We start from the raw sequence: 144179 nt of genomic DNA on the forward strand, positions 1-144179 counted from the left end.
TGGAAAAGACCCTGATGCTGGGAAAGATTAAGGGCAGGAAGAGAAGGGGACGACAGAGGATGAGATGGTTGGATGATATCACTGACTCGATGGACATGGGTTTGGGTGGACTCCAGCAGTTGGTGATGGACAGGGAGGTCTGGCGTGCTGTGGTTCATGGGGTCGCAAAAAGTCGGACATGACTGAGCAACTGAACTGAACTTTGAAGGCTGGACATTCCCTTGGAGATTTTTACAAGACTGAGGACCCTTTCACTTTACTTCCCCACTGCATCTCCCTCTCTGTTCTGCCTTTTGACTTTAGTTTCTCATTGCTTCTTTCTCTCTGATCTATAAAAGAACCTGGCATCCAGATCCCAATAAAATGGCTATTTTGAGGTGCTAGCCTGCCATCTTCTCCGTCTGCCTGTTCCCCAATTAAAGTTGCTTCCTTGCCTCAATACCTCGTCTCTCGGATTCGTTGGCCTATCTTGCAGTGAACAGAGTGAGCTTGGACTCGGTAACAAAAGCAAATATCTCAAGTTAATGAATTTAGCACTTTTCTATGTATGGGAAGATGCAAGCGTTTATGCTCGCTGAAATCACTCCCTTGATACGCACCTTGGCTGTCTGGGGCCAGTGTCCTGTGCTTGTACTTTTCACTTTTGAGAAACTGTCATACTGTTCTCCACAGTGGCTATGCCAGGTTTACATTCCCAGCAGCAATACAAGTATCCCCAATTCTCCATATCCTCGCCAACACTTGTCTTCTGTTTTCTTGTATATAGCATTCCTAATGGGTATGAAGTGGTATCTCATTGTGGTTTTGACTTGCATTTTGATTTCCCTTCTAATTAATGACGTTAAACATCTTTTCATGTGACAGTGGCCATTTGTGTATCTTCTTTGGAGAAATGTCTATTCAGATCCTTTGCTCATTTTTAAATTGAGTCATTTGTCTTTTTGTTGTTGAGTTGTAGGATTTATTTATATATATATATTCTGGATACTAATCTCTTATCAAATATGTGATTTGCAAATATTTTTCCCATTCTGTAGATTGCCTTTTCACTCTGTTAATTGTATCCTATGATACAGAAAAGTCTTGGATTTTGACAAGATCCAATTTACTTTTCGTTTTGATAGGTAGGTAGAATAGGGAAAAAGGAGTCCAAAATGGCGGTGGCTAAAAGACAAAGAAGGGAAAAGCCTGCAAAAATAGAACAAAGGAAGGTCCGAGGACCAGAGCGAGGACTTCAGGGAAAACAAACAGCCCTCCTGGCTAGCCCAGTTTATATAGGGCAGGCCCAGGGGGAGGAGACAAATGTAGAAAAAGAGGAAGCCTAGAAGGATTGAGGCCTCTCTTCTCTTGTCTTTTGGGTCGGCCTGCCCTGACTCCTTGAGGGTGTACTATCAAGGGGGTGGGTACTATCCTTTGCTTTTCCTAATAAAACTGAGCTATAACACCACTGTCTATTGCTTCAGATTTTTGCTGTGGCAAGACAGAACCAAGGAAATTACACACTCCCCTGACAATTTGTGGTCTGTGCTTAGATGGCATACCTAATAATTCGTTGCCAAAATCCAGTGTCATGAAGTTTTTCTCTCCTATGCTCTCTTCCAAGAGTTTTATAGTGTTTAGCTCTCACATTTAGGACCTATCTTGAGTTAATTTTTATGTATAGTGTAAGGTAGGGGTCCAGTTTCATTCTGTTGCATGTGGTTATTTGTTTCCAAGCACCATTTGTTGAAAAGACTGCCCTTTTCCCATTGAATGGTCTTGGCACCCTTGTGGATCATTCAGTTTTATTTTACACTGAGAAGGGGAAACTGTTAGAACTGCATCTCATCTTTTAGATTTCAGTCAGTTTAGTTCAGTCACTCAGTTGTGTCCAACTCTTTGCAACCCCATGAACTGCAGCACGCCAGGCTTCCCTGTCCATCACCATTTCCTGGAGCTTGCTCAAACTCATGTTCATCAAGTCAGTGAAAACATCCAGCCATTGTCATTCCCTTCTCCTCCTTCAGTCTTTCTCAGCATCAGGGTCTTTTCCAGTGAGTCAGTTCTTCCAGTCAGTCAGTTCTTTTAGATTTGCATTTCACTTTTTCATAGATTTTCAAAAATTATCCATCTGCCAGTTTTTCACTAGCCCTTTGCTTGAGAGTCACTGGGGGTAGCGACTACCTCTATTAAGTCTGACAAAACTCTGCCAGTCTAATGGTACTTGGATGGCTTGGGGAAACCCAGATTGCTCCAAATTTTCTCTGTTGGATGTTCTATAGACTGAACTTTCCTCCTAAGGGACACATTGCTTTAGCTTAACAAACTTTACAATGCCAGTACACATGGGAGGTATATAAAATATTCGTTACATACCAGAGTGAATTCATTTACAATATTGCTTTCTTTTCAGTTGATTACTGAGAAGATGAGAATTTTAACTTTAACTTGATTTGAGGGTTGGGGCAAAGTAGAAGGAGAGGGAGAAATACTATTTTAAGGACAAAGCTGCCTTTCAAGGCAGGCAGGCCTGGGTGTGGTGTCACCCTGGGCAGCATGAGGTATCAAGCATCATGTATGGACCCAGAGAGAGTGCCATGGCCCAGACGGGGAAGTAGGAGAAGCTAAAGATAAATTTTGCCTACTCCACAGCTGTGCCAGGGAGGGGCTGTGGAAGTAAGTGTGAGTAACCCTGGGATGTGCAGAGCCAAGGCCCGGCCCATTTGTGGTTATTTTAAAGCAGTAGCACATTTTCCTGCAGGCCTAGAGACATTTCTTTTGGTGGTGTCTATCTAATCCTTCTTCTAAGGGACAAATGAAGAGTGCAGTGTTGAAGAACATCTAATAGGGAAATGGGGGCTCTGAGACAGTTAATGTTTCTGTGACCCTCACCTCCACCTCCAAATCATACACACAAGCGCACAACTTTCTTGGGGATTTGTCCTGATTTTGTAATAATTGTAATTTGAAATGATTGCACATATTTATATAATAGATATTTAAAATGTAGACTGCATTGTTGATGCTGGTGTACCTCTGGTGAGGACTGGGTATTTTAATAGTTTCATTCATGCCTTTTGAGAATTAGAATGATTTTTTAATTATTAAAGATTGACATTTTATTCTGCAAACTCCTGTTTCTAGCCAACATCGTCCTTACTATACAGTAGAGAAAAGTAGTTTTACAGTTTGGTTTGGTTATCTATAAAGCACTTTTTATTCACAAAGGGAAAGATGTATCTAGATCACATTCAAAACTGCATTAATGCTTTATTAGTCTAATTAATTTGGCCACATAAAACTTGACCTTTGCTGAGTCTTAGTCCCATAGAAACTGCTGCCGATGTTACACCCTTAGCAGGGAGTTGAGAACTGCTTAGAGAGTCCCTTGAACTGCAAGGAGATCAAGCCAGTCAATCCTATAGGCAATCAATCCTGAATATTCATTGGAAAGAACTGATGCTGAAGCTGAAACTCCAATAGTTTGGCCACATGATATGAAGAACTGACTCATTGGAAAAGACTCTGATGCTGGGAAAGACTGAAGGCAGGAGGAAAAGGGGATGACAGAGAATGAGATGGTTAGATGGCATCACCGACTTGATGGACATGAGTTTGAACAAGCTCCAGGAGCTGGTGATGGATAGGGAGGCCTGGCGTGCTGCAGTTCATGGAGTCACAAAGAGTCGAACATGACTGAGCGACTGAACTGAACTGAACTGAAGAACTACTTATCTCTCACTTCTCAGTCTTTGTTCTGTTACAAGAGAGTTGATTTGTACCACTAGAGTGCAGGATATCACAAAGCACTCCAGCCCCATTGAGACTTTTTTTCTTTAACAAATCACACTTGACTGTTAACAAAAGAGGCTATCTTGTGCCATCAGCTAGGGCTTCCACTTTCCATTATCTTTTTGTCAGCATCTTTTTTTTTCGACTTACGTTGTCCAACACTTTCTGTGTGTGTGTTAATCGCTTAGTTGTGTCTGAATCTTTGTGACCCCAAAGACTGTAGCCCGTCAGACTCCTCTGTCCGTGGAATTCTCCAGGCAAGAATACTGGAGTGCATTGCCATCCCCTTCTCCAGGGGATCTTCCCGACCCAGGGATCAAACCCGGGTTTCCTGCATTGCAGGAAGATTCTTTACCAACTGAGCCACCAGAGAAGCCTTGTCTAACACTTCAGGTCCTCAAATTGTGTGACTGATTTCCCCTACTTTCAGGCAGACTGTGTGACCATCCCCTTATCAACTGCAAACACACACACAAACACACACATATATATACACCAAACAAAGATATACTTATTTCAGTAGTACACATTTTGTTTGATTAGCTCTTACATATTTCCTTTATTTACATTTTGCGGAACTCATTTTTTCCCTATTTGAAATTATTACTATTATTTGAGGTAATCTCTGACTAAAGTAATACAATAATTAGAAAGCTTTTGTGTAGGGTAGAATAGAATATAAAGAACTTTTAACCTTGGAATAAGATTTTTGTGATAACATTTTTTTTCCTCTTAAAAAGAGTCCAGTGTGGTATCATGGGTGTATACATATGTCCAGACTCATCAGATTGCAACATTAAACATGTGCAGGGTGTTTTTAATGCATCAGTTACGTCTCAGTTGTTGTTGTTCAGTCGCTAAGTATCCAACTGTTGGCAACCCATGGACTGCAGCACGCCAGGCTTCCCAGTCCTTCACTATCTCCCAGAGTTTGTGCAAACTCATGTCCATTGAGCCAGTGGTACCATCTAACCATCTCATCCTCTATCACCCCCTTCTCCTCTTCCCCTCAATTTTTCCCAGCATCAAGGTCTTTTCGAGTGAGTCAGCTCTTCTCATCAGGTGGCCAAAGGATTGGAGATTCAAGCTGCTTTAAAGAAAATAGCTTTGTTTCTGTTAGATAAATAGTGACTCAGTCTTGCAAAAAAAAAAAATATTCCAATAAATGGGAAGAGATACCATATTATTGATTGGAAGACTCAATATTGGTAAAATGTCAGTTCTCTCCAAAGTAACTGTAGAGATTCAGTATAATCTCAGCAGGCTTTTTAATATCAAAATTGACAAGATAATTATAAAATCTACACAGAAATGCAAAAGACCTAGATTTGCCAGAATAATGTTTAAGAAGAATAAAGCCAGGAAATAAAAAGGAAAGTACAGATTAAGGACAGACAGAAGGTCCAGAAATAGATCCTCACTGATGTGGTCAGTTGACTTTTTTCAAAGAGTTAAGATAATTCAGTGGGGGAACAATAGTGTTTTCAACCAAGGGTGCAGAATAACTGGGTATCCTCGTGTAAAGAAAAGTGAATCTCAACCAGTACCTCACAGCATTTACAGGCTTAATTTAAGATGGATCCTCAACATAAATATAAAAGTTAAAACTATAAAGCTTTAGAAAGAGAACAGTAAACATTCATGAGGTGGGGGGAGACTATTCTGATAGGACTCAGAAAGCAATAACCATAAAAGAAAAAAATTATGAATTAGACTTCTTCAAAATGAAATATTTCTGTTTATTAGAAATACAGTAAAGAAAATAAATAAGCATCTATGGCCTGGAAGTAGGCAGCGGCAAATGTTTATCTAGTAAAGGATTTGTATCCCAAAGATGTAAAGAACTCCACAATTCAGTAATAAAGATGACCCAGTTTTTCTTTTAACCTCATCAGCATTTATTGAGTTGTGAATTATTGCAGACACTGCTAATATTTCAGACTCACTCATTCTGGTCCTTCTCTCAGCTTCCCCTTGAAAAGGAAGCCTGGAGCGGGACCACCCAAGCACCAAAGGGTAGAAGGGAGACACGGAGGAATGCAGAGAGATGGGGGCAGGGGAGAGGCAGGAAGCAGCAGGACCAGTGCATGGTTAGCCTCCTGGGACACACACACACACACACATGCACACACACGCAAAGAGCAGGGGTGTCCATCTCCGCCCTCCCCAGGAGCCATGTGCACATCAGGGTGGCATCTATGAGACGATTCAGTCCTTCCTGTCATGAAGCAAAAGACAACCCATTTTTAATTAATTTACTTATTCACTAATTTTTGGTTGTGCTGGGTCTTTGTTGCTGCATGGACTTTTTCTCTAGTTGCAGTGAGCAGGGGCTCCTGGGGCTTCTCATTGTGGTGACTTTTCTTGGTGCTGAGCATGGACTCTTGGGGACGTGGGCTCAGCAGTTGTGCTCCCAGGCTCTAGAGCACAGGCTCAATAGTTGTGGCACGTGGGCTTAGTTGCTCTACGGCATGTGGGATTTTCCCAGACCAGGGATTGAACCTGTGTCTCCTGCATTGACAGGTGGGTTCTTTACCACTGAGCTACTTTTTGAAAGCCCCCAAGACAACCCAGTTTTAAAAAGATGGACAGAAATTGTAAACACATACTTCACAAAGGAAGATAGATGAATGGTCAGCAAACACATGGAAAGATGCTCAACATCATTAGTCATCAGAGAAATGCAAATTAAAACCACAATGAACTGAGACTATACACCCATTCAGTTCAGTTCAGTTCATTTCAGTCGCTCAGTCATGTCCGACTCTTTGTGACCCCATGAATTGCAGCACGCCAGGCCTCCCTGTCCATCAACAACTCCTGGAGTCCACCCAAACCCATGTTCATTGATTCGGTGATGCCATCCAACCATCTCATCCTCTGTTGTCCCCTTGAAGAAGGAATTCATAGGGCCTGGACTCCATCTTAGGCCTGTTCATGCTGATCATGCTCAGCCACCTTTCCAATGGACTCAACTCTGTAAGTAGTGCCTGTGAAAACAACAACAGAAGGATAAGACCCCCTCCAGACCAGAGAACCCTGAAGATCATATCTAGGTTACTCATCGCCTAAGAGAAAACATACACTAATCACCCCTTCCTCCAGACAGGCCATAAGCTTTTCTGTATCTATCGGAGTGTAACCTCAAGTTTATTGATTATTGGCTAGTTGTTTGACTGTTTGAGCAGATGAGCACATAGCACGTGAATCATGGGGTTATTTGGATTGTATTTTCCTTGGTTTATGTAAGTCTCAAGGAATTTGGAGTGGTGGGTTCAGACACGTACACATGGGGTATAAAAGATTTTCACAAATGCTGGTCAGGGTCCTTGGCTAAGAGGAGACTCTGCCTTGGGCCCGCCGGTGTAATAAACTGCACTCCACTATCTGCATTGTCCTTCTGAGTGAGTTTGTGTCCTGGAATGCATGGCTACAACACTCTTCTCCTTCTGCCCTCAATCTTTCCTAGCAACAAGGTCTTTTCAAATGAGTCAGCTCTTCACATCAGCTGGCCAAAGTATTGAAGTTTCAGCTTCAACATCAGTCCTTCCAATGAACACCCAGGACTGATCTCCTTTAGGATGGACTGGTTGGATCTCCTTGTAGTCCAAGGGACTCTCAAGAGTCTTCTCCAACACCATAGTTCAAAAGCATCAATTCTTCAGCGTTCAGCTTTCTTCACCATCCAACTCTCAAATCCATACATGACCACTGGAAAAACCATAGCCTTGACTAGAGAGACCTTTGTTGGCAAAGTAATGTCTCTGCTTTTTAATATGCTGTCTAGGTTGGTCATAACTTTCCTTCCAAGGAGTATGCATCTTTTAATTTCATGGCTGCAATCACCATCTGCAGTGATTTTGGAGCCCAGAAAAATAAAATCAGCCACTGTTTCCACTGTTTCCCCATCTATTTGCCATGGAGTGATGTGGCCGGATGCCATGATCTTCGTTTTCTGAATGTTGAGCTTTAAGCCAACTTTTTCACTCTCCTTTCACCTTCATCAAGAGGCTCTTTAGTTCTTCTGCACTTTCTGCCATAAGGGTGGTGTCATCTGCATATCTGAGGTTATTGATATTTCTCCTGGCAATCCTGATTCCAGCTAGTGCTTCCTCCAGCCCAGCGTTTCTCATGATGTACTCTGCATATATGTTAAATAAGCAGGGTGACAATATACAGCCTTGACGTACTCCTTTTCCTATTTGAAACCAGTCTGTTGTTCCATGTCCAGTTCTAACTGTTGCTTCCTGACCTGCATATAGGTTTCTCAAGAGGCAGGTCAGGTGGTCTGGTATTCCCATCTCTGTCAGAATTTTCCACAGTTTATTGTGATCCACACAGTCAAAGGCTTTGGCATAGTCAATAAGGCAGAAGTAGATGTTTTTCTGGAACTCTCTTGCTTTTTCCATGATCCAGCAGATGTTGGCAATTTGATCTCTGGTTCCTCTGCCTTTTCAAAAACCAGCTGGAACATCTGGAAGTTCATGGTTCACATATTGCTGAAGCCTGGCTTGGAGAATTTTAAGCATCACTTTACTAGTGTGTGAGATGAGTGCAATTGTGCAGTAGTTTGAACATTTTTTGGCATTGCCTTTCTTTGGGATTAGAATGAAACAGACCTTTTCCAGTCTTGTGGCTATTGCTGAGTTTTCCAAACTTGCTGGCATATTGAGTGCAGCACTTTCACAGCATCATCTTTCAGGATTTGAAATAGCTCAACTGGAATTCCGTCACCTCCACTAGCTTTGTTCGTAGTGATGCTTTCTAAGGCCCACTTGACTTCATATTCCAGGATGTCTGGCTCTAAGTGAATGATCACACCATCATGATTGTTTGGGTCGTGAAGATCTTTTTTGTACAGTTCTTCTGTGTATTTTTGCCACCTCTTCTTAATATCTTCTGTTTCTGTCAGGTCCATACCATTTCTGTCCTTTATCAAACCCATCTTTGCATGAAATGTTCCCTTGGTATCTCTAATTTTCTTGAAGCGATCTCTAGTCTTTCCCATTCTATTGTTTTCCTCTATTCGTTTGCATTGATCGCTGAAGAAGGGTTTCTTATCTCTCCCTGCTATTCTTTGGAACTCTGCATTCAAATGGGTATATCTTTCCTTTTCTCTTTTGCTTTTCACTTCTCTTCTTTTCACAGCTATTTGTAAGGCCTCCCCAGACAGTCATTTTGCTTTTTTGCATTTCTTTTTCTTGGGGATGGTCTTGGTTTCTGTCTCCTGTACAATGTCATGAATATCCATCCATAGTTCATCAGGCACTCTGTCTATCAGATCTAGTTCCTTAAATCTCTTTGTCACTTCCACTGTATAGTTATAAGGGATTTGATTTCGGTCATACCTGAATGGTCTCACATCCGTACATGACTACTGGAAAAACCATATATGACTACTGTGAAGAAGGCAGAGCGCCGAAGAATTGATGCTTTTGAACTGTGGTGTTGGAGAAGACTCTTGACAGTCCGTTGGACTGCAAAGAGATCCAACCAGTCCATTCTGAAGGAGATCAGCCCTGGGATTTCTTTGGAAGGAATGATGCTAAAGCTGAAACTCCAGTACTTTGGCCACCTCATGGGAAGTGTTGACTCATTGGAAAAGACTGATGCTGGGAGGGATTCGGGGCAGGAGGAGAAGGGGATGACAGAGGATGAGATGGCTGGATGGCATCACTGACTCGATGGACTGGGGTCTGAGTGAACTCCGGAAGTTGGTGATGGACAGGGAGGCCTGGCGTGCTGCGATTCATGGGGTTGCAAAGAGTCGGACACGACTGAGCGACTGAACTGAACTGAACTGAACTGAATGGTCTAGTGGTTTTCTCCACTTTCTTCAATTTCAGTCTGAATTTGGCAATAAGAAGTTTGTGATCTGAGCCACAGTCAGCTCCTGGTCTTGTTTTTGCTGTTTGGAGCTTCTCCATCTTTGACTGCAAAGAATATAATCAATCTGATTTTGGTGTTGACCATCTGGTGATGTCCGTGTGTAGAGTCTTTTCTTGTGTTATTGGAAGAGGGTATTTGCTATGACCAGTGTGTACTCTTGGCAGAACTCTATTAGCCTTTGCCCTGCTTCATTCTGTACTCCAACGCCAAATTTGCCTGTTACTCCAGGTGTTTCTTGACTTCCTACTTTTGCATTCTAGTCTCCTATAATGAAAAGGACATCTTTTTTGGGTGTTAGTTCTAGAAGGTCTTGTAGGTCTTCATAGAACTGTTCAACTTCAGCTTCTTCAGCATTACTGGTCGGGGCATAGGCACACCCATTAGAATGGCTAAAATTTAAAAGACTGACAACATCACAGGTCGATGAGTCTATATGCAGCACCCATCAATTGCTAGTGGAAATATAAAGAGAGTATGTCCACTTTGGAAAAAGGCCTAGTAGTTTCAGATAAAAATCAAACATACACCTACCCTTTGACTTGGAAATTCCACTCCTGGAGAGAAATGGAACACGTGTTCACAAAAAGGCTTGTATAAGAATGTTCACAGTAGCTTTATTCATAATAGCTTGAGAATGGAAACATCCCACATGTGCCTCAGTAGGAGAATGGATAGACAAATTGTGGTGTGGTCATACAAACAATGAGCTTGTGATATATCCAACAACTTTGGATAAATCTCAAAAAGCCAGACACAAGAGGACATGCTGTGTGATTCCTTTTATAGAAATTCTAGAAGAAGAAAAACTAAGTTTAGAAAAACTACAGAACAGTGGTTGCCTCTGAGGACTGGGAAGACATGGAGGCCCTTTCCAGGGAGACAGAAATGTTCTGAATTGTATGAGGAATGTGGATTACAGGTGTGCATCCATTTGTCAGGCTGTACAGCTGAGATTCATGCATGTCAGTGTATGTAAGCTTTTTACCTCAAAAACCTGCAAGAACATAATAATTGTGCGAGGAATAGGAAGAGGTAAAGGAGATGCAAGAATGATAGGATATTGGTAATTGTTAAGTTCATGTGATGGATACATGGGAGTTCATTATACTGTTTTCTTTATATATGTTTGCATTTTTCCATAGTAAAAAGTTTTAAAAGTGTGTATAAAACTTAAAGGGCATCCCAGGTAGCTCAGTGGTAAAGAATTCACCTGCAAATGCAGGAGATGCAAATTCGACCCCTGGGTCAGGAAAATTCCCCTGGAGAAGGGAATGGCAACCCACTCCAGTATTCTTGCTGGGATAATCCCATGGACAGAGGAGCCTGGTGGGCTGCAGTCCATAGGGTCACAAAGGGTCAGACAGGACTGAGCATAAAATTTAAAAAGTGAATTGAATTGATGGATGGATCATGGTCTGTTCTGGTTGTTGCACTTTTCTAGGCAACGTCCAATTATCCATATTAATGAGGGAGAATGGTGGTTGAAGATTACAAGCTTTGAAACCATTTATTAGCTCTGTGGCTTTGAAAAACTCCTTAATTTCCCCAGAGTTCTGATCCATCATAGGGTTTTGTGAGGTTTAAATGAGATGAAGTATGTGTAAAGTGCTTGGCCAAGTTCTTGCTCAACAAATGTTAGTTATTATTAGTGGAAAGAAAATGGGGCAGAGATCACATTTAAAAAAATTATTTGTATTTGTCTTTGAAAAAACTTTTCTGTTTAATTCCAGTGTGACTGTCTCTGATATTTGGAGAATTGACGTGATGAGATCCCACTAGGGAAGGTTTGGCTGAAAAGAAATTAGAAAAGGGCTCCTGCCCTTGCAGTGAACTTGGAAGTTAATACCTTAATTTTATCTCCATCAGATTGGCTTCAAATTCCTAGCATGAAATGATAAACAACCCCCAAATCTTTTTTTGTTTGCTTTTTTAATAATACTATTTATTTTTATTTCTTTTTTGTCTATCCTTATTTAGGCATAACTGACAGATAAAAATTGTGTACAATTTAAGCTTGATATTTTGATGTACACATATAATGTGAAATGTTTACTTTTAAAATTTTATTTTATTTTTTGTTTTGAGAGCACCTGTCTCTGGGATATTTTGCTGGGGCCAGTATTCCAATTGGCTCTATTTTGTAACTTCAAAATAGCTAGTGGTAGGGAAGAGAAGGCTAAGATTTTTGGACCTAAAAATAGTAAAATAAATAATCTCCAGCTGGCTAATAGAAAAAAAAAAGTATATAACCATATTCACCCTCAGGCCTGGAGTACACTTCCTTCTGAGTATCTTTCGTTAGCAACTGATACCTCCCAGCCTTCACATTGTTAAAAGAAATCTTTCCCTTTTGTTTGGAATTCCTAACCTCATTCATTCAGGGAAAATGTTTCGAGCACCTTGTTTTTCCTAGTCCATGGCACTGGGGAGGCATAACGGAGCACCTCTCATTTCTAAGGCTGGGACTCAGTGAATAAGGAGTCTTGGGGGGACACAGAGGATTGTCAGGGAAAGTATCTCTGAGACTCATGGGTGCCTACTCTTTTTCTTGTTTTACATACAGTTGGGGTTTGGTGTCATTTTTCTTTAAAGGACCTAGATGGAATTTGCCAGAAAGAACTCTCTTTGAAGATTTATTTGTGGTGACAGTCTTTTCAGATCCCTTCACAGAAGTTTCTCTTAGCACTACAACTTGTAGAAAAACAGAATTCGGCCCGTCTGCTCACGGTCAGAGTTCCCACACACTCACGTGAAGCAGGGAGGTTCCCACGCTCCATGGCCTGTGATTCCCTCCTGCCCTGGATCCCTGAGGACACTCACATGCTCTGGTCTGTTTCCGCCGTCTCCCTTCTCAGCCTGAAATGCGAGGGCCATCTTTTCAGATGGATGTTGACCTTCCCAGGGGTCTTCTCCAGGACATCTTGTTTTGGAAGCTTCAGTGTGCTATCCTTCTTTATGTTGTGTTTTTATAAGACCTCCTTTGTTGCTCTTGTTGCCTTCTCATCTTTGTCCCTCCACTGCTTTTTGAAAATATAGATATTTATACTAAGGTTATAGTTGATGCTTCACATGTGTTTATTATTTTCCGTGTTTCTTCAGGATGATTTTGAAGGGCTTGTCTCCCTCACATTCTGGCTTCCCCATCTGTACTTCTGAAACAGGTGTCTAAATTTAGCTCCATTTGAATAACTCAAACACCACATTACTCCACCGATTTCTCTGAGTATTTTAATCATTTCTTTTTTTTTTTTTAAATCTGTCTTTTAGGGTTTCACACGTATTTATGAAGCACCTACCATTTTCTCATGTCAGGATTGGGATTTTTCTCAGTAACCTGGAACTTTGCTTCCAACCCTCTTGATTCCAGGGCTGCCCCACTTCCCCTACCCCTGCACCCCGTAGGCTGTCTCCATGTCCTTCAAGGCCCCACCAGTGTCCCCATGGTCAGGCATTGCTACTGGGCTGCTCTGGCCCGTGGCCTTCTCTGCCTCATGAGCGCTTAGCACCGCCATCGCTGGCTTGGCATTTAGTTGTAAACAGTCATGTGACAGGTACCAAATCTCCTGTGCTGTCTTCCACGATTATTACAGTCTCTTCATCTCTGGACCCTATGTCACTTAATATAGTACTTTCTTCCTGATTTCTTTTTTAAGTTAACAGCCTTCTACTTCTCCAGCTTCAGTTTTAGGAATCTACTTTGGTTTTCAGATGACCAAGAAAATTTCTCCCTTTTTCAAAAGACTAGTCAACCATGTGGCTTTACCTGCCTCACTGAGGAACTCATCTGAATTTATAGATTCTTGGAACAAAATGAGCTGACTGGCCTTCAGTAATTTGTGACCTCTTACTTAGAGACAGAATTCAATTAATAATGTACCAATCAGTTATTACACACACATACCCCCTTTTAAATAGTTGCCTAACAGGTTGCAAAATATTGTGACCCAGGCTTTTATGGAATAGAACTTCTTAGTGCAGTTTCTTGGAATATAAATCAAGGGCAAGGTTTATAATCACATCTCATAGGTTAGAAGTCATTTTTGCTTAAAAATCAACATAATTTGATCTCAGGCAGTTCTTGGGACTAGAAGAAACATTTAAAATTCATTTTGTTTGCCTAAAAATACAAACAAACAAACAAAGAACCCTATAAAACTTCTGCATTCCACAGATTTATCTTAACCAGTGAAGATGAAAGAAAACATCTGTCCAGTCCCCTCTTTAAAGATCTTCATAGGAGGAATTCTGAGCATGTGAAAGGAGTCAGGCTCACAGTGTAGGCCTCCATCTACACAGTGCAACCAGGCCTGGATAGGGCGTTGCAAGGAACTCAGTTCCGGCTTCCTGCTTAGGATAAGTAGAAGGCATTTACTCTTCATTATGTAGTTGCTTTCAACAAAATTTATGAGAAAGCAAAAGGAAGTTTCTAAACTACTGCCAGATGGCAAGTACTTGGAGCACTGAAATGAGACTGAAACCCAATCAGAAAGAAGCATAACCTATTTAGGGCAAGGCATTCGGGCCGCTTTTGAAACTGAGGCGTTTCCAAACCTTCTGTAAAGACATATAGGCTGATTATACAAACTTTGAATAATTTCTTGAGTATAACATTTAGAAATAAATGTTGAACCTGAGTGACAAAGATGACCTCATAAGTCTTCAGTATTTGCTGTCTGTTCTTTGTTCTTGTTAAGTAAGTTTCTTCCCTGTTGAACCTACTTTTGAAGCTTCCTTTTCTCCGCCATTGGTACAGATCAACTGGTATCGTCACCCCCTTATAATAGCAAAAGAGGAGAAATCAAACGTCCATCACAGTAGAATGGGTAAAATATAACGCAGTCATATTTTGGCTTTCCCAAATATACCCTTGAAAGAACACTTGATACGTATCTTGTTTAGTCCATGATTCTATGTGTCTTTTTCTATCCTCAATGAAGCACCACTGAAGTAGTCTTACTGAGCCATTATTTTTAAAAAAGCCTTCTATCAGTTTTATTTACCTATCATCATTCCTTACTCTGGTACTTTCTGTATGAATAGGAACATTTTAAAAACAACAAATCAAAATAGATCCCAGGTATTTTCAAGACTGCCCTGCTTACGTAAGCAGTGGCTTTTATCTTCATTCCTATCTTGTTGCCTTCCTGACCAGATACTTATAAAGCACTTTCCAATCGTAAGAGCCTAATTTCTTGAGAATCAACCTTCTGTTCAGAATTGCTGTCTTATAAAGTCAGCACCTGTAGAACGCTGGGTTTCAAGGACACAACTTAATACTAAAGTAGGGACATCAAGGGACAGTGTCAAGTAAGTTACCTGATTCCTCTCCTAGGACCTGGCTGGTTTAATAGGTCTCTTCACAAATGCTGGTATTTGTATGTTGACCAGAGCCCAGAGCTTAATGTTGATTTCCTGCTTGAACTGATTGATCTGTTCTTGGTCTGCTCATTGGTCTCTCATGTGACTCAGCCTGCATGTTTACAGAACAATGGTGCCTCCTGTGAGCATGAAACAGAGCAAAGCCAACTGGGCCACATGGGGACTGAACCCCTGACCTTGGGCTCATTAACTCCATTCATAAACCATGGTGGCCCAACAGTCAACCAACTAGTGGTTCACTTGGCAGGAGGGGCCACCATGTGCTGATCTAGTTCAGACCCAGGAAAGTCTATCAGAAAGACAGAGTGTCAGCTGTCAAGAGCAAGACTCACTTGCTTCCATTTTTTATGTTAAAACATCTTGCACATTTTAAAACTTGAATCATACTATGTATTCTACAAACTAAATTTTTGATTCATTAGGTTGAGATTAATCTCTGTTGTTTTGTGTATTGGAATGTATTCACCATTTTGGTTCCATTTTATGACTGCGTTATATTTTACCCATTCTATTGTGATGGATGTTTGATTTCTCCTGTTTTGCTATTATAAGTAGTTCTGCAATGTGTAACTTGCATGTGCGACTCCTGGTTTGCATATGCGAGTTTCTCCAGGTTCTGCACATACTTAGGAGTAGAATTGCTGGCTTAGAGGATACATCGCTCCATATTACCAGGTGATCTCAGAGTGTTTGTGCAGGCTCTGTTCCAGTTTATACTCCCACCAACAAGTATTCCGGTTATTTTACATCCTGGCCAATACTTGATATTGTTAGACTTTGAAAATTTTGCCAGTGTGGTACGTGTGAAGCTGTATTTTAATTGTATTTAAATACAACCAATTTGTTTTTTCCTCCATTTTCTAGAATACTAGTAGAGTTGAACAGATTTTTTTTTTTTGGTAGATTGATTGGCCACTCAGCTTTCCTCTTTTGTGAAGTACCCATTCCAGTGTTCTGTCCACTTTTTAAAAATAATTTATTTATCTCTGGCTATGTTGGGTCTTTTGCTGCATGGGCTTTTCTCTAGTTGCATTGAGCGGGGGCTACTCTCTAGTTGCGGAGCATGGGTTTCTCACTGCAGTGGCTCCTCTTGTTGGGGAGCATGGGCTTTAGGGCTCATGAGCTTCAGTAGTTGCGGCTCCCAGGCTCTAGAGCACAGGCTCAATAGTTGTGGTGCACGGGTTTAGTTGCTTCGTGGCATGTGGGATCTTCCTGGATCTGGGATGGAATCCGTGTCTCTTGCATTGGCAGGTGGATTCTCTACCACTGAGCCACCAGAGAATGGACAGCCATCACCTGTCCATTTTTCTTTTGGCTTCATCAGTACTCATATGTATTTATATTCCAGATGGTAATCCTCTGTCAACTATGTGTTGAAAATACCTGGTCCAGTATGCCTTTTTATACTTCGTAATATCTTACTTTTCATCTTAATGTTAACCGGTTTGTACTTTTTGTGTCTTAATACACAAAATCTTTCCTCACTGAATGATCTCTGTTATCTTTTAACAGTTACATGCTTTCCCATTCCCTATTTAAATATTTAATCCATTTGGAATTGCCTTCAACTACTACATACACAGATGAGGTCAGTGGTCCAAATTCCTTCCCTAAACACCAGCAACGCTTGGTGGGAAGTCCTTGTTTCACACTGATCTGCAAGGCTGGCTCTTGGAAATTATTTCCCTATGTGGGCATGTTTGCTTCTGGGGTCTATTTGGGATCTCTGTGCCAATGTGACCCTTTCTGTCTAGCGTTAGATAGGACTGTAGTTATAAGACTTCTTGCGGTCTGAAAGGCCATACCTGTTGTTCTCTAGGAGTGTCTTGGCTATTCTTGGCCCTTTGTGCTCCTGGAATAGAAAACATGCTGTTTTCTAAATATTCCTTCTAAGTGCTCACTGAATTTATAATTAGGCAAGGAAAACAGAAACAAGGTTTAGATGTTCTGATCAGTAAACCTGACAATGTGTTTACTTGAATTTTACTTGGTCATAAAAATTAAGTTCATAAAATTTGGATTTGAGATGAGAATTTATGCTCAAAAGTTTTTAATTGTCCAATATCTGCAAACCATATTTATACAGGTATGCTAAACCTGTCTGGTTGGTTGTGGTGTTTTTATCACAAATTTAATTAACATTGAACTTGGACCATTTCCCTGAGTAGTAAGAGATAATGCTTGGCCAGTGAAGCCACATGAGATTATAATTAGATCTCATGAAATACTGGTCTCAAATTATTTTAAGTGCTTGTAATTTTTAGTAATATGCAGGCCAAGGCACAGACATCAAAAGAGAAACTCAACTAGGTGAGTGTGTGTCTGTGTGTGTGCTGATAACTGTTTACTAAGAGAATAAATAGAGAATTTTAATGTACACACTCAGCCTGGGAAACTTAGTATTGTTTATTAAATAAAGCAGAGAAAGCAAGAGAGGAATCAGCACAGTGGGAAATAAGGTCACCAGATAAGGCTTTTTTGCTACCCTGTTTCCTGTTCTGGGTGGCTCTGCCATCCACTGGGAGAGATTCATTCCTCTTACCCAGATTGACAGTTTCCCATTTCCTGTCACTCTCTGCCACCTCCCTCCCCCATTCTTGACCTGCCAGACCAAAGCAGTTCAAACAGATAAAGACACAGTTAATTTGCTGAAGAGCACAGAGCTTTCAGTAAACAACTTCTTCCTGGGCAGTTCTGTGTGGAGATGACAGGAACTTTATCAGCAGAGTAAGAATTGAATCCACTTATTATTGTACGTCTATTGGGCCTACACTCCCCACAGAGCAAGTCAGTTCACCCCTGCCTTTCCTTTGCAACTTTATAGCCACTAAAAGAGGGAACAGCTACAGTAGCCACAAAAACATTTTGGGAGAGGGGGAGGCAGGATTATCTGGAACCAGCATCTGCATTTTTAGAATAAAGCAGAGCATGGATGATAGGCGGCAGCTGTGCAAGGTCATGGGTGGAGGAGAGGCATTCAAGAAGTATCAGTGATGATACTATGTCACAGAGGGATGGATCTCAGAAAGTCCTGTTCTTATTTTCTGAATTATCAGAGCAGTGAGTATGTTACCATGTTTTGATTGATGGTCAAACACAGCAGCAGCCCTTGTCAAACAATTATACGGGGTAGAAATAATTAAGAAAAGTATAAGATAAGCATGCATTCCAGAGTATCAAAGAAGTTTTGAGTTAAAAAAAAAAAACCAACTAATATTTTACTGGGAAACTACTACATTTAATGTAGGTAAATTGTTGTGTACTTGAAACATTTTCTTTAACTCTGTGCAGTTATCTCCCAGATAAATTAAAGGCCAGGAACCCAGATTGGTCTGATCCCACTACATCACTAACTGATAAATTATTAAAAGCACCTCAATAAAACTTTTAACATAATAAAGAACAAAACTATGGAATACAAAATGAAATAAGCACTATCTCTACACTGGCCAAGAACCGCCAAGTGGCTTTCCTTCCACAAAGTTCATGTCTCTGACGTGGTGGTGTATAGAGTGTATGATCTACATCCTTCTGGATGTAGATCAAATCACCACAGTGTACACTGTAAATACCTTACAATTTTGCAAATTATCCCTCTGTAATGCCTGGGGAAAAACAAGTCCATGTCTTTAAGTCCTTGACTTTCGAAGTTCGACGTTGCATAAAAAATTATTTGTACCAAGTGAAGATTAGTGACCAACTGCATCAGGGGCTTCCAGCTGGTCTTTAAACTGCTGTTGTAAGAGAACGAGTTGCAAGAGAGCTTAGTCTCTTGTCCCCTGTGCCTTCGTGTCTACCTGAAAATGAGTTACTGAGCAGAAACCAGAAGCTGTGTCTGGAGGCCCTGCGGTGTTTTTTTCGTTGACTGCTGTCATCTCTGTAGGGACCACCATCAATAGGGCTCCCCAGGATTCATGAAGTACCACTGGATAGGGAGATGGAAATCAGGGTTCCACTTCTAGCTCTGCCTTGCCATTTGTCAGTTATAGCCATGTGACTTCAAACAGGTTACTTGGCTTCACTGAGCTTCATCTACAAAATGAGGAGGGAGAGTTGCATGAATCTTTTAAAAAGGGCTTTCCTGGTGGCTCAGATGGTGAAGAATCTGCTTGCAATCCACGAGACCTAGGTTCTATCCCTGGGTCAGGAAGATCCCCTGGTGGAGGTCATGGCAACCCACTCTAGTTTTCTTGCCTGGAGAATTCCACGGACAGATGAGCCTGGAAGGCTATAGTCTGTGGGGTTGCAAAGAGTTGGACATGACCAAGTGACTGACACTTTTAGAAGAGATAATGTATGTGAAAGCACTTAGCATGCCTCTCAGTGCAGAGAGTATCCAAAAAGTGTTTCCTCCATATTCAACTGAGGCTAAAAAGTTCCAAGTTGTAACAACCATCACTATATTCAATAAACAAATATATGTTAATAGATCCTAGGTAGAAACCACAATGCTCAGATCCAGTCCTCAAAAAAGTAATAACTCAAGTAATAATTTATTAGGGGCAATAGGATATACTCAATCCTAATAAGGATGACTGCTCTTAAGTTCCAAAAAGGACCAAATTCAGTGGCAGTTCTAAGGAGTAAGAGAAAATGTTTGGCTACAAGGAAAGTTGGAAGTACTAGTGGATGAAAGAACATTTGACCTCTTTCTAAAATTTCTAAAATGCTAGAAAGCTCAGATGTGAACAGGTGGCGACTAGAAGGTTTGGGCAATGAATGGAGATGGGTGAGGGCAGTGTGTCTGCAGTCGCCCAGTTTGAGCTGGGGAACAGGCCACAGAAGACCTCTGAACGTTTGACTGGGGACCATTAGATTTTATGCTGTGAGCAACCAGGAGTTACTAGAGCTGAAATACAGCCTGGTGCTGTGTTGGGGCTAAACTAATCTCAAAATCCCTGGGAGGGCAGAAGCGCCACCAGAGGCTGAACAATCAGCACAGAGGCTATTCTCCCTTGTGGGGAGGCCGCGGGACCAGCAAGGACGCAGGTGTGTGCCATAGACTAAATATATTTGGGGCTTTTAGCAAGTGACAGTATAAGTTGATGACCTGTACTTAAGAGGAGGAACAGGAACATATTTTTACTTTTTTTTTTTTTTAATGGGAAGGAGCTCTTAAATTTTTGAGCAAGGCTTGTTACGACCTGGCCTTAGAGTACAAGGAAAAGCCATGGAAAATGTGACATAGGCCAAAGATCTGCATTCAGGGGACAGTGAGAGCAGAGATAGAAGAAAGGCACTGGGCTGCACGAGCGAGTATCACCAGGGCTTGGCCTTATTAATTGCAAGGGGTGAAGGAGAAAGTCCAGAACTGAAGTTTTGAGTCTGAGTGATGATGCAATAGCAGTAACAATACAGAGTAAATTCATTTAAAAAATGTGTTTTCTTAAACTGAGTCATTTTGCTGTTTAAAATCAGTTCTGCTCAAGCCAGCAGCGTCAGTTCATCTGTCATATTTCTATTTATAGCTACATTTCTAACATAAATATTTTACAGTTTATCCTCAAGTAGCAGGAAAAATGAGGGGTTTCACCTGAAGTGGAAGACTTCACCTTCGAGGTTAAGTACGCCTGTCTGGTGACACTGCAGAATACTAAACACACTGTTCTCACAAGCTGCAGGTACAGCGTTTACAAATGCGAAAGTTCATGTCTACACAGCTCATGTCATGTGAACAGAAAAAACAAGAAGTACAAAAGAAACATTAAATAAAAGATTTTGCTTTTATTTAAAATAAAATGTATTTATACAGTCTTTAAACCATGGATTATTGAACAATACTGGTAATCTACCCCTCCCTGGCACCCTTTTGGGCTATGTGAGCTAGGAATTTTCTGACTAGCACCAATGCAGGTTGTAACAGCGCAACAGACTAGAACACGGCCAGTCCAGGCATTAGAGTTAAGGACATTGTGGCAAATCATGACTATAATGAAGTCATCCTTAATTTAGCAGATATTAAAACTGCACATTAATTATATTTTAAAGAGCATTTAATTAATGCAAAGATGCTACATCTAAGCCATTTGCTAGTTGTGAGTAGATTTTTAAAAAACTGTACAATTTTATAAAATTTGTGTTTGTACATTAGTTACACAAAATGCATACTTCATAGACCTTTACTTCATATTATAATGCAAAAGTTGCATATTTTAGGCAGACAGTGAATATGCTGGTGAATACTAAAAGTGTTGTAATACAATATGGTGTAAAAATAAAAACACAAGACAATATACATACATGCTTATTCAAGGACAAAAACCAGGCATAACGACTAATAGCATTTTCCTTCAAGATCAAACAATGACATTATTAAATACCAGGCACCTTTTGTAGGCCTAATTTATTTTGGGGTTGGGGGGGGAAACGGATGACAGATGGCTACCAAAAGTATGATATTTGAAAAATTATGAGGTCAAATTAAACATATATTAAAACACATGCATTAAACATGATAAATAGACTTCATATAGTTTAAGCCCTGGATAGCTTTAAAGTAGATGGCTTGAGTTTCTTACAGTTTGGCTAGCTTGAATCAGTGATGTTTTGTTCCTAACTTACCCACTACTTCAGTTTCAATTCCTGGCTCTAAGGAACATGTGCCATATTCAAGTCCATACATTGTATCATGATAGCAGATTAATAGTCGTGCTTGTTAGTGCACATATTAACTGGTCTGGTAAGGCAAAAAAGTTTTCATGATAAAATAATGAATTTCAAGCTTACTTTATTAAGCAGCATATAACAAACAACAGCTTTTAAAGTTAAATAACTGTTATGGCCATGGAGTTTCATTACACAGCATTTCTGTTCACACCCAACCACTGGTAAGTTTGTAGAACATCTCTTCATCTAAACTCTCATTTTGGTCTTTTGCACGTGTTGAGAGAAATATGTAGCCACCAATGAATTCATGAACCACTTTGCAATCTACTTCAGTGCAAATGAAGGACAACCGTACTTCATCTGCAAACTCTACAGTGACCTAGAACAAAGACAGAGAACCATCAGTCCCTGCAGAAGTCCAGACGGCTGGGTCCAAGTGAGGCCACTATACTTAAGGTCTGTCCTGATCACAAAATACTTGCTGGTCCTCAAAAAAATTTTTTTTAATCCTAAACTAATAATGCCTTCAAGTCCAAAAGCATAAGTAGAAGTTTACTAGCCCTTCCTCTCCTTTTTTCTTGTTCTGAAAAGGAAGGCTGAATGCAAGAGGCTTAGGTCATTAAGTTCCCAAAAGGTCTCTGGTGATTCAATTAATGAGTGTCTCCCTTCAAGTCCTGGGAGAAAACCTATTTCCTGTGTTTAGCTATTTAACCTTTAGGTTTCATGTTTGAATATTTCAGAAATACAAGATTCTATGAAGTAATTGAAATCAGTACAACAAATCCAATGACCCTAAAACAAAGGACTTATTAGGGAAATATTCTGTTTAAGTGAGAGTCATATACTCCAAGGCGAGGGGTAGCATGGTGTGCCAGGCTTTAGAGCCCAAAGTATCCCAGTTTAAATCCTAATTCTCAGTGTGCAGTCATGGACAACAATGGCCTTCATTTGTACAGTGGGGATAATCCATCTACCTTGCAGGGCTGGGGTAATGTTTAGAAATAGGGTACAGATGTAAAACATCTAGTATCATGCTTGGCACAAAGCAGGCATTCACTAAAGAGCAGCTGCTATTTGTGAGTGGAAAGGGAATAAATTCATTACAGAAAGACAACCTGAAAGATTAGCCAATACTGTAACATATTACGCTCTTACAAGTATCTGGGCTACTTATAAAATAGGCAAGTAGGAAATGAACAACCAAGCATGTTTTATACTTTAAGAGGAAATGGCACAAAGAATCTTAAACATTTATAGGGCCTTTTCTTCTTAATTAATTCATTTTTAGCAGATCGACTATGTGTATGTGTTCAAGCAGGATGGTTACAGCTTACCATTTTTATTTCCCAGTTTACATTCCACTGTTTCATGTTACTGAAACGCCAGGTTTTAATTGCATCTCCCGTGCTGGCGTCCATCCTAATCAGTCTATTGTATGCAATTCCGATAAGTTCTTCTTTTTTGCCCCCTTGGAACCTACAGAATTAAAAACATAAATACATGTTTTAAAACAGAGGTGGTAGGGGGACATGTTGGTCTGTTTTTCTTGAAGATATGTACTTTTTAACTCTTAAAGTGCTATTCTTGCCTGAGTAAAAAGAGAAATGAAATCACTTTAAATTTTTGGTGAAAAAATTATAAGCACAGAAAATACATTCCAACATTCTTTAAATTTTACTGTGTAATAGGTTAATGGGTTTCAGTAGGTAGCTTTAAATGTTTAATTTCTAATTACATGAAGTCAATTAAGTAAGAAGGCACAGACTGAGGTTTACACATCGGTGCTGAGTAGAACCACTGACCTTGCAATAAAGTGTGTGATGCCAAATTCTGGTAATGATTGCCAAGCTTGAATAAACCTCATCTTGGCTTCAATTAAACTCATCTGAGCTACATTCTGATGGGCCTCCAAGATTCTTGCCGTTATCTAAACATGAGTAAACATCATATTTACTATTAGATATTATTCCTTCATGGTAGAATCAAGACAAAAAAAGATTAAAACACTGAATTATGTGCCCCATGCCCCAAAATTACGTATTGGGAGAGACGAAATTAGAAAATATCTGAAAATACATTTGGGAATTTTAGTAAACTAATGACTTTCCAAACTAAACTTCAATATATAGTTTTTCTTAATTTTAGTTCCGTATGTCAAGAAAGAATAAGTACTAGTAGGTATATATAATTGTTGAGACTTATTCAAGTACACACACATATGATAACACAAGTTCTAATCCTCATATACTGATGGGTTTTAAGTTCAGTACCAAGATATCTGATCAGAATGAGTGCCTGCCATACAGGTTTCTAGCACTAGAAATCACTGCAATGATTTTAAAATTTTTCTAAAGGAGTAATTAGAAAGGTTAGTTTTTAAGTTTACTCACTTTGGGATGCCTATCTGCTCAAAGAGTAGAGGGAAATTAATTCATGAGGGGAGACTGTAGCTAGGGCTTAAATATTTTTAATTCTTTCTTTTTTTTAAATATGGAGAACTTACCAAATCTCTTATATAGCCTGGCTGGAGATGGCAATGCGAGGAAAAGAAAAAGGAAGCAGAAAGAAAAAAAAGGCAATCAGAAAAAATGGCAATGAAGCAAAGAAAAAGTTGCGGTAACCTGCAAACCAAAATTCCAGCCAAAAACCATGCAAAAAAATGACTTCAGGTGGAAACCAAGCAAAGTAAATGCAAGCATGAAAATGAAAATGAGAAAGCAGCGATTCTTTCCATTTAGAATACTGAGAAACACTCCACATTATTTTAGATTGTTAAGTGTTACTAAAATTAAGGGTAGAAATTTGTAGGGAGAAAATTTAAAATGCAAATAACCTTTTCCCCTTCATGTACCAGGTCTTACTGATTAGGATAAAGCTAATTATTTTAGTAGCAAGATAAAAAAGAAAATTAATATTCAAAAGCCTTTAATCTTGTCTTATATTGAGTCAGATAATATGATCCATGCACAGCTTTTCAGAAAATAGTTGAAGGCATTAAATAAGTGCAGTGACCATACTGTTTCTTTATTTACAGAAGAAAAGCAAACCCCTCAATTACCATCTTTTTTTTGCATCCTTTTTCCTGGAAGGGAAAATAAAAATATGCCATACACTACACTAGGAGTGGTGGCTACAAATATATCAGTTCATTTCAATTTGGATTAACATGAATAAAATGAAGAATAATTCTTTCCTCTAACATGTAAAAATCCAGTTTGGGAGTCATAGTTATGAAAAAAATATCCATAGCAACTTTAATAGATAGTCTTGGGGAATTAAAATAGATTGTAACAAAGGCTATATGCGCCTGAAGACTTTATGCCCCGGTAGGGCTGAATGACCCCATAGCCTGCACAGCTTAGACCTACCTGACTCCTAAATGCCACTGGATTATACAGTTTAACAAATCCAATTACTGAGCCACTAAGTCCAACAAACAGTACAGTACATGACACACAATAGCAACTAAACTCCTGCTTATCAGCTCTTAACTAGGTGTCAGGGCAATACTTGACTCAACCTCCTGCTTAGGGAAAGGAGAATTCAAAATAAATGTGCATTTGATAAGAGGACAATGTGGAAGACAAGGCTAGAAAGCTCCTTAACCTCAGACCACATACATACTACCGTCCGGTCAGTTAAGGACAGCCACACATTCTTTGTCTTGAAGAGAATCTTCAGTTGACTTGTAGTCAAGAACTCACCAAAAGAAGATTTATCTTTTTACAGCTACACCTATCATTGGGAAAACAATTCAGTACCTGTCTGACAGCTAAACTAACATTTGGCAATCTTTACAATTATAGTTTAAGATCTTTTATTCCTAATACCTGATAGTGAAATGGTAAACTGCTTAGATTTGAAACTATTCATTGACTTTGAAGGCAAATGAATCCACTTTTAGAAACAAGTCTCTTTATAAATAACTTTAAAATGAACTAACCTAAGAATTAAAAAATGAAAATTAGTACTCGATTCACTTTCCCTTGTTAACTTACAATCTACATTCCACACAGCTCCAAGGGCATTTCCTCCATTCCTCACTACTCCCACATCATATGACTACGGGATAAACAATTTCCATGTAGCTTACACAACTTCTGCAACTTAAAAGACAAATACTTGGTGATTAAAACTTTTGAACATTTCCAGCTAAGGGATTTCAGACCCATATGATAAACACTGTATTTAAAGTTAAGAATTAACAAGTGTTCTGGGTATATCATTGGGCCTTTCCAGTAATGTTTTAAAATTACTCCTTAACAAAGATAAAAATGAAACTAGATAAAAATGAAGTATTTATTTCAAAGTTCTTCTTCACCCCCTTCCTAAATTGGAGCCTTTTTCCTTTTATGGCATGATGCTGGGTATCCAGAATACTGGGGGCTATCCCAAGTGAAACTCCCCTGGCAAAGAACCTTTTGTGTTGGACTGAAGAACCATTTTCCTAAATAGCAATCCTTTTATGGTAGTCATTTCCAGGAAAGGAATTCTAAACAGAGGGAACAAAAGCAGTGAATTTCAATGAAAATTTACCAAATGTTGTCACAGTATGCAAATCTGGCTTAGGTTTTGACTGTTAATGTTAAGAAAAGACAATGTTAAACATGGACTATAAACCACGTAAAGTTTATTTCCAAAGCTGGAAAGGTCCATTTTGACAGCAAAAAGAGTCTTCAGAGATTTGGCTGGGAAATGCTGGCTGTGCTCTGTATCAGACTTACTTTACTTAAGGAATAAAACGGCATGAACTGTGGAACACAAAGCAGTAAGACCATATTCAATTCCCTGAAAAGAATATCCTGTTAGCATAGTGATTTCCTCGGGTGGTTTAGAATAAATATGCTCCCAACTACTCTACCTTATTATCCTTCCTATTAAAAAAAGGACTTTTCTTAAATGACCAATTTAAACTGACTGAAAGCTATTTTTTCCTTATATTTTAACCACCTGATACAAAATTAAGACTACCAATTAAGACTAAAAAGTAGTGTTTAAGAGGGGAAACTAAAGCATATGTAGAAAACTGTTTACCTGCTTGTTCTTGTACTTTTTTAGATAGCGAGGGGATACCAGACATTCAGGATTTATATCAGTTGTGATCTGCTCTGGTACTAACTGAGGATCTGGATTTAAATGCTGCATCTTCAGAAAGGAAAGAATATTTTGAACTTCTAAGTTGTAAGAACTGTCTGCCATGGTCTTGCCTTTGGAGGCCAATCTGCAGGCTGCCATCCAGTGTGCATACTGTTTTTCCTGTGAAAAGAAATACTGAGGTTTGGAATCTATCACATGATAAATCCTTGAGTATAAAACATAAGAATGAATGGTCAACTCACTAAGGAAGCAAAGAAAACCTAGGTTTACTTTTTTTTTTTTTTGGCTGCACTGTTCATGTGGAATCTTAGTTCCCTGACCAGGGGATTGAACCCATGACCCGCATATTGGGAGCGCAGTCTTAACCACTGGACCCACCAGGGACATCCCCCAAATTGAGGTTTATTTTTAATCAGAAAACTTACATTGTCACAACGAAGCCAGATTTCATTCATGCCCTCTGCAACCGGAATGAGGAGTTTAATGTTAAATTTTTGGCCTGAAATATTCACATCTGGGGTAACTTCACACCCTGTAGTTAAAAAAAAAATTAAAATGGTTAAATTTAGACTTAAGAAATCCCAAGCCAATACAGGCAGTTCCCATTTTATGGTATCTTAACATGCTGATTTTGCTGTCATGGAATCTACAAATCAGGGAATTCTTTACGTTCAGTTGGGGGTGGAGCGGAGAAGACTCAACTCAGACCTAATATACAAGAGATGTAACTGCATAGTTTGTGGCCCTCACATTTCTCAAAACTTGATTGAGAAGAGAAGGAAAGAGTTCTATTAAAAGGATATTATACAAAGAAAACTTGCACTCTATTCCCACAAATTTCACACATTATTATTTTAGTATCATTCAGTTCTTTGAATCTTAAGTTATCAGGGTTTTTTTTTTTTTTTGCTAAGTTTTTAAATGTACAGAAACTTTTGCTAAGTGTCTAAATATCTTTCCATAATAAAATTCTAAAGTGTGTTCTGGTCAGAATAAATGACTATGATGCCTTTTAAGAAAGGCACATGTGTGGGGAACCAGCCAGTGTGAGCTAGAGTCCTGTATGAGGGCCTCCTCAGGATCCCACTGCTCGCGCACTCAGCTGCTCTACCCTCCTATTGCTGGTGCAAGGAAGACTAATGGCACAGGCTGCGGGGGGCAGGGAGCATAGGCTCTCCTGATTTGCAGAAAATTTTAGAAGTCCATTGACACAGAAGGTAATATAAACTTATATACTTGGGAAGTCAGTATGAAAATAAGGGCATGCAGAATTTCACTTTACTGGCAAGTTTTCAGGAATACGTACATTTATGGACTGTACAAAATCCCCGTAATCAACTCTGTTAACCATTAGTTTATGGCTTTATAGGAGAGAAAACAGATTTACTCAATGTATACCCAGATAGATAATGGGGTAATGGTCAGCCTAAATTAGCAACCAGTATAAAATAGTGAAGAAGAGCTCTGCAAGCAGACAGACTGGGGTTCCAGACCTTTCTTGACCACTTAATAAGCATATCATATTTACTTATGCCCAAACTCCCTGACTTTAAGCTCTATCTCACAGTGATGCTATAAGGATCAGTAAGATAATGATTATGTCAAAGCTTCCTAAAGAGTATTCCAATTGTTAGTACTTAGTTCACGTCACCCTCAGTGCGTGTTGAGACCATTGTGCAGACTCTGTGGGGAAGAATGTAAACTTGTTAGCAGGGCCTGTTGTTGCCTTTGTCCCTGAACTGAAGCAACTTCTCCTGACAAAGCAAGCACAAGCAACAAGATAATAAGCTTCTATGTACCTGAACAAATGTTTAAACTGTATTTTTTTCCCCTCATCAAATACATGTTTTAAATAGCAAATGAAAGAAACAAAACATTTTAGATAAAGGAGAGATCCTCTCCTCTCCAGAATCAACTTCAATCCCAAATTTGATGAACTTTACCTCCCTCTTTCTTTCTTTTTAGAATATTTACTTCACATAAATAGCTATCACATGTAACTCCTACATAATCATTACAAACACTCAGGAAGTTGTGTGGCAATGTGTTTAACCTGCAAAGTTAAAACAAAGAGATGTATCTTTCTTCAGTCCTAAATCCCCTCAAAATCTTTGGGAGACCCAGTCACAACTTTGGGGGACCCCACAACTCTCTCCCCATTGGCTCCATGTTTCCACCTTTTCTCTGCAGTCCAGCCTGGACCCTACTTCACTAGCTGTCACCTCCAACTCTCCAGACTCACCATCTTTCCATTATACACACTTCGCAAAATCTTAATCCTGGCTCAACCCAACCACCTACCTCTTACTTGCCTATGCTCTGGCTGCTGAGCACTCTAAGATAGGGGGGAAAAAAAAAACATCACAAAACTGAGCAGGTAAGTTTCACTAGAAACATGTAGATTCCCAATGTCAATCCGCCCCTTAACACTTGCAATCCTTCTGTGCTGACATCCTCAACAATCTTTATTTCACATCTTCTCAGGCCTCCTAGGCTACCCTTAGAGAACAACCTCACCTGTTATTTTTCCAAGAACATGAAAGCCATCAGAAATGAGGTCCCCCAACTTCCTGCCACCAAAGCAGATAAACCTGGCCACCCTCACTTCCACACAGAGGAAATGGTATCTCTCCTATCCAAGGAGGCAGAGTTTCCTACCATCTTTCAGGTACCTTGTTCCATCACAAAGATCCTGTCCTCCCACCTCCCTGCCTTTCTACATGACAGTTCCATCAGCATTTAACTTCCTTGAGTCTCCCATCTTAAACCATAAAACACCTCTCCATTTAGGCCTCTCTCTTCTATTACTGCCTTCTTTCCTCCTTGCCTGTCACAGATGAGGTTCATCAAAAAGCTATCTTTGTTTCCCATCTCAGTGATTGTACTTTGGCTCCCATGTATAAAAGCCCACTGAAATCTGCTGAATCTGTTCTTAATAGAGGCCACGAACCACCTCCATGTGGCTAAATCTTATGCAAGCTTAATCTTACTTTTCTGAAGCATCTGATACTATTGACTACTCTGTCCTTTAACTTCTATCATAGCTCATTTCCATGGTCTTCCTAGATATTTTGTTGTTGTTTATTTCCCTTGCAAATTCCACCTCCTCCAATCTGCCCTGTCCCTTAAACATTGGTATCCTGCAGGGTTCTGCTCTCAGCCTTTTCATATTACAGACAACTACTACAAAGGCTTCATCTACTATTAATACTCACTGCTACCACATCAGTATCTGCAGCATGGATCGTATTCATAATCCTTCAGTGTCACTTCACTGCTGCCAGTTTAGAAAACCATCTCCTTAACAACTTTATCCTCTAACTCCTGCTGCCACCTTTCTTGTTACAAGGAACGGATTCAGCAGCTACTAGGGAAGGATTCATCCTCTCCACTCCAACTCCATAAGTATGCCCCCTCACCCACCCCCCGCTTGACTGCTGATGACTTTCCCCACGCAATTTTGCACATCAGTCTCTTTTACCAACTCTCTTCCTTCCTTTCATGGACTGCAATTTTCTTTTTGGGATCTTAATTTCAGTGTTATTTCCCCTATTAAGCTTCCCCTAATTCTCTCCAAAATCACTGAAGATTGGTACAGCATCCTTACCTCTTTGTTCCTTTGACCTACTGCTTACTTTGTAAAGTACTACTATTGCCCAAATTGTAGTTATTTCCTGACATTCTCTGACATCTTAGGGATGTGACTATAACCTGTCCTTGGTCCATGACTCTAGTATCTGGCACAGTAGGTGGCATGGGTGACCAGTCAGCATCTGCTGACCTGCATTTTTTAGAACTGTACATTTTAGTTATCTTAGGGGCCTCAGAGAGCATCTAGTCCAACACTCATTACTCAGAGGAAGATACTAAGGTCCTGACAGTTATTTTTCCAAAATCACAGGGCTTGTTTTGTGGCAGAGCAGAACCTAGGCCATTTGATTCTTAGGCTAGTGTTACCCTCACCAGTGTGATGTGCTGGAAAAGTACTCCTTTGGAAAGACGTGGGAGAAGTCGGATTAGGACACCCTGTAAACTGTTCTCCATCTAGGACTTAACTTCTCAGTCATACAGAGAAGAATAAGGATGTAACAGGGACAGAGAAGATAGGGTCCAGAAGACAAGATTAAGCCTCTAAATCAACAGTGGATAATCGGAGTGGATCCTGGGCAGCTTGGAAAGGGAAGCAAGAGGACAACTGCAATGTATTCTGAGAGTAACAAATAATGGTAAAGATCCAAAAGTTGAACTCCTGACCTAGGGAGAAAGGCAGTGAGTCTAACTAGAAGTTTTAGGAAAGCTACAGAATTTCATGGCATAGCAATCTTCTACCCCAGAGCAGAGGTTTTTCTATTTATTAAATGTGGTGGTTGTGGTGGTAGTTTAGTTGCTAAGCTGTGTCCGACTCTTGAGATCCTGTGGACTGTAGCCTAGCAGGCACCTTTGTCCATGGGATTCCCCAGGCAAGAATACTGGAGTGGGTTGCCATTTTCTTCTCCAGGGGATCTCCTCAACCCAGGAATCAAACCCGGGTCTCCTGCATTGGAGGTAGATGATTTACCAACTAAGCTATGAGGGAAGCCCCTTATTAAAATGTATGTAACTATAAATGGGCTTCACAGGTGGTACTAGTGGTAAAGAACCCGCCTGCCAATATAGGAGATATAAGAGATGTGGGTTTAATCCCTGGGTAGGGAAGATCCCCTGGAGGAGGGCAGGGCAACCCACTCCAGTATTTGTGCCTGGAGAAGCCTGTGGACAGAAGAGCCTGGTGGGCTACACTCCATAGGGTTGCAAAGAATTGGACACAACTTAGCACACACACATGTAACTATAAAGCAATAGTTCACAGATGACTACTAGCCAGAGTAGAGAGAGGGTAGAGATTTGGACATTTTGCTGAAATATACTAAAAATATTCTAATACACAATGTACTAAAAAAAATAAAGAATACAGATCTACAGATGTTAACTCCAGAGCCCGGAAACACTTAAATCCTTTCCTAATTGCCTCTACAACCCCTTACCTCAGTTGGGAATTCATCTGACTGGAATGCAAGAATGCATCTGATTGGAATCTCAGTCTCACTGGAAATGAGTCTGGAAAATGTCCTTTAGTCTTCCAGCCTCTGCTATATGGGAAGGCCAGTAAAAGGAGCATGAACAGTGAGAAGCCAATGTGTACTGCATCCTTCGGCACACATGCTGGGGACCAAGGGTGCGGTGAGTTCTGTGTGAGCCTGTAGGAGAGCAGTTCTCAGGGCTACGGCTTCCTAGAGGAAGTGGTGTCTAAACTAGAAATGAGCTGGCAGCTTTAAGTAACATCTCTGCAGTAAGGGGCTCAGGGGCAATCTGCAAGCATAGCTGAAGGCTGTGTAGAGAGAATCAGAGCAAGGGGCAGCAAGACATCCTCCAGCTGCAGAAGAACCAGGCCAGCCAGGAGAGGAAATGCTCCTCCACCTGAACCAATGCATCCAACAGGTTTTCGAAAGAGGTGAAGGAGCAGTGTGAAGAACAAACAGAAGTCACTAAAACTCAAATGAAGCTGTAACTCCACAGACCTGAATGGGGGAAAAAAGACCCAAACCAGCAGCTCTGAGCCCTCAGCCAGACTCAGTCCAGGCCACAGGACTGTGGGAACAGGTGCAGCAACGTGTGCTCAAATACTAGCCCCTGTTCTGAGATAGCTGTGGATCTATAGAGGTAAGAGGAAACCAACGAGGTTTAGGCTGTCAGCTAGGAGGGAGCCTCAGAGAGCCCCTGGGGCTGCCCCGGGAGCCAGCATGAGAGCAGTGTCAAAGACAACAAAATTGTGCAGGCGAGAGGTGTTGGGAAAGGGGAAGAACTCAGTTAAAACCCTGCAGTGGCTAACCCACTGGTGAGTCAGAAAGCCAAGAGACTGGGGACTTGAACTGAACCAGCTGGTTACCTGTTAAGGTGAGGAAGAGGAGCAGGATGCTGATGATGAAGGGAGACAGCAGCGAAAACTGGGAGGGAACTATAGCAGAGATGAGAATGAGGCAGAGTCTGAAATATATATGCGGACAGCTCCTGCAGAATGAGAAAACCTACACATCCTCATGCTGAAGAACAGAAAAGGGATGCCACAGATTTACTTGGGATAAAAGTAGAAGCACAGCCTTCATGTGAGGCCTGCTCAGAGATCAGAACCAAATATTCATGGGAAACTGAATATTGAACTTAAAAAAAGTACCTAAAGGAGCAAAAGGAACTGCTAAAAGCTTTATCCCCCAGCAAAATGAAGTTTAGTGAATATTAGCTAATTTCTACCATCAATACGGTCATTCCAAGGCTTTCCTTACCTCTTAGGTTCATCTGATGAGCTGGTGTGCCACTGGATTCTTCTTTGCTCTTATAACAAGAAATAGATGTATCTTTAAAGGTACACCAATACTGCTTATAACCTTTCAGAGTCAGCTTTTTTGGCCTATGCGTCGAACAGAATTAGAAGGGGGAAAAAAAACACTTTTGAAATAACTTTATCAATGCTATGTTTTAGCAGCAAAATCTCACAATGTTAAAAGTCTGAGGCCAAGTTTTATATATGCTGAGTTCAGTCCCCTTTCATCTTGTGTGTTATATTCAGTGTTGCTGTTATTGGATTTTCCCCTTCTTCTCAATCTGCTCAGGAGATATTACAGTGAGTGAGCAGAGAAAGACCCTAAGGATAACATTTCTGTATTTCTGTCAGTTGTAGCTGTCTCGATCACTAACAGGTCACATGGAAAGGACAGGAAAGTAAAAGTGAAGGAAATGTAAATAACTGGAAGGTTCCTGGGTCCTCTAAGTACCTGCAGGTTCGTGGTGTCCGCAGGGCTGCCTCCAGAGCCTCTCTAAACAGGCAAGTTTGCCTGGCAAGTCTAAAGTGCGTGAAGTGCTTGTCTCTAGGGATGTATTGCAGTGGTGACTTTCACTTGCCACTCCAATGCCAAACATGAAGCATGAGGAAGAGAGGATTAGGAAAAGTGTAGGCAGATGAAAAAGGTGGGTAAAAGGAAAACAAAGTGGAGGTAGGGAGCAGCATCTGAAATCAGGTCAGTAGCTTAGAAATGTTACTATGTGGAGCTGTTTTATCTTCAGCTACAATAAATGGTTTATTCCAGAGCTTATATTCCACATCACCTCCTTTCCTCTTTCTGTCTTAATGCCTAACTCTCTTGATTCTGTGGAGTATGACTAGACCAACCATTTAAAAATCTAGATAAGATACTCTGGAATCTTGTTGTAAAATATCCCATGAACAAATGAATAGAATCCAATGAGTTTTGGAGCTCTGAACAAGGAAATAACCACTGAAAGTAACAGTTCATTATATACTGCTTTCACCCAGACAAGATGCTTTATATGAACCATATATTTCAGAATTCGCATGATGCAATCCATCTAAGTTACACAATCTCCTCCCTGCCTTAAATAAAATGTTTATCAGATAAAACAACTTAATAAGTACAGAAATTTTAATTTTGTAAAGGTAAAATTTTTCCGCATTATAATTTAGTGTTCATAATAACTGGCAAATGCTTTTAGAAATGCATTTGCCAGAAAAGCATTTGCCAGTGACATAAATTTCAAGAATGTGAACATGACTATAAAACTGACATTTATTTACTAATATTTGGAATTCCTTCTCTTTTGTACTTACTTGAAAACTTTAATATAGTCAGCAAGTTCAGGAATGGAAGTGATGTCACCCTAGGAAAAGAATGAAAATATTTTTTTCTCACTTTTAAAAAATTTGAAACTGTTTAGCATCTGATATTAAGAACCAGCTTGTTCAATAAACAAGGAAAATTACATAAATTACAGATTATAAAGATTTTAAAGGTATTATATACATGGCCATAGGGTACAAAGGCATTTTCAAATGGTATAAAAAGCTATTAAAAATTTGATCAATACAGCAATTTAGACAATCCACAAGAATGTAGTGTTGATTCTAATATGACTAAAACTGTTTATAGCTGCATACAGAAATTTTCTGACTCTTAACAGTCCTGAGAACAGTGTTTCTTCTGTAATAACTAAAATCTAAGCATTTAAAAATTTTACTGAGATCTATTTCCTCTTCTTTTCCTAATATTTTAAATTTGGAGATCAATAAACGGATTTTACCATGGCTTGAAGTTAACTTTTCCTCTGCAGAAATGTTCTCCCACTACTTGTAAGAGAAAGTGTAGACTGTACTGGCAGAAGATCTCTCTCTACTGTGTTGGAAGCACTAGAGACTAAACAGTATTAATGTAAAAAACTTCCCTGAAAATTTCTGGAAAATCTATGTATTCTCTAAAGCATTAAATATTTCTCTATATGTCCCAAACACTTCATGAAAACCTAATTCCAAAAAAAGGTATAAGCATCAGACTAAACTGATAGGCAAAAGATTCACCCTACCAAAATTGTTGATGTTTTTCCCCCTTCCAAAGTAATCTCCAGGTCTGAAAGGGCAGCATCAACTTCATCAACTTCTTTGTCGCTGTTGTTCAGATGATTCTCTGATGTCATGATTGACAGCTTATTGATATGATACTAAAACCAGAAGTGACATTTTATTTAAATGATTTTTCTAACTATGAATTTTAAAGTGAGATTATTATCTGTATCTATATTGAATGCCTTTTGTCACCTAATCTGAAAGGCTAAAAGTCTCCCAAGAATTAGAAGGATAGAAAAATGATGGGCATGGCACCTGAAATCAGTGTCCTAAACCTGCTAATAAATCTTTACTCAAACAAGGAGGATTTTTTGACAAACACAAATGAATTCAGTTAAGGGATCCCTAGGATTTAGAGTTAACACCTCGTCCACTGAACTCTACACAAGCAGTGACTTTTAAGTGTCCCATCCCCCCTGCAGTATTCCATGTCTAGCACGCAAGCTAGAAGCAACAGGTACTGGATGAATGAACAGAATATGCATAAGGTCTGAATAAATGCATTAACACTGGTTACCTTATCTTACTACTATTACTACTTACTACTGTTGGGTACTATTACCCTGCAGCGGGAAGTTAGTTATCGCTATTATGTTGAAAACTAAAGTTCCACTACCTACCCCCCATCTTCAATTCAATGCTGAAAACCTAACTAACATTGTCATTTATACATAAGAATAAACATGTTTATATGTGAATACATACACCACCCTGACACACATGAATACTCACATATACATATATGTACATACATAATGAGTATGTATATAACAAAATCTTTGGGTGTAGAACTAGTCATGATTTTAAACACACTTAGATAAATGGTTTAGAACAAATATTAGTGATTAGATTCTGATGCTAAACTTAAGAGGTTTTATACAAAGTTAAGCATCACTTAAATCATTTATCTTTCAGAGCACAAAATAAGGAGCAATCCATATTTCTTAAGGATTCATTCACCAAATACAATCTGTTCATGGGAACAGTTAGTAAACTAATGCTGAGGCCAATTATCTAATTAACTAATAGAGGCCAACAGGTTCCTCTATTTTAAGATTTAGTGAATTAATAATGACTAGTCGCTAGCTATGGTCCCTCGTAGCTAGGTAGTAAAGAACCCGCCTGCCAATGGAGGAGACACAGGTTTGACCCCTGGGTCGGGAAGATCCCCTGGAGAAGGAAATGGCAACCCACTCCTGTATTCTTGCCTGAGAAATCCCATGGACAGAGGACTACAGCTGGGCTATAGTCTATGGACTACAGTTGGGATACAGTCCATGGGGTCACAAACTTAGCAACTAACAACTACTACTCTCTGGCTGTTATCTTCAGTTGTGCTGAAATGAGATCCTTATAATGGTAGAAACTTTCATATTCACAAACCATGGAGAAGGAGGTAGGTTGAGGCTCTCAGGCAGTGGTCTCAAATATCAGAGTATAATAAGAAGCATATGGAGAGCTGGTTAAACATAGAGATGCTTAGGTTCACCCTCAGAGATTCTGACTCAGCAAATCTGGAGTCCAGCCTGGGCCCCAGGCTGCTAAGTGCCTTAGATGAATCTGATGCAGAAGGTCCTTATGAGTTATACTGGAGAAATCCTGGCTGAATGGGACAGGTCATAAAATTCAGCTTTGCTTTCAAATGTGCATGGGGCAGCTGTTAAATGTTACAATACATGATTGGACCTAAATGCTTAAAAAATAGTGTTACTAACTTTTCTAACTTTCCAAAATCCACAACTTCTTACTCTGAAGTACTTTGTTTCTTTTTACTATTGTAGATTTATTACACAAGGAACCAGAAGCTCTAATAAGAGAATAGTTCAGGGTGCAGCCTATGTCTAAAATAAAAAATAGTAGGCATCTCCTTGCCATATTTTCCGAGTTTTCCTCTTCTTGTGCTGGATGGCTTCCAAGAGGCTTTGGGTCAGTCTCTGGGAAGGCTTCTAACAACTCAGGGGATTTGTAGTCCAAATTTCTCTCACTGAATCTAGATTCTAAAATGGTCCAGGGAAATCTATGCTTTGGGGCATTCAGTCTCCATGAATTAAAATCCAGCATTCTGAAGTGTTTTTCTACTGAATCGAAATGGAATATCTAATGTTCACTGGATGGGGTGGGAGCTGGGGAAAGCTGCAGAATAGTTCCATTTCTGTGACAATATGACTATGTGTACACCCATTCAATAACTACTTTTTGAATACCTACTGTGTGCTGGGCACTGCATATAACTGTTGGCTTTTTTAAAAAATGAAATAATATATAAGAAAAGCTGTGGTTTTCTCCATATACATTTTACAAGTTTTCTTATTACTTTGTCATCAGTAAAATTTTCACTAGAGAATTAAAAGCCCTTACTCTAAGTGGGAAAAATGTAGAGACAATGCTGTAACCAAGTGAGATATTTTCCAAAAACTGTTCCAGAGTTTAATTCAAGAAATTCTTCAGGTAGCCTTAATGATCCAGAGACATAAAGAGTCTTAACTGATTAAGCAAGTCTCTAGAAAATAAATAATTACACTAATTCATCTGTCATTCATTTTCCATCTGGGGTTCATTTTGATTTCCCTCTTTTAGAATATAAACAGAGAAGAAATGAACTGTTCTTCCTCTCGAAAAAACAATGTTGTGAGTCTTAACTGAGAAACTTTTCTGGGTACATAAAAGAATATGGAAGATGGAGAGGATTTTTATTTGTGTTCTAATGAAGAATTAAATCACTGTTAAAGTAAAAGACATTCAAAACTAAATGTTCTTTTTGCTTATAGAACTCAAAGAACATCAACTTAATCAGAACTTTACGTGAAAATGGATTTCCACCATAATCTGAGAACACTTACATAGCTGAAATGATTCATCTAGAAAGATTAATCTAGTGGTCAGTCAGACCTCAGTGTCTCTAAGAATGCGGAACTGTGGGTGCCGTCCTAATATTACTTTACCAGAGGGGAGATCAGTGGACATTAATTTCTTAGTAAGCCCTACTATAATTCTGAAATAGGTGGTATGCAAGATCCACATCTGGAAAAATACTAGTTTAATGTTAGTTACTTGCTTCTTAAGGAATTCCATTCTAAAGACTTATTTATGTTTAGTTTTACTATTCTATTAAAATTTTATCATCTTAAAAAGTATTAATTTCTGCCATAGCCCATTTTACAAATATTATCATTCCCAGTAATTTATGAAGTTATGCAAGGCTTCATTTCAGAAATCTGATTTTTAATATGGATTTTATTTCCAGGGGAAAACTGGATAGTTTTAAGCTAATATAGATCTGGGGGTTGGAGGATACAGAAAAGTAACTATTTAAGTATGCCACTAAACTCTTACATAAGACAAAAAAATTAAATTCACATATTTTGCCTTCTAAGTGTCTATTCACTTTCTACATAGCAAAAAATAAAACATTATATAAAAATACTATTGGAATTACTATGCCACTTTACCATGTAAATAATCCCCTACCCATTCCCCTTTAAAGTCCAATTTACCAATACTCTTCACTACCTGCAAGGCTGCAAACATCATCATTTCTTCTTCGGTGCATTCAATTTCTTCCAAGAGAATAGCCCATTTGGCCTGCTCATAAAGCTGATTGATTCTGATTGCATCATACTGCAGCAAAAAGAGATACAATTCTTTTGTAATATGTTACCTTTAACATTAACAATAAGGAAAAAAGCTACCCTTAGGGTTATATATATCTATATATGCCATCTCTAATTTTTCATTAAAAAATGGCATTAAAATATGCCAAAAGATTTTTACATATTCAGTATTAAGAGTAGATCCTGTATGTTATTTTCCAGGGTAATAACCATTAGGTACACTAGGCCTTAACAAAAGGAATTTAACTTGAAGACATTAAAGTAAGGCAGCACTGACTGCTTTTCAGTATTGTTTTGCAACTTACACTAACATGTCATAATCACAGAGTATATTAATTATTTCAGGGAACATTTGCTTACTGTGGAAATGCATACCCAGACAAAGTAGCAGGTCCTTGGAAACAATAATTATTTTAAAAATTCAAAATAAAGGGCACATACACATTTGTGGAAAAGACCTAAGTGTTACTGAATTATCCAGTTATATTAATAAAAACTAGTAGTAATATATCTTAGAATAGTAACAAAATGCATAGCCCCTTCCTACCCCATGCAAATGTAACTGTGTTCCCAGAAAACTTTGGGTTTACCAAAATTAGGTATGATACAGCCTAAAAAAGAATTAAAATGATTTTTTATAATTCTATATATATTTTAGTGTTATACAAAGTATTATTTAAGCACATAATTTAAGATGATAAATACATACATTAAAATCTAGGCTACAATCTAGACATGAAAAGTATGAGAGGCAGACAAGAGAAGTCCCCCCACCCACAAGGATGATACAAAAGCAAAAGATCCAAATCTCTGTGTCATGTATTTTCTGGGGGAAACACTCCAGATTTTATAGCAAATTTACATCTTATCAGAAAAGCACAGTATTTCAGTAGCAGAGATGATGACAACCACTTGACAGTAAAAACATATAACAATGTTTGGCTGTGAAACTCAGAGAAATGTAGACTTAAAAAGAATTTTTTTTTTTTAGAATTTTTTTTTTTAAAGAATTTTTTTGAAGCAACATCTGGCACATGTAATTAGAAATTTGAAAGTAACTGAACAGGTAATCTTTCAGAAAACTTTTCTTCTACCTAAAGTAGAGTTGAAGAGAGATATTAAAAAAGATAAACTAACGTTACCAACTCTGTAGTAAATACAAACCATGGAACACAGTGTGGAGATTCCTTAAAAAACTAAAGATGGAGCTACCATATGATCCCACAATCCCACTCCTGGGCATATATCCACAGAAAAACATGGTCAAAAGGGATACATGCAAGCTTATGCTCATTGCAGGTGCAGCACTGCTTACAATAGCCAAGACATGGAAGCAACCTAATATCCATCAACAGAGGCCAACACATGGAAGCAACCTAACATCCATCAGCAGAGGAATGGATAAAGAGGATGTGGCACACATATATACAATGGAATATTACGAAGTCATTAAAAAGAATAAAACAGGGTTTCCCTGGTGATCCAGTGGTTAAGAATATGCCCTGTAATGCTGGGGACCCCAGTTCAATCCCTGGTCCAGAAGATCCCACAAACTGCAGAGCAACTAAGCCTGTGCACCACAACTACTGAGTTCATGCGCTCTAGAGCCTGTGCTCTGCAATCAGAGAAGCCTGTGCGCCACAACTAGAGAAAGCCCACGCACAGCAAGAAAGACCCAGCGCAGCCAAAACTAAAATAAAATACATAAATCTTTTTTTAAAAAAAAGAATGAAATAACGCTATCTGCAGCAACATGGAGGAAACTGAGATTGTCATACTGAGTGGTAAGTCAGACAGAGAAAGAAAAGTATGGTATGATATTGCTTATAAGCAGATTCTAAAAAGAAATGATACAAAGAACTTACAAAACAGAAACAGCCTTACAGAACAAACTTATGGTTACCAGTGGGGAAGAGTGGCAGAAAGAATAGTTAGGGATTGACATGTACACACTGCTGTATTTAGAAGTTATAACCAAGAAGGACCTACTATACAGCACAAAGAACTCTGCTCAATATTACCTAACAGCCTAAATGGGAAAAGAATTTGAAAAAGAACAGATACATGTATAACTGAATTACTTCGTTATACACCTGAAACTACCACAACATAGTTAACCAACTATATTTCAATATAAAAGAAAGTTAAAAAATACAAATCAACCAACAATTCAATTATCTTAACAAAAAGAAAGGGTTTAGTTATGCTTCCAACCTACTAAAACAATAGACTTCTTTAAAATACTGGCAATTGTGTCCAAAGTTTTGAGCTTCTAATATTATATTCAAGACTTGCTATCCATATCCAAGCAATTCCTTAACCCACCAACTTCCAAGAAACAAAGAGAAACAAAAATAGATCCCTCTAAACCCTCGGTACCTTTGGATTCAAATCAAAAAAGCTGTAATACTTGAATCGGAGCAGCAAGGCCTCATTTTCCTTCACATCTTGTTCCATGAGAGATCTTGAGGAATCAAGCCACCTGGACAAATTAACAAACACAGTGGAACAAAGCAAGACAGAATTAATTTTCTACCTCTATGTAGATAAAGAAATTCTTAAATTGTATCTATATTTTGAAACTTACCAAAAAAAAAAAAAAAAAAAAGAAACTTACCCTTGGTTGGGAGGGATAAATTAGGAGGCTAGGATTAACATATACACACTACTATTTATAAAATAAGACAACCAACAAAGACCTATTGCACAACTGTATTCAGTTGTACGTACAGACACACACACATGCATATATATGAAACTGAACTGCTGTGCTGTACAACTGAAACAGGATACTGTAAATCAACTATGCTTCAGTTAAAAAAAAACCTTGTAATTTATAATAGCAAAAAAACAGTAACAAATAAAACAAAAACTTACCCTTGGTTGATTTTTGCTTTGTCAAGAAGGGCTTGAGGTTTGAACATTTTCGCCAAGATTTCTGGTGATGTTATCGGCTGACTGACAGCAAGTATACCAGGGTTGCCTTCTGACAAAGCACTGTCACCAAACCAAGCAGAAGTTGGTGACAAGGGGCTTCCATCATGAGCATCGTAAGTAGGGGTCATCGTTTTACTATAAAGTCCTGGGCTTGAATATATAGTTCCTAATAAATAATGTGAAAAACAGGTAGTAAGTATGAAGGATAGTTATCTTAGTTTTCAGTAATACATGCTATAATGATGTAAAACACACTGTGAAACACAAACTTCGTTTTGGAAGGGAAAGCTTTAGTACATTATTTTACCTCTTAGAAACACATGAAATTAACTTTACTTGAATAGCATTAAGAACATGTAACAATGAGGTCAAAAATATAATTAAGTTGGTAGAAATTCTAGGGAAAACAGTTCAAGAGAATTAGAATAAGTTAAGGATATTGCTGAAGCAGACAGACCAGCACTTTTGTTTTTTAATTGTGCCAAGGCTCACCTTTCAGAGGGCCAATGTAAAGAACATCAGTGCCTATAGAAAAGGAAAGAAAGGAGTTCAGAAGGTAAAGGAAAGGCAACAATAGAAGACAGAAACAAAGAATGAAAATGAAAAGAAAATGGGAAAAGGAAAACAGATTTTCCTAACTGTGAATCATAAACTGAAATAAATATTTTAAGTGAATTTAAGAATAAAGAACCTTAGAAGCTATAACCTAAAATGAGCTTTTGTTCAACTCAAAACAATGAGGTTGTGCTCTTGGCATGTGTTTAGTGACAAACATGTATATTTATCACCCTCTGAAATCACCATACCCTGTTTTAAGACAGCTCAATGTAACTGAATAAATTCACATAAATTAAGATAATAATTTTATGTTGTTGTTTTCACAATGAATAGTTGAACTGGCTCCAACAGTTAGAAATAAAATATTAAAGCAAAAGGATATATAAATTTTGCCCTAGAAAGAGGCTAACAAAAGTGCATTTTATATTTAATCCCCTGAAGTTACAGAGATATTATCTTTTTAATCTTCAGCTTCCTTAGTGTTAAAGGGCAGGCATACATTTTTTTAAATACTTCTTTTAAAAAAAGAGGCTACATTAAAAAAAATTTTGTTTTGAATTAGTCCACTGATGATCTATTCTCTGTCATTTAAACTACAAAAACTGAGATTTGATTAAGACTTTAAAAAAAAATTCAGAATGACATTAAGCAAAAGCACATCCCCTTCAAAGTTCCAACCCTGTTAATACATTTTATCCTGCAGTAACAATTTTTAAAAAGAAAATGTGTACATGGGTGTCACATTGTTAAATGGATGCTGTTAATGAAATAGCTGTTTTCCTTACCTAACTTAGGAATATGCTTAGGAATTTCTTTCCTGTCATCTCTAACTATACACTACCCATAAACACAGAATGATAGAAACAACTACCCATGAAAAAGTGATGGTAAGGCTAGAGATATTTAAAGTTGTCAAGACAGAGTCTAGGAAGAGAACATAGAGCAAAAAAATAAAAAAACAAACAAAAAAACCTTTTACTAACCACAGGGTTATTTGATTTGATACCTCTAAATGTGTTCTCCCAATGAATACTAAAACAATTTGTAGAATGTGAACATGTAGAATGTGAAGAAACAAAGGCTGTAATGTTCCCTTTTAACCTTTGAGGAAAAAAACTGGAATATTTAGTTGTAAAGCAAAGAACCTTAAAATACAAGGGCATTTTGTGAAAGAGTTACTTATAAAAGGGCTGAGAACAATACTCCAGCTCAATTGTGCAAAGGATAATTCTGCTATAGAGACTATACATGTAAAAAAGGTGTGGAAATGAAACTTCTTTATGAAGTTTCTATAACAAAATATATTCCCCTACGTTTCGGGACACCTAATAGAATCAGCCATTCAATCGATTCCCTTCCTTCTTATTTACCTACACTTTGTTATAATCTACATTCCATACTTTCACTTCATTTTCCTATTTGTTGTTAGGCAGCCTACAGTAATAGCTCATATGTCGTCATTTGAAAGGAGCAGACTGAGGCACAGAGAAGTTCATATGTTTGTCCAATGTCAAGAACTATTAAGTTGCAGAGCCAAGTTATAAATCAGCAGTCTGACTCAACTGCAGCTAAACATACTGCCTCCCAGGTACCATAACTTATTTAAGCCATTCCCAATGTGTGCACTGAATATGTAAAATGAATAAATGTGTGCATTTATTCATTTTAGAGTTTTATTACTGACGTCGCCACTGCTAAGGCAGACAGTGCATTCCAATAAACATTTTTGTACTTATTTCCCAATTCTAGCAGCACTGCTAGGTCAGAGGGTATGTGCATTTTAAATTCCTTTTAAGTCCCAGTTCAGTGACAATCTCAACCAGCCTGTATTCCTGATTGCCCAATTTAAACCATATTTAAAGCAGAAAACTAATAAAGGGTAAGATGAGGTAGCATATGTACTCAGCAACAAAATATATGAGTTTGCTGAACACCACAGAATGATAACTTAAAAACTATCAGGGTGAGAAACAAAGACTTTAACAAGCATGACAGTATGGGCCACCTACTATAAATATTAGAAACTCATTACTTTTATAATTAAAGAATAGTTTTAAAAAAATGCTTTGATGTTTAAAATGGCAAATTCTAGTTAGGAACAATGGCATCCTGCATGGTGATTTTCCTGACTTTCTCGATTACGTTAGGACCCTGACTTTTCCTTTGTCGAGCTGCCTTTAAGATTTCCTGGAAAAGTTCTTAATGAAGTAATTTTCTACTTCCATAGTAAATCTTTAGAAATCTGTAAACCAGTACTAAACAGTAAAGTTAATTCTTAATGGAAAAATTGTTTCCCCCAGACATGGGATCATGCTACTTTAAATGGTTCCCTCCTCACAGGTACTTGGAGAATAGATATTTACCTAGTTACAGCCAGCAAGTGGCAAAGCACTAGAGAGTGTGTCACCTGAGCACAGCCTGTAAACAAGGTATGTAAACACTCAGAATTTTATCATTTTTCTGTGTAAGAATCTGACTAAAGTCTGAGAATTGCTAATTCACTCATGATCCTTTACCTTTTGAAACATTAAATAAAAAAGCTTTGTTGAAGTATAATTTACACACCAATATTTCACAAAGTATTCACCTTTAAATATTAAAAACTGGAGAAATGATGTTACATAATGGTTTGATATATGAGTGCTAGACCCAGACCAATCTGGATTGGAATCCTAGCTGTGTCCCTGATTAGCTTTGTGACCTTGGGCAAATTACCTAACCCTTGTAATGTTCTTTCCTTGTAAGTAAAGTGGGGATAATGCCACCAAAATCACAGATGTTGTGTAAGGATGAAATGAAAATACGCAAACACATAAATATATAATTGTTAACCATGCTCACATAGATGCTTATAATACAGGAAGCACACAGGCACTAAAGGAAACTGAGCCTGTTTCTGCCTCAGTAGAATGAAAATTACATCTATTCCTTATCACACCCTGCGGTACAGGAACCTCTGTGTAGCACTGGGCACAGTGTCTGACCCCCAGAAGACGTCATAAGCTGAGATGTACAGACCTGTTGCTATTTGTATGAACATAATATGCAACTGGTCAAATCTGTCAGCCTTTGGTCCAAACATTGACTAATAAGACCGACAAATCATAAAAGCAGGCAAACTTGATATTTAGTATTTCTTTTAAAAATTAATCTCATTACTTTTCATGTGTGTATGGGACTTCTCTATAGATAATCAGTCCTCTCATATCACTATCTTTGTGTACTTTCTTAGCATTTCACATCAACTCCTCAAATGTTTTTAAACTGTTTGGATGTAGACAACTAAACCTATTAAAAAAAATCCTTCAACTGAAAACAGTCACTTCACAGGCAAGAGAGCACACACAGTGTATGATTCCATTCACACGAGGTTCAAGAACCAGCCCAACCAGCCTATTCTGTGGTGAGAGAGGCACAGGGAAAGGCATGCAAGAGGCCTTCTGGGGTCTTGGTATCATGTTACATGCTATACTTAGTTTTGGGTAGTGACAAGTTGTATGTATCGGCAAATATTCATCTATAATTTAAAATCTGTTCATTTTACTGTATGTAACACCTCAATTTAAAACAAGAAAGAAAAGAAACCCAGTTACTTACTCTAAAATATTTGTAGCTTTCCCTTGTCTTAATTCATTATCTTTTAACTTTTGTCTTTTCTTAAAGGACTACATAAAAGCTCTTCCTTGCAGTTCTAAGACCAATCCTGCCCGATTTCAACCACTCTAAAATCATCCCATAAATATACCTTTCTATGTAGTTCTTCATCTTAAGAATTGAGTTTTCATTTAAACTAAAAAAAATAAAAAACCAAAAACTGAAAGCAGAGATTCTCTCTACTGTCACATGGCCTCATCTATATAAACATCAAGTCCAAATCAGATTCTAATCGGATTCTAATGACAGACGCCTTCTTTTACTCTCTGACTTCCTTAGTCTGTAGGCTCTACCACTATTCCCCTCATTCCCTCCTCCACATTTTACTGGAATTAAATTTGACATTCTTTCTAAGTAATGATTTGTTCATTTTGTACCATATTCAGAAACCAGTGCACTAGCCTATATTCCTCAGTCTGACATTAAATACCCTCCAGTGTGATCCAAAAGTTCCTTGGAGGTTTATCCCCCATGAACTGGCTCAAATGGTTTATTTACACAACTTGTACTTTTCTTTTGCCAGGATGTTCTTTGTTAATATAATTCTTTCTACTTGGATCACCTATTCTTCCTATCAAAATCCTAGCCACTGGAATCCTAGCCAATTCACAAACTTACTTCCCCAACCTGAAAACTGAATACACCCTACTTGGAATTGTTTTGTCTTCTGAATTCCTACAACATTATTTCTATAATATTCATTTAACATTTATGTATTACCTCCTTAAATACAGTAACTATGGTTTCCCACTGGCCTATAAATTACTTAAGAGTAAGGACTATCTTAATTCTTGGTAGCTCCAAGATGTAATCAGTACAGGAGCAGTGATATAAAGGTTACAAGGTATGAGACCTTAGATGTTCCTAATCTTTGTTGTTCAGTCACTATGTCTGACTCTTTGCAACCCCATGGACTGTAGCACGCCAGGTTTCCTTGTCCTTCACTATCTCCCAGAGTTTGCTCAAATTCATGTCCACTGAGTTGATGATGCTATCTATCCATCTCATCCTTGGCCTCCCTCTTCTCCTGCCTTCAGTCTTTCCCAGTATCAGGGTCTTTTCCAGTGAGTCGGCTCTTTGCATCACATGGCCAGAGTATTGGAGGTTCAGCATTAGTCCTTCTAATGAACATTCAGGATTGATTTCCTTTAGGATCAACTGGTTTGCTCTCCTTATAGTCCAAGGGTTACCTCTCAAGAGTTTTCTCCAGCACCACAATTGGAAAGCATCAATTCTTTGGTGTTTAGCCTTTTTTATGGCTCCTAACCTTACTGTTAGCAAAGAGTCAGACATGATTGAGCGACTGAACTGAATCTTACTGTGCTGTAATATTTTCATCCTTATATGTGAATAATAACATAACCCACTTTGATGGGTTGTAGTGAGAATTAAATGAGTTTCCATGGGTAAAGCGTGTGAAATAGCTCTGGGCATACATAAGTCTGTGTTCACTGTTTACTTTCATTACCATCATCATCACCCCAGAATTTTCAAAAACAGGAATGAACTGAATTAGTAAAATTAGTTTATTTATTTGCTTCTGAGATCTAGCCTAAGAAATGGATTTATAAATGTGCAGCCAATGGAAACAAGGGAAATCAATTTTCAGGAACCAAAGAACCATGTAACCTAATTGATTAATCATCTAACTTCTCAACAGACACTGCCCATGTTCCTACTGTATGCCATATGCTGTTAGGTCCTAGTAACAGAAAGGTAAGAAACAGTCTCTTCATGTAGGACCTCACAATTATTAGGGGAGAACACATAAAATTATACCAAATACAGAAACGTCTGGTGACTTATAACAGCAGGATACCTAATTCAGGTTGGGGAGGTAACGGAAGGAAATCTGAGAAAGCTTCTTCAAGAAACAAGAGAGGCACTAAGAGATTAGCGTGTGTAAAGCATAGACGCTTTAAGTAACCTGATAGAAGTAATAATGTCTTAACTAAATTAGTGGCGGTTCCCACAAAATACACCCAAAATGGAACTAAATGCTAAAAAAACCCTCCAATTTCCGAAATGCCGAGAACTGAGGCAAGTTAAGGTACTGTCTCCTTTTGACTTTTCCTGAGCACAGAACCAGCTCTTCTTTTTATTGATTCAACTACTAACATCTGACACGATGATCTGCATGTGACAGACTCTTGTGATGATGTAAAGATTGAGGGAAAAGATGCAGAAGGAGGGCGTTCTTTAACCTGACCACTCTCCAGACTATTTAGTCCATCTATACTGATATCAAAAACACACAGGAAGACCTACTGTACAGCACAGGGAATTGTACTCAATATTTTTTAATAACCTATAAGGGAAAAGAACCTGAAAAAGTATGTATATATGAATCATTGTGTATAAATGAATAAATGAACCATTGTGCTGCAATTCCTGAAACTAGCACAATACTGTAAATCAACTGTATTTCAAATACACACACACACACACACATACTAGCACAATATTGTAAATCAACTATATTTCAAATACACACACACACACGGACAATACTGTAAATCAACTATATTTCAAATACACACACACACACGGACAATACTGTAAATCAACTATATTTCAAATACACACACACACACACACACACTAGCACAATATTGTAAATCAACTATATTTCAAATACATACACACACACGGACAATATTGTAAATCAACTATATTTCAAATACACACCCCCCACCCCATGCACGCATACAGCTCTCATGGTTCTCACACCGAACCCATGCTTAGTCAAAGACTCACCTGATCCAGGAGTGATAAGAGGCCCCTCTAGTTCAAGTGCCTCATCTTCAGATTGGTCATCTAGCTTTTTCTTTTTTTTCTTTGTTGGATCTCTGGGTTTTTTCAATAGAGAAAGCTCTTCAGGGTGTCTGATGTCTGTTACAGTTAAGAAAAAAACATTATTTTACTGGGAAAATGGAAAGTTTAAACACATTATTACATTTGGTAAATCTATGAATCCATTTCAAAACAAGAACTTGTAATTTCTTTCTGTGCATGTTTGTATTTTGCCAGATACTAACACCATGCAAAACACTAGAATATGACACTTTTAAAAACAATATACCAAAGCACACTTAATTTGTAACTATCCAATAAATGTCATTACCTAATAGAAAGATAATACTATGGTACAGAAAGAAAATAATAGAGCTCTTATTTATATATATTTTAAACCAAAACTCTATGGAATTAAGGTTTATATTATATGATTGCTTCATTCTGTATATAAGTTATACTAGATATATGAAGTAAAAAATATTTTCATACCATTATCAAATCTCAAAATTTTAATCAACTCAAACTTTTCTACCTTGATACCAAATGTACAAGTTTCTGAGTTTATTCTATTCATTTTCATGTGAAGAACCTGATGTGTACACATAATGAAAAATGGGAAAAATAATGAAGATTGATATTTTCCTGTGTCTGCTGTCTGCTCTTCTACAATTCTGTGTCTCTAATTGTACAGTTAGTGATAGCCAGGAGTATAAAGTTGTCGCCCATCAAAAAAAAAAAAAAGAAAATCACCAAGTGGGTTTTTAAAAAAACAAAAAATATATAAGAAACAAAATGGCTACACAAAAAGAATTTAAAATGACCCAAATAAGTTTATATATATTACATATTATATACCATGTCCATAAACAGCAGGAATGAGTAAAAAGTCAGTGATGTTGTTCAGACACTAAGTCATGTTCAACTCTTTTTTGACCCCATGGACTGTAGTCTGCGAGGCTCCTCTGTCCATGGGATTTCCCAGGCAAGCATACTGCAGTGGATTGCCATTTTCTTCCCCAAGGGATCTTCTAGACTTAGGGATCAAACCTGCCTCTCCTGCATTGGCAGGCAGAGTCTTTACCACTGAGCCACCAGGGAATCCCAAGTTAAGTCAGTTTCTCCCAAACTGAGCTAAAGATTCAACGAAATTCTAATCCAAATTCCAGTTTACTCTTCTGAACAATTTGATTGTAGAATTGTTCTCATTTCCTTATAAATTTTATAACAGTGAAAGCAATTTTGAAAAAGAATAAAGTTGGAAGACCTAAACTACCTGATTTGAAGACATCATAAATCCATAGCAATTAAAACTGTGCAATTACTGGCCAACTGATAACATATAAATGAATGGATTAGAAGAGAGGACCCAGAAACAAATCCAGACACAGCCAATTATTTTGGACAAAGGTGCTATGGCAATTCAAAGGAAAAGGGAAATCCATTAATTCAGTTCAGTCGCTCAGTCGCGTCCAACTCTTTGCGACCCATGGACTGCAGCACACCATCACTAACTCCCGGAGCTTGCTCAAACTCTTTTCCATTGAGTTGGTGATGCCATCCAACCATCTCATCCTCTGTTGTCCGCATTCTCCTCCTACCTTCAATCTTTCCCAACATCAGGATCTTTTCCAATGAGTCAGTTCTTTGCATCAGGTAGCCACTGTAGAGCCTCACAGACTACAGTCCATGGGGTTGCAAAACAGTCGGACATGACTTAGTGTCTTCAGCATCAGTCCTTCCAATGATTATTGAGTACTGATTTCCTTTAGGATGTACTGGTTGGATCTCCTTGCAGTCCAAGGGACTCTCAGACTCTTCTCCAACACCACAGTTCAAAAACATCAATTCTTTGGGGCTCAGCTTTCTTTATAGTCCAACTCTCACATCCATACATGACTACTGGAAAAACCATAGCTTTGACTAGATGGACCACTGTTGGCAAAATAATCTCTTTGGTTTCTAATATGCTGTCTAGGTTGGTCATAGCTTTTCTTCCAAGGCGTAAGCGTCTTTTAATTTCGTGGCTGCAGTCATCATCTGCAGTGATTTTGGAGACCCCCCCCAAATAAAGTCTGTCACTGTTTCCCCATCTATTTGCCATGAAGTGACAGGACCAGATACCATGATCCTAGTTTTCTGAATGTTGAGTTTTAAGCCAACTTTTTCACTCTTCTCTTTTATTTTCATCAGTTTCTTCAGTTCTTTGCTTTCTGCCATAAGGGTGGTGTCACCTGTGTATCTGAGGCTATTGATATTTCCCCTGGCAATCTTGATTCCAGCTTGTGCTTCATCCAGCCTGGCATTTCTCGTAATAAGCTCTGCACAGAAGTTAAATAAGCAGGGTGACAATATACAGCCTTGACATACTCCTTTCCCGATTCAGAACCAGTCTGTTGTTCCATGTCCAGTTCTAATTGCTACTTCTTGACCTGCATACAGATTTCTCAGAAGGCAGGTAAGATGGTCTGGCAATCCCATTGCTTAAAGAATTTTCCACAGTTTGTTGTGATCCACAGTCAAAGGCTTTGGTGTCGTCAATAAATCAGAAGTAGATGGTTTTTTGGAACTCTCTTGCTTTTTTTAATCTCTTCAATAAACAGTGCTAAATGAGAGATTCATGTATTTTTCAAAAAGAACATGAGCCCTCATTGAATGCAATATGCAAAAATTAATTTCATGTATCATAGGCCTGGGCTTCCCAGGTGGCACAGTGGCAAAGAATCTGCCTGCCAATGTAGGAGACAAGGGTCTGATTCCTGGATTCAGAAGATCCCCTGGAGGAGTAAATAGCAACCCACTCCAGCATTCTTGCCTAAAAAAATCCAACAGACAGAAGAGCCTAGTGGGCTATAGTCCATGGAGTTGCAGAGTTGGACATGACTGAGCAACTGAGCACATCATAGACCTAAAGAAAATTTAAGTAAACAAATATTTCTTAGATAGGATATCCATACCCCTCATTAAAAAACAAACAAAAAAAAAACCTGCCCTTTACTACAAGAAAAAAAAAAAAACTGTTGTGAAAACAAAAAGGCAAGCTGTATACTGGGACAAAATATTCACATAATATATTATGTATATCTGACAAAAGACTTGTATCCAAAATATATAAAGAACCCATACAATTTAATAATAAGCAGACAAGTGGGCTGAAGATTTGGATAAGCATTTCACCACAGAATACATAAGAATAGCCAAGAAGCATATGCAAAGATGCTCAACATTAATGGTCACAAACTGCAAAATTAAAACCACAAGAGACAAATATACCCATCAGAGTGGCCAACATGAGTAAGACTGATAATACCCAGTGTTGGTAAGGATGGAGAGAAAGTGGAACTCTCATACTCAGTTGCTGGGAACGTGAAATGAAAAATTTTGAAAACACCTTGCCAGTTCTTTATAAAGTTAAACATGTTCTTTATAAAGTTAGACACTCCACTCTTATTTAAGAAAATGAAAAGCATATTTATAATAGTTTTAGTCACAGAACTCAAAACTAGAAATAACACAGGTGGAAGAACATGTTATATTTTCGTATCAGTGAAACACTACTCTTAGAATGTAATACAAGTCATCAGTAAAAAAAAAAACAACACAGAACTACTGATATATTCAATAACATGAATGCATCTCAAAATTATCATCTAAGTAGAAGAAGCCAATTAGAAACGGGTATGTACTGCATGATTTCATTCACAACACTCCAGAAAATGACAGCAAATCTACAGTGACAAACAGATCAGTGACTGTTAGAGTTTGATAGTTAATGGAAATGTTCTATATCCTGATTGTAGTATTAATAGTTTCAGAGATGGAAACATGTGTCAAACTCATTCAACTGTACACTTTAAATGAGTACAGTTTATTGTACATCAATTATACAAAAATAAAGTTAATTAAAAAATAAAATGTAAAGAGAGGGAAAGCCAAGGAAAAAAGCAGTGGAAAGGAAAAGTGCTTGCTGTGTTCTTGGAGTGTTTGGTGCCATCTACACCATCTGTCAGTATGAGGAGAACAGACAATGAAATCCAAGTCCCTGCCTAACTTGTAATGCTGCAGACTGCTAAGTCACTGGATCAGAGTTTGACAGCAGGTAATCTGTACTTTCAGAAACCCACAGTCTCCACTGTGTATTAGGAACTCCACCCAGTATTAGGAACTCTGGAAGCTTTTTATCTGGAGGAAAACTAGAACTAGGATTGGCCACACTGCTGCAGAGCTGATGATGCACAACTTGAGGCAGAAGCACACAGCCAAACTACCTGGATTCACATCTCAGCTACACTATTAGCTGCATGACTTGGGAAAGCTACTAATTAGCCTACTAGCATCCAAGTTTCCTCAAATGTAAATGAAACTACCACCACAGGAGGTGTTTATGAAAATTCAATGATTGCACAGGGCCTGACATACAGTAACTACTTCTTAAGTATTAGCTATTAATGTCTTTTTCTAATAAAAAAAAATATACAATTATGGTATACATTTGGAAATTACAAGAAAGTATTAAGATATTTAAACCCTGTTTGTGAAAAATGGAATATGACTATGTGAATCAGTGATTCTAACAGATGTATAAAACTGTGCCCATTCTTCCAATACTGTGCCCATTATAAATAACGGTTCTACAAACATCTATATATATCTACTTTTTCACGTTTTATTTCTTTAGAAATTCACTGGAATAAATTACTGGATCAAAGGTTAAATGAATTTTAAGGCCAAAATGTAGCAACATGGGTACATGTATTATTTTTTTAAAGCTTTATTTTTAAAACAGTATGCTTATCTCCTTGTTTTAATTTACATTTCTTTGATTATTAGTGATGATCTACACTTCCCCATGGGTTTTTAGCTATTTACATTATTCCTTCCTTTGCTCATTTTTCTATTGCTGCTGCTACTACTAAGTAGCTTCAGTCGTGTCTGACTCTGTGCGACCCCACAGACAGCAGCCCAGAGGCTCCCGCGTCCCTGGGATTCTCCAGACAAGAACACTGGAGTGGGTTGCCATGTCCTTCTCCAATGCATGAAAGTGAAAAGTGAAAGTGCAGTTGCTCAGTCGTGCCTGACTCGTAGTGACCCCATAGACTGCTGCCCACCAGGCTCCTCCGTCCATGGGATTTTCCAGGCAACAGTACTGGAGTGGGGTGCCACTGCATTCTGCTAGATTTCTTCAAATCAGGGCTTCCCTGGTAGCTCAGCTGGTACAAGAATCCGCCTGCAATGAGGTAGACCTGGGTTCTATCCCTGGGTTGGGAAGACCCCCTGGAGAAGGGAACAGCCACCCTATTCTCCATGGTATTCTGGCCTGGAGAATTCCATGGACTGTAGAGCCCATGGGGTTGCAAAAAGTCGGACACAACTGAGTGACTTTCACTTTCTTCAGATCAAAGTTAATTTGCATATAAAAGTTAACATGGTAGATACCACTGCAAACCACACTGAACTTTCTTTTTTACTTATTTACACCTTGAACCATGTTTAAAAAAGAAATCAAAATCTTTCAATAACTAAATGGATTATTTTTTGTTGTTTCTCTGTTGGTTATTATAGTTTACTATTAGGAACACTCTGGTATACATTAGGTTTTTGTTTTGTACTTACATGCTATTTCGGGGTGAATACTTTTCTGAAACATGAACATGGAATTAGCAGTAAAACTGTTCTGAACAAATACTTTAACAAAGAGTAGGTGAACATCTTAGGTACTAAACAGCAGAGATGATATTAAAAATAAATGTTTGTTCCTTAAATTCTGTCACTTAAGCTTCCAGGCAGGTCTTTTTAAAGTTAAAAGTAATACAGTGACTTCTTTAGCTAAAGTCATAAAATTAAAAATCAAAGATTTTCTTCAGTCTTGTATATTCAAGTTGAGACAGGGCTGGGACCTGGGACCCTTTACCACAGTGCCTGCACCTGGACAAATGTCTCCTCAAGCAACAAAGAACTTATAAGGAACTAAGAACAACTGCATGCATGTGCAATCAGGGGAATTATGAACAATAAGATACAAAAAGGCCTCAATCCAACTTTCATTTTGCAGATGCTGGGAGCTGAAGTAGGGTACTGAGCATGATCCCCGCACCCAGCACCAAGGGGTGGGCAGATCATCTAACCAGCCCTCCAGCCCAACCCACAGATCTGCTCCCACCAGATCCCCACTTAAGGAACCAGCCCACCCTCCCTCAGAGAATGAGCGAGGGGACTTGTTACCTGTTTTTGCTTTGGGATAGCATGAGTCCCAATGAAGCCGTGCCTGAATTCCTCTTTTCAATTTCTATTGATTAAAGAGCCCAAGGACACAATTCCATAACAAAGGTAACCCATTTATCCTTGAAAGTAATTTTGGGGATTTGAATCAGTAGTGTTAAGTTGTGCTATGTAGATTCAGAAATTCAGAAGATGATTTCAAGTATGTCTTTTGAGCCATATTTATCTAATTAACAGAACTGAATCATCATTTCCTAGAATACTTTTAAAAGAAAGAAGATTTAGCATGCTAAGAGATCTAATGATTTATGGATTGTACTTTCAATTCTCAGCATATCCTCAACTCTAAATGCCACCACTGCCATGCTGGGAATAAATAGACATTAGAAAATTCCAAGCTTCTGAATAATCACTTGTCTCCTCTACTTCAGTATTAAATGGGGGCAGGGTGGTGGTGGTAATCTGTCTCTCCACCCATTCATTTCTCCAAAGCAAATCATAAACTGGTACAGGGTGAAAAATCTAAAAAGTACATAGGACATAAAACTAATCACGCCTGAGAGATATGACCTGCTTCTACCACAGTTTACCATTACCAAGTTTGGTGGGAGAGACGAAAGCAAGCAAAACGCCTCCTAAATTTCTTTCTTCTTGAAAATCACTGCACTACATGATTCATCCTTTGAGATTTTTGTTCACGGGCCATTTCCTGTCAGCTCACAAACCAGCTATGAACATTTTTAGAAAAATGAGTACTGTTAACTGTTAACTAGCTTTTCGCTCATAGGCAGATGAAGCAGCTCCTAACTGTATGTGCCCGTGAGAACTGCCTGTGATGTAAAAGTAATTATATTAAAAACAAATGTTTAGGTCACACCCCCAGATAATACTCTTAGTGACTCAGGGCCTCCAACAGCTTGTTTTATAAAAGTTCTAGTGATGGATGTTAACTAAACTTATTGTGGTGATCATGTTACAATACATATAAATACGGAATCATTATGGTGTACACCTGATGTTTACATTTATGTGTCAATCATATCTCAACTTTAAATCTCTAGAGGTAATTTTGATTCCAACTTTTTCTTGAGAGCTTGCAGCTAAGGGAAAGGGTAGGAAGAGGAGAACGACATCTTATTTCTCTAACGACAGGCAGTTCTATATGCAGCAAGGTAGCTGCTGGCTACACATGACGTCTGTAAGTGCTTTTCATTTCATTACAGCAATAACCAAAAATAGTAAATCCATATGTGATACTATTATAATGATAAAGGGACCTAGGACTTATGTATTTACTCTGTGTCTTACATCAGGAAGAAATTAAACTAGTGAATTTAGCAATCTGAATCACATGTGTACGAGTGGGCTTGGTGAAGAACACAAATAATTAAATAAGGTTTAGATTAAAATAAAATACACTTACAGGCCTGTGAGATGTAAAATCTTTAAAATGGGCATACCAAAATACAATGCTGCCTTTCCTTTATGCTAAATTACAGTTCAATAATAAAGAGATAGTAGCATTTATGAGTCACTACACAAAACAGTGATCCAGGATCTATTTATAACAAAATGATAAACTATACAGCAATAAAATCCAATGTTCAAAATCAATGTTATCAAGTAGAGTACAAGTCTAGTGGAAGACAGGTAACATAAATTACCTATATAATTATGTAATATACATAGTGCATATGTATCTCAAAAATTATGGGGCTGAGGAAATGGGAAATAAAGGAGTAGAGAAGGGTACTCAGGTAAAATAATAAAACAAATTTTGTTTAAAAGCAGAATTTTCTTAAGAGTTTCCAGCTAAACATGTAGGTTGAGTTCCTGCATTTACATTCACTGTTTTCCAAAAATCATACCAAAATGTAAAGAAGTAAAATATGAACCTAAAAGGACAAAACAGGAGAAAAACATCAGATCAGCAACATCAGAAAAATGTTGAGACAAAAGCCAGATGGGAGACAAGCAAATACTTAGTAAACAGAAAATCAAGGTGTCTGCAGGAGATGCCAATGGGAAACACATGGACTCCCTATGCTAAACATTAAGCATGATCATGTGCTCAAAACAGAGACAAGAAAAATGAATCCTGTCCCATACTGAATTACACCTACCCCTCAGATACACACCCTTTAGGATTCCTTGGAGGAAAATCTGAAAAGCCCTAGAGAAAAGATCCTTTAGATACTGACATTTGAAAAGGCTTGCTCAATGTCTAAATACCCCTTAGAGGGAGACAAGCTAAACAAGCTAAACCCCATTCAACTAGAGCTTCTTATCAGGTATCTGTATGAATGGACAATCAGCAACTGATAGACATTATAGAAAGGAATCTGTGGCAGGCAGCCCCTTAAAATTCTTGCTCCTGGTTATACAATCATACACTAATCTAGCAACTGCCGTGAAGAGACTTTGCAAATGGAATTAAGGTTACTGATCAACTGATTTTAGGGAGATTATCCTGAATTCTCTCAGTGGGTCCAAAGCAATCACAAGAAGTCTGTCTAACAGAAAAGCAGAAGGAAGCAGAGGAGAGATAAGACAGGAGAAGTCACATAGACTTGAGAAGTAAGAAGAGCTGGACTTGCTGTTGCTGACTCTGAAAAAGGAGGAGGGTCACAAGTCAAGGAATTCAGGAGGCCTCTAGAAGCTAACAAGGAGATCAAACCAGTCAATCCTAAAGAAATCAACCCTGAATATTCACTGGAAGGACTGATGCTGAAGCTGAAGCGCCAATACTTTGGCCACCTGATGCAAAGAGCTGACTCATTAGAAAAGACCCTGATGCTGGGTGAGATTGAAGGCAGGAGGAGAAGGGGGCAACAGAGAGGATGAGATGGTTGGATGGCATCATCAACTCAATGGACATGAATTTGAGCAAACTCCAGGGGACAGTGGAGGACAGGGAAGCCTGGTGTGCTGCAGTCCATGGGGCTGCAAAGAGTTGGACACGACTTAGCAACTAATAACAAGACAGAGTAGTAAAAAAGTGATTTACCCTCCTGCTTTATGTAAACAAAGGAATAGGAAAGAAAGTTTTTCAGATATTAGACAACAAGGAGAACAGGAGAGGAGAGAAAAACACAATGAGCTCTTTGGGTATACCAGCTTACTGTCTTGAAGTAGTTCAGGGTGGGGAGGGGGCAAACAGAGTCAGGTCTTGCTGAGTTCAGACATCTGAGATGGAACCCAGGGAGGCCAAGATGACTAGAATTTGTGGGTCAGAGTACCAGAGAGAAGAGGGCTCTGGAGATCTGCAATTATCCTCTGGAATCTGGGTGAATACGGATCTGTGTACCTGTAAGGGAAAGTTTTCCTAATACACTGGATATTGAGAAGAATCCCCAGAAGAAAATTAGCTCCAGATTAATGGACTTGCCCTTAACATTTAAAAGCAAGTATCAAAAGGATCCAACTGATTCCAGGTAATCTGACTGAAAAATCTGGCAGAAAAAAAAAAAAAAAACACCAAAACCCCAACATTACTTAAAGGAATACACAAAGAAATTCAGCCAACAGTGTAAAATTAACAGACTCTAACATTCAAACAGAAATTACCAGCCAAAAAAGAGGCAGGAAAATACAGCCCATTATCAGGAGCAAAGTTGAAGGGGGGTGTAACAGATTATATAATCAATTATAGAATTGATGATATAAACAATTATAGAATCAGTAATCAAAGATATGAAAATGGCTATTATAAGTACACTCCACATGTTTAAGAACGGAAACGCATAAAAATAAAGAAAAAAATTAAACCTTATGTATTTTTAAAAGGCCAAAACCAAACTTCTAGTGATGAAAACTACATCTGAAATGAACACTGGATGGGATTAACAGAAGATCAATGAATTTGAAGATAGCAATGAACACTTTCCAAGATGAAACTGAGAATAAAGACCAAAAAAAGGAGAACATCAGCAACTTACAGAAGAATAACAATTGCTCTAGCATATATGAAACAAGTCCAGCAAATGATAGCAAGTGTGGGAAGGGACACCAAAAATTATCTGAAGAACTAATGGTTGAAAATTACACAATTTGATAACTATAAATCCATAAATTTAAGAATTACAATAAAAACAGAATAAACTTAAAACTAGGCCAGGACACATCAGAATATCAAGTAAAGTCAGACAAGGAGAAATATTCATGTATCACTTATAAGTGGAATCTAAAAAAATGACACAAATGAACTTTTCATTTACTCTTAATAAGGCTCTTCACTTGTAAAGCCTGCATGTCAGAACTTACCTTATATATAAAAGAACTTGGCATGCCTTTGCCAGAAGGGTTTCTTTAAAAAAGGAAAGTAAAATATAACAAAGAACCTCATTTAATCACTACACAGGAGCGTTTTCTTATATAACAGAAGAAATAATTCTTACCAAATAAAAAACTAAGAAAGTAGTCTGCCAAAAGTCACACAAGAAAAGAAACAGACAATCTGAGTAAGCCTGTACCTATTAAAAAATTGAATCAATAATAACCTTCTAAAACAGAAAGCACTAGGGCCAGACAGGTTCACTTAAATTCTACCAAACATTTTTTCTAGTTTTATTGAGGTATGCCTGACGTATCTCAGGTATGTCACACAACACTGTGTAAGTTTAAGGTGTAGCATAATGACTTGACTTACACATACTGCGAACTTACACATACTGATCACCACAGTATTTCCCCTGTGTTAAGAACTTAGGATCTACTCTCTTAACAAATTCCAAATAAACCATACAGTAGTGTTGACTCTCGTCAACATGCATATACCACATCGCCGAGTGCTTAACTTATCTTGCACCTTTTGACCTTGTTTGCATGTCTTGGCTATTATAAATAATGCTGCTATGAACATGGGGGTGCGGTTACCGCTCTGACCCAATGTTTTAATTTCCTTCGGCTATGTTCCCAGAAGTGGAACTGCTGGGTCATATGGGAGAGTCTACTTTTAGTTTTTTGAGGAACCTCCACAGTTTTCCATAGTCTCTACACCAATTTACAGTCCCACCAAGAGTGCCCAAGGGTTCTCTTTTCTCTACATCCTTGCCAGCATGTTATCACTTGTCTTTTTGATGATAGCCATTCTAATAAGACTAACATCACCAACTCGATGGACATGAGTTTGAGCAAGCTCCAGGAGCTGGTGATGGACAGGGAAGCCTGGCGTGCTTGTAGTCCATGGGGTCACAGAGTCGGACACGACTGAGCGACTGAACTGAATTCTAACAAGTAAGCTATATCTCCTGTGGTTTTAATTTGTATTTCCCTAATGATCAGCGGTGATGTGCACATTTTTACGTACCTCGTTGACCATTTGTAAAACTCCTTTGGAAAATGTCTATTCAGGTCTTTTGCCCATTTTTTAAATTGGGTTATTTGGGGGATTTTGATATTGAGCTCTTTATATATTTTGGATATTAACTCCTTATAAGATATATGGCTTGCAGATATTTTTTCCTATTCCATAGATTATACTTCATTTTGCTGATCATTTCTTTTGCTGCATAGAAATTTTGTTGTGTGATGTAATCCCACCTGTTTATTTCTGCCTGTGCTTTAGATGCTATATCCAAAAAATCATTGCCAAAACCCATGTCAAGGAGCTTTCCTCCTTGACCTTTGAGGAAGAAATTATACTAATACTCCACAATCTCTTTCAGAAGACAGAAGCAGAGGAAATACTTCCTAATTCATTCTATGAGGCTAGCATTACTTTTAATACTAAAATCAAACGAAGACATTGCAAGAAAACTATAGAACAATATCTCTAATGAACATAAATGCAAAAATATTTAATAAACTATTAGTAAATCAAATTCAATAACGTATTTATAAAAAATAATTACACACCATACCATTAAAGAAATAACTGATAAGCTAGACTTTATAAAAATTAAAAATTTCTGCTCTGTGAAAGAAACTGCCAAAGAAAAAGAAAAGATAAGCCACTGACCAGGATAAAATATTTGCAAGTCATATCTGACAAAAGATTATTACCCAAAGTATATAAATAACTATTAAAATATAACAGTAAAAAAAAAAACAAAAAGCTTGACTAAAAAATAGGGCACAGACTTTTAAACAGACACCTCACCAAAGATGTATAGGTGGCGAATGAACATATAAAAATATGTCCGACATTATATGTCATCATTAAAATGCAAAATTATAACAGTGCTAAGCCACTACACATCTATCAGAATGTCCACAATCAAGAATACTGACAACACCAAATGCTGGTGAGGATTAGAGCAATGAAAACTCTCACTCACTACTGAATGTGAACACAACATGACATAGCTACTTTGGAAGACAGTTTAGCAGTTTCCCACAAAACTAAGCATTTTCCTATCATGTGGTCCAACAACCATTTGCCTTAGAATCTACCCAAAGGAGTAAAAGACACAAGTTCACAAAAAAAAAAAACCCTGCACATAAATGTTTACAGCACCTTATTATAGTTGCAAAACTTGGAAACAACAAAGATATCTGTCAGTAGATGTGGAAAGTAAACTGGCACATACAGACAATGGGATATTATTCAGCGCTTTAAAAAAAATGAGTTATCAAGCCATCAAAGGACATGAAGGAAACTTAAATCTGCATTACTAAGCAAAAGATAATCTGAAAACGCTATATATGATTCTAACTGTACGACATTCTGTAAAAAGCATAATTACGTAGACAGTAGAGAGATGAACTGTTGCCATGGGTTGGTAGTGGAGGGATGGAAAGGCAGAGCACTGATTTAGAGAACAGTAAAACTATTCTGTATGGTATTATAATAATGGTTGTACATTTGTCCAAACTTGTGGACTGTACAATATCAAGAGTAAACCCTAATGTACACCATGGAATCTGGGTCATAATGATGTGTCAATGAAGGTTTATCATTGTAACAAATGTCCCACGCTGGTGTGGAGTGTTGACAGTGGGGAGGTTGTATGTGTGGGAATGAGAGTAAACAGGAACACTCTGTACTTTCTGCTCCATCTTGCTGTGAACCTAAAACTACTCTAAAAAAAGTTTATTAATTAAAAAAAATTGATAAGTGATATAAACAAGCAATTCTAAAAAGAAACTGAAACAGCCAGTTGAGACATAAAAACACAGTTATCCTCATAAACTAAAATTTTTTTCACTCAGAGAAACGAACACTAAAAACTGACAACACTCAAGTGTTAGTGATGGCTTCGGGCAGTGGGTTTTCACACACTGCGAGTTGGAATATAAACCGGTACAACCACTTGGGAGCGCAATTTGACAGTATCCGAAATGAATCATGTATACACTTAAAACAAAACAATTCTACCTTCTACTTTTACACAAACACAAAAGAGAAATTCCACCACACATGTACAAAATAATGTAAGATACTGAAAAACAACTACAGCAACATATTTTTTGAGTATACACACTCACAGACATGAATATGTATATGTGCATGTGTATTTAGGTATTTTCAAAAGTACTGGAAAGATACACACTAACCTTATGACAGTAGCTGCTTTATAAAGGGAAATTAGACAAGAATACGAATCAAGAACTTTACCTATATTATTTGACTTTAAAAGGTTAGCAAAATGACAAAACATCAACTATTAATTCTAGTGATATTTAGGTGAATGTTACATAAGTCTTAGTATTTTTCTGTATTTTTATTTTTCTTAGAAATTCCATTAAACATAAAAAACCTTATAATTTGAGTTATTAGATCAAAACAGTACTGTCCTGTATTTCCCCCAAATCTATGATACAACAGAATTATGTACTAATGATGACAATGATTCAGATTTTCTCTGATGGTTAAATACTTCCTGTCATATGACAGAACTGGGTCAACCAAATGTAATCCACATCTCATTTCAGAAAACATAAACAGAACTGCTACAAGAGTGGTCAAAGTGTAGACTGGTTAAGGAAGGATGCCAACACACGTGGTCATTTCCTTAGGAACTGTGTCAGCCCTTCAGTGAAGGAAGTGACACAATCTGCCTGAATCAATGCAAATATTGATTTGCACTGAAACACTACAAAAGCTACATTCCTCAGAAAATAATGCCTGTTCCCTTCTCCTTTCCATAAAAATAAAGTCATCAGAAGGAGGTATTTAATAATAATAAATATACGATATACTTCTAGAAAGGAAAGAGCTCTACCAGACTCCTGTTTTAGTTTAACTCAGTATTTCTTTATCTTAAATATAAAAACGTTAAAGAATAAAGCAATAATTTCACATATGCACAAGCACAGCTTGCTCACCCCAATCCCTACTCTTTGAGATAAACTCAATGTCAGCCATATACATATCATAAAACTCATAATTTCATGAAGAATTGATATAGTACTTACTAAATGTCTTACAGATGTCAGAAACAGCTTTGAAGACTCTATCAGAGAAATTCACTTTCACCTTCACATACTTCATGTTGGGAAGTTGCAGGCGGAGCAGCTTGTGCTGGGGGGTGAACTGAAGCTTAGCATCTGCCTGAATGCCGTACTTATCCAAGGTCCAATGCGTCTTGAGAAGCCAAGTTCTCTTCTTTTCCCACCACAGAGCATGGTCAGACCAATCTTTTTTTACGTCTATTAAAAAAACAAACAAAACACTTAAAAATCTGCAGGACTGCCTTGAGAGAAATTACAAGCAGAAAACTAAGTAACTCGGTATTTAATATGAACAATTAGTTAAATACTAAATGCCTGTTATGTGGTAAGTAATACTAAAGAAATACTAAAAGAAATACCAAACAGCTGAGAAAACACTTTGCCCTTGAAAGCTAATATAGAAGACAGCAGAGGCAGAATACACAGAGTAATTAATAATGCTTAAAGTAGACACACACATGACAAAGTATGACACACATATGACAGAGTACAGACTCTGTAAGCATTCAGAGAACAAAGAAGACCCTGGGGATTGGAATCCAAAGGATGAATAAATAATGAGATGGAGTTGGTGGATTCTTAGCCCAGCTTTGAGCAATGGACAATATTCTGATGATAAAGCTGGTGAGAAAGCTGAGGCATATGAGGCTGCAGAAGCATCTTGAGGCTAAGGGGTGGTGAGAAGTAAGATGGAACAAAAATGAACAAAAACCACTATCTTAGGTAAAGAGGAGCCTGGAAAAGAAAACATCCATGAGTAACACTTAACTTGAGAGAAAACAAAAACAAAAAAACTACATTCCAACCACACCCCCCAATATATTTTGGCACAAGAAAATACATAAAAAAAAAGAAGAAACATTAATACCCGTTAAACTATTTAACACTCATATACAATTAAATTAAAAGAAACTAAATAAAGAAAGAGTTGGACTATAAAGAGAGCTGAGTGCTGAAGAACTGATGCTTTTGAACTGGGGCGTTGGAGAAGACTCTTGAGAGTCCCTTGGACTGTAAGGATATCCAACCAGTCCATTCTAAAGGAGATCAGCCCTGGGTGTTCTTTGGAAGGAATGTTGCTAAAGCTGAAACTCCAGTACTTTGGCCACCTCATGCAAAGAGTTGACTCATTGGAAAAGACTGATGCTGGGAGGGATTGGGGGCAGGAGGAGAAGGGGATGAGAGGATGAGATGGCTGGATGGCATCACTGACTCGATGGACGTGAGTGTGAGTGAACTCCAGGAGTTGGTGATGGACAGCGAGGCCTGGTATGCTGCAATCCATGGGGTTGCAAAGAGTTGGACCCGACTGAGCGACTGAACTGAACTGAAATAAAGAAAATGTAATTTACAAAAGATTTGGCTACCTCCAGATACAGCAGATCATAGCAATAAATTTACAAATAAAATCCAATTTCTGCTGGTTATTAAAGTAGCAATAAAAGTAAAGAATGTGGGAATCAATTATATGATGAACTAAGAACCAAAAAGGGGGAACAGGATATTAAAACAACAACAACATAGCAAAACCAAGCTTTCCAGAGAGCGAGGAAAAATAAAACTATCATCATGATTTGATATAAAGCTCATTTTAATACAGTTTTAAAAAGAACTGGTCTATTTTAAGAAGATAAGTTTAAAAGTATATACTAAACCTATGAGCCTAGAAACACCTTCTATAATGGTGAAAGGTAACTGATATAATTCTCCTCACTATGGAAGAAACAGATCACAAGAGGGAAAAAGACCTTCAATTCCCTCAGATAGTAAAAGAATATTTTAATGAGTAAGTACTTTAATGGAAAAACTGTGACTTGTGATTTTACCGCATTCTGAAATTTCAGTATTTATTTTGGGAAAGCCCTGTCAATTATGTTATTTGAAGATTGGCTGCAGAAATACATATTTTACAACTACTTACTTGTGACAAAATGTATTCAATATATAGTACCTAGTCTCTTAAATTACTTTCCAGCACAGAATTTATCAACTTTTAGAAACAGTAAATCCAATCTGGCTCACAAGCAGATAACCAAGACTGGGACTTTTTTGTATACTATGAGGTAAATGTCTCACATGTTACAGATGGTTTACTGTATTCTTTAGGAACAAAGAGCTGAAGACAGAACAAGGTCATTTGTAAAGAATGACAGTAACCACTGCAGAGTAAGGCTGAGCTGAATTGAAGAAATGGTAGATTGATATCTAATACTTTCTTTTTCAGCCCATTCACTTCCACTACCAATGTCAATCTTTAAGGAAGCCAAAACATGTATTTCCAGTGCAGGGAGAAGAGAGGAAAAGGCTGTACGCTGCTAATAATAGTAGTTTTGTTAATACTGACTTAAGTCATTTGGATTTCCTTTGTCTTAAATCAAAAGACAACCCTGAAATAAGAACTCTGGTGCAAGTAGCATATTGAGGTGGGATGGGGGAGGGGGAGATCCCAGGAAGCATACCTGAGGGGATTAGGAAAAGTGAGCCGTGGGAGAAAAGTCGTTAACTTCTGTGGATAACTGGAGTTCAGTCCTGCAAGAGCCCCTCTGAGGAATCACATAAAACATGACTTAGAATTCTCCTCCTAAGGAAAGAGAAAGCTGGGGGATCTATCCAGTTGGTTGAGGACTGCTCTTAGGGCCATGAAATTCCCAGCATTTCCCCAGCTGCCATGCTTGGGGCTGACCACCCTGCACTCAAGCACTTAACTCACCAAACCCTAAATATTTACCACATGGATTTTCACAGAAAGACTTCATAGGCCCAGATTCAGTAAAATCTCAACCTTGCATCAATGAGGCTTCAAACGCTGACCTCAGAAACAAGTACTTCCTATGATCTTCCTCTTTAGAATCTAAACCTCCCCATCAATTCCACCTTGGTTTTTTACACCAAAGCAACAGTCCCCCTGCATTTATTAAGAATAAACATAGGGGAGAAGGACATGTAATCTAAAGATTATGTACTAGAATCACTGTGAACAGTTTACCCACAGAAAGAGAAAGACTCTCTTATTGACTGGAAGAGTGGTAAGATCAGTCTTTTTTACCAACAGAAAACAGTGGGTAAGTAGCAATATAGGAAAGAAAAATTACTCCAACTAAAAACAGAAACGGGACACCAGGAGAGATCTGAAGTGTCAACACTGCACACACCAGCAAACAAAAACAGAAAAGCGGGCACTCTGACAGTGAAAAAAAGCAATCAGTTTTAGAAGATGGAATAGTTGAAGGGACTATAGTCCAGTGGTTAAGAATCTGCTATCAGTGCAAGAGAGAAATCTGTGTGATGCAATGAAGACCCTGCATGCCACAGCCAAGATCCAAAGCAGCCATAAATAAATAAGACGGAATGATTAGCCTGTGATGTTTGTTCCAATACTATAATTTTGGTAGCATTCCTGAAGACTCAAAATGCCAGCGACCTAATCAGCACTAACCACAAGAGAATCACTACTACAAAAGAAACAAACAGTATCTGTAAAATAGTCATTAATTACACAAATATCTACTGAACATTTACCAGAAAGCACTATTCTAGTGCTAGAAATACAGTGATGAGAAGAACAAAGTTCCCACATATTTGAAGAAAGCCAATATGACTCAAATTGAAGAGGTGAAACACCAGAGAGCTTGGCAGAAGCCCTGTATACCATAAGGCTGTTCAGCTTTTACTCTTTCTGAGTATGAGAGAAGCCACTAGAGCAGTGTTTTTCAGCCTGCTTGGCATTAGAATTATCTGAGCAACTCTTCAAATAGAGTAATGCCTGGACTCAGCCCAGACCACTTTGGGTGTGGGTCTAAAACTTGATTTTAAGCAGGGGAGTGATTTTTTATTTCAAAGTCATCAAATAATTTAGAAGAATGCAGGGGTAGGGCTGAGCATGAGTGAAATTCAGAGGCCATGCAAAAAGTTAGCATGGGAGTGGACAGGATGAAAGTTTGAATTACAATGGCTGGGCAATGAGGAAGTAGAAATAAGGAATACAGACAAGTTTTCCTGATCATTTTGTTATACTGGGGAGTAGAATCATGGATGGTAGATGAACAGAAAGGGGATGGCAAGTCCAAGAAGTACTTTCAGTCTTGTTTTTAAGAACAAAAGTTATTTACATTACTTAAATAGTGATAATCCTGTAAAACTTAAAACACATTTCCAACTTTCTTTAATTTGACTGCCCCTCCAGAGAGAGTCATTGTGTCATAGTGTCATTTCAAAGCTTGTTAGAGGCTTGACTGAGCTCTCTTAAATATGCAAGACAACATTTTCCTACTTACTAGGAAATCTTTCTTTAGTTTTGGCTCCGTATTACACTGCGTATCTTATTTTGAAGCTAATATCTACACGTCATGTTCCACAGCTGGCTCCACTACAGATATCACAAGGATATATTTATTCTATTCAGAAGTAGCAAAAACTACTTTACACTCTGATGAAAATCCTCAGAAAGATGATGATAAACCAATTGAGAATCATTCACCAAGGCAAATGTAGAGCTAACCGCACCTCAAACATACTTAACTATACAAATTGTGTGTGTGTATGTAAAGCTGTGTATCTTAATGTAATAGCTCCTTCATTTCAACCCAGGCAGATTGAAACATTATAAATTTAAGGCCAACAGGATCAGAGCTAGTGCTGGGCAATCCTACCATGTTTCTTCTGTTCACCACTGCATCTCAAACTTGCCAACCCTCCTCTCAAATGCCTGTGTACCCTCCTTCTCCTCAGCAGACAACCATGGATTCTACTTCAGAAAATAGGGACGCCACCGGGTTGAAACTATTTCACCTAAGGGCCAACCAAATGTACAAAGCTTCTTGCATCTGTGCCGGTATGGGTCTCCCGTCTTTGAGTTACGATGAAACGTCTCTCCTCCTAATTATCTGAAAACACCCCAGCTACCCATGCTCTGTTGCCATGCCCACCTTCTAGAAACCATGCACTCCTCACTCTGGCTCCTAGGTATCCCATCCATTCTTGTGACTTTACATAGCCTCTTTGCACTTACCTTCCTAGTTTTTATCTCCAGCCTACCCTTCTGCTTAGAGCACCAGTTTTTTCATCCAACTGACTACCCCACATCTCCACCAGCATGTCTCAGAAGAATGTCAAACTTAATATATGCAAAGTGTGTTGGCCACTCAGTCATGTCCAGCTCTTCACGACTCCATGGACTGTAGCCCACCAGGCTCCTCTGTCCATGGAATTCTCCAGGCAAGGATACTGGAGTGGTTGCCACGTCCCGACCCAGGGATCAAACCCACGTCTCCAGCATCGTAGGCAGATTCTTTACCATCTGAACTACTCAGGAAGGGCCAATATATTCAAAACTTAATCCAATTTTCTCCTAGTTCTACTGTCATTAAATAGCCCTAGGAATCAACCCAAGCTGCTCATGCTAGAAAGCTGAAAGTAGTGAATTCTCTTTCCCTAGTCTGCACATTCATCAAGCCCCTCAGCTCCACTTCCCAAAATCTCCACTTCAGTCTCTGTTGGCACCATCCTATTTCAGGTCATCATTATTATCTCTTACACCAACTACCGCCAAGCGCCTCCTGTCTAGTCTCCATGATTCCATCCAGCACTTTCTAGCGACAGCCAAAGTGACCTATTGAACACTCTCACGTCAATCCCCCTGCTGAAAATCTTTTAACAGCTTGCAACTGCACTGAGAATGAAAACCAAATGACTTTCAGTCTACAAACTTTCACCCAGCACAGCCCATCCACTCTTCCATACTGATCTTCCTGTGCCAAGGCCACACCTACCTTCTTTTTATTCCAAGAACTGTCTGGTAAGTAAGCTTTTTTGCCTCGGTGGCTTTGCAAGTGTCACTCCACTCTCTGAATGTCTAGTTTTCTCTTGTCTCCCGAATTTTAAATTCCACAGTCTCAGAGAAGTTTTTCTTAACCATTCTAAGACTTCCAGTGTCCTATGTCCCTCTTTTATTCTCTATTTCAGTACACTGTAATATCACTTATCAAAATGTACATTCGTTTTGTTCGTTGTTCCTGGGATGGGGGGGTTTCTTAATTTCCTACTAAACACTGAGAAGACAAGGACAACGCCTATTTTGATCACCATTATATTTCTAGCACATTGCACAGGTGACTGGCACACATTTGATAAATGAATCCTCATACTGAAAATTGTAAAGATCCTTCATTACATCAAGAAAACATTAATCCCAGAATAAACCTACCTAAGAAGACACAAGACTCGTACTCTGAAAACTATAAGATGCCGATGAAAGAAATTGAAGACGACGTAAACAGATGGAGAGATATGCCATGTTCATGGACTGGAAGAATCAACAGTCAAAATGACTATACTACCAAAGCAATCTACAGAGTCAATGCAATCCCTATCAAAGCACCAATGGCATTTTTCACAAAACTAGAAAAAAAAAAAACCCTCAAAATTTGTATGGAGACACAAAAGACCCCAAACAGCCAAAGCAATCTTGAAAAAGAAAAACAGAGCTGGAGGTATCTGGCTCCCTGACTTCAGACTATACCACAAAGCTACAGTCGTCAAAACAGTATGGTACTGGCCAACAAAAGAAACAGATCAATGGAACAGTACAGAGAACCCAGAAATAAGCCCATTCACCTATGGTCGATTAATCTATGACAAAGGCAGAACTACACAATGTTGGAAAGACAGGCTCTTCATCAAATGGTTCTGGGAAAACTGGACAGCCATGTGCAAAAAAATGGTATTAGATCATTCCTTAACTCCAGACACAAAAATAAGCTCAAAATGGATTAAAGACCTAAATGTGAGACTGGATACTATAAAACTCTCAGAGAAAATCATAGGCAGAACACTCTCTAACATAAATCACAGCAACATCTTTTTTGATTTCTCTCCCAAAATAATGAAAATAAAAGCAAAAATAAACAAATGAGACCTAAACTCAAAAGCCTTTGTACAGCAAAGGAAACAATAAACAAAACAAAAAGACAACCTACAGATTGGGAGAAAATATTTGCAAATTCTGTGACCAATAAGGGATTAGTCTCCAAAATTGAGAAACAGCTCATGACACTTAATAGCATCAAAACAAACAAGCCACTCAAAAAATGGGCAGAAGACCTGAATAGACATTCCTCCAAAGCGGACACACAGATGGCCAATAGGCACATGAAAAGATGTTCAATATCACTTGTTATTAGAAAAATACAAATCAAAACTACAGTGAGATATCACCTCACACCGGTCAGAATAGCTATCATCAAAAACCCACAAACAACAAATGCTGGAGAGGTTCTGGAGAGAAGGGAAACCTTCTACACTGTTGGTGGGAATATAAATTGGCACAACCATTACGGAGAACAGTATGGAAGTTCCTTAAAAAAAAAAAAAACCAAACTAAAAATAGAGCTACATATGACCCTGCAATCCTGCTCCTGGGCATATATCCAGAGAAAAACCCCAATGTTCACTGCAGCACTGTTTACAGTAGCCAAGACATGGAAGCAACCTAAATGTCCATAGACAGAGGAATGGATAAAGATGTGGTGCATATATACAATGGAATATCACTCAGCCATTAAAAAGAATGAAAGAATGCCATTTGCCACAACATGAAGAGACCTAGAGAGTGCCATACTGCGTGACGTCAGTCAGAAAGAGAAGGGGAAATGTCATATGACATCCTTTACATGTGAAAACTAAAAAGAAATGATCACATGAATGTATTACAAAACAGAAGGAGACTCACAGACTTAGAAAATGAACTTATGGTTGCAGGGGGAAGGGATAATTAGGGACTTGTGGAATAGTCATGTACACACCGCTATATTTAAAAGGTATAACCAACAAAGACCTATTGTACAGCACATGCTCACTGGTATGTCCAGCCTAGATGTGAGGCAGGTTTGGGATAGAATGGATACATGTATATGTTGCCTGAGTCCCTTCGCTGTTCACTGAAACTACCACAACATTGTTCACTGACTATACCCTAATACAAAATAAAAAGTTTAAAGTCTGGGAAACAAAAAAAAAGAAAACAACAAGGAAGTTACTCTTAAAGCAACATGAAAAATAATATTTAAGATTTATTTAGTTCTATGTTTAAAAATTCATTTTTTCTTCTTCAAATTCAGAATTAAAACATGTCTACACTAAGTGTGGCACAGATTCTCCAAGACATGGAGAATCAAACCATATCGACTTCCTCTTCTTTCTCACATCATCTTTTGCTCAAGACAATCCTTACAGTATGCAATGATTATGTTCAAAAAATTCTTTTGAGTCTTAGAATTTAGATTTGCCACAAGGAAACATTATAAATAGATTCCAAATCAGACTATTACCCAAATCTAAAAGAGTCCAAAGTATACTATGAGAAATATTCCACTAAACTGATATCATAAGGCTTTTTGCAGAATATATGGTTGATGTTCAGCTAGAGATGTAAGGAAAACTGCTAAGAGGCACCTGCAGTGTGGGCTGGAGGGAAGAGAAGCTTAAAAACAATGGAGGTGTTAAGTGGTGAGGGAGAGAAGCTCTCCTGCTAAAAGTAGCACACTTGGCTACTCCCTCCTCATCCTTCATATACTGTAGGAATTAACTGGCCTCCTTCTTCTTTCCCAGCTAGGATTTATCGCCTTAGGCCAAGGTTTCTTTTTTTGCTTAAAAAAAAAAAAAAGTTCCTCACAATAGAAGAGCTTTACCTTCTGCTTTCCTCACCAATTCCTGAAACACAGAACTACTCTCAAGTCCTTGTCTTTTTAATCACTCAGCCTTCCAAAAAAGGAAATAGGCAAACTGGACAAAGTGTTGCTCTTTGGATACTCAACCAGTAAATGAATCGATAAACATTTTCCAAGGACCTGCTATATGCCAGATACTAAGCTAGGCCATGGGAATATATACTTAAGGTACACTTATCTCAGAATTCCCATCCTAGAGGTTCTTGCTGCTCAAGTGAGGGACACAAACAAATATAATGAGATAAAAAGATAAAAGAGCAAAATGCAACAGGAGCAAATAACTTTAAACGTGGAAGACTGATTAGGCTCTGAAGAAAAGGGGACGTTTTACCTGGGTCTTAATGTGGGAATTCTAACACGTACCAAGAGTAACTGTTCTATAGACAATAGTGGCTCTAAATCAGATGGTTTTATGAAGGTAATTATGATGGGATTACAGAGAGTGAATCAGAAAAAGAAAGAACCTGGCACAAGAAATTTACTGCAACATTCTGGGAGTAGGACCTTTTCTAAGGCAGAAGCTAAAAAGGAGCCAAATGTGAGGGATATGTCTAAATTAGAATCACAGGTCTCACTGATACCGATTATAGATGAGAGAGGACAGCTGGAAGGTGAAGAGGAACGCTAGAAAGTTCCTGGCTTGAAAATCAAATGGATGATACCAACACCACCAAGATTTGTTTCTGAACATTTAGCATGTACCAGTAACACTTAACATACTCTCACTTAATCCTCACAAAAATGCTAAGTGGTAAATGCTATCACAATTCCTGTTTCAAGAGATGAGACAATCAAAGGACAGAGGAACTGTAAATTTGATCCCTTCTCCAGAGGATCTTCCTGACCCAAGGATTGAACCCAGGTCCCTAGCACCGGGGGCAGATTCCTTCCTGTCTGAGTCACCAGGAAAGCACTATAATTGAGAGGGAGTATAGGTAGGGAGGTAAAGGGATTATTAAATGAAGTGGAAATACCCCAGGGCTTGCCAGAGGGACTGGAGAGTGCTGAGAAGTGAAATATGGAGGCTGTACTTCATTCCTGCCTTTCCTTAAAACGGTACCTGCCATTCCTAACTCAGAGCTAAGTCGCGTGCACTGGCAGCAGGACTCTTGTAGGGCAGACTTCAAGTCATCTTGAAGGGAAAGAGCCATAAAAATTCTGGTGGGAGTTTCAACAAACTTTCCGTAAGTCTGACATCATGGATCTTTCGACAACTTGCTTATTAGTTTGTGCCTTTCCCTGCCAGTATCACAGCGGGGCTTACAAAGACCACATAAACTGGGAACTGAAAAAGTCCTTACGAATCAACCCAATCTAAGTTCTTCCTATAGATAAGGAAACCAGGTTCAGTGGGGTTAGGTTCTTGCTTGAGGCTCTACAGATCCTCAGGGGCAGAGAGATCAGATTCCAGTTCTAATAGGCACCTAACTGAAATCTCAGCTAAGAAGTTGGCATGAAGAAATGGGTTCACAGTCTAAATTTATGTTCACTCACCTCTGCCCAAGGGAAACAAACCCCAGGCAGAGAAACCCTGTCATCAGAGACCGCTCTTTCATTAGGGTCTCAAAGAACTATGGGGAAATACTCAAACCACTCCATTTCTCTGTTCCAATACTAACCATACACTGGAAACATCAATTTGTATATAATGGACCCCAGTCTTCACAGGCACCAAGAAGCTAATCAATTCAAGATATATCCTAAGATATATATATGTATGTTCAATAGATAATAAGAACTGGACCATGGAAATTGTGATTCAAGTAAGACTGGTTTCAGGAGGCTGTGCCTAGAACCAGCCAACACTGCAAAGTCATTCATTAGTTCACTCTCAAAACACCAAATGTGAAGGAATATTTATATTATGCATATGTTCAACTGATTTAATAATGACAGCTATAGACAATAAAATTCAAAAAGGTTATGGCTGGTAGCTATTTCATTATTTGAAGAATACATATACTACTGAACAAAATTAAACTGAGTTTAAACAAGTGAAGAACAGAAACTGATTATCAACAGCAAAGAGGCAATTCAGAAAAATGATGTTACTAACCACTTCTTATTTTATATTAGAGATTAAATAAAATTATATTATAAAATGAATATTCTGTATCACATAAAAATAACTGAAACAACTTCTAAATCATTCTTCGCTTCCTTAAGACTGTTCTAGAGAGACCAGAAGTAAATTCCTCAGTTATTTTTAATCTTATTCTAAAAGAGCAACCCTCCTTCCAGAATCATCCTTTACTCTAGAATAATCATCCAAGAGATTCTCAGCAGTGCATTCTATACTACATCAGTACAACACGATCTATGACTTAATTCAAGTAACTATAATAGGATTATTAGTATACTAGAAATAAGTATATTCCTGATTTTCCACAGCAATGAAAAACAGAAAGAAACTGCTTTTAACAAAGTCCCAGAGCTAACTCAGCTGACATACACTTTTAGTAATCAATAAAATGAAAACAGCAAACCCTGGCAATGACGCATGTAAATATTCCAAAACTCAGTAACTGTTGCCCACTCACCCCATCCATTCAACAAATTAAGTGAAGACTACCAAGATCATGGAGGAGGAAATGGCAACCCACTCCAGTGTTCTTACCTGGGAAATCCCACAGACAGAGGAGCCTGGCTGGCTACAGTCCATGGGTTTGCAAAGAGTTGGACACAACTAAGCGACTAACACTTTCCCTTCATACCAAGATCATGTGTGTTTGCTAAGCCACTCAGTCATGCTTAACTCTTTATACCCCATGGACTGTAGCCCAACAGGCTCCTCTGTCCATGGGCTTCTCCAGACAAGAATACTGGAGTGGGTTGCCATTCCCTTCTCCAGGGGATCTTCCTGACCCAGGGATCAAATCCGTGTCTCTTACGTCTCCTGCACTGGCAAGTGAGTTCTTTACTACTAGTGCCACCTGGGAAGCCCCTCCAAGATGATACAAACAGTAATTATATTAACCTAACCTTTAAAATCTTTAATCTCAGTTCAGTTGCTTAGTCATGTCCGACTCTTTGACCCCACACTGCAGCACGCCAGGCCTCCCTGTCCATCACCAACTCCTGGGGTTTACTCAAACTCACGTCCATTGAGTTGGTGACACCATCCAACCATCTCATCCTCTGTCGTCCCCTTCTCCTCCTGCCTTCAACCTTTCCCAGCATCAGGGTCTTTCCTAAGGAGTCAGTTCTTCACATCAGGTGGCCAAAGGATTGGAGTTTCAGCTTCAGCATCAGTCTTTCCAATGAATATTCAGGACTGATTTCCTTTAGGATGGACTGGTTTGATCTCCTTGCAGTCCAAGGGACTCTCTCCAGAGTCTTCTCCAACACCCCACTTCAAAAGCATCAATTCTTCGGCGCTCAGCTTTCTTTATAGTTCAGCTGTCACATCCATACGTGACTACTGGAAAAATCACAGCTTTGACTATACAGACCTTTGTTGGCAAAGTAATGTCTCTGCTTTTTATTATGCTGTTTAGGTTGGTCATAACTTTTCTTCCAAGGAGCAAGCGTCTTTTAATTTCATGGCTGCAGTCACCATCTGCAGTGATTTTGGAGCCTCCCCTCAAAAAAAAATGTTGAATATTTCTCTAAGGCTGAACTTATGTCTCCTTGTTTTTCTTTGTATCCAAATACTATGGAATTTACTTCTCAAATGGCTGTTAAATGTGTCCCTTTTTTTCCTTTTATTACATTGCTTTAGCTCAAGTCCTCAACATCTCTTGTCTGAACTATAGTATTTTTTACAAAACTATCTGAGTTACTTTTTAAAATGCAAATTTGATAATTTTACTTCTCTACTTAACTTTCCAAGTCCCTCTGTTGCTGAAGTGTTTTATAACCTCTCAGTGGGTTATATAAATCCTAACCTTCTGTGCACCTTGATGCTTAGTTGTCCCCAGGTTCTACAACTCATGTTCTGGCCTAGTTTGTGAAACACCCTGATGTTTTTTGCCTCCTTGGTTGTATACCTTTCTCTTTCCTTCTCATCAGGGTGACAAAATTCTACATAAAAACCAAATATTACCATCTCTACGTCTTTACTAACCCTCTTGCCAAAGCAGTTAGGTACATCTTAGCATTCTGAATAATGTATCCCAATCAATTATAATTGATTTTATGTAACTCCCTTCCTCCACTCAATTAAGGGTCTTTGGTCTTATTTATCTTGTACCTCAAAGGCAAAAAGCCCAGGGCCTTTTACATGGAATTAAACCAATAAATATTTGTAATATGCAAGTAACATGAAAACTCTTAAATGTACTCGTCTATTACTGACATAGTGAACTGTAGACTGAAGAGTTAGAAGCAAAGTTGGTATTTTATGCAATTAAACAAAAGTATGGTGGTAACTAAAACATGAACCATGTTGTTAGATAACTGGTGTTAACTAAACCACGATAACTAAAACGTGTATGTTGAAACTGTGCAAAATATTGATGGTTTCCAAATTCTGATATGTCCTATTCTTAATAAAATGTTTGTCATCTGTTAGTAGAAGCAGTAAACCATTTCAAAGTTTACATTATCATTCAAACTGTCAAAATATTTCAATTAAAGTACTCCATTCAATTTCAGCATAAGAAAATTATTATTTTACATTAAGATTTCAATGAGTGACTAAAACAGATGCATCAACCAGTGATTAAAAACATTTAGAAACTAAACTTCTGATACCAAGTGACTAGTTGACATTTCTTTGACATAGCTAACTTGATTGAAAATTCAGGAATTCGCCCATCAAAGCAAAACACAATCAACTAAGTTTATAAATCGCCTTCTGAAGTTACTCACAAACACAAAATAATGTTTATCAATTTCAGTATCAATTGAATACTATTTCAAATAGCCATAATATCTGCTATTACAAAATACACTAATTCGAGTAGTTAAGAAGTTTTACCAGATGACATAAGTCATGTGCGCAATTACAGAGTGCACACAAACAGAAGGCATGTCAATTATTCATTTCCAGAGGGTGGGTAACTTTCTATCCAATCCTAAAGGCTTACTACAAATTTGGTTCAGTTTGGCTTAGTTCCTAGAAGACTGGACTCAAAAGTCCATGCAATGTCAACATCTGACAAATTCGAAGAGTAACATCAAGGCTGAATTTATCAGTTAATGTTTGACTCATGGAGTATTAAAACTGGACTTGTTTTTTGAAATTAGTCAAAGGCACTAGTTATTCATTCTATACTTCAAAAAAGAAGTATGGAAACAAATTCTAATACAGGACTACAGCACAAGCTATGGAAAAAATATCTCTTGGAATCTGAGAGGCTTACTACTGCTTGTATCATATGTTACTGATATATATGAATATGATGTACTTGAAATTTGTAAAGATCTGATGTCTCTTTCCAGTTTAAAATCTGTTATGGGTATCTCACAGCTCTTACCACGACACTAAATCTTTTAAATTTGGTTTACAATGCACTTTAAGCATTTGCTTATTTCTTAAGCCTGTCAAGTCCCTGGTTCCCCAGGACCATTCCTCCATCAACACAGACTCTCAGTTCCTCAAATGGCGGCCTTCCCTCACCCCCATGCTCTCATGCTCGACTTCTCATGTTCTCCCAATCTGCTGCTCTTTCATCCTACACCGCTTTCCCAAGATCTTCTGCCACTCATTCACCTGGCTCTTTCCTACTCCACCATCAGGCTTCCCTGGTGGCTTAGAGGTTAAAGCGTCTGCCCACAATGCGGGAAACCTGGGTTCGATCCCTGGGTCAGGAAGATCCCCTGGAGAAGGAAAAGGCGACCCACTCCAGTATTCTTGCCTGAAGAATCCCATGGACAGAGGAGCCCGGTGGACACCACTGGCCCTCAATTTAAATGTAATTTCCTCCAGAAACCCTTCCCCATATACTAGGTTGGGTTCCCTAGTATATATACTCTCTGATAACTATTTTAATTATCATAACACTCATCACATAATAGCAATTACTTATTTAGATTATCTTGCCCCTAAGACTGCAGGTCAAATCAGTCTAAGGATTAAGTTAATTTTGTACACTTCTTGTCTCTGGCATTTGCAGTATGGTAGAGGGCACTCTAGTAGGTTCTCATTTAAAGCAAGTAGGTGAATGAAGGAATAACAGAAGAAAACAGAATACCATTTCCTGACTTAATGATATCTTTCCTCTCTATAATCATATTTTCTATTTCTCTTAGTCTCTAATACATCATAAACATCACAGCTTTCAATCCAGAATACCTTTCTTCCAAACTTTTCACCCTGGCTCTCTTCAAATAAAGTCAGTCAATCTAGGCTCATGCTTCTAAATCTCCACCATCTTCCTGAACCACATATTTGGTGCTTCACATTGAGACTCTCAATTCAAAGCAATCTTTTTTTTTTTTTACTAGAAAGTCGTTCAGATTTTATGTGGGGACTATGTCCCATTACCTAATATAATGCTTCAGTTCATTTCAGTTCAGTCGCTCAGTCGTGTCCGACTCTTTGCGACCTCATGAATCGCTGCACGCCAGGCCTCCTGTCCATCACCAACTCCTGGAGTTCACTCAGACTCACATCCATTGAGTCAGTGATGCCATCCAGCCATCCCATTCTCTGTCATCCCTTTCTCCTCCTGCCCCCAATCCCTCCCAGCATCAGGGTCTTTTCCAATGAGTCAACTCTTCGCCTGAGGCCAAAGTACTGGAGTTTCAGCTTTAGCATCATTCCCTCCAAAGAAATCCCAGGGCTAATTTCCTTCAGAATGGACTGGTTGGATCTTCTTGCAGTCCAAGGGACTCTCAAGAGTCTTCTCCAACACCGCAGTTCAAAAGCATCAATTCTTCGGCACTCAGTTTTCTTCACAGTCCATCTCTCACGTTCATACATGACCACAGGAAAAACCATAGCCTTTACTAGATGGACCTTTGTTGGCAAAGTAATGTCTTCTGCTTTTGAATATGCTATCTAGGTTGGTCATAACTTTTCTTCCAAGGAGTAAGCGTCTTTTAATTTCATGGCTGCAGTCACCATCTGCACTGATTTTGGAGCCCCCCAAAATAAAGTCTGACACTGTTTTCACTGTTTCCCCATGTATTTCCCATGAAGTGATGGGACCGGATGCCATGATCTTCGTTTTCTGAATGTGGAGCTTTAAGCCAACTTTTTCACTCTCCTCTTTCACTTTCATCAAGAGGCTTTTTAGTTCCTCTTCACTTTCTGCCATAAGGGTGGTGTCATCTGCATAATCTGAGGTTATTGATATTTTTCCCAGCAATCTTGACTCCAGCTTGTGCTTCTTCCAGCCCAGCATTTCTCATGATGTACCCTACGTATAAGTTAAATAAGCAGGGTGACAATATACAGCCTTGACGTACTCCTTTTCCTATTTGGAACCAGTCTGTTGTTTCATGTCCAGTTCTAACTGTTGCTTCCTGACCTGCATATAGGTTTCTCAAGAGGCACGTTAGGTTCTCTGGTATTCCCATCTCTTTCAGAATTTTCCAGTTTATTGTGGCCCTCCATAAATGTTTGCTTGCTGCTACAACTGATGGGTCAAGTTCACCACCTCTTTGATCCTCACAAATGCCACATGTTATAAGCCTCTCTTCCCTGGTGGCTCAGAGGTTAAAGTGTCTGCCTCCAATGCAGGAGACCCGGCTCTGATCCCTGGGTCGGGAAGATCCCCTGGAGAAGGAAATGGTAACCCACTCCAGTATTCTTGCCCGGAGAATCCCATGGACAGAGAAGCCTGGCAGGCTACAGTCCATTGGGTCACAAAGAGTTGGACACGACTGAGCGACTTCACTTCAACCTATTGAAACAAAAAATTAATGTACAGACCTATCTTTGGGTGGGAATATTTATACGTGAATGTCTCCTCTTGCTCTAAAGTCCCTCTTTCCTAGTCTAAGTTCTTTTAAGGCACTTATTCCCCAAATTCATCAGGGAAAATATTTAGTAGTGAGATATCCTAGCCGTCCATTAGGATCCTCAATAAAATAACCACAGTCACTCTGAAGGACAGAGAAGCCTGGCATGCTGCAGTCCATGGGGTCATAAAGAGCTGGACGAGACTGAGCAACTGAACAACAACCATCTCCCTAACAGTACTCACTATACACCGCTGTGTCCTTTACACATATGTATTCATTTAATCCTCACAACAACTCATATGAGGTAAATATATTACTACCCTCATTTTATTTATAGGAGACTAAGCCACCACAAAGTTAAATAACTTGACCCAGGGTCACAAAGCTTATAGGGAGTGAAGCCAGTATTCCCACCCAGGCAGTTTAGCTCAGGGAACACATTCCAGAGTTCAGAGCCATTAAACAAAACTTACAAAAGCAAGAAAATAAGAAGGGGTTTTGGTTAAGTACTACATAAATACAATGAAAATAAACCAGGCTATTTCAACCCACAATTCAAATTGTTGTTTTAGGTTTACATAGTATTTGAAGGATAACTGAGGGTAACATTTTTTTTTTTGAGCTCTTAATATAGGCATTCTACTTATTACCAGAGATTCTGTTAATATTGGTGTTGCCAAAAGGTTCATTCAGGTTTTTTTGTACCATCTCTTGAAAAAGACCTGAACAAACTTTTTGGTCATCCCAATACTTTTTACATCATACTTACTTCTTACATTAACTCTAAGAAGCAAGGAAGTAAACAAAGGTTAAGTGAGATTAATAATCAGGAGAGGTTAAAACAATATGCCAAGGTCATATATAACTCTAAGTGGCCATGTCTTGGACTTAAGTCCTTAAACATTGACAAAGTTAACCTTTTAAAAAAGGCATTTGCTTAAACCAGAATATTAAATTGGAATAGCCTCCATTTAAGCATGGTTTATCTATAATTTTCTATATATTGGAATATAAAATCTATTGCTTCTAAACCATCTTTGTCATATCCAGGCAAGAATACTGAAGTGGGTAGTCAGTATACCTTTCTCCAGGGGATCCTCCTGACCCAGGGATGGAACACAGATCTCCTGCACTACAGGCAGATTCTTTACCATCTGAGCCACCAGGGAAACCCCATAATGATAAAGGTAAGCACAATAAAGTTAAAATACATTCCTAATATGGTAGAGAATAAATCAGTACTATTTGGCTCACTTTTATAAATGACACATTCCCAATCTTTTATAAAATATTATTTCTCTAGCTCGGTAAAAGGGAACATTTTATATAGCTACACTTCATCAACATAGCTCCATTTACAGAGGCTATTCTAAAATACTTCACATATATTAACTGAGTCCTTATAATAAGCCTAGGATAAAGACATTGTTATTATTCCCATTTTGCAGATGAGCAACCAGAGGCACAGACAGGTTAGGTCACACACCACAGGGCTGCAAAATCAGGATTATGAGTTAGGAAGCCCTCCCACAGTCTATGCTCCACAACAAGGGCATTCTATCACAGCAACAGATTGCATCAACACCTTGCATAAAAGCTTCAACTGATACAGCAACTGTCTGCATTTTTCAAGTTATTTTTAATTTCAAAGGTTATGAAATTCAGGAACTACATTAAGGAACAATCAACTGGGAGGCACTTATCCAACAGACATCTTCATCTGCAATCAATAATGCTAGCACGTCACTGGTGTTTTATTCATAACCTTGAATGCTCCATTAAGAAAAGATATCAAAACCATCATTACACTGAGGCTTTAAAATTGATCTTTAAAATACCTCTTGTAGCTTTTAGTTACAGCACAGTATAAAAATAAGATAGATAAATATCTGAGAAAAGATTCACTACAGATTCCAAAGCAAACGTCACCTCCTCTGGGCTGAAGGTTACCGGCTCTGTTACCTTGAACACTGTATAAGGGTTACCCACTGAAACTGGATGGTCTTTATAACTAAATAATAAATAATTGAGTCTGCAGACTGAATCATGAAAGGAAGGGAAATCTATATGTAAACTCATTTCAACCATTTATCGCTTATCATCTTCTCTTAAGAACACTAACTCACTTAGAAGCAGAATTACTGAAACTGAGAAAAAATATCAGAAAATAAAAATTTCAACATTCTACACATAACTCTGAGTCACTATGAATAAACAGTGTAATACTGTCAATGAAGGAAGGCAGACAAAAAGCAAAGAATGAAGGATTCAAATAATGACCCTTTATACACAATGATACTATTCAGAGGATACTATATTTGAAGAACAATTTTCAAAGACTTCCAATAACATTACAAAGGTAAGGTAACAAACTTAAGTGAAGGCTTCTGTCTTTATCTATACTGTACAGATAAGGAAACTGAGACCCTTAACATGAAAACTCTGACTTAAAAACTTTCTAAAAATCACAAAGCTATTAAGTAGCATGGTCAGGATTATAATCCAGACTTAATTCTTTTGATAACATTACACCCTAAAATTTTAATTATTCAATGATGCTTTATTACAGATCTATTTTTATGACTAATGTTCTAAAATATCTAGGTCTTTTAATGGATTGCTGATAAATCAGTTTTCACTGGCCTATTATTTTATAGCTCAGATTTTACCACATAAAAGTTGTAATTACATTATTTCAAACTGATATGATGCAATTATTCCCCTTCTGATACATTATCACTACTATACTTCATATATTTCTCCTTTCAACATACAAAAATAAACAAAAGCTATACAACTTATACGGCAGAAAGTTTCAAATTCTGACTAAGCCAATTCCCTTGTGGAAGACAATTTTTCAAAAGTTCAATCCAGAAAAAACCTGATAAAATTGGACTTCCTCAAAATTTAAAAGTTTTGCTCTTTGAAAGATACGGTTAAGAAAATAAAAAGACAAGCCACAGACTGGGAGAAAATACTACAAAACACCTATCAGATAAAGTACTTGTATCTGGAATATATTAAGTAATCTTAAAACTCAACAAGAAAACAAACAATTAAAAAAATAAGCAAATGATATGAAGACAATTTACTAAGATATACACATGGCATATAAGCCTGTAAAAAGCTTCCCATCATAGCCATTAAGTGTGACTTACAATCATCATAAAATATCATTACATACTTTATTAGACTGAATAAAATTAAACAAAAATAAAACCAAAAACACCTGACAATACCAAATGCTACTGGAGGACTTGGAACAATTGTTAATTCTCATAAAATCTCCGCAAACTACAAACAATGGTACTCTGAAAACACTGGAAACAACTGGTAGACAGACAAACTGTGGTACACATTCATAAAATGAACTACAACTGAACAATAAAAACAACTACTCACACACAAGAATCTAAAATGTATTACGCTAAACATCTATTTCTGCTTTATTGATTACGCCAAAGCCTTTGACTCTGTGGATCACAATAAACTGTGGAAAATTCTGAAAGAGATGGGAATACCAGACCACCTGACCTGCCTCTTGAGAAATCTGTATGCAGGTCAGGAAGCAACAGTTAGAACTGGACATGGAACAACAGACTGGTTCCAAATAGGAAAAGGAGTATGTCAAGGCTGTATATTATCACCCTGCTTATTTAACTTCTATGCAGGGTACATCATGAGAAACGCTGGACTGGAAGAAACACAAGCTGGAATCAAGATTGCTGGGAGAAATATCAATCACCTCAGATATGCAGATGACACCACCCTTATGGCAGAAAGTGAAGAGGAACTAAAAAGCCTCTTGATGAAAGTCAAAGAGAGTGAAAAAGTTGACTTAAAGCTCAACAATGAGAAAACTAAGATCACAGCATCTGGTCCCATCACCTCATGGGAAATAGATGAGGAAACAGTGGCTGACCTTATTTTTGGGGGCTCCAAAATCAGTGCAGATGGTGACTGCAGCCATGAAATTAAAAGACGCTTACTCCTTGGAAGAAAAGTTATGACCAACCTAGACAGCATATTCAAAAGCAGAGACATTACTTTGCCAACTAAGGTCCGTCTAGTCAAGGCTATGCTTTTTCGAGTGGTCATGTATGGATGTGAGAGTTGGACTGTGAAGAAGGCTGAGCGCCGAAGAATTGATGCTTTTGAACTGCGGTGTTGGAGAAGACTCTTGAGAGTCCCTTGGACTGCAAAGAGATCCAACCAATCCATTCTGAAGGAGTGATGCTAAAGCTGAAACTCCAGTACTTCGGCCACCTTGTGGGAAGAGTTGACTCATTGGAGAAGACTCTGATGCTGGGAGGGATTGGGGGCAGAAGGGGATGACAGAGAATGAGATGGCTGGATGGCATCACCAACTCGATGGACGTGAGTCTGAGTGAACTCCGGGAGTTGGTGATGGACAGGAGGCCTGGTGTGCTGCGATTCATGGGGTCACAAAGAGTCGGACACGACTGAGCGACTGAACTGAACAATTATTTTTAAATAAAATGTACTACTAAAATGTAAAGAGCTTCCCTGGTGGCTCAGACGGTAAAGCATCTGCCTGCAATGCAGGAGACCCGGGTTTGATCCCTGGGTCGGGAAGATCTGGTGGAAAAGGAAATGGCAACCCACTCCAGTACTCTTGCCTGGAAAATTCCATGGACTGAGGAGCCTGATAGGCTACAGCCCACGGGGTTGCAAAGAGTCGAACACTACTGAGCGACTTCACTTTCACTAATAAAATGTACTAGTCGCTAAGTTGTGTCCAATTCTTTTGTGACCTCATGACCTGTATGTAGCCTGCATGGCTCCTCAATCCATGAATTTCCCAGGCAAGAATACTGGAGTGAGTTACCATTTTCTTTTCCAGGAGATCGTCCCAACCCAGAGATCAAACCCATGTCTCCTGCATTGCAGGGGGATTCTTTAGCTGAGTCACCAGAGTGAAAGAATCCACCCTCAAAGCTCCATTTATATGACATTCTGGAAAAGACATTCAGTGGTTTCTCAGGAGCTGGAGTTGAAGGGGTGGGCTCATTATAAAGAAACACAAAGACAAGTTTTTGGGGTGTTGGAAAAGTTCTATGTCTTGACTGTGGTTGTTTTATGACTGCATGCATTTGCTAAAACTCAGCACAGTATACTAAACAGTATGAATTTTATTGTATGTAAATTATACCTCAGTAAGCCTGATTTTAAGAAAAATTAACAAGCAAAAAATGCAGTAATTATGCAAAAATTTGTTACAAAAGAATTATAGTAGATATGACTTTGTAACCACAAACATGAGTGCAGAATATTGTATCTCAATTAAAAAGTTATCTTAAAATATTTTTTTAGAGTATCTGTTTACCTCACACTGGGCATATATACCATTTTGTAATATACTATGGCATCAGCATAAATTTTAAATTATTTCAGTAAGATAATTATCTAAACAAAAATACTGCACATATTAGCTTTTTTCTTAAACCATTTCCATTAATTTCTAAATGGGCTCAATGTTTTCACAAACCAAGATACAATGGTATATCATTCCTTTGTTACAAATGAATAAAAACATACTACTGAGGGCTTCATGGTTATAAATATTTCAAATCTCTGGAATACCACTGTCCACTTACTGGTCCACTCCATTTCAGAAATCTCATGAAAACAGTAGTTAAATAGCTCTTTGCTACATTACAGAGGCATGTATGCTTGGAAGTGAGCGAAAGGGTGGAATGATAGCTATTTTCCTAGCTGTTGGGGGTTGAGAGCACAAAGCAGTCCCAAACTAGGCTCCTTCTGAGTGGCGTAATTCTCCACGATTAAAGCTGGAACCTTTTAAACAGTCTAGATTACATCTGAACTCCTTTTAAAAGGAGTTCCTCCCCGACCCCTGCCTCCACTTCAGGATATTCAGGGACTCTCAATGCCACTGAGAAAACAGCCACTTTTATCTGTACAGCACAAATAGTCCATATAATGCATTTTCGCATGTATTATCTCTTTTCTCACCAAGATCTAAGAGAAAGTTTTTTAAAATTGGAATTTTACAGATGTCAAAACTCACTCAGAAGATTAGATTAGTTGTCCAAGATCACACAAGCTAATAAGTGGCGGAGCCAGAATATTATTTATTATTCTGTATATCTATTAGTGTCTACTAGCCTAAAGAAAACTAACACGATGGAAACCTATACCCAATGTGTGTAAAAATATTGTATACCTTATCCAATAGTAAGCTAAGAAGACAACTAAGTTTTAAAGATGAAGGTGTATGAAGAACCTACAATCATTCTGAAGTGAAATTCACACTGATAAACAATTTTATTGTGAAAAAAAAGGTAAAACAATGTCTTGAAAAGACAAATGCTAAGCAACTATTACATAGGATGGCTGTGAAGTCTGGAAACAGGTACTATTACTTTACATATATTTCAATGTAATATTAATAAGCCACATATTACATAATCTCTTATGGTTCTAAACTTGGTAGCCATTGTGTATATCAAAAGAAACTAAGAAAAGAAGGCAATTTACTGACAGCTAAATGTAGAATGAGATCTTGGGTGGAAAAAAACAAAGGCCAATACTGGAACAACTGCCAAATATGAATCTGGATGCATGTTAGACAACAGTATCAAATCAATGTTTAATTTCCTGAACCTGATAACTGTAATGTAATATGAAAGAAAAAGTCCTTGTTCTTAGGTGATACATATTTTAAGTACTTAGAGATGGAGGGTTATGATGTGTAACTTCCTCAAATGGTTCCCAAAAGTGTGTGTGTATGTGCACAGAGAAATCAAATGAAAAATGCTAACAGATGATCTAAATGAAGATTATAGTATTCAGTTATCATTCTTGAATGTGTAAGTTTGAAATTACAAAAAATAAAGAGTTGAAGATAAAAGACAAAACTTCAAATTTTCTGTTTTTAATAGCTAATAAACATTTCCAACACTATCTTTTCTAACAAACTGAATAAAAAAGATACATTCTTTTTAGTGCCTCTATAAATATAAGTTAACTCTACTTGGAATCAAACAGTATTTATTGACTTTTTTAAAACTGGGTATAAAACACAGCAGCAAACAACCCATAATGTATCCAAAGAATAGCTTGAACTTTATTACATGCTATGAGAATTTTAGTAAAATTCACAATGTCCTTTATTTTTAAAGAGCTTCAGATGTGCTGAGAAACAGATAAAATTCAATGTCCAGTTCTTATGGATCATTAAGAGTACTCTAAATACTGAGTAACGAGAAGGCAATGGTAACCCACTCCAGTACTCTTGCCTGGAAAATCCTATGGACGGAGGAGCCTGGTAGGCTGCAGTCCATGGGGTTGCTAAGAGTCGGACACGACTGAGCGACTTCACTTTCACGCACTGGAGAAGGAAATGACAACCCACTCCAGTGTTCTTGCCTGGAGAATCCCAGGGACAGGGGAGCCTGGTGGGCTGCCGTCTATGGGGTCGCACAGAGTCAGACACGACTGAAGTGACTTAGCAGCAAATACTGAGTAAACTTGCTCTAAGACAGTACATATTTAACTAAAATTCAACTTATTCTAATATATATGATTTCACCATGAAGTGCTTCTCCCACCCTACTTCAAAAGATTTTCAGAAATTTTTATCTTGATATAGTCCACTATGAATGCACTGACGCTGCATCATGCTGACATTTCACTTCCATGAATTCAATCATAAGCCCTCAGGAAAAAAACTGAGGATTTCAACAACATAGACACCATTTCACTAAATAAGCACACCCTCCCCAAGGAGCACTAAGCAGGAGTATAAGGGAGCTGTCCAGTATAAGCGTTTCTCCCCATGTGCATCTTGCCAAGCTCTGATCCCAGTATTTAAAGTATTTTTGTATAACAAAGCCCCGAATGCAAGCCACTTTCTTCATCTCTGGTCCAACTAAAGAAATTTATTTTTGGAATTTCTGAAGGAAAAACTAGCTATTTTATAATTCTATGAGATGGAATGAATGAATGGAAACCATACTTCACCATCACTTATCACTTTAAGGGATTTTTAAGGTAATTTGAACCAAAATCTTTGTCGAGTGGCATCATATATGCTAAATTCACAGTTTAACTTAATCCTAACACACAACTCCAACATAAATGTATTCTATTTCATTATTATAGCAAGAACATGATACACAATAAAGTGAGGATGACTTCTTTCCAAAGGCTACATCCAGAAACAGTAGCCTTTTGCTATGCAGTGAAACAAAGCATCTTTTGGCATTTTGAATCCTCAATACTTACTAAGCTCTGAATTCTACAGAGTAGAACAGTTTTAATATTTCTTGGTGATCTCCAAAGGTACATCAGGGAATCCCATAAAACTGAGCCTCCTCCCTACCTGCAACATTTATTTTTAAATGCAACTATTTTTATAATTTTATTCTCTGGTGTCTTATTTTTATAATCCTTAACCTTGATATTTTATATTTTAACTCTTTTCTTAAAAAAAAAAAAAACTATTAGCTTTGAAAACTGTTTTCAACAAAAAGTACAGTAAGTTTTAAAAATTCTATTTAAAGCTTTCAATCTGGATTTAAAAAATCAAGGGTAATAACTTTTCATTTTCAGAATGGGGTATAAACATTGGGAAGATTGATATGGAAATTACTTGTCTAGTACCAACCTAAAGTCACAGATGCAAGAAGTTTCTGTGACATCAGGATATAATTCCCTAAAGCCCACTTTTCCATGGTGTACACTCTATTTTCTTTTAAAAGATCTGAGCAGAATAACAAATGTCTTGTGTACTAAAATTTAAAACGGATTACATAGATCTTTGAATTAAGGTCATAAATCTAAGAATCACGGTTGAATGACCTTACCTGAAGCACCCAAATTCTTTATAAAATTCTAAATATAAAGATGTTGCTGGAAGCATTATTTACTTTTTTAGCTTGCTTCATTAAAGTGCCTGAGTCTGGGATGAACACTGTACCTTCAAAATAAGGCTAACTTTCAAGGGCCAAATCTTTGATCATAGACCTCTTCAAAAACATAATGAAAGCTAAGACTTCGCAGAAAATTTCATGTGTGCACATACACACAAAATTTTTAACACAATGTTGAAGGAAGGAGTCATCATAAAATCTACCAATCCCAGAGAAATAACTGATTATGTGCAAGACAGCCTTAAAACATAATGCTCTGATATTTATTCATACACACTATGATGAAAATAAGAAGGCATGTGGAGTTTGAAAACATAGGTGAAGGCTGTTCTTCGGTACCATAACTGCTCCGAGTGCAGAGCAGCCTGGTTCTGCTAACTGTCCATCCCTGCTCTACAACCCCCTCAGACATGAGACCCTGCACCATCTGATCTGTGCCATGACCTCCATGTCTTTTCATCTAAACTCTGCAAGCTTCTTTGATCCACTTCAGCTATTAACAAGTAACCATCCAGTCTGCCCAATACCTTCAGTAACACAACTTACGGCTTCAGAAGGCAGGCCATTCCAGTTTTAGGAAACTCTGAAGAATTAAAAAGTTCTTTTCTAATCTGACGAGCCTTATTTGTAAGTCAAAATGCTGTCCAGAATTTCTCTTCTATTTACTTGCCAATAGGTAACAAAATAGCTTGCCATTCAAAATATCTAATCTTAAAACCAGGAGCAAAAATTCACTAAGCCCTACTTTTACCAAACCGGAGAGTCAGAATTACACTAAAGAACATTTTCTACTTGAAAATCAAAATCTAAGAGGATCAATATTGTTCAGTTCAAGAAAGATGTAAGGCTTTCATGTATACATTTCCTACCTTACTGGGTTTCTTTTCACTGCATAAAAAATTTAAATATATCAACATTAAAAGATTAACATTATAGTCACTGCAAATTAACATCAGTTCTGTCTGCAAATAGTTTATTCTCTGTATTTCTATTTAGGCCTGTGATTCTATAACAAACAGCTCCAATCAATGCAACATAGTCATTATTTATTCATTAGATAAAGCCTGGCTTTCAAGAACTACAAGTTGTCTCAGTCACCTTCAACAGCTCCTTTTTCACAATAATATCTCTTATTGAAACCAGTATATTAATAAGGCCCATTTGTCATATACAAAGCAATCTCTGAAGCAAATGCTTTGAAAACAAAGGAAATACAAACAATTATATTTTATATTTTCTTCCTTAAACAATCCCTTACTAGTGCTGGACAAAAAAGACTCAAATATTTTGCACAGTGACTGACTTAGTCAAATCAGATAAGAACAATGATAACTAACAGTTATGTAGGTAAACACACAGCAGAATCTCATTTTGAAAGGGTTACAAAGCAGGGGGACTCCCTCCTGGGCTCTGTTGCAGAGAGTCAAACAATGCGCATTCCTAAGGAGGTTTCCCTCTAAGGAGCTTCTTTATGGTCCTTCAATAATTAAACTCCCTGCACTGATCCAAAAAAGGTCCACCTAAATGAATGCTGTCTTATACTGCAATTACATTGGGGCACAATTTCGGTAAGTTTATACAGAAGGTATACACTAATCCTTGGTAAGAAATACATTTCCTGATAAATAACCGTTTTTCTACTTTTCCAGAGTGGCCTGAAGAAGGACTGCTGTGTTTTAAAAAGACACACATACAAAGCCTAAAAAGATAATGCCACACACTTATCAGAACTTGTACTACAAACAAATGACACATTAAAACTCAGGAACAGTCCTCCAAGCATTTCTCTTGTAATAAAAGCATCTACTGAATAGTTTTAGTTGATTCTGCCAGCTGAAAATGGTTTCATCCATCACAAATGTGTACTGAAAAATTTTCTTACACTTCACACTGTTGGATATGCTAGTATGACTGAGTCAGTGTTAAAATCAATCAACTTAACAGTATTAAATCAATATATTTGTACCTAATCAAATATTGCCAATCTACAGTCAATAATATCTGCGTTTTAAAACAAAATTCTTTCACTAGCTTGTTATTTACATAAAATCCAACGCTCGAAATAACTTAAAAGCACGGACTATTATAGACAGTCAAACACTGCCCCACCCCTTCTAAGAGTGGATGACTGGAACATTTTAATATACTCCATCACGTAGTAGCACTGCTACAACACTTTCATATTAACGCCAGAAGTTGAACATTTTTCAACAGAATTTAATTTTATATAGATTTTGCATCATCCTCAATGTCAAACGTCACCAACATTCAGGTACACTGAAGGTAAGGAACTGATAACCACAAACCCTGTAATATAACCCTCTCAACCTTCACTTGCGCACTCTTCTCACTTCCTTTAAGAATTAAGTTTTTTCTATTTCCTACGCAATTAAGAGTACTAGTTAGACTGAAATTACCAAATTATTAAAATTTCAAAGAGTAACAATACAAAAAAGAGGCAAAAGGGGAAACCCTATTTCTTTAAATATTAAGGGAATCTTACATTAGGAAAAAAAAGCATTTGCGGGATGCCAAGCAAGACTTCCAAAACCCACCCCTCCTCCCGCCTTAAAGTGCCCCCCTTCCCCACCCGCGCGCCCAGTCTGAGAAGTCGTTACTCTGACGCGGCCGGGATGCTACTCACCGAGTTTTTCCACCAATTTGAGCATCACCCCTCCAATGTGCACCTCCCCAGTCACTCTCAGGGTGACATCGCGGTTCAGGTCCGTCACATGAACGCTCAGTTCCCACGTCCCATCCGCATAGCAGCCATCTGGCATCCTTATCCCGTCCAGAGCCATGGCTCCTTCCTGCGAGCACGGAGGAAATGGCTCTCGTCAGCGTCACTCCCCCAAAGGAAAGCAAATCCCACCGAACTCGCAGAGTCAGCCGCGGGTGAGAGAAGGTGGAGAACGCGAGGGTTTCCGCACGAATTCTGGAGAGCCGGCGGCGAGGCCAGCTGCCGGCAGGACTCTGCGCCCCGCGCCCCTTCCCGCGGCCACCCCGGCTCCCGCCCCGCGGCGGCCCTCGGCGGACACGGCGCCGCCCGCTCCGCGCGGCCCCAGCCTAGCGGCCCTCGCCTAGCGGACCGCGGCGGGCTTCACCTGCCTGCCTGCCGGCCGCACCCAGGCCCGGGAGAGGCCGTCCGCGGGCTCCACGGTCCTCCTCCCAACCCGCGCTTCCCCAGTCCCTGCCGGGCCCGGCCCCTCACCGCGCGCTTCTTGCGCTCCCGGCCCAGACTGGAGCAGCAACAGGCGCGGAGCGGGGGCTCGCCCGGCAGCGGCGGTGGTGTCGGGTCCCCTCCTCAGCCGGCGAAACGCTGCGTCCTGGCCCGAGCGACTAATGGAGTCCAGCCGTCGCGGCCCCTCGCCTCTCCCTCCGCGCTCCACCCCTCTCTCCCCGCCCCCTCAGTCCGAGACCAGCTCCCTCCTCCCCGCCCCGCCGAGCCGCCCTCCGCGGGTCCGGCCGCCTCGCCCCTCCCCCGCCGCCCCCCGCCACCGCTCTCGGGGCCGAGGCCGCGCGAACTCCCGGGCTGGGGAGGGGTGGCGCGCGGCGCGGAGGCAAGCCGTGCGGGGGAGGCGGGGGCGCCCGCGGCGGCAGCAATCTCGGCCCCGCCGAGTCGCTGCCCTTTTATGGAAATGAAGCACCCGGCGTAGGGATTGAGTCCAACATCCGGGCTCTTGGCGGCGAGACCTGAGGAGGGGGAGCCCGGAGAGCGCGGCTGCTTCCCACCCGGGTGCGGGAGGGTGCCGGGCGCTCCCTTCCACGCTCGCGTCTCTGGCTCCGGGAGGGCATGCAGCGGGCTTCCAGCCGGAGGAAGGGGCTCGTCCATGAGAAATGGCCACAGGAAATTCCCAGGGCAAGGTCGTTTTCGGGGAACAAAGTCCCCCCGCCCCCTCCCCACGGCTGGAGCGAGCCCAAAAGTCTCGGGGCGGTGAGAAGTCCGCACTCAGGGAGCTGAAGACAGGGGATTGGGGACGTAAAAACTTTAAAAAAAGTAAATGCCCAAGCCAACTCCGCGAACATCCAACAAAAGAATGAGAAAAAGCGGAGAGGTGAACCGCAAAGTTGATTTGCAAGCAATGTCCGGCACAATCAGCAGCTCCTACCGGACTCCCAAGAGTTTACTTGCGCTCTTAACCCATTCGGAAGCTGCAACCCGAAGTGAGTCATTTAGGTCCACGATGCTGTAGTTCGGGGGCGGTGGGGGTGTGGTGGAATCAGGGCAGTGAGATTTATTCGGAAACTCTTTTCTCCAGCCTTTTCGACTCTGTGTACGTATTTGTGTATTTTTATTTGCATTTTAGCAATCCCAGTCTACTAAGTTATTTAGATGGCTGGACATCCCTGTACCCCACCCTCAGCCACACCTTGAAGGAATTTTAATAGCTCTGAACCGGTGCCAGCAGGTACGGGAAGAACTAAAGAATGTTACCTGTTGAGACTGACCAGTGATGGAGAACGGTCCTCCAGCTTCCCACTTCACTTCCACTTCCCCCTTATACTATCGCACTCAACCGAGAAGGCTCCAGTCAAAAACGGCTACTGGAAAACTGCCTCGCTGGCAAATAGAGGGCTCGACGAATTTAGGTCAGGAAGACGCAGATAAGATATCCCAGATCCCATAAAAGACCCCCGGTTTTAAAAGCCTCCAAGTCTTCTTGAACTGTGTCAGACTCTTCAAAGAGGACACCCCCACCCCCACCCTAGGCAAATAATCCTGTGTTCAGCAACACTATTGGGAAACGAGGTTAGAGGCCTCAAGAAAGGGGTGGGACCCATGAAGGAGTAAAAGAAAAGCAGCGAAGTTTAGTCAGATCCCAGAGGTTTGGCACCCAAAATAGGGAAAACCACTACAGTATTTTCAGCTAGTCATCATGGAGAAATTGATGCCTCGGAGTCTGTAGACTCTCCACTCTCCAATCATTTCTTCTCATGGAGGTTCTAAATAGTTCACTTGGAAGCAGTATGAACGTCCAGAGAGGAGGCGATGTTTATGTAAATTATGGTGTAGCAAATATAATAGGAAAATGTTTTCAATAAAATAGTAACTTGTTAGGGTAAAAAGAAACTGTACAGAACTGTACATGCAACTGTAAAAAATCACAAGCATATCTAGTTCTAATTATTAAGAGAAAAAAGAGCGCAAGGAAATACACCAAAATGTTAACAAGCTCTCTGGGTGTTAAAATCAAGGGAGGTTGTTTTGCCTCTCTATTTTTTATTTTCTAAAAATTCCAAAGCTTTGCATTCAGGACTTGTCTGTCACCACCTTTAATTACATCCAGCATCTTAGTTTCTCTGGGCATGGGATTACCTTCACAGTGATAGACACAACTGATAGAGCAGCTGCTGGACACCTGGACAGGACCTTCAGGGGGTTCCTTTTGTGTTTTTAAATATCCGCAAATAAGACATGAGTTCTTTGAGAGCAAGGACTTCAAGTTCTTTGTCTTGCCCACAAATTTACAAATACCTTGGCACAAAGAAAACGAAAGACATGCTAGGGTCAAATCAACTCAAAAGGCTAGGAAACACTATGTCTGCCCCCATGGAGATATTTCATTTTAGGGGGAAATCCAGGCTTGGAAATGTATGTGCTTATTTCTACACCTTATCCTCCAAAGATATATCATGATGTACAAACTATGAGATAGCATACATTATAAAGGGCACAAAACAACAAGGAAAAACGGTGGGAAGTGGAAGATTAGAGACTTAAAATAGAGCCAGGAATGAGGCTGAGAACTGTACCTCAACAAATTTTGCAAGTGCTCCAGCAAGCTCTGAATTACTATGACTTCTTAAACATGCCTTTGTAGAACCAAAAATATCCATGTCCTTTCTGAATATTCCCTTTCCTTCAGGCAAATTTGTCTAAGCCAACTGTTGTGTCTCAGAAACTCTTTCAATGCTCAGTTTCCACATTCTAGTTCTCTTTTTCGAACTCTCCAGTGAGTTACTTTCTGAGCAGCCTCCCACCATAATGCCTACCACTCTGACTGCTGCTGACTTCTGTGAATGTTTCCTACATTAGGATGGGGAGCTGGGAGTGGGGTGTTAGTATTGCAAATATCAGTCCCGTTTCTTAGCATTGAAACAGCTTAATTATAGCTTTACAAGCGACTTTACTAGCTTCAGATACTCAGCAGTTGGTGTTCGAGCCAACTGGAAGCGCAGGGTAGGCAGTGACCCCCTAAAAGAACTATTACAGGAATAGTTGGGCTGAGTTGGGTGCAGCTGGTCCCTGTAGGCCCTCTTTTTGAGTGTTTCAAGCTGTTGCTTGCTTTGAAGATTAAAGAGGAGTCAGACTTGAATCTGTGAAACTGGGGATTTTTTTTCTCGATTATTGAGTGAGACCTTCAAATACATTTCTTAAATGTTTACTTCCACGTAACATTTCCCAGTGTGTTCAGAGGTGGAATCTTATCTGAAATCCCCCACTAGAACCTTTAAGACAATGCAATACTTGTGGTACTTACATCATACTGAAAAGTAGCCGAGAACTCCAGTGTTTGGAAGAACGGCTCAAGCATTGAAAGCAGCAATATCCAAATAAGGTACCAAGCACTGGGCTTAGGTTTAGACCAAATGATACCTCACAGATCTGCCGTCAAATGCAGCCCTCCGACTTGGTAGTCCGCAGGTTGACTTCAGCTTTTTCTCTGAGCCCACTTAAACTGTGTTTTACAGTCTTAAAAGGTTCGTAGCAAATATAACCACTGAGTTTGAAATACAGAGAGGTTGGGGGATAGAAGAACATAAGGGAAGGTTTGTGTGAGTAGGAATGTGTAGAAGTATTTTAAAATGCACTTAAAAATGCCATTTGAGGCCAGCAAGATAATGAATTATTCCTGTCAAATACCAGGTGAGCAGAATTCTCTGTTTGTCTCAGGGATTACCAAAAATGGAGCTCCCTGTGAAAGCTACTAAGGAGGTAGAAATCAAGGGGCATGGAGTGTGAACTAATAATGGGAAGGAAGGTTGCAGGGGCTACTTTTTTGATAGAAGTGGTATTCAAGCTGGACAGCGAGGAAAAGTCTGAGAAAATGAGAAACAAGGAAGACTTGCTTCAGGGTGGGGCTGTTTTGACACAGACCTAAAGAAAGCCTCTGAGATAACATTGAAATCTCTACTTCAAGGGGAAAGAAATACACTCTTGTATTTACTGCTCTAGATTACAGAAAGCTATTTGGTAGAAAATCATGCTAGTTGATCCTTAGGCAACAGGTTTTAAACATCACATCATCTTGTGAAACATATGTCCACACAATTACTTGTATACAAAGATTGTTGGTTTTGTTCAGTCACCCAGTCATGTCCGGCTCTTTGCGACCCTATGGACTGTGCAGCACGCCAGTTCTCTCTGTTCACCACCATTTCCTGAAGTTTGCCCAAGCTCACGTCCATTGCATCGGTGATGCCATCCAGCCATCTCATCCTCTGATGACCTCTTCTCCTTCTGCCCTCAATCTTTCCCAGCATCAGGGACTTTTCCAATGAGTCAGCTGTTTGCATCAGATGAACATAATACTGGAGTTTCAGCTTCAGTATCAGTCCTTTCAGCGAGTACCCAGGGTTGATTTCCCTTAAGATTAGTTTGATCTCCTTGCTGTCCAAGGGACTCTCAGCTGTGTTCTCCAGCACCATAGTTTGAAGGCATCAATTCTTTGGTGCTCTGCCTTCTTTATGATCCAGCTAGATTATTAATAGCCAAAAGATAGAAACAACCAAATGTCTTTCAAGCAATAAATGAAAGACATTTGGGTTATTTCCACCTTTTGACTATTATTAATATTCATATAGAAGTATTTCTTAGTGATTCATTAAAAAATTAAAGGGGAGGGGCTTCTCTGGTGGCTCAGTGGTAAAGAATCCGCCCACCAATGCAGGAGACAGAGGTTCAATCCCTGATCAGAGAAGATCCCTCATGCCTTAGAGCAACTAAGTAAGCTGCAACTTTTGAGCTTGTGCTCTAGAGCCCAGGAACTGCAACTACTGAGCCCTTGCGCCACAGCTACTGAAGCCTGCGTCCCTGAGAGCCACCACAATGAGAAGCCCCTGCACCACAGCTAGGGAGTAACCCGTGCTTGCTGTACCCAGAGAAAAGTCCACGCAGCAATGAAGGCCCAGCACAGCCAAAAATAAAATAAATTATTTTAAAATGACATTAAAAAATCAGGAGTGATAAAAATTCTATTACTGTCATGACTAAATTGTGAAGTACAGACCCACTTTGAAGATTGTGATAACCTAGCCTCTGAAAGAGTCAAGAGAGTCATGGGAATGTGTTCTGAAGATAAATCTAAACAGATCTGAAATAGTAGATGGAGTTAGGCCTATCCAGAGCTGTGGTATGTGAAATCATGAGGCAGAAGTGAGCCTGGCATGATCACCAGACAGAGAGAAGAAAGGAAGAAATGCCACAGAGTTGCACTGGGGAAGAATGACCATGGAGTGAGGCTGACTAGTGAGTTCAGAGTCTGAGAAAGAGAATGGGGAGCCATTAAAAGACTGGCTCACAATGGTAACATCATGAAAGCAATGTTCAAATGAGATTAATCCAAGAAAAATATGCATGATGGAAGAACAAGAGACTAAAGTCCAGAAGTTTGCTTGCTTATTACTTACGTGCAAGGGAAAGTCTTTGGCTGGTAAGGTAAGTAATAGGGGGTGAGAGATGGAGAGAATTCAATGTGTCAAAAGTTTTTGTGCATTTTTGATGTTCTAAGTGCTGTGCAGGACACTTTACATGTACCTCACAATAACCTTGAGTTTTTATTATTATCCTTATTTAATGTGAGTTAACTGATAGCCAAACTGATTATCTGGTTGTCTAATTTGTTCTAAATCACATGGTTGGTACTTGGAATAAGAGGGTTTAAAACAGGTTTGAAAATAGAAGATCATAAATGCTTTTTACCATTTTACCATCAAAGTTTTTACCATTGGGTGATCAGAAAAAACAGTGGAGTTACTGAACTGGAAAAGAAAAATTGGGAGGAGCTGATTTCAGGGACCAAGGGAAATGTGAAGCTTTTTTTTTTTTTAAGGAAATATTGAACTTGAGGTGAGAACTGTATATCCCAGTGGAAACACTTGGAGGACAATTAGATAAACAAGCCTAGTAATCTTGTGAGATGATCAGATCACACAGAGAAAAATCATTAACATTGAGGCAAGCCTTCATGAGTGTCTCAGCTTCCCCAATGAGACTGACCCTTGGGGAACTGCTCTCCAAGGATGGAAGCAAGAAGAGACGTCTAAGGCAACAGAGAAGAAAGGATCAGAGTAGGGAAAAGAATCAAGTTAGTCCAGTGTCATGCCAACCAAAACAAAGAAAGAAGCCATTCCAAGAAGGAAAGGTGGTCAGCAGTATCAAGTGATGCCGAGAAGTCCAGGAGAATAGACTGCCAAAAGAAGACGAGTCTGGTGAGAATCATTGCTCACCTTGGAGAGATCACTTTCCAGCTAACCCACTGAAGACAGGGTTCAGACAGTTAAAGAAAGGGACGTTTATCAATAAAAGGAAAGCAAGAAATAGGATGGTAATTTGGAGGTGCCACAGGAGCAAAGATGCTTTTTCAAAACAAAGGGGACCTGAGCATTCATAAAGACCATGGAAGACATAAGAGGGAACTGGTTGCTTAACACCAAAACCAAATTACCTCTGGGATTATCTGGGATTACCAAAGCTTCAGGGGGAATAGGAGCAGCCCTTGCCAAGACAGAATACAGACTCACAAACTTGCAAGGATAGAACTGGTTTATTGGAAGGTTCTAACCACCTTATAAGAGCGGAAACGCATGGCAGGATACAGCAAATTGGTGCATAAACTTATTTAAATAAATAATGTCTATATTAGTCAAGAAGAGGGTGGGGCTGGCTGAGTTATTGTGCTACTCGGATGGGCGCCCTCCCAGGAGGTCAGATTGGGGCCAGGATGTAAGAAAGGAAGGATGTGATTAAGAGATTATTTCAGTACGACAAGGACAGAAATTCAGAGGCCTGTAAGCGAAAACCAGTGGTAGCAGCACAGATGCCAACTTTCCTGCTCCAGAGATGCTGCAGGGGGTCAGCTGGCCTGAGGACAGTATAGCTGTCACGTGTAAGTCACTGGAAGGCTACAGGTCGGGAGGTCAACCCCCACAGCTGCCTTCTGCAGTCAATTCCTGCAACACAGCAAAAACTCCCACTTGATAAGTGTTTCCCTGTTAATGAACACACTAGGCTCCTCCCTGATTTTCAGTGTTATTTACTCTCTAGCCAGTTCCGCCCTGTTTTTAGTGGCAGGTAAATTGCTGACTCCCAACCCCATTTGGAGGAAGGATCCCTCCCCTTTGTGCTTTGTATCACAATGCTCTCTTCAAATGCATAAACCCTCTATTCTTCCTAAACTAGGAGTTGCAATTCCACTAAAAGAGCCAAACCAGAAAGTCACCCACAATTCCAGTTGCCCTGAGGCCAACTCAGTTCAACTTGGAAGGACAAAATTGTTTTTATCCACTTGTTCCTAAACAGGTGCTCAGGTGACAGAGAATTGACCACAGCTGAACATCACCACCTGGTGCCTGGGAGGTGTCACTGCAAATATTTTCTCCCCGTTGAATTAAAATTCAACATACATAAATTTCATTATGAAATTAGTGAGCAAATGGAAAAAAAATGCATCTGTGAAAATATAAACTCTTCATTTTGGGATCTCATTTTTTTTTTAGGACTGTGCTCTTGGAGATATCCACACTATTCCCGCATGAGCAGTTTCTCCTGCTTCCTCTAATTCTCCGCTTGCTTCAAATCATTGCCATCACCATGTAGACCAACTCCATGCTGTGCTTTGTGCTTAGTTGCTCAGTCTTGTCGGACTCTTCGACCTTATGGACTGTAGCATGCCAGGCTCCTCTATCCATAGCATTCTCCAGGCAAGAATACTGGAGTGGGCTGCCGTTTCCTACTCTGGGGGAATCTTCCCAACCCAGGGATTGAACCCGTCTCTTGCGTCTCCTGCACTGGTAGGTGGGTTCTTTACCACTTGTGCCACCTGGGATGCCTCTACCATTTTTCATTTAAAGAAAGAAGAAGGTCTTTCTTGATGACATATATCCCTCCACTACCCATCCTGCTGTGGTCCCCTTGAACACAAAACCACTTATATGAGATACTTATGTGCAACATATCTATTTCCTCGAGTCTAAATTACTTTTTAATTCACCCTCAAATTAGTCTCTCTGATCACCTCTCCACTGACACTCATGATTCTCTGTTGCAAAACATGCAGTGCCTTTTCCATCTTCTTCTCACTCAGACTTTCAGCAGCATTAGATGCTGTCTGCTCTCTTTCTGATTTCTTGCTCCTCTTGGACTCTGGAAATCACCATCTCCTTATTTTCGTTCTACCTTTCTGTCTTCTTTTTTCAGTCTCCCGTGCTGGCTCCTTAGCCTCTAGCCAAGCCCTAAATTCAACCTGGGACCTCTTTTCTTTTCTATATGCATTCTCTCTCTTACCTACCTTCTTCTGCTTTGAGACTTAAAATGTTGTCTCTATGCTGATGAGTCCACGTCTCTAGCCCAGATCTGTCCTTGGAGCTCCAGACTTAGACATTCATGCATAAAAAATATTGCACACTCGTGTGTGCAATTGACACTGACTTTCCTTCAATGTCTATTCCCGCTGCAGAGTTTCCCATCTCAGTAAATGGCACCATCATTCATCTGTTTGCTGAGCCTAAAAGCTGGGTTTTCCACATTCCTTCACCACCTCTAAGTCACTTCACCAGTGACTAAGAACATGCTAAGTCCATCTGTAAAATAGATCCTGAATTCATCCAGCTCTCTACAACTTCACCATCACCATCCTGGGGCTGCCCACCAGCTTCTCAGTTGGGTTATTTACTTAAGAGCCTCCTAAGTGGTCTCTCCACTCTTCCCCTCTCCAGTCCATTTCATACAGAGTACTTAGAATGATCCTCTAAATATGTAAATCATAAGATTTACTCTTCTCTTAGAAACATCAACAGCTTTCCACTGTGCTCAGAGTAAAATGGAACTCCTTACAATGATGGCTTAAATGGCTGTCCTCTGCTCACTGTCTCCAGTCAGAGAACATTTTGTGTTCCTTTCCTTACTACTCTCCTACTACTGAACCCATCTCATTCTTGTGTCTGCCTCCTTACTTCACTGAAGTGGCTCATGTTGTCAGAATTGCCTCCATGTCACTAAACTCAAAAGGCATTTTTAACCCTCGTCTTGATTTATTGGCAGTTCTTAACATTGGCGATCACTTTCTCCTGGCAACATTTCCCTTGCCTCCTGTCACACCATATTTTCCTGGCCCTTCCTTCCTTTTTAATAGAAAAGTTTTCCTTCCTTAACCTACTCATTCACTCTTAAGTAAGTTACACGTGCGTGCTTGGTTGCTAAGTCATGTCCGACTCTTTGTGACCCCCATGACTGTAGCCTGCCAGGCTCTGGTCCATGAAATTTTCTTTCACTCTTAAATAAGTCACTTGTGCCCAAACCCTTGTCTTAGGGTCTGCATTTGAGAAAATGCAGACTAAGATACACAGTGCAAATACCCCATGTAAGGGAAGCTTTCCTTCATTCCCAGACTAAACTGGTTTACTCTGCTGCAGGCTGTTTTTAAGTCCTCTTCTTTCATATCACAGCACTGCTCACAGTTTACAATTAGATATTTGTATGATTCTTTGGTTAATGTATGCCATCCCTACCTTGAAGGAACAGTGTCTATTCCACCCTGTTTTATCCTCAACACCTGCCAGTACCTGGCACAAAAATAGATACCTAATAAATATTTGTTGAATGAATGACAGCCAATGGATAGTATGTTTTCACTCATAACTTGCTGAAGGTCTAGCTGAGAAATTCTCAGGTTTTCTGTCATTACATTTCAACATATTTTTCTTTTACATTCCTTCTAGTATCTTTCTCTTTCCTTTAATAAATTTCAATGTTTTCATTTTATGTTTGGGAAAATAGCATTTTCCACATAATACTAGGACTCTCCCTTAATTTGATCCAAATTTATCTTATCTCCTTTCCAACCAAAATATTTGTCCTCCAGACTATAGAAACAACTCCTTCTGTGATAGGACTTTAAATTTCAAGTCACAATATTTCTGGACATCCATCCTCAAAGCCTAGAAAAGCTTTTTAAAAAAGTTTTTATTGAAGAATAATTTCTTTACAGAATTTTGTTGTTTTCTGTCAAACCTCAACATGAATCAGAGTATAAAGGCTTTTAATTGTAGGCTTCTATTGGCTTTCCAGTACTCTTGCCTGGAAAATCCCATGGACAGAGGAGCCTGGTAGACTGCAGTCCATGGGGTCACAAAAAGTCAGACTCGACTGAGCGACTTCACTTTCACTTTTCACTTTCATGCATTGGAGAAGGAAATGGCAACGCACTCCAGTGTTCTTGCCTGGAGAATCCCAGGGATGGTGGAGCCTGGTGGGCTGCCGTCTCTGGGGTCGCGCAGAGTCAGACACGACTGAAGCGACTTAGCAGCATTGGCATTCCACTCCAGTATACTTGCCTGGAGCATCCCATAGACAGAGGACCCTGGCAGACTACAGTCCGTGGGATTGCAGTCAGACACGATTGAGCAACTAACACACTATTGGCATTCACAATTCTACAGGAGGTGAACATGTGAATTTGTTGTTGTTCAGGCACTAAGTTGTGTCCGATTCTTTGCAACCCATGGACTACAGCATGCCAGACTTGCCTGTCTTTCACTATCTCTCGGAGTTTCCTCAAACTCATGTCCATTGAGTCTGTGATGCCATCCAATCATTTAATCCTCTGTCGTCCCCTTCTCCTTTTGCTTTCAATCTTTCCCAGCATCAGGGTCTTTTCTAATGAGTTGGCTCTTTGCATCAGATGGCCAAAGTATTGGAGCCTCAGCTTTAGCATCAGTCCTTCCAATATTAGATAATTTTGCATTCCTGAGAATTGGCCCTCATACATAATTTATTTTTGAGTGTGAGAAAATGGGGAAAGGACACATCTTCCTTCTCCGCACAACTCCTAGGTCTTTGCCCACAGGGGAAGAGTTATTAATATGTAGATTAGAGCCCACATTATTAGCTGGGGAGGTTTGTTAACAGGCAAGTTTAGTGTTTGTCCAAGTTGGACTCTATCTCCAGCATCTTTTGTGTGGTAGCCTTTCTCCACTTGGGGCAGACTCTGTGCCTCCTCTCTTCCATTCTATACGCCCTCCAGAGGTGCAGGCTCCTCCTATTTGGAAGAAAGAAATGAAACCTTAAGCAGAAGCCACATTCTCCAATCCAGCCAGAGACTCCCTCCCTCTCTGTGGGAGTATGAAGTGCTGGCTCAGATGGTAATGAAAGAGAACTTTGCTTTGAATTTGGCTCTTTTCTTTTCATGTGATTGAATCAACTAAGCATGAAGGATGCTTGGCAGTGCAAAATCTGGGCATGCCTGGGTCTCTAGTTTAATACATTCAAAATAGGACTCCAATGGATGCTGAAGCTGAAGCTCCAATATTTTGGCCATCTGATGCAAAGAGCCAACTCATTGGAAAAGACCCTGATGCTGGGAAAGGTTGAAGGGCAAAAGGGGAAATGGGCAGCAGAAGATGAGATGATTAGATAGCATCACTGACTCAATGGACGTGAATCTGAGCAAACTCCAGAAAATAGTGGAGGACAGGGGGGTCTAGTGTGCTGTAGTCCATGGGGTTGCAAAGAGTTGGACGTGACTTTGCCAATGAACAACAACAGCCCTGTCTCCAGTCTCTATTAACCTACTGTTTTTTTTTTTTGGTTTGTCTTTGAGGAACTCTGAATAGCAGTTTCAGAGCTTATGCCTAAGTTGAACATATGGATTTTGCTGCTTGGCAGAATTTTTCAGATAAATAATAGAAAAGCCCCAACAAGTCTTTCAGTCTGTCTCCCCAAAACTAGGACAGGATCATTTCCTACATTAGGCCTGTCTGATGTTTTATCTGATTTAATTTTTAATATTTTGGATGATGACTTTCACAATTTCCCTGAGGAGACCATTTCATAATTCAATATTTATCTCCTAGACAGGGAGTGTTTTCAGTAATCAACCCAAATTTCTAACTTTCATCTTTTTCTCTTGGAGGTTATTTTCTCTCTGGGAGAAGATACAATTTTTATATATGGTATAAGGATACCAACAATGTTTCTGTAGTCTCTTCAGTGAAATTAATACCCTCAACCATTTGTTTTTATTGTTTTTTCTGAACACCTATCATTTTTTTATCCTTCTCACATCTATATGAACTTATTTTCTACTTGTAGTCTCATTATTTTATTTAAATTTTAAAAAAATGATACAGATAATCAGAAGACTTTCTGTTTGTTTGTTTTCAAAATATTTATTTATTTAGCTGCACTGGGTCTTAGCTGCAACCCATGGGATCTAGTTCCCTGACCCAGGATCCAACCTGGGCCCCCTGCATTGGGAATGCGGAGTCTTAGTCACTGAACCACCAAAGAAGTCCCTGATTCTTTTTTTAAAATTACCTATTTTTAGTAGTGACTTTTTGGTAGTAAAATAGCATAAGATAAAATTTACCATTTTAGCCATTTTTCAGTGTACAATTTAGTAGCATTAACTACATACACATTGTCCTGCAACCAGCACCACCATCTGTCTCCAGAGCTTTTTCATCTTCCTAGATTGAAACTCTGTACCTATGAAGCACTAACTTGCCATCCCCTCAACATCCCCTAGCTGTTTTACTTTCTGCCTCTATGAATTTGACTATTATAGTCACTTCATGTAAGTTCATTTTTATTACTTTAAGGGACTAACACCTCTAAACTCTAACATACCATGATTTTAAATGATGACAAAAATAAAAATAACCTTATTACAGTTGTATTAATTCAAGAGTGATAGCCAAAATAGTTAATAACTGGCATTCCAGGGATCCTGGATCCTGGCGGGATCCAGGGACAGAGGATCCATGGAGTTGCAAAGAGCTGGACACAATTGAGTGACTAACACTAACAACTGGCATGGCAGTGACACTAGGCAATAAGAACAAAGCTCAGCCCAGGCAGCGGGGATGATGGATGTAAAGAACAGCACAGTCTAGCCTGTTCCTACAGCTCCACGGCAACTCTTTGTTGCTCATATAATTCACTCTTCTAATGTTGCTGTTTGTATTATATTTTTAGGTATTTTATTTTCGTGTAATATAATTGTGCAATTGATTTTATTGGCTTTATAGATTTTTTTTTTTTGCAGGACTAATGGAATTTTAATCCTTTAAAATACTCCAGGGAGAGAAATAAGTTACATGTCTCAAGGAGAATGATGGGTAAGAAAACTCCACTGGAGTCATCCCATGCAAGACAGAGTTGAAGGCTTGGTGTAAAAGAGCATTCTGATCTATAAATTCTATTAAGAGAATTTATGGTGATAAACAAAAGAAACATATTTTTTTTTCCCAAAGAAAACTAGGAGATAGCAGTCTGGAGGAGGTCGCAATATAAGATCCAAAAACAAGACTTTTACAGAAATACACAATATGTCAAAGATTTATTTAATTATTAATGAAGAAATAGGAGGATGGTGCAATTGATCCAAAGAGGATCTAGGAAGCTGATATATAGGATTGGTAAAAAAAAAAAAGAATGCTGGAATAAGATGGCAAAATTAGATACAAAACTGGTAGATGTCCTAAGAGTAAAACCATAATCTTTGAGATTATTATATTGATTGGGCAAAAATCATCATCAATTTTCTATGGTAATATATAACTTCACAGAGTCTAGGCTCGAATCAACAGTAAATGGCCAACCAAACAAAATTACATTTCCTAGACCATCAGGCTTGTTAAGCAGTCTTATTAGAAATAATGCTCTAGGATAATATTGAAAGGGCACACAGTACTTTCTGTTTTATTTAAGTTTGGGGTACTTTTCTTTACAGTGATGTGCAGAGAGTGTGTTCTCAAATCTCCCCACTATCTTTACTAAAGGCACGTTTATGTTGGTGGAAAATCCTTCCTGTCCAAAATGAGGTCTGAAAGTTGGGAGAAGACCTGAGAGGGTCACCATGAGACTCTAGCATAATGACCTTAAATAGTTATCCACCTTTAACAAGTTATGTCACCTGGTTCCAGCATTTGGGTTCCAGGTGCAACCTCTTATACTGTGTCACCAATGCCACAGGAAAATTGCAAAAATTAATACTATGAATACCCACATATATTCTGCTTAGATTCACTGTTATCATTTTGTAAATTTGCTTTATCTCTTTCTCCAGTTCCCACAAGTATATTTTCTGGAGCCATTTGAAAGTTAATTATATTTATTATGAAATTTCACTCCTAAATACTGTGACATGTAGTCTTAAAAATAGGAAGGTTTGGGTTTCCTTGGTGGTCCAGTGGTTAAGAATACACCTGCCAGTGCAAGGGACACAGGTTCAACCCCTAGTCTGGGAAGATCCCACAGCAGGCTGTGCACAGCCTACTGAGCACACGTGCCCTAGAGCACGTGCTCTTCACAAGAGAAGCCACAGTAATGAGAAGCTGACACACCACAGCTAAAATAGTCCCTGTTTATCACAACTAGAGAAGGCCTGCATGCTGCAATGAAGACCCAGCACAGCCAAAAATAATAAATGAATATTTAAAAAGAGAACTTTTAAAAAGCAGAGTAGACACTATGATGCTTTCCCTGGATTCCCCTTCAGGGATGAAGAACTTATTCCCCCCTATTTTGGGAGTGCCTCTGGCAGGTAGCCCTTAGCTGTTGGCCTTCCCTGGAAGTTGTCTTGGCTGGGAAGACAGTGTAGCCCAAGGTCACAACCTTTTAGGGGCCATCTGCATCCCATGACTGATTAATGTAGAGGTTTAAAGGCCTGGACTCCTTCCTGACTGAGGACAACTTGGAAGGATCACTCCAGCTTTAGCTCCCCAAGCAATCACGAGGCCGTAGCTGAAACTGCATTGTAACCCAAACTTCCTCTCTGCTTATTTCTGCTTTGTTCCCTCTTCTGTTCTCTTCCATAGGTATTAATTCCAAGAGCACTTCCCAATGAAATTCCTGCACATTAATCTGTTTCAGAGTTGGCTTTTCAGGATCCTCAACAACAGAGGTGCCGGAAGTGGTTTGAGAGAGCTGAAACTAATATTATCAATTTTAGTGACTTATTTCAAAATTTTATTATCATGGATGTTAAAAAGTACTTTCTCATGTTAGACTTACAACTCTCTTGTTTCAAAGGTCTCCAAGATGTATTGCTTGCAAAAATTAAGATGCAGAATATTGTATATCATGAGCTTCCATTTGTGGAAAAAAAAAAGAAAAATGGAGAATACATTTACATATAAGCTTCTATGTACATGGGCTTCCCTTGTGGCTCAGTTGGTAAAGAATCCACCTGCAGTGCAGGAGACCTGGGTTCGATTCCTGGGTTGGGAAGACCCCTGGAGAAGGGAAAGGCTACCCACTGCAGTATCCTGGCCTGGAGAATTCCATGGACTATAGAGTCCATGGGGTCGTAAAGAGTTGGACACGACTGAGCGACTTTCACTTCACTTCACTTCTATGTGCATAGAATATCTTTGTAAGGAAATAAAAAAAATTTGCAGTAGAAGTTGCCTTGAAATAGAAGATTAGGGGTCTAGGGGTAGGGAACTGACTTACTTTAAGCCCTGTCATATTATTCTATCATGCACTGCATGACCTTTTTTAAAGGCTGGAAACAAAAAAAAAGACAAAATAATAATGGTCACTAATTCTGGCTGATAGGAATGAATATGGGTTTCGTTGTAATGGTTGTCATTTTCTGTAGTTTTAAAAATTAACATTTCTAACACCCAAAACTCATCTGTTTAAATTGATTTCTCCTTGTGGATATAGAGACCATTCTACTTATTGAAACATTTCATTTATTTGAACATGTTCTGTGAATGAATGAATGAGAGTTTATCTTCATCAATTATTATACAAAGAGGGAAATATGCTATCATCTGATACAGGGCTATTGAAATTGGGCCCTGTGCCAGGGACACAAATGTGAGATGTCACAAAGTGTTTGTTAAAGCCAGCTGAATCCTCTCCCTTCTGCTTCCAGTTTGCACAAGTGTGCACGAGGCAGAGCTTGATGAACTTCTCTGCTGATGAGAAGGCTGGACATTAAACCACAGAAAAGGGAGGAGCTAGCACTGCTTTGCAATCAGTACATGTTTTTGACTCACTGATGACTACTTGGACACTATCAATGGATTCTAGTCTCTGGGTGGGGTCTTTTGTCTCTTGGGACACATCATGAATTAGTTAAGGTCACAGTGGTGCTGCTTCGCTTGCGGCAGTTCCTGAGGACTAATACATTTCTGAAAATGGGAAAAAGGCCAACTTCATGTCTTTCTGAATGAGGGATGAAGGAGATGACTTTGAAAAGTATTAAGCCTGAGGCAATATCCTGAAAAGTAGTGCAATAAATCGGCCAAATATCACTTTGGAAGCACTGAGAAGTGAACAAAGCATAAGGTATGGTTTTATAATAAATGATCCTTGTCCAACTCATCTAATTTCCTTTTAGGCAGAGGGATAAGCCTGGCTGAAGGAAAAGAAACAATAAATTAAACAATTTTTTAACCTAAGAAAAATTGTCATTTTAACAAATTAAAATGAGAAAAACATATTCTAGGCAGATATACTGGTAGAAGGATTAAACTCTAAGAAGAATCATTGTCAACCTTACAACAAATGTGTTTTAAAGGAATTTTAAAGGGATTATGTAGATACTGGCTCTACATTCATTTTAAGCAAGACATGTTTATTGAACACTTAATGTTTTCCAGGCTCTATTCTAGATGCCGAGGACATAATATTGAATAAAAAGACTAAAATTCTTGCCTCTGTGGAGTTTACATCCTAGAGGGAAGAGAATATATACATATGCTTTGTTAGATAATGTTAAGAGGCAAAAAAAAAAAAAAAAAAAAGTAGCGATGGAGGATAGGAAATATGGGGAAAAGCCTTAAATTTTAGATAGAATGTCCGTTGGAAGGCCTTATGAAAAGATGATGTTTGTGTAAAGATTTGAATGAGGTGAGAGAGAGTCATGCAGATACTTAGGTAAGAGCACTTTAGACGTGAAAACGGCATGTGCAAAGATCCTGAGGCAGGAGCATACTTGGTGTTCTGCATTGAGGCTGCAGCAGAATGAACAGGAAGGTCAGAGAAGTAGCAGAGGCCAGATCAGGACACTTTATTGACTTTAAACCCCAACGTTTGAAGGGGGAAAGGACCCTCTCCTCACTTCCTGGTCAATGAGGGAGCAGGTAGACTTGACAATTGATTGTTCTTACTCAGGACTTGGAAGCATGAGAAAGCCTTTGTCATAGGTGCGGTTGCAGTGAGACCCCATGGCAGCAGTGTCCACTGGGTCAGTAAGATCCCCTGAGAAGTAAATTGGCAACCCACTCCAATATTGTTGGTTGGAGAATTCCATGGACAGAGGAGCCTTGTGGGCCATAGTCCGTGGGGTTGCAAAAGAGCTGGACACAACTTAGTGACTAACAAAGCTAGCCAGAATTGCTTCCTTGGAACTAAAGGAGCTATTAATAACAATACTGATGGATACTCATGAAACCCAGGATTATTGTTCAAGTCATTCTTTATAGCTCAGATATTGTTAGTAAAAAGCAGACAGACACACAGAGAGAAAACAAACTAATACTTTATTCATTACTACTGACTATAACTGTTGTTTCTGGTGGATTACCAGCTAACATAAAATAGATCTGTACAGTAGTTCATGTTCCAAAGATGGCTGTAATGACACCTTCCCTCCCACATGCTCTTTTGCATTGTGAATTTGCTATTCCCCCAACAATAAGTGAGTGGCATGTTTCCTCTCTCTTTGAATCTGTGCTGAGTCTGAGATGTCTTTTGACCAATAAAATGTGACAGAAGTGATATGTAATTTTCAAGGCTGGTCTTCCATCTTGGAAGCCAGCTGCCACGTAAGAAACCCTTTGCTCTGCTGGAGAGAGACCAATGGAGAGAATCCTGAAGACATCTTGACCACTCCAGCCCTGACCAAACTGCCAGCTGAACGTAACCTCATGAGTGAGCCAGACAATGTTATATGAAGCAGGACCACCAGCTGAGCCCAGCCCAAATTCCTGATCCACAGAATCCTGAGCAAATAAAATGGCTGTTATTTTAAGCCACTATATCATGGGGCTATTTATTACACAGCAATAGATAACTGAAATGTAGAAACATCGTCACAATACAAAACCTTAATTAATCACTTAATTGCATGAGTTTTCAGGCAGGAGATTTTAAAAAATAGGGTGTGTGTGTGTGTGTGTGTGTGTATTGGGGGAAAGTCAAAGAGATGTCTGGGAAAACTGAAGGAGAAAGAAAAAAGGGAAAATAGTTAACAGAGGGGCTCACTTTTTTCTCAGGATCATATTTGAACTTGAGAATTGGAAATCAGTTTACTAAACTGACCTGTGTTCAACTATTGGTCATAAAAAAAGCATTTATCTACCACCCCACCCTTCAGTGGAGAAATTAGTACAGGCATGATTTCACTGGTTTTGCTCACTGATGCATCCCCAGATGACTGGAACAGGAACTCATAAGTGCTCACTGAAGACTTGCGGCAGGAAATAAACACACACGAAAACCATACTATAATTTAAAAATTTTACCTACTAAATATCAGAAGTGAAATAGAGTAGTTCATCCAATTTAGGGTTTCCAACATGATAAGATGGGAAGAGGTGGAATGGGTTAATTGGAGAGAGTTCCAGAAACCTATAAAAGAGATAAAATACCATTACCAGAGACTTTGAAGGTCAGGAAGGCTAATGGTGAGAATAAAAGCAAGGTTTGTGAAAACTATTCATAAAAAGGCTTTGAGCCTGTGTTTTTTTATCAACAGTTCTCTCTGATTTAGACCTCTAATTTTATCTTCACATTTTTCTTTTGTCAGAAAGAAAAAGATGAAGGTAAAATTTTTTTTAAATTTATTTTCTCAGAAAAAAGGCTTTCACTTTGGAAAGTATAAAATACACATGTAAAGAGATACAGGAAGAGACTTCCCTGGTGGCCCAGTGGTTGACAATCTGTCTTCCAATGCAGGGGTTGCAGGTTCAATATTTGGTCAGGGAACTAAGATCATATGTGCTATGGGGCAACTAAGCCTGTGTGCTGCAACTACTGAGTCTGTTCGCCCCAGAACCCAAAGCATGCAACAAAGACTCACGGCAGCCAAAAATAAATAAATTAATAAAAGAGATACAGGAGATGGAGCATCTCACTGTTTTAGAGGAGCTTAGGTCTCTTGGCCCCAAAGCAAGGTTTAGCAGAGGATGGCATGGCCCCACTGAGTGTTCTCAGCTGGTTTAGGCAGAGGGCCTAGAGGCCCAGCCTTCCTGAAGAAAAACGTGTCTCATCTTGAGGTTAGGTCTAAGGCCAGACACTGTTTAGACTGAACAGCTTCATAAGATCCACAGTCCTCCTCTTTGAGGAAAGGAGCTCTTACAAGCCATTAGTAAGTCCTAGTAATAGTCTATTGGCCCCTTCCAGCCCATCACTGCCCTCTAGCAGATGCAGCATGTACCATACCCAAAGGCTTGCCTCACTAATCAACCCTGCCAGGGGGCAGCTGGACAGAATTCCTTGTGGCCAAGTGGGACACCAGTCTGTATAGCAGGAGGATAAACATACAGAATCCTCATCTTGTTCTGGGGAGCAGACAAGGAACCCACAACTGACCTCTCAGCCTCTGGAATGAGCATGGTCTTGAAGCAGAGGGCAGAGTGCACTCCTGAAGCAGCGTGCCTTCCTTCAAGGGATGTGGATGGACAAGCTCAGTCCTTCCCTTTCTTGTAACTTCTGCTGAATACAGCACATTAATATTCCAAGTCCCATCACTTCATGGCAAAGAGATGGGGAAACAATGGAAAGAGTGACAGACTTTATTTCTTTAGGCTCCAAAATCACTACAGGTGGTGACTGCAGCCGTGAAATTAAAAGATGCTTGCATCTTGAAAGAAAAGCTATGACAAAACTGGACAGCATATCAAAAAGCAGAGACAATACTTTGCTGACAAAAGTCCATATAGTCAAAGCTATAGTTTTTCCAGTAGTCATGTATAGTTGTGAGAGTTGGACCATAAAGAAGGCTGAACACCAAAGAACTGATGCTTTTGAACTGTGGTGCTGGAGAAGACTCTTGAGAGTCCCTTGGACTGCAAGAAGATCAAACCAGTCCATGCTAAAGGAAATCAACCCTCAATATTCATTGGAAGGACTGATGCTGAAGCTCCAATACTTTGACCACCTGATGTGAGGAGCTGAGTTATTAGAAAAGACCCTGATGCTGGGAAAGATTGAAGGCAGGAGGAGAAAGGGAAGAGAGAGGACAAGATGACTGGATGGCTTCACCAACTCAAAGGACACGAGTCTGAGCAAGTCCCAGGAGATGGTGAAGGGCAGGGAAGGCTGGCTGCTGCATCCGTCGGTTCTCAAAGAGTCGGACACGACTGAGTGACTGAACAACAAATATTAAAATATTACTGATCATCAGAAGTACTAAAACAATCGAGGGTTTTTCCCAAGGGGAATCCAGAATGCTTCTTTGTCCAAATGACCTTGGCAGAAATTGCAAAGTTTACACATCCACCCGCCTGCTCCATTGAAATGAACTCATACTCTGCTATATCGTCCAACATTCTATGGATAAATGCCCAGAAATGAACTCATAAAGTTAAACAACTTTTTCAGGTCATTGATTTGTGGTCTAGCCTTAATTTACCCTTTAGCAAATGTCACGTATTGATTGCTCAGCAGATTAAAAGTTTCTGAAATAAAGAATAAAGTCAAAATGTTAAAAAGAATTATACATCGAATCATATAGCATCATATCAAGATTGGATATGCATCATTATCCTAGAAAACAAACTTATGGCTACCAAAGGAGAAGGGGGGGGGATAAATTGGGAGTATGGGATTAACAGATGCACACTACTGTATATAAAATACATAAACAAAGATTTACTATATAGCACAGGGAACTATATTCAATATATTGGAATAAACTATAATGGAAAAAATTTTAAAAGGATATGAATATATACATAGATATAAATGAACCCCTTTGCTGTATACCTGAAACTAATACAATATTGTAAATCAACTGTATTTCAATTAAAAAATAAATTTAAAAATTTTAAATGTACATCACTATAGGCATTACTTACAAAGAAAGATTAGAAACAATTCAAATGTTTATCAATAAAGGTTTAGTTAAGTAAATTCACACACTGGAATACTGTGCAGCTGTACAAAAGAACAAGGAAGCTAGTTATGAACAGGTAAGGAAAGTTTTCTAAAACATATTAAGTTTAAAAAAACCCCACAGTTCAAAAAAGTACGTCATGCTTTGGTAAAGAAGAGAGAAATATAAGAATGTATATTTGAAATTTGTTTGTATGTGCTCTAAACAACTCTGGAACTAAGTATATATAAGAAATTAAGAAGAGTGGTTACGTATGGAGGGTATGAACTGGGTTCATGGAAACATGGGGTGAGTGAGGGGAGAAATTTCGCTATATATATAACTTTGTATATGTTTTGGTTTTGACCAATAATAGTGTATTACCTATTCAGAAATCTAAATTAAAAAAAAAATACCTAGAAGTGTGTAAGAGTAAAACCTTGAGTAAACTCAGGTTCTCTTCATTGGGAATTTGCAGTGAGTTGAACAAGTTAAAGGGCTTCCCAGGTGGTGCGGCGGTAAAGAACATGCCTGCCAATGCAGGAGACGCAGGAGAGGTGGGTTGAGCCCCGGGTTGGGAAGATCCTCTGGAGGAGGAAATGGCAACCTGCTCTAGCATTCTTGCCTGGAAAATTCCATGGACACAGAAGCCTGGTGGGCTACAGTCCGTGGGGCTGGAAAGAGTCAGACACGTTAAAGACAAGGATGGTGAGCTATGTCTTCATTCCATGAGGAGGAGGGAGTGCTGAAATGCTGTGAGAGAAATAGACTCTTCTCCCAAGTCTCCAGCTCTTGCAGAAGGTGAGTGGGGATAGAAGAGGAACATGTAACTATCTTGGTCCCAGATTTATCCAGGTCTCCTATGGGAAGTCCAGTTCACATGCAGGCTTTTAACAAAAGTGTAAAGCCACTGGAGACATGCATTCAACAAATTTTAAAGTACCTACTATGAGCTTACAGACATTAATAACAGTCAACTCCAGTCCTTAAAAGAATCATGATCCAGGAGTCAGGGGACAGGAAAATAAAGTGGTGTGGGGTACAGGGACATGAGTGTCTTCCAGCCTAGGAAGGGATGTGTGTGTGAAGATGGGGAGGGATGGGGGTTTAGGTGTCACGATTCCCTTAGCAGGAGAGAGGTGAGCTGAGTTTTAAAGGACTACCTGGTACAAAGTGAAGAGGAAGACAGGAGGGGATTCAGAGGGAGGGCTTGGGGCATGAGGAAGTAGGGGGAAGGGGGCAGGAAATGCCATCGATAACACTGGAGAGAAGAGATCAGATAATGAAGGGCCTTGAAGGCTGGGCTAAGGGTTTCAATTCTGGCAGGAAGGCTAAGGGAACTGACATACTAGGTTTGGGTTAGAGACAATTCTGCTATACTGAAGAGGGAGATGGAATACTTTGCCTGTGAATTACTGCTTGTGATTGTTATTGTCCTAAAATGTACCATTGCCTTACTAGGTTCTGGTGATATGTACAGTATTTGTTACTGTCATCTTTGAAAGTTGAAACAATATTGTTTCAGTTGGAGTGCTAACAGGAAACAGACGGCACAATCAAAGGAGGATGATTCTAGGAGGGTTTGTTTACAGATGGGCAACATACAGGTGTGGACGCAGGGTAGGTGTGTTCAAGGGATGCTACAGTGACCTGGGTCTCATAGCAACCTGGCCGACAACACATGCTTAGGCCTGTTATGGACTAAACGCTGTGATCCCCCCACCCCCCACTCCCCCAGGCAGCCCCTAACCCCCAGTGTGAAGGCATCAAGAGGTGGGGCCTTTGGGAGGTAATTAGGTTTAGATGAGGTTATGCATGTAACCTCATGGTGGGATTACTACCCTTATGAGAAGGGACAGAGCTCACTCTCTCCCTTTCCCTCTCTCCCCACTGCCATGTGAGGACAGGGCAAGAAGGCAGCTGTCTGCAAGCCAGGAAGTGGGCTTCCACCAGAAGTTGACCATGCTTGGCACCCTGATCTCAGACTTTCCGATTTCCAGACTGTGAGAAATAAATATCTGTTTTTGAAGCCACCCAGTCCATGGTATTTCCTTATGGCAGCCGAAGCTGACTAAGCTGAGCTGACTAACGCAAAGCCCACGTGGACAAGGGCAGGGAGCCACTGCTTGAATCCGGAAGTGTGAGATAGCCATGGGAAACAGTCAGATTGGGAGCGGCAGAGAACTTCGGTCAGGACCTCACAGGGAGCAAACCAGGGCAAGACCTCCCTCCCCTCCCTCCCACTCATCTCCCAGGCTCTCAGAGGCCCGGAGATGTGGGTCAGTCTTCAGGGACTGAAAGCAGGGTATGGAAAGATGGAGCATGGGTTTAAAGGGGCAAATGACAGAGGCTCAGCACAAGCAGTATAATTAAATTTCCCTGTTTGTCCTGTCTTGTGCATCTCCTCCCTCCCCCAAAAAAGCAAAAGGGAAGAATTTCGCTAGGCAAGTATATGACTTAGAAAAGGCTACCTATTGCAACAAACTGACCCTAAAATATATTATGACTGAAATACCACGGAGTGATTTCTTGTTCTCAGAATAGGACTGGGTAAATGGCCTGAGTCAGTAGGGCTCCTCCTTGTGTATCATTTGGGCATCCAGCCTTTAACTGCTGGCTTCCATGATGTTGCTGGGGGGTCATCTGCATTCCAGCCAGCTGCAAGGGGCAAAGAGCATGGGGTTTCATGGACCAGGCCTGATTGTGGCACAACCCCTTTAGCCCCTCCCACTGGCTGGGGCACAGTCACAGGGCTCCTCCTGTTTGTAAGTGGGGAGCTGGGCCATGTGGTACAACCATATGCCCAAAAAGAAAAGTGGCTAGCTTCTCAGCCATGAAATGGAAATGAAGTCCTTTTGCAAAATTAGTTTGTACTAAGTTTGTACTGCTGCTGCTGCTAAGTCGCTTCAGTCGTGTCCGACTCTGTGTGACCCCATAGACGGCAGCCCACTAGGCTCCTCTGTCCCTGGGATTCTCCAGGCAAGAATACTGGAGTGGATTGCCATTTCCTTCTCCAATGCATGAAAGTGAAAAGTGAAAATGAAGTTGCTCAGCTGTGCCCGACTCTTAGTGACCCCAAGGACTGCAGCCTACCAGGCTCCTCCATCCATGGGATTTTCCAGGCAAGAGTACTGGAGTGGGTTGCCATTGCTTTCTCCCAAGTTTGTACTATAATATACTAATTTTTAAAAATCTTTTGGCTGTGCTGCATGGCCTATGGGATCTTAGGTCCTCAACCAGAGATTGAACCTGTGCCCCCTGCATTGGCAGCTTAGAGTCTTAACCCCTGGACCACGAGGGAAGTTGCTGTACTACAGTATTTTTAATTGAAGAAATTCTTTTAAATTTTTAAATTCTAAAACCAAGACTAAACTCTTGCTAGAACACCACTATTCAAAATGGTTCTATACAGTTTCTGTGTAGCTCTTAATAGTGAGAACTGTAAACTGTAGTGCAGTACATTTCTCAATTAGCCAACAATGTCAGATTTTAATGGCAAAATGTATAGCTCCTAAGTTTTACTTCCTTACAGAGGAATTTCTCTCTGCTTCCAATTTATACCTCTTGTTGGATGGTCATCATTCTCCCATGATGTATATGATTGAACCCAGTGAAGTCTTTGAAATTTGCTAAGAGCTTATTTAACTTATATGCAGATACATCATGAGAAACGCTGGGCTGGAAGAAGCACAAGAATCAAGATTGCTGGGAGAAATATCAATAATCTCAGATATGCATCCCATGGATGGAGAAGCCTGGTAGGCTGCAGTCCATGGGGTCGCTAGGAGTCGGACACGACTGAGCAACTTCACTTTCACTTTTCACTTTCATGCATTGGAGAAGGAAATGGCAATCCACTCCAGTATTCTTGCCTGGAGAATCCCAGGGATGGGGGAGCCTGGTGGGCTGCCGTCTATGGGGTCACACAGAGTCGGACACGACTGAAGTGACTAAGCAGCAGATATGCAGATGACACCACCCCTATGGCAGAAAGTGAAGAGGAACTTAAAAGCCTCTTGATGAAAGTGAAAGAGGAGAGTGAAAAAGTTGGCTTAAACCTCAACATTGAGAAAACTAAGATCATGGCATCTGGTCACATCACTTCATGGAAAATAGATGGGGAAACAGTAGAAATAGTGTCAGACTTTATTTTTTCAGGCTCCAAAATCACTGCAGATGGTGATCGCAGCCATGAAATTAAAAGACACTTACTGCTTGGAAGGAAAGTTATGACCAACCTAGATAGCATATTGAAAAGCAGAGATATTACTTTGCCAGCAAAGGTCCATCTAGTCAAGGCTATGGTTTCTCCAGTGGCATGTATAGATGTGAGAGTTGGACTGTGAAGAAAGCTGAGCGCTGAAGAATTGATGCATTTGAACTGTGGTGCTGGAAAAGACTCTTGAGAGTCCCTTGGACTGCAAGGAGATCCAACCAGTCCATCCTAAAGGAGACCAGTCCTGGGTGTTTATTGGAAGGACTGGTGCTGAGGCTGAAACTCTAATACTTTGGCCACCTCATGCAAAGAGTTGACTCACTGGAAAAGACCCTTATGCTGGGATGGATTGGGGGCAGGAGGAGAAGGGAAAGACAGAGGATGAGATGGCTGGATGGCATCATCGACTTGATGGACATGAGTCTGAGTGAACTCCGGGAGTTGGTGATGGACAGGGAGGCCTGGCGTGCTGCGATTCATGGGGTCGCAAAGAGTCGGACACGACTGAGCAACTGAACTGAACTGAACTGAAGAGTGCATCAGGAATATACACTGCCAAGAATCACAGACATTACTAAAATAAGAGGAAAAAACAATTTTGTTTAGATGGCCAAGATTATAGTTATTGTACAGAAATATCGCACGTCACGGAGCCATTAACAAAATTAATCATCTCTGTGACTTTTCATGGAAAAGAAATGCAAAAAAGCAAAATGGCTGTCTGGGAGGCCTTACAAATAGCTGTGAAAAGAAGAGAGGTGAAAAGAAAAGGAGAAAAGGAAAGATATAAGCATCTGAATGCAGAGTTCCAAAGAATAGCAAGAAGAGATGAGAAAGCCTTTTTCAGCGATCAATGCAAAGAAATAGAGGAAAACAACAGAATGGGAAAGACTAGAGATCTCTTCAAGAAAATTAGAGATACCAAGGGAACATTTCATGCAAAGATGGGCTCGATAAAGGACAGAAATGGTCTGGACCTAACAGAAGCAGAAGATATTAAGACGAGGTGGCAAGAATACACGGAAGAACTATACAAAAAAGATCTTCATGACCCAGATAATCATGATGGTGTGATCACTAATCTAGAGCCAGATATCTTGGAATGTGAAGTCAAGTGGGCCTTAGAAAGCATAACTACAAACAAAGCTAGTGGAGGTGATGGAATTCCATTTAAGCTGTTTCAAATCCTGAAAGATGATGCTGTGAAAGTGCTGCAAAACTCAGCAGTGGCCACAGGACTGGAAAAGGTCAGTTTTCATTCCAATCCCAAAGAAAGGCACTGGCAAAGAATGCTCAAACTACCGCACAATTGCACTCATCTCACATGCTAGTAAAGTAATGCTCGAAATTCTCCAAGCCAGATTTCAGCAATACGTGAACGATGAACTCCCTGATGTTCAAGCTGGTTTTAGGAAAGGCAGAGGAACCAGAGATCAAATTGCCAACATCTGCTGGATCATGGAAAAAGCAAGAGAGTTCCAGAAAAACATCTACTTCTGCCTTATTGACTATGCCAAAGCCTTTGACTGTGTGGATCACAATAAACTGTGGAAAATTCTGAAAGAGATGGGAATACCAGACCACCTGACCTGCCTCTTGAGAAATCTGTATGCAGGTCAGGAAGCAACAGTTAGAACTGGACATGGAACAACAGACTGGTTCCGAATAGGAAAAGGAGGACGTCAAGGCTGTATATTGTCACCCTGCTTATTTAACTTATATGCAGAGTACATCATGAGAAATGCTGGACTGGAAGAAACACAAGCTGGAATCAAGATTGCCGGGAGAAATATCAATAACCTCAGATATGCAGATGACACCACCCTATGGCAGAAAGTGAAGAGAAGCTAAAAAGCCTCTTGATGAAAGTGAAAGAGGAGAGTGGAAAAGTTGGCTAAAACTCAACATTCAGAAAACAAAGATCATGGCATCTGGTCCCATCACTTCATGGGAAATAGATGGGGAAACAGTAGAAACAGTGTCAGACTTTATTTTTTTGGGCTCCAAAATCACGGCAGATGGTGACTGCAGCCATGAAATTAAAAGACTCCTTGGAAGAAAAGTTATGACCAACCTAGATAGCATATTCAAAAGCAGAGACATTACTTTACCGACTAAGGTCTGCCTAGTCAAGGCTATGGTTTTTCCTGTGGTCATGTATGGTTGTGAGATTTGGACTGTGAAGAAGGCTGAGCACCGAAGAATTGATGCTTTTGAACTGTGGTGGTGGAGAAGACTCTTGAGGGTCCCTTGGACTGCAAGGAGATCCAACCAGTCCAGTCTGAAGGAGATCAACCCTGGGATTTCTTTGGAAGGAATGATGCTGAAGCTGAAGCTCCAGTACTTTGGACACCTCATGAGAAGAGTTGACTCTTTGGAAAAGACTCTGATGCTGGGAGAGATTGGAGGCAGGAGGAGAAGGGGACGACCCAGGATGAGATGGCTGGATGGCATCACTGACTCGATGGACATGAGTCTGAGTGAACTCCGGGAGATGGTGATGAACAGGGAGGCCTGGCGTGCTGCAATTCATGGGGTCACAAAGAGTCGGACATGACTGAGCGACTGAACTGAACTGTGACTTTTACTCTCTTAAGTCTCCCGTGAAGCTCCACGAAGGTCCCTGGGATGGCAGTTCACCCCTTCCTTGTGGGCTACTAAGCCCATCATTGTGAGTCATGCACACTCAGTTACAAGTCTGTCCCCATCTTGAGAGCAGATTCCCTGCCTTATTGTTTTTATCCTTAGCCTCTGATACATTTCAAGGCACATGCAGGCACTACACTTGAATTAAAGAAAGAAGTGAGTATCAGTGAGTGCCTTTTTGTCTTGGATCTCCCAAAACACTGACTTATTGACAGATATAAAAATCATTATCCTTACATCAACATTCACACGTAAGCCTATCTCTCCTTTCTATTTGGAAAACAAACAAACAAACACCAAAAAATGGCCTGTGTTCTGCGGTTACCATCTTTTTGGGGGGCTGTGCCTGGGATGGAAGTGCAGAGTCTCAACTGCTGGACTGCCAACAAGTCCCTGTCTTTTCTTTATTTAAAGAGAATCTAGTGGTAACCATCATTCAGCGTGCCCTCACTTCCATCTAACAACACTGTAGAAGGTGCAAGCATACCCTGACAATCCTAAGCTATGACAAACAAGTTAAGTAAGTGGAAGGAGACAAATTTGATTTGTAAACAGATTTCAGGCAGTAGCAATGTAACAAAGCATCGCCTTTGCTATATTCTCACTGCTGTGTGCCAAACTGTTGTTAGTAATATCACAGTCCTTTAAAATTTTTTTAAAAATAATTTATCTGCCTGCATTGCAGCAGGTGGGATCTAGTTCCCTGATCAGGGAATTGAACTTGGGCCCCCTGCATTGAGAGAACAGGGTCTTAGCCACTGGACCACCAGGGAAGCCCCTTTTAAAAATATTTTTAAATTGAAGAATGCTTGACATACAAAAGAAAGCCATACATATTTGCTGTGTACTCCTTGATGAGTTTGAAAGTAAGGATACAGCTGTGAAACCATTACCACAATCAACACTGCTGGAAATATGACCATCAACTCTAAACACTTCCTCCTTGCCTCTGTTTTTGTGATAAGAACATTCGATACAAGATCTACCTTCTTAACGAGTTCTGGAATATGCAGAACAGTATTATTAACTATATGCACTATACTATAGAGTGGATTCTCTAGAAATTTCTCATCTTACATAATCGAAACTATGTACCCTTCAACCAACATCTCTTAATTTCACCTTCTCCCTGTCCCTAGTAACCACCATTCTATTCGCTGTTTCTGTTGCAGTTCTCTTATTTTTTTAATAAACAAGTGAACAGGTTGATAGTTGTTTGCTTTTGATTAAGCAATTGTTGGCTAAAAGATACTCTTACGTACCTCTGTGAAAACTATATCACAGTTTATAGAAGCAATAGAAATGCTTTGTTGTTTTTTCTTAATTGTGCGTTTGCAGGTTAAAAAAAAGAGAAGGTGCTAGATAAAACCTCAAGTAGCACAAAAGGGTATTTACTTCAAAATGTCTGCCTCCTGCCTTTGCTCCTCCATCCTTGTCCCCTTCAGCAGAGACATCAAATGATACCATTTCTTGTATATCCTGAATTTAGAGAGAATTCTGAACATGCTTCCCTGATAGCTCAGTTGTTAAAGAATCTGCCTGCAATGCAGGAGACCCCGGTTGGATCCCTGGGTCCAGAAGATCTGCTGGAGAAGGGATAAGCTACCCATGCCAGTATTCTTGGGCTTCCCTGGTGGTTCAGCTGGTAAAGAATTTGCCTGCAATGTGGGAGACCTAGGTTCGATCACTGGATTGGAGAAGGGAAAGGCTACCCACTCCACTATTCTGGCCTGGAGAATTCCATGGACTGTATAGTCCATGGCTCGCAGAGTCGAACACGACAGAGCAACTTTCACTTTCACTTTCTTTCTGAGCATGTGTAAGCAAGTTGGGGCTTCCCAGATGGCTATAGTTGTAAAGAGTCTGCCTGCCAATGCAGGAGACACAGGAGACACGGGTTCAGTCCCTGGGTTGGGAATATACCCTGGAGTAGGACACAGCAACACACTTCAGTAATCTTGCCTGGAGAATCCCATTGACAGAGGAGCCTTGCAGGCTACAGTCCATAGGGTTGCAGAGTTGGACATGACTGAAGCAACTTAACAGGTAAGTAAGTTGTGTTCAAAGAGTTATATGTGTAGTTAACAATATGATTTTGCTCAGTCGCTAAGTCCTGTCTGACTCTTTGCGGCCCCATGGCACCAGGATCCTCTGTCCATGGGATTTTCCAGGCAAGAATACTGAAGTGGGTTGCCATTTCCTTCTCCAATACGATTCTAAAGGGTTTTTATCTGGCATGTAAGTTATGAAAACTGATCTGAGTCATTAATTTTTATCTGTGTCTTGGAGATGATTCTTTTAATCACTTATAATCAGAGGCCCAAGGAGAGGGTCTCAAAGAAGTGCTTAAATCCTGTATTAGCTTCCTAGAGCTGCCTTAACAAATCACCATACACTGGGTAGCTTTAAACAATAGAAATGCATTCTCCCTTGGTTTTGGAGGCTTGATGTCTGCAATTAAGATGTTGGCAGAGCTGCACTCCCTTGGAAGGCTCAGGGGAAAATCCTGCCTTATTCCTTTTGGCTTCTGGTGGCTTCAGGCATTCCTTGGTTTAACCACAGCAAAAATACAATCTCTGCCTCCGTCTTCACTTGGCCTTCTTCTCTCTGAGTCTTTGTATTACAGATTTCCCTTTTCCTCTTATAAGGACACCAGCTTTTGAATTTAGGGCCCACCCTAACTCCGCAATGATCTCATCTTGAGATCTTTAACTTAATTGCATCTGTAGAGACTTTATTTTCAAATAAAGTCACATTCATAGGTAGTAGAGGTTAGGACTTGAACAGGTCTTTTTCTTATTTTGTTAAAACTCACCCCAGAAGATATTTTTTAAGTTGATTGATTACGTAATTTGGCTGTGTCGGGTCTTAGTCATGGCACGCGTCCTGTGGGATCTTTTGTTGTGTCCCACAGACTCTCCAGTTGTGGTGCAGGGGCTTAGTTGCTAATCAGCAGGAGGGGTCTTAGTTCCCCAAAAAGGGATTGAATCCACATCCCCTGCATTGCATGGACCACCAGGGAAATCCCATGGATTTGGACATTTCTGACCTTTCATCTGACACTTGGGATTCCTCCAGACCCAACGGGTTGGATAGTTGGCTCCAGACTTGAACAAGGTCTCCAACAGGAAGACACTAAAGACAGGGGCCCCCTTTCTGGGATTCCCTTCTCCCCTCTTGCCCTACAAGTATTTATTGAGTGCTTAGTATATGCCAGTCAAAGTTCTAGGGTATTGGGATTCAACAGCAAGCCAAGCCAAGTTCCTACCTTTCTCAAGCTAATAGTCTAGTGGGGAGACAAATTATAAACAAATAAAACTTAATATGTCAGATGATAAAGGCTATGAAAAATACAGAGGAAGGGAACAGAGAATAATGCTGTTTTAGACAGGAAGGTAACGAGAAGTCTCTCTGATGAGCAGAGACCTGAATGAGAGGAGCCAGCCTTGCAGTGAGACCCCAGAGCAGATGGAATGGGTGCAAAGTTCGTGATGGTTATAAAAACTATGTCATCAATGCTTGGCACTCTTTAAGAAGTGGAGCTTGACTCCCCTCTCCTGGAGTGTGTGCTGGATTTGAAATAAATAGAATATGGCAGAACTGATGGTGTGTTATTTCTGAGATTAGCTTTTAAAATGATTACAGCTTCCACTCTGGGTGCTCATTTCTCTCAGATCACTCTCCTTGGGGAGCTGCCAGGAAACTTGCTCTCTGCTCTACAGAGAGGTTCACGTGGCAAGACACTGAGTGCTGTGTCTGGCCAGCCATCAAGGAGGAAAGGAAGTCCTTAGTCCCCAAATCCACAAGGACCTGAGGCTTGTCAACAACCTCGTGAGTGAGCTTTGAAGTACTGATATATCCTTCCCCAGGTCAACCTTCAGTTGACGCTGTAACCACAGACGAAAGCTTGACAGCAACCTTATCGGAGATTTTAAGTCAGAAACCCCCAGCTCAGCCACTCTGGGCTTTCTGACCCTCAAGCACTGAGAAATAATACAGCTTTGTTATTTCAAGATGCTAAGTGTTGGGGTAATTTGTTATGCAGCAAAGTATAATTCATTAAGGCCCCAAGGCTGCAGCTTGCTTGCCAAGTTGGAACGTGGCTGGAACAGAGTGAGCAGGAGGGAGCATGGTAGGTGATAATGTCAGAGAGCAGACGGGGAGGCCAGCTCTACGGAGTCTCATGAGCAACAGTAACACTCAGGCTTCTAATTGGGCACCTAATGAGGTGAGGATCCAGAGTGCAGAGTTATGAGCAGGTGGGTGACATGATGAAAGGACAGGCTTGATAGGAGAGACTGTAGAGGGAAAGTGTCAAATGTGGGAGACCCATTGGAAGGTTAGCATCATAGGTGACTGCTTGGATTAGAGGAGAGGACTTGAGCTACAGAGGTGGTGGTGATGGTGCTGAGAGGAAACTGGACTCCAGATAGATTCTGATGGTGGAACTAGTCACTGAGGAAAGAGTGGCACAATTGTGAAGAGGCTGGTCTGTTTGCGAGAATTAGGATAATTCTATGAAAATTCAGGGAAAAAGACAAAGCAATAAAATTGCTTTCCAAAGCACCTGGCAGCCTCTTCCCTGTCCTTTGGGCTTCTTGCAGAGCCTCTTGTCCTCACATGTATCTTCATGCTCTTTTTCCTCCCCCCTTTTACCGACTAAAATCTCTCCCAGGGATAAATCTATGGAACTTGTTTCCAGTAAGGTATAAATAATTGATGAGATACCAGTCAATAGCATTTCTTTATACTAACAGTAAGCAACTAGAAAATATACAATGGGAAAAATAACACATTTCACAGTAGCAACTGAGACTATCAGAATATCTAGGAATTAACAAAGAATATACTAGAGCTCTATAAGAAAAAATTTTAAACTCTATTAGAGTACATAAGAGAAGATCTGAATAGATGAAAAGGTATTCCATACTCATGAGTAGAATGGCATAATAAGAAAATGCAGATTTTCTCCAAATTAATCCATAAATTTAATCTCTATCAAAATGTCAGCAAAAAAAACAAAACAAACAAACAAAAAATGTCAGGGTTGGTTTGTTTTCTGAGAAACACTGTAAATTTATCCTAAAATGAATTTGAAGATACACGTCCATGACTCAGTGATGTCCACTTTGAGAAAGAAAGGCAAAGAGGGAATATTTAGGAATACTAAGAATACTAAGCCATGATGATTCAAACATTATGGTACTGGTACAAGAAGAGACAAAATGAATAACTGGAACAGAATGATAGAACACAGAGGTACAACTGTGTTTAGATTGGAACATATGTATGGGAAAGGATGGACTGTTTATCAGATGGGAAAACTTGCTCACCGTATTGAGAAAAACTAAGCCGAATCCCTGTCTATTACATAAATGAGTGTTGGCTCCCAATAGGTTAAAGACTTATTTTCAAAGCTATCATGAAGCGAATAGAAAAAAAATATACATGTGGATCCTTGCGACCTATGTGTGGAAAAGGATTTCTTAAAATGCAAAATGCACAAACCGTGAGAGGAAACGAGATTTGCTTGATGTTACTGAGGTTGTCCTTTCTACTCCCTGCTCCAGCTGTCAAGGGCTGGGCCTCCAGGGTCATCCACTCAATTTTATCTGCGCCAACCTGGTAGCTCTTCAGAGTGGTCCACTCTGCTGATGGGTAAATTTATTGCAGAGACGCAGGCATCCCCTCAATTCCTTATCTGAGACATTGTGCAAATGCAGTCCTACCCTGTCACTTCCTAGGAGACTGCGAAAGTTGCCCATTCCCAGCCACTCATGTTTGGGGAAATGCCCAGTTCCAAGCCCAGCCTTATCCCACCCTCCTCTGGACTCACTTACATCAATCCTCCATGCTGGCCTTGAAGTACAAAAGCTCTTTACTTTTTTTTTAGGAGAAAAAGAGTAGAAAGGACCACTCAGAGACAACAAATTTAGCACACACAACACAACAAATAATTGAGGAAGAAAAACACAGATTTAACATTTCTTCCTCCACTCCACCATGCCTATGGGTTTTGAAAATTCAAAGAAGTTTTTACTGAGCACCTCTTCTTTAGTATTCTGATTTCAGTTTTTGTACCTGGGGTATCTTAAGGGCCTTCAGAATTACTCTGACATGTGGAGTGCCTCATGCTTGGCACTCATTCCCAAGCTGATGGTACTATACTAAGACACTGGACCACTGGACAAGGAGAACCCAGTTCCTGCCTCTAGCATGCCACATCCCCTGGTGGTGGATGACTGACACATAGAGAGAAATGCAGTGAGAAAGTCCAAGGTGGCCTGTCCATATGTAACACTGTAGGATGCCCCTGCTTCCTTGAGTATGACAATTACTGCAAGGCTGAGTTTTCCCTGGCCAATGCTTTTGCTCTGTGTTTTGAAGCTAACCATATTTTTTAATGGTTTACAATTCTGATTGAACTAGTCGAGTTCATGAAAGTAATTTGAACTGCTCTGCTCTGTGGCTCAGTCACTCAGTTGTGTCCTACTCTTTGGGGCCCCATGGACTGTAGCCCGCCAGGCTCCTCTGTCCCTGGGGATTCTCCAGGCAAGAATACTGGAGTGGGTTGCCATGCCCTCCTCCAGGGGACCTTCTCGACCCAGGGATTGGACCTGTATCTCTTGCATCACCTGCATTGGCAGGTGGATTCTTTAGTTTTTTGAACATCTTCAAAAATAAGTGGAAAAGCTTAAAAACACAAGGTACATCTTTGACCAACTTAGGCAACTTCTTTAATTCTGTACTGATTAGGAAGCTTTTGACTACAAGTAATAGAAAGTCTGACTCAGACTGGCTTAAAAAATAAGGAAATGCATTAAGTCATGTAATAGGAACTCCAAAGAGACGTCAGGCTGGACAGTATCATCAGTGCTATTTTTTCTGCCTCTCTTTGCTGTTGTCCTAAGAATTCATCTAAAGGTTGCTCCCCACTGTGTTCCCCCTGTGGCTGCCCAGCAGTTATGGCTATCTGATTCCCTGTTCACATCCTCTAGCTGAGAGAGCCGTGAAAGTCCTGATGCCACGTTAGTTCACATGCCTGCCTCTGGATCAGTAAGCATCACCAAAGAGATTGCCACATACTGTTTGGCTCAAACTTTGGTTACTTAACTAAATACAGGTAAAGGAAGGAGTTCAAGTCACTCCTATTGAAATGCGTTTAGGCCAACCATAGCCTTTTCCTTGACTGAGAAAAGAGAGGATGGAGCCATCTTCCCTGGAAACTCCTGGGCTGTGTGTGGGTGTTTGGGATGCCTGAAAAAAATTGATGTTCTATTAGAAGGAGGGCAATGGGAAACGATACTGAGTGGGCAACCAAAAGTGAGAACCACAAACCCTGATCTACAACAATGGAAATGGAGGCCAGATGCAGTGAGGATCAGTGAGGGGTGGTGAAGGTACCAGGAGGAGGCCTGCAGGATGGCTCCCAGACAGATTCCCACATGTGGTATGCCTCCACGTGATGGAGAATTCCACACTCCCCTGTCAGAAAGGGATGTGAACAGGCTGGTTTAGGGGGGCTGCAGGAGTTTCCAGGTGGCCCTGAGGAGCGGCAGGGGAGGGATAGGTAAAGAAAAAAGACACACCCTTGCTGTACTTGCTGAAGCAGCCTGTTGGTGAAAAAGGGTCAGAAAAAAATACCTGTGAATTGTGAACAGCCCCACAGTTGTTGATTGCTGCTGACTGGGCAGCAGAAGGGGTTAAACTGTCACTCACACACACATACACACACACACACACACACACAACTTTGTGTTACAGGGAACAGAGAAGAAGCTTTGCCAGCTGACAACACCTGTTTAGTCCCTCCTTCCCTCAAACCTCCTACAAATTGTTCTTTTATGAACACCCATCTTATGTCTGACTCTGCCACTTACTACCTGTACCTTCTTGGAAAGTTGTTTTTTAAATTTCTTTATTAAAAAATATTTTATTTTTAAATTTTTATTTGGAGGATAATTGCTTAGCAGTATTTTTGTTTCTGCCATACAATGATGTGAATCAGCCACAAGTACACATATATTCCCTCCCTCACGAGCCTCCCTCCCCTGTCCTCCCCACCCCTCTGCCCCCAGTCTCACCACTCTAGGTCACTGGAAGTTGTTTAACCTCTCTGCACTTCATTTTGCTCTCAAGTAAAATAAGGGCAATGATAGTATTTACCCTCACCAGATTGCTGTGAGGGTTAAATAAGTTAATACGTGTAAGGCACTTAGGAAAGTACTCGGAATTAGTAAGCACAGTGTAAGTGATGATGATGGCGAGCTGCGTGTTCAGTCCTTCAGCTGTGTCTGGCTCTGTAACCGCACGGACTGTAGCCGGCCAGGCTTCTCTGTCCATGGGATTCTTCAGACAAGAATATTGGACTGGGTTGCTATTTCCTTCTCCAGGGGATCCTCCTGACTCAGGGATCGAACCCCTGTCTCTTGTGTCTTCTGCACTGACAGGCAGATTCTTTACCACTGAGCTACTTGGGAAGCCTGATGATGATGGGGGTGGTGATTAAAAAAGGAGTAATAAAAAAGGAAACTATGTATTTATAAAGAAAAGAGCAGGAAAGAGCAAATGCACAGAATAGAATAACATTGCTATTGAGCTCTGGACATTTTGAACAAACGCAAACGTGTGCGTTGCTACTTGGACAGTGACTCCATTGCACACCCCTCCCCGACATTTTCTCCTGTTTTGACTGGGAGCGGCTCTAGCTGCCATGCTTTGCAGTCCCACCTTTGTATGTCCGGTGTGTGGGCCGATGACTTGTGTCATTAGTCTCGCAAGTTCACAGACGGAGAATTGTGTTCCAGGGGCTGGGCTTCATGAACTACATCCCAGGCACCTCAATCACACCTGGGACTGATGTAGACGTTGAGATTCTGGACCTCAGATTGATGCTATAATGGGATGAGACCCCTGGAGAATTTGAGAGGCGGATGCATTTTGTATGTGGGAGGAACACCAATCACTGAGGCCCGGAGGAAGAGTCTAGGATGGCACCCAATCAGTGCCTTGTGTAGTCCTCTCCCCTGGCGTGTGGGTGGTGCCTGTGACTTGCTTCTAACCGATAGGTTACGCTGTGGGTGACAGAAGCTGAGGTCTCCATCTGACATCCCCTGGAGGAACTGAATCCTGCCAACAGCCACCTGAGCTTGGAAGCAAATTCTTCCTCAGGTCAGCCTCAGCTGAGACCCCAGCCCTGGCTGACGCTTTGTAGCCTAGTGAGAGACCCTGAAGGACCCAGCCAAGCTGTGCCTGGATTCCTGACCCACAGAAACTGAGAGCGAATAAATACGTGTTACTTTGTTCCGAAATCTCAGGTGATTTTTTAAAATGTAGCAATAAAAATTTTACTACACAGATTTTTATGAAAACTTACTTTCTAATAGAGGGAGGATTCCAGCATAATGGGTGAGGATTTTGTTGTTCAATAAACGGTGTTAGAACAACTGGCCAGTCCCCTGGAGGAAGATATGGAAGGAGCACCACTTACCCTGCCACTGCAATAAATCCTGGCTGGATCAGATTTAAACACTCGACACAAAATAACAAATCTTCAAGGAGAACATATGGGGGGAAGTTTTGTCATTTTAGGGGAAATACAATCTAAATGCTAAACTTTCTGGATGACAAGATTGAAAAGGTAACTTCAACAACATGAAACTAAAGCAATGTAAGTACAAACAGAAGATAGAAAACAAGCGGGAAAAAGGTGTTCTGTATGTACATTGACAAAGAGCTATTTTCCTTAATATATCGAGTTCAAAATGGATCAGAACAAACAATGCCACGGAGAATGGGCAGAGAACATAGTTCACAGAGCAAAAAATGCCAGCAGCTCTCAGCCTCATTTGCAGCAAGAACAAGCTAAATTAAAATTACGAGATGCTATTTTTTTAACCTATCAATTGGCAGAGGCAAAAAAAGTTGGGCAATCGTGCTGAGGAATAGAGGATGTGAGTATATATTTGAATAATCTCTGTGGAGGGGAATTGGACAAAATATCTATGAAAATGTCAAAATATGACAAGCAATCCCACTGCAAGAAATCCCACTGCTAGAAATCTAACCTATGTATATACCTATACATGATACATATTCAAAGATATTCACTGAAGCAGAGTTTGAAATACAGAAAGACTGAAAATAACCAATATGTGTATTGGTTATTAACAGGCTACTGTTTAAATATCTAGTTAAATCAACAAATAAACGAGAGAGTTCTATCTGAACTGATATGAAACAGTTTTCTAAGGTTATTAAAAACAAAGAACGGGGGAGGGTGGTGGTGAGGGGTTCAGGATAGGGAACACATGTACAACTGTGGCTGATTCATGTCAATGTATGGCAAAAACCACTACAATATTGTAAAGTAATTAGCCTCCAGTTAAAATAAATAAGTTTAAAAAAAAACAAAGAACAGAATGTTGTGTGATGTATGCCATTTGTACAAAAATATACATATACCAGACATGCTTGTACATGCAAAAAACACTTCAGGAAAAATACCCAAGGAACAAATAACAATGCTAACTTCCAGGATGTGGAGCTAGGAGGCTGGGGTGGGCAGAAGTGGGGCTCTTACTTCTTATTTTATAGTTTTTCAGATATTTTGGATGAATATTATGAACATTTTCTCTATTCATAGTGACGAATAAAAACATTGAAAAGAGGGTAATATTTTGACACCAAATGCTCTTTCCAGGACTTAAAAGGGAGGAGTGTCTTCAGGCAGGAAGAGCCAGTGAATGCCCCCTCTGTTGGTGTAAAAGGAAAGAACGCCCACTGCATTTTTAAAGAGTGTCTTAAAATAGTGTACTGACTGCAAAGCTCTGTGGGCTCAGCTCCTTCTGGTTGTTGGTTACAGTACTGTCAGGATCATTTCCTCCAGCTAACTTGCAGCCCTCTACAGTCCAGGTTGCTTTTTCCCTGGGAAAATGTATGGGGCTTAGAGGATGAGGCTAGAAGAGCCGGCAGCTCCAATCCATGCAGAGCAGGTGATGTTTCAGAGGAGTGGTCCCTGTACAGATTTTTCCTGGTGGTTTTCTTTCCTCCTTTCAGCCAGTGTTGCCACTCCTCTTTCCTGGTCCAGCCCTTGACACAAGCTCTGCAGCTGCCACCCCGACCCCTCCTCCCTCATTCCCTCTCTCAGTCTGGAACAGCCCTCGCTGGCACCTCTGCAGCTGTGACTCATTGCAAATGCTTTGCATTCCGGGATGTTCTGCAGGGTTTTGGGTCTCCCCTGTGGCTCGAAGCATAAGGCAAGTTGAAAGAGAGGAGAAAAAGAGGCCCTGCAGCTGCCAAAACATTGCAAGGATGAGGGAAAAAATTGTTAGGGAAACTGAAAACGTTTTGTGCGGGCAGAACCCCAGCCAGCCGCTCCCTGGTGTGGGCCTGCTGGTAATTTGAGCAGGGCTGGGGGATGCAGTGGAGGTTGAGTGGGGGGGTGGGATGTGGAGGGGGTTGTCCAAGCCCCAGTGAGGCCCAGTCATGTATCCAGAAGCACCACAGGCCATCTGGAGACCATCTCCATCTGTCCAGGCAGGACCTGGGCTGAAGCCACGCTGGAAAGCAGGAATGCGTGTCTCATCCAGAAATGTTTGCTTCAAATATGTTTACTTTTAATTCACTAGAATTACTTTGTTAGCTCATCTTACCCACCACGTACAGTCATACACAATTTTTTTTTATATTCAGGTCAACTGATATCTATTAATACTTTTAAAACAGTAGTGTCTTTTTTTCCCCTTCCTTAAAGCTATGGAATCCTGTGTTGAAGTATGTATAAAAGAAATAAATGCCAAACTGCCCAGGTTAATTAAATAGATATAGGTGGGAACTGGAGGAGAAGAAAGTCCTGTCCACTGACATTTCATCCCTGATGCTCTAGATAGGCTCCAATGGGACATAATCGAAACAAATCACTTAAATACACCTTCTTAACTAAATTTATACACAATAAAATATACCCATTTTAAGTATACAGTTTAGTTTAGAGTTTTGGCAAATTGTATATACCCATGAAAGGTATAATTTGAAATCACTAACTTAGTTGATATGAACACAATGAAATAAATGTACATTTTTAGGAGTAATCTTAAACATTTGTTTAATTTTATTTTTTATTTATGGCTGTGCTGGGTCTTTATTGCTATGTGGGGGTTTTTTCTAGCTGCAGTGAGTGGGGGACTGCTCTTTGTCGCAGTGCATGGGCTTCTTATTGCTGTGGCTTCTCTTGTGGTGCACAGGCTCTAGGTGCACAGGCTTTAGTAGTTGTGCCTCTTGGGTTCAGTAGTTGTGACTTGCTGGCTCAGTGGTTGTGAAGCATGGGTTTAATTGTCCCTCTGCATGTGGTATCCTCCTGGATCAGGGGTCAAACCCATGTTCCCTGCACTGGCAGGTGGACTCTTTAACCACTGAACCATCAGGGAAACCCAAAATGTACATTTTTTAAAGGGGGGAATAAATAGGATTTAATATTCTCCTGTATTGCCCTATTCCCAGGGAAGTAACATCATATTAAGGCTCCTTTACAATCAACAAAAATAATAGCATTTGATTTAATTTCACTTGAATTTCAAAAAAACAAAATTGAAGTGGGAAGAATTGCTAAAACTCCAATAACTTTTTCTTCTTTCAAGAAATACTAGTCCCTAAACAATTTCTTTAAGATTGAGAAGAAAGGGTGGGATGAATTGGGACTGATGTACATACATTCAGTTCAATTCAGTTCAGTTGCTCAGCTGTGTCTGACTCTTTGCAACCCCATGAACCGCAGCACGCCAGGCCTCCCTGTCCATCACCAACTCCCGGAGTTCACTCAAACTCATGTCCATCGAGTTGGTGATGCCATCCAGTCATCTCATCCTCTGTCATCCCCTTCTCCTCCTGCCCCCAATCCCTCCCAGCGTCAGGGTCTTTTCCAATGAGTCAACTCTTTGCATGAGGTGGCCAAAGTACTGGAGTTTCAGCTTTAGCATCAGTCCTTCCAATAAACACCCAGGACTGATCTCCTTTAGAATGGACTGGTTGGATCTCCTTGCAGTCTAAGGGACTCTCAAGAGTCTTTTCCAACACCACAGTTCAAAAGCATCAATTCTTCGGCACTCAGCCTTCTCCAACTCTCACATCCATACATGATCACAGGAAAAACCATAGCCTTGACTAGACGGACCTTTGTTGGCAAAGTAATATCTCTGCTTTTTAATATGCTATCTAGGAAGCAACAGAACTGGACATGGAACAACGACTGGTTCCAAATAGGAAAAGGAGGATGTCAAGGCTGTATATTGTCACCCTGCTTATTTAACTTATATGTAGAGTACATCATGAGAAATGCTGGGCTGGAAGAAGCACGAGCGGGAATCAAGATTGCCAGGAGAAATATCAATAACCTCAGATATGCAGATGACACCACCCTTATGGCAGAAAGTGAAGAGGAACTAAAAAGCGTCTTGATGAAAGTGAAAGAGGAGAGTGAAAAAGTTGACTTAAAGCTCAACATTGAGAAAACTAAGATCACGGCATCTGGTCCTGTCACTTCATGGGAAATAGATGAGGAAACAGTGGAAACAGTGGCTGACTTTATTTTGGGGGGCTCCAAAATCACTGCAGATGGTGACTGCAGCCATGAAATTAAAAGACGCTTACTCCTTGGAAGGAAAGTTATGACATATATATACACTACTATGTATAAACTAGGTAACTAATGAGAACCTACTGTATAGCGCAAGGAACTCTGCTCAGTGCTCTGTGGTGACCTAAATGAGGAGGAAATCTAAGAAAGAGGGGATATATGTACACATATGACTGATTCACTTTGCTGGAGAGCAAGAAACTAACATAACATTGTAAAGCCACTATACTCCAATAAAAGTTAAAGACAAAAAAAAAAGATCGAGAAGAGATTTTGGAAGTCACTAAGCGTGTTTAGTCGTTTCAATTTCATACATGGATTGACCCCTTCTGTGAAAGGGGGATAAATTGCATACATGGTCTCCCACCTCACATCCTCTCTTCCTGGCTTTTATAGTACTCTTTATATTTGTTAACAATCTCTTCAGGAACATTAACATTCTCTTCAGTGACAGTCCAGCAGTTTTTACTGGTCTGCGTTTATATGGATTTGGGGTTCACTGAAAGTCCTCTATATGCTTCTTTGTTCCTTTTTTCCCCTTAAATTTGTCCCTTAAATGCCAGGATATCACCAAGTAGTTTTTTTGAGAGACGCTCATGGGCATTATGTTTCCTGATTTTTTTGTATGTTTAGAAAAGTCCATTTTGCCTATGTACAGGAATGACAACTCACTTGGGTAAGCCACTCTTTGGTTGTATTACTTTAGTCATTGTTCCTATTTTTTGTCATTGAATTCTTAGTCAGTTTGTGTCCTGCAGATAATTTGATGTTGTTTGCCTGAATGCTTGAAGAAGTCCTACTTTTGAATTTCAATAGGTTAAGTTTAAGTCATGATATATCTCAGTACTGAATGTTTACATGGTGAGGTTTTCTGAAACAGTACGTGTTTTAATTCTGCAAATTCCTTCTCCTTTGTGTCAGGGGTATTCTGTTGAATATTTTTTGTTTAATTGGATGGGTTTACTATTTCTGGGACATCATTTATGATTATATTATGCTTCAAACCTTTGCTCTGTTAGTAATTCAAAATTTTTTTTAGCAATCTCTACTCTGTTCCTTGCTGCTTTTACTTTTATTAATTTTGTAATTATGTTGTTTGGTCCTCCTTTCAGCTCATTCTGCTTTTTTTCTTTTATCACAGTGTATTTGAGCTCTTGTTTTATTTAACTCATGTTCTTAAAATGACTTGAGGTCAAAAGCATTAGTAGTCAATTCCCTTGTTTCTAGGATTCTCCTAAATTAGGACCTTTATCATGTTTGTGCTATTTTCCTTTCTTTGAATGTTGGAAAAGCAAGTGTTTGTTAAATCACTTTGCAATTTTTTTTTCATCCTGCTCACATTTTATCTAGATTGTCTACATTCTATTTGCTTTGAATCAAGATTCTTTTTCCTCTATAAACTTCAGAACCCAGTTAGTTCTACTTGGTTTTCCTCTCCATATCATGGTTTGAGGGCTGGAAATTTTGTGTCTGCACACTTTTCTGTCTGTGACTTGAAGTTGATGGTAGTGGGTAGAGAAGATAGACATCAACTGAAGCAATTCTCAACCTTAGAATGCTTGAGTTCTGCTTTTCTGAAATACCAGCTTTCTTTCACCCAGTTGGAGGTTGTATTCTCTTCTTGGGGGTGGTAGGAGGAATACATTTCCTGAAGATTAATATGTGGTCTTCAAGTCAGAGGGAAGCCTGATCACAATGTTAACTTTGCAATCCTTTGACTGAGTCTGGAGAAACACAAAGAAAGTATGTAGAAAGTGTGTAGTAGCATAAACCTGGGAATGAAAGCTAATTGAATAACAGCATCATTACTTGAAAGATACTAGTCCCAAGTATTGAACCCAAATTCACAAAATGAAAATTTACATATAGTATTTATAATCTGGGTTGCCCAGTGTTGAAAAGCTTTTCTTATTTGGGAGAAGCCCTAAGATCAGTTCCCATGGTGCAGTGGTAAAGAATTTGTGTGCAATGCAGGAGACATGGTTCAACCTCTGGGTTGGGAAGATCTCTTGGAGAAGGAAATGGCAACCCACTCCAGTATTCTTGCCTGGAGAATCCCATGGAGAGAGGAGCCTGGAGGGCTACAGTCCATGGGGTTTCAGAGCCAGACACAACGGAGTACACACACACATATATACACAGTAAGATCATAATAGGGAAAACGCCCCCTCCACTCTGGAGGCCCAAAAGGCAATTATCCCCCCAACGAACAAAGACAAGATCAAGCACAGCCAATCAAATGCTGCCACCTGGACTGTATATCTTGAGAGGATGACAACACAGCTTGGGTCAGTTAGGAATGCCTCCTGGTGGCTGTACAGGGAGGAGAGTCTGGAAGGGCAAAGTGCATGTCCAGTGACAATGGAACCCAGCACAAGGATGGTAGGTACCCAGTGGTGCAGGTGCCAGTCTTGGGGTGCCAAATTCCCTGTTGGTAAGTGGCATGTCCTGAGCAGCCTGGTGCTATGGTGAGTATCTGGTCCATTTCTGCTTTTTTTGTTTGTTTATTTCTACGTATCACCAGATACCCAGTCAATTCCATTTCCACTTAAGGAACTGAAGTCAGTTTTTGTTATTTATAATCAGAACCTTGACAAGTATGAAATATTTTGGGTTCAGGATTCAAAAATCAAATGAGAAGAACTGGGTACTTGGCAATCCATGTGAAAAAGACCTAGGAATTTTTTTTAAAAGACTTAAAAAATATTTAATTTTATTTGTTTTTTGGCTGAGCTGGGTCTTCATTGGTGCACACCAGCTTTCGATAGTGAGCGAGGTCTACTCTTTGTTGCAATTTGTAGGTTTCTCATTGAGGTGGCTTCTCTTGTTGCAGAGCACAGGCTCTAGGCAAACAGGCTTCAGTATTTGTGGCTCTTGGGCTCCAGGGGTGGGCTTAGTAGTTGTGGCACATGGGATTTAGTTGCTCTGGAGCATGTGGAATCTTCGTGGACCATGCATTGAACCTGCGTCTGCTGCATAGGCAGGTGGATTCTTAACAACTGGAACACCAGGGATGCCCAAAACTTAGGTATTATCGTGCACCATGATATAACGAGTTTTAATAATAGAGTGGTGTGCCTGCCAGAGGCTACGGTGGGCAGGACAAAGGTCAGAGGCGTGCTTCCTCATCCTTCTGCTCTTATTAGCTACAACTAGAGTGTATTTTCCTGTTTTAAGCATTTTATTTTAATGCAGATAGGGACAAATTAAAATATGTCCAGTAGGAGAGTGATTAGGAAGGTGATAAGTCTTTATATGAAGAAATGGAGAAATTTTTTTCGAAAAGCCACAAGGAAGACAGTCTATGATTCTGTTAAATTATGTTACCACTGAGATAACTGTATAAAAATGTAATGGTACAAAGACAGATGAAATATGTCTTTGAAAATAAAACAACATCCCCTCCACACAGATATTGATCTGAGGAGATATTACAAAACGTGAGAGAAAATGGGAGATGAAACTTTTCAGATGAGGCTATGAGATGAGACAACATGAGAAATGTGTGTTGTTTGAACAACTAACTTCTATCACTAGTAGAGTGAGCCTGGAGGAACCATTTCCTGGGTTCCAAACACTTTTCTTTTGGGGCCCTTGTTCATGGGATGCAAATATCTTCCTCCCAGGAAATGTTCCTAAATAACTAAATAGCTGGAGTCCAGAGGCTCTGGATAATTCACCTTTACCATCATAAAAGAAATACAAGATCTAAATTTACTGAAATATTCCTGAAATTATACTGAAAAAGGTATACGACTATATACTATCATATTCTCATGTTGCCTTCTGGTTTCTAGCATGTTCAAATGAGTAATAAGCCCCAAATCTTGTTCTTTCCTTGTAACTTCATAATAAATCTAAGGCCACTTCCATCATCAGAGTGTCCCTGAGGAAAATGTTGATTATTGTGATTACTTTTAAACTTGTGTTGCTCTAAGCCACTAAATTTGTTTTAACTTTTTTTCCCCACTGTGAGGCATGTGGGATCTTAGTTCCCTGACCAGAAACTAAACCATGCCCCCTGCAATGGAAGCACGGAGTCTTAAAGACTGGACTGCTGGAGAAGACTTAATGTTGATTATTTTGAATTAACTGTTTTAAATAAGAAATGATAAATGTACCTTAGATATACATGTATTACTTGCATATTTCTTCTTTTATGTGAAATGTAAGAATTGAGTTAATTGAAGTTATTTTACACTTGCAAGAAATAAAAATCTCTGAAGGTAATTAAACTCTTTGGCTGGCTCGTATATGAACTGGTTCTACCACTCTCAGGATCCTGAGTAGATCAAGAATGGAGAAAAGCTGTGGGGAAACGAAGGCCTCCTCACCTTCACTCTCCTTGGCAAAGCATAGAGGACCAAGGCTTTTCCAGGGAAAATACAGTCTAGGGATTCAATACCCTCAGAATTTAGAGAGTCAAACAAGAGCTTCATTCAGGCTTGTGAGGGCTGCTACAAGCAATTTGCTGTGAGGATCCTTCTGACTACTGAGCATGCATATTAACCAGCTTAACTTTTGTTTCTTGCTTTTACAGTTATGGAAATAATCTGAGTTAAGCGATCTCCTCTTCTCCTTGTCCTGTCTTGTGACGGGTATTTTGGCAAAGTCTGATTAAGGCTTAAAGAACAATCTGTACCAACAGAACAGACTGTGAGTTCCTTGGGGGTGGGGATGGGGAAGCGTGGTGAGATGGTGGCTTGGCTTAGTTTTCTCTCTCCTGCGCCTGAGGACAGTGGCAAGCAGGTGGTAAAGGATGATTAGACTGAATTGAGCTAAAAGAAGTGAAACTAACTGACCCATAATATCAAAACCACACACAAACAAGGGATACTTGGTAGGTAGCCAAACAATTAAATTAATAGATAAAGCAATGTTTTGGCAGGGAGAGAAGCTGGGAGTATATTTTTTCTTGATCTTCATATTATAGTTTGACCCATTGTATAATAATTTATTAAGACACAAGGGAACAGAAGAAGTCCATTTTAAAGAAAGCCAAAAAGAACAGCATATTTTTTACTCCTATTGTCATATTAGGTTTGTTGCTTAGGAGAAATTGTCAACAATTCCAAAATAAAAAAAAATCACAGGACAGTTAAATTTACATTTACCTGAAACAAAGGAAAAAATTAAGGACTTTATTCCATTTCTCCTCACTAAAATTTAATTCTCTCTCTTCAAAAAAATTCTCATATGGAGGGCAATAGAAATGACATACTATTTTTTATTTGTTTAAACAATTTCCAAAATGCTGTTAGACATGAACTGCCGTTATTACATCTAGTATAGCAAAAGGAAAGAATGCATAAAGATAAAAGTAGACATTAAAGAATTAGAAAACAGAAAAATGGCAATACTAATAAATAAATCCAAAACCCAACAAAATTGATAATTAGTTACATTAAAAAATTATTTATTTCTTTGGCTGTGCTGGGTTGCTGGGTCTTAGTTGCGGCATGAGGGATCTAATTCCCTGACCAGGGATCAAACCTTGGCCCTGAGTCTTAGTCACTGGACCACTAGGGAAGTACCTTTTTAACTATATTTTTTAAATGGAGAAAGTATACCTACTAAAAATAGAAATTGAAAGTTAATTAAAAACCACAGACAGACATAAGGGATGAAAAGCCTTCTAAAAGCCGATTTTGCTCAGCTGTATGAAAATACATTTTTTAAATGAAGAAAATAGATTATTTCCTAGTAAAATATTAATTGCCAAGTTGTCCTCAGAAGAGATAACAATCAAAACATAGCAATTACTATGAGAGAAATGTGAAAAGTTGTCAAATTTCCTACTCAAAATAAACAAATAAATAATACCGTACTCACAAGTGATTTTACTAGTAAATTCTACCAACTTTTAAATAACAAATAACATCAAACGTCCTTGAGTATGTAGAAAAGACGAAAATCTTCCAGATTCTCATAATGAAGCCAAACTAAAACCTGACAAAGGTAACATAAAATAAAAATCACAGACTAAAAGCACTCATGAGTATCAGTTCTAAGACTCCAAAGAATGTATTAGCAAATGGATTCAACAACACATTAAGAAGAATAGCATAACTTAGCAAAGCATGATTCATATAAGACATGCAAAGATGCTTCCATCTGAAAAAATATGTATCTACATAATTCACCCTATTAGTGTTAAAAAGAGAAAAATCATATGACCATCTTCATAAATTATTTTAGAAAGCATTTTTAAAATTTCAACTATTCTTGATTAAAATACTTAGTAAAATAGGAATAATCATGTTATATCATTCATATATATATCCCAACCAGAAAGACTATGCTGTATAGGGAAATACTAGAATGTCTACCCTCACCGTTATAACTATCATCAGTCTGGAGGTAATAGCCTGCATAATTAGACAACAAAAATAAATAAGAGGAACAAAAATTGAATCACAAAGATAGAATTAAGATTAATCCTTATTAATAGATAATATGATTACGTGTCTGAAAAACTCAAGAAAGAAAATCACTTGAAATTAGGAACAAAGTAATGGACGTGAATTAGAGCAATCTCCAGGAGATAGTGATGGACAGGGATACTGAAGTCCACGAGGTTGCAAAATCAGATGCGACTTAGTGAATGAACACAATATCATTAGCCTTCCTATTAGGAAATCTATATGGAATTGCCAATATTTAACTTTTTTAGACTCATAAATGTGACAATACCACATGGCTTAACCTAGTACACACAAATAGCAACCACTGAGAAAACATAATGGATAAGAAGCCATTTACAATGATCACACAAAAAAAATACTTTGGTACAGCATAAAATAAAGAAATGTTCACAATCCAAACAAAGAAAACTTAAAAATTTCTTTAAAGAACACAAAATCAAACTTGAGTGGAAAAACATCCTTTTCTAAGATAGGAGGCTTCAATGTTAATAAGATGTCTGCTTCATCCAGATTAATTTAGAATATTAACACAATCTCAATGAAAAAACCAAAAGAAAAAAATTTTAAGTAGAAAAACTGATTTTAAAGTTCTTACTGGAAAAAAAAAAAGCCAAGGATCTTACATTAAAAAAGAATAATGAAAGAAGGCCATCCTATCAAAGAAGGCCTTGATAGCCTAACAAGGCTATCTTGTTAGGCTATCAAGATAGCATAACATTATAAAACTGCAGTAATCTAAACAGTGTGTGCTTTGCAAATGAAGTCAATGGAATAGATTCCAGAATACAGAAGTAGACTTGTATGTGAAGACTTTTGGCATGATAAGAGTAATATTTTAATTAAATAGGGAAAGGATTGATTATGCAATTAAAAACTCTTAGACTCTCTTGCAGAAGAAACCACTAGAACTATTTTCTTATCTTTCCAAGTGTTTCATACTCCCAAACCCCCTTCACAATAGATTACATTCTATATATACAGGTCTGCATTTTGGTTTTCACTTAACCATGTAGGTTGAGGATTGTTTTATACCTGTACATCCAGGACTGCCTTATCTTATCATTTTTTAAATCTTTAAGCTACACACCATTCCAATTTATGGAGGTACCATCATTTATTTAACCAATCCCAATCAATGAACATTTACACTGATGCTAATCTTTTGCTGTCACTAGCATTTCTGCAGTGAATTACTTCATATGTAGCTCATTTTGCACATATGAGGACATTTGAAGGATGCATTTGTAGAAGCAGAATTGCTGAGTAAAAGGGGATGGGCATTTTAATTTTGATGTGTGTGTGTGCTCACTCATGTATAACTCTTTGTGACCCCATGATCTGTAGGCTGTCAGGTTCCAGATAAGGATATTGGAGTGGGTTGCCATTTCCTACTCCAGGGGATCTTACCAATGCATGGATTAAACCCACATCTCTTGCTTAGCAGATGGATTTTTCACCACTGCGCCACCTGGGAAGCAGTCATCACCAAATTGCCCACCAAAGAGGTTGTCCCTATTCACGTTAACACTGGCAAATATTTGAGAATATCTGTTTCCTAGGACGGAGGAGCCTGGTAGGCTGCAGTCCATGGGGTCGCTAGGAGTCAGACATGACTGAGCAACTTCACTTTCACTTTTCACTTTCATGCATTGGAGAGGGAAATGGCAACCCACTCCAGTGTTCTTGCCTGGAGAATCCCAGGGACGGGGGGGAGCCTGGTGGGCTGCCATCTATGGGGTCACAGAGTCGACACGACTGAAGCATCCAACCAGCAGCAGCAGCAGCAGCAGCAGACCTAAGCAAGAGAGCATGCTATCAAGCTTTTTGAACTTTGTCAATCTTACAGGAGAAAAGTAGGATCTTATATTTTTAATTTAGATTCTTCTCACTGGGGGATTTAAAATGTCAACTTTATCACAGACTAAATTTATCTATTTGATGCCTTTCTGGGCTTTTTAGTTTATTCTGTTGGTCTCCCTTGTCTTTTCATACACTATAGAGTTCTCATCATAGCGGTTTTATACCATGTTTTACTCTACAGTAGGTCTAATTATCCTTCTTTCCTCTAAGAAATTACTGGTTATTCTTGTTTATTTTTCCAACATAAGTTTGAAAAATAGTTTGTCAAATAAAATCCTGCTGCATTTTTACTGACGTTGCAATCAAATCAATAGATTACTTAGGGATATCACTACTCACTTGTTAAAGCTTACATTGAATGCTCACTATTTCTTGTCCATATCTTTTGAGTAACATCTTCCTTGTGCTTATAACAATTTTTTAAATAAAATATTTTCTTGTTCATTCTTCACAGCATCTTTGGAAACAGGCCAGGAAGATAGAAGATATGGGATTAGTCTAAGATATATGATAGAAAATCTTAGCCCAGTTTTATATCTACTCTTTGGTAATGCCTCCCAGTAGATTTTAAGAAAATTCAAAAACCAAACAAACTTTTGTACCCACAATTAAATGTTCCTATTGCAAAAACTGAACATTATGAAAGCACAGTTCTACAGGGTGTCTCTTGTGTGGTAATCTGTGGCCAAGCACTGTGGAATGCATTCCCATCATGGAGTAACAATCTCAAAAGAATTTTGAAACCAGAGTTGGCTTGAATGCTATACAAATGACACCCAGGGTCTTGGCTTACTTCCCAGATTTTCCCTTTTTGGTTTTCTAGCAAGTTTGGTCATGCCTGGGAATTTGCTGAATCTGGTGCTTGGATCAGGGACTTCCTGAATGCTACCTTGGGATCAGTGACATGTGTTTGCCCAAGGGGGTTTGGAGTAAAGTTTTTAGATAAACCGCTGTTGTTAAGTAAGTTCTTTACTGAGCTTGTTCTCAGAAAACCCTGGCATGAGGGTGTGAACAGGAAGGGCAGCTTGTGAATTGTTAATGGAAGGCAAAGATCTTGTGAGAGAGTATTGTACTGTGAAGAGTATTAAGTTGCATACTGAGCACACTGGTGTTCCAGCTGGAGGGTCGTCAAGTTTTTAAATAAATATCTAATGTATTTCAGAGCTCTCTTTAATGCTATCCTTGACAAATGCCACTTGCTAAAGGTCAGCCAAGACTTGATAAACAGGTGCTTATCTGTGGTAAACTGGGCACTGCCTACCATCATCCTAGTTCAGGTAACATGGAAAGAGCTGAGAAAGCACCTACATTAGTTACTGAATTACTTAGGACACAAATATGTGTTGACATATACCTGAGTATATTTCTGGATTACATTTTCAAAATAAGTACGGTTTTCATAATTTTGTTTTAGTCAACACTTTTCTCCTCAATGTTAGGTATAATTAAGAGCTGACTCAGGTAAAATATTTTTAAAAAGTACAGCAGTGTAATACATTTACCTAGGTAACCTCTGAGGCTTTTTACCACCACTCGCATAAATAAGAACATTCTTTAGCTGGTCCCTCTGCAACAAAAAGCTACTGTGTTCTAAACTAGAATGTTATGTGAGAATCTGAATAGCGTACAGTTTACTGAATGCTCAGCCTGTTTAGTGACATACCAAAAAGTAGGACAAAGGCTTAAAGCAAAAACGTGGGGCAACTTTTCAGCGATGACGTTAAAGGCGTATGGATGGTGAAATGTTTAATTATCAATGCAGAGACCAGGTTGCAAAATCTAGCTAAAATAAAAGTATGAAGATGGGCTGTGAATGGGATAGCCGCTTGATTCAGTGATCTCATAGTTTGCTGAGCATTAAGAGTGTTGCCAGAATTGTGAAATTAGACCACTCTGAACAGAGAATGGTGATGGTGAGATGCTGGCTCTTATATCACTTGTCTTTTATTCCCACAGTAATGGTAACTCCTTAGATTATAAATATTAACTATTTATACATGAGAAATTAATGGAAGGTGAGGCAAAATGGGCTTCAAAAGTAAATTGTTACAGTAAATTAGGTAAAGGTCATATAAAGTTAGGAGAGCATTTTCAAATCTAAGAAAACAGCATAACACAAATATCATGATTCTCCTTATACTAGTAGAGCTTGTGTCAAACAAGTCCTATGAAGAAAACATTTTACAAACATGACTGTGCTCCCAAGTCTTGACATTTGCCTTAAGTATTCCTAAATTCTGTGGTTATAGGACTAAAGAAATCTCATATAAGCGGA

General features: G+C 39.5%; 1 protein-coding gene across 6 annotated transcripts; it reads right to left on the reverse strand.

The window, feature by feature from the left end:
- Positions 1-20743: 20743 nt before the first annotated feature.
- On the reverse strand, positions 20744-93015 carry FERMT2 (FERM domain containing kindlin 2). Of its 6 annotated transcripts, XM_069597922.1 has the most exons (18): positions 92061-93015; positions 91494-91659; positions 63322-63555; positions 48709-48843; positions 42232-42264; positions 41680-41905; positions 41182-41284; positions 38702-38809; positions 35152-35286; positions 34403-34452; positions 33063-33187; positions 27168-27274; positions 26680-26901; positions 24704-24727; positions 24149-24169; positions 23448-23572; positions 22980-23121; positions 20744-22024 (listed from the first exon to the last, which is right to left on the reverse strand). In XM_069597922.1, the coding sequence occupies exons 2-18, from the start codon at positions 91648-91650 to the stop codon at positions 21851-21853; spliced, it is 2121 nt and encodes a 706-aa protein (XP_069454023.1). In that variant the 5' UTR covers positions 91651-91659; positions 92061-93015; the 3' UTR covers positions 20744-21850. The 6 variants fall into 6 exon arrangements, with proteins under 6 accessions (XP_069454023.1, XP_069454025.1, XP_069454024.1 ...); XM_069597924.1 differs by lacking the exon at positions 42232-42264; XM_069597923.1 differs by lacking the exon at positions 24704-24727.
- Between the last annotated feature and the right edge of the window lie 51164 nt (positions 93016-144179).

The sequence above is a fragment of the Ovis canadensis genome, chromosome 7 (genome assembly GCF_042477335.2).
Source record: "Ovis canadensis isolate MfBH-ARS-UI-01 breed Bighorn chromosome 7, ARS-UI_OviCan_v2, whole genome shotgun sequence".
Lineage (NCBI taxonomy): Eukaryota > Metazoa > Chordata > Mammalia > Artiodactyla > Bovidae > Ovis > Ovis canadensis.

What these genes read in the sequence shown, in the direction of transcription:
- FERMT2 (XM_069597922.1), bottom strand. Translation starts at nt 91,650, where the DNA reads ATGGCTCTGGACGGGATAAGGATGCCAGATGGCTGCTATGCGGATGGG. An exon ending in GACTATATTAAAGTTTTCAA is followed by an intron (nt 33,188 to 34,402) that starts GTAAGTACAAAA and finishes TTCGACGCATAG; the next exon opens with GCCAAAAAAGCTGACTCTGA. An exon ending in AAAAGTACAAGAACAAGCAG is followed by an intron (nt 24,728 to 26,679) that starts GTAAACAGTTTT and finishes TTTCCCTTCCAG; the next exon opens with GAAAAAGGATGCAAAAAAAA.